Consider the following 144,179-nt stretch of genomic DNA (forward strand, 5'->3'; position numbering starts at 1 on the left):
AACATACTGGTGTTTTCAGGAACATAGTTTTAGACATAATGGAGCTACAGTAAGAATATTGCTTACATTTTTCAGATAGAACAAGATAGACTGTATGTGTAGTTTATACGTAACCTGGCATGCTAAGAAACTAGAATTCTAATGGGTTAAGGAGTGGTGGTCTGAGATTGTGTCTTAGCTTGTTGGGATGATTCTATATAAGAGCATGCGCTGGGGGGAGCTGATGCTTTTGCCTTTTTGCTTTTGCCTTTTTGCTTTTGCCTTTTTGCTTTTGCCTTTTTGCTTTTACTTTGCTTGCTCGCTGCCATGATCAACACCCGAGAAGAAGACAGGAGCTGTGGCAGCAACATCAGCCCCACCAGGACCTCCGGGAGCAGCTTCTGCTTCTGTTTGGGACTTTATGTAAAACTTAGCATGGGCTTTAATGTCTGTGACTGTGCCTTTGAGACTGATGTGCTTCTGCAATAAACAACTTTTTAGCAACTATCAGCTGCTTTGCTCATTTAAGAAGATAACCTGATGAAGTTGGTCCCTAGAGAACCGGAGTGCTCTGACCTCACAGTGTGGATCCATCAGGGTGGCACTGGCAGGCTCCTGTCCCCCAGCAGAGTCAGGAGCAGGTAAGGGACAAGGAGATAAATGAGCACAGTGACAAATTCACCATTCAGGGCACCTGGCAGCCTGATCTTGCTGGGAGACAGCCTGCTGTCTGTCAGGAAAGCAACACCTGATTTATACCACATCTTACAGTGCCAGCACTGTGCCTTAACTGGATTTTGCATAACTTATTTGCAAACATTGTACAAATGCTTCATATGTCACCCAGCCTGTGTTTTGGTGTGGAAAGAAAAAGAGGGAAAGCATTTATTACAGGAGAGTATTAGTACAAGCTATATGTAGGTGTGGAAGGAGATCTGTACTTCTAATTGTCATAAAACATCTTTTCTCCAGAAGCTTGTTCCTGAGGGTGCCATATGTTTTTACATAAATCATTGTTCTTGGACAGAAATCATAAATACACTACTGGAAATGCTGTAGGTTTGTACCAGCTGCCTCAGGCCTGACTGTAGAGAATCAAGAATAAAGGAAACAACCACTGAAAGCCCAGGATTTCTTTTCCCAGTCATGCCCAACATTTCTGTGCTTTCTCTCAAAGTTACTACAACTGTTGGATTTTCCATACAACTGAGATGCAAAAGTACCAATTCTTCTGCCTCCCCCTAAAATCCCAAGGTTATGACACTTTGTCTTTAAAGCTCTGGATTCCAGGTCCTTAAGATTTATGGAAACCTTGGATTGTGCTGGTTTTAAAGGAGTGAGCTTTTAAAGGAGTCCAGAGCTGCAGAGAAGAAACTGCACCTGTAACTTCTCAAACTCAGCAAAACAAATAACACACAAATACCTCTTTTCTTTCTGTGGTTCTCCTTTGTTCCAAACAGTTTTAAGCCAATTTTTCTTTTCGACAGGGCCTGTCTGATGGTGCTTGGCTATATGCCACCCCCAGTCCTGGAAGCTGTGAGAATGAGACCGTGTGTACCCTGTGATTTGGGGGTAACCCCTGCCCACCCTGTTCCATTCTGTCACCTGCCTGCACCCCTGGTCATCAGGCACAAACATCAGCAGATGGCTTCAGCCTTGCCCTCGTGGAGAGGGGCTGCTGAGCCATGGAGAGGTCACTTCCCAGGGGTCACAGAATGTCAGATGGACTGGGGAATTTGGATAAGGAGAATGTCACACACACAGTCGGCTGGGCTTCAAAAATGCTCCTGACAACACTGCCAGAGCATGAGGAGAAGGAGGTGAAGAGGATGCAGAGTCCCTCTGAGGCACCAGGTGTCTCTATGGTCACCCCCATCCTCCTCCTCCTCACCAAACCCACTGCCTGGAGCTGCACACCTCTTGGGGAAAAAAGTTAATGCTGGTTCTTGTGAGAAGACCCATCCTTGTAGTATCTCAGCTTTATACCCCATCCTAATCAGATGGACTGTGACACATGAAAATGCAGAGTAATGAGGGACAACTTTGGCCTTTGTCGATGTCAAAGGTTGAAACTGTAATAAAGCCTGGCTGTGTCTCAGTTTGAGTGGATTCACAGCAGCCTTTCACTCCCATCAGAGCTGCACATCTGCTGCTGCCAGGGCAGTGGCCAGGGGCTGTCCCCAAAGCAGTCCTGTCCTTCTCACAGGACCAAACCTGTGCCATGAGCTGTGTTTGCCAAACTGCACAGGAAACCATGCTGGCCTATGGCACTGCATCATTTGGATTGCAGTTTTCCATGACCAACTTCATAATTAGATTTTAGCTCAGAAACCAGAAACATTTGAAGACACAATTTTTTTTTCTTGCTTGCCTGTTTTTGCAGTAGGTGTTGCAGGCACCTACCTGCTATTCATGGAAAGAAAAAAAAAAAGTACAACAACTGCTAAAAAAATTCATCAAATTCAGAAATTACTTTTAGGAAATTAAGTTACCAGACAATGCTTGACAATTATTCCAGGATTTTGAGGTTTTCTATATCTATGCTGCCATAGCTACAATCCTATACAACTGAAAACATCCTCATCCCATTTTTTTCTATTTCTTTCACAGGTGCTCAAAGATACCTGCTACCTTCTGGAATGGATTACTGCTAGATACTCAGAAAACACACTTGTTAACTACCTAAATATTCTGTTTGTTAATTGGTTTCTTTTCAATAGGTTTTTCCTTTTCTGAATTTGCATTTTCATTTTAAAGGCTTTGCCAGCTTCTGATGTAATGGATTCTGGAAGCAGCCTTAGCACGAGAACTGTGTTTATTCTAAATTCCTGTTGAGGGGAGGCTGAGGTGTGCTTGGGATTCAAGGATTCTGTGTGGTCATGTCTGTACACTTGTGTGTGAATTAAAAAAAAAAATACATTAATGGAATTCTTTTGTTAAAGGATATGAGAATGAGAAGGAGATCTTGGCTGCAGTCTTCACTGTCAAGAGCTCACACATACTCCTGTCTGAGAGATTTTGTGCTGTGATTTTAGCAGATTGATGGCAACCATCAAAATGCAGGTCAAGCTAGAAGCATGGGAGCTGGATCATCACCTGAGCTGTCCACATGTCTCAAACTAAAATCCAGATGATCTCTTTTCATTTAGACAAACTCAGCGATGGGCTCAGGAGGGAATTTCCCAGAGGGAACAAATACAGTCAGCACATCTGTCTTGGGGATGATAGAACAGGAAATTTTTCTCCTGGGATCACAACAATTCCTTTAGCAAGTCTCAGCTATGCCAAAGAAGCACTGAAGTGCATAAAAACCTAAGTAGGAGCCCTGATCCTGTCTCTTGTGCTCGTGCATGTCATCATTCTACATTCTGCAGTGAACCTGGGGACAGCAGCCCTGCATGCTGTGCAGGAGCTCATCTGGTCCATGTCATTTCCTTTCCAGTTACTGTTTTCTCCAAAGCAAAGTTTTTATTTTTTCCTGGTTTTTTTTTTAATATTGCCTACTATTGTCATGCATTTACCTCTAAATGCAATTTAAGCTGAATGAATTCTGCCTGTGAAAAACACCCTCCCTTCCCTGAACTGACAACCTAAACTTCTCATTAGATGAGTCAAGAGAGCTGCATTGTGCTCAGAGCCACTCCCTGCTTGCCTGCCCTGACAATGAGGGATGCTGTTGGTTATGGTGTCCTAGAAATAAATTAATAATGTATTTTCATGTACAGGAGGTTAAAGCCATGCAAGCAGAAGATCCAGCTTTTTCTCCAGGCTTGGAGAGGAAGACCCTGGAAGTCAGCACATCCTGTGGATCAGCACCTGCTCTGTTAGGAAGGAACAATTCTGTCACCCTTGTCTGCATTTTGTTTTGCTTGCCCTTGGCTACCACACAGTGGCTTTTTTTTTTTTCCCAGCAGAGGGAAAACTCTCTGAAAACAAACAAACAAACATGTAAATAATCAATATGTTTCACTCCACAAGTATCTAAATTGCATGAATTGCATATCTAAATGGCATAGCACACGAGCAGATAGTTTTCTTCTGTGGAAAATAAGATAAAAAGATCCAGCACCATCCTGATAGAAGAATATTTAATAAATGGGATTATTTCCCATCAGATTAGTCACTAAGAGATCTGGATGTGATCAGCACACCTCAGACATACCAGAACTTTGATGAGATGGCAAACCTACACTAGAAAAGGGGAGCTATTAAAATTACAACAAGCATGTGTCACAAGCTGGTGGTTTAAACAGGCATAGAAAAAACATAGAAAACATAACAAAGTGTTCTGGGAGTGATTCACACTAATACACACGACCTAGCCCACAAATACACAGGAATTGTACACCTAATACTTTATTATACCTTTGTTTATTCATTCTCTTTCCACAAATCTCCTGTTCATAGTCATTCCCTCACCACATAAAGGTTTTCTCAATAAAAAAACCAACCAAAAACACTAGGTATTATTTCTTTAGAAATATATTTGAAAGCCACTCAAATTGCAGAAGAGGTAAAACTCTCCATTCAAAGGACTCCATGATTCACCACTGTGCAAACTTCAATGCCTGCAAACACAAAACATCCTGCAGGTGAAAAGTTCAGGCAGATATGAAACCTCACATACAGGAGGCTCCCACAATTCAGAAAGTGTACTTTCACACTGGAGAGCAAACACAATGAATTGTTTATTGCTGTAGGCTCCTTCTGATAGAGAAGTGAAGTTAGTAAAATTCAAACCAGCCAGAAGTCAAAATCCAAAGAGCATCAAATAAGATATTTGCTTACTTAAGCCCTGTACAGTTGATACACAGAAATAATCTTTACACTGAGGCACTGTATTAGGCAAGGCAAGCACCCCCAATTGCTGGAGGTGGGGAAGCTGCAGGAACTTGTCTCAGGTGGTTCTGTCATGTAGAAAGGAGAAAAAGTCCAGAAAGAAAATCAGAGTACAGAAGAAGTGAGAGCCTCAATCAGAGTTTTTGCTGATGGTGCTTTCACCTCCTGTCTTGGCTGAGCACTGCTGCATCCCCCAGGCTCTGCAGCAGGTGGAGAAGTCACAATCTTCCTCAGGAGGGGCAGAAACCAGCTTTTGGAGACTCTGTGTCCTTCCAGTCCCTTTTGAAGGCATGGCAGACACACAGGGAGAGGTGCTGTGAGTCATTCCTCACAGCCAGATGGCTCCACTCCCAAACCCAGGGGAGAAATCCTGTCAGCCTGGACTGGCTGCTGTCCCCTGTCCCTGCTGCTGTCCCCTGTCCCTGCTGCCCCCATGGCACTGGTGGGCAGAGGGATTTCCTGGGGAGAGCAGCCCTGTGGATTATTGGATCCCAGAAGCCTGGGATTTTTGAGCTTTCTGTGCTTTCTGGCACTGACCCCCTGGAGAACACTGCTTGTGACCTGAGGCCTTGGAGAAAACTCCAAATTTGAGTGATGGAGTTAAAGTCACAGGTGTGTAGTTAAGCAGAAGTGTGTGATTTCACATGGGGAAGGGTTTTAAATTTGGGGTGTTTATAGCATAGTAATAGGTAAGGGACAAGGTAGAGGTTTTTGGGTGTTGTTTCCCTTTGGTGTTCAGCTTTCTTCTTCTTCTTCATGGTTTCAGGTTGTAGTTTTCGGTTGGTCAGTCAGTGCTGCACTGACGGTCACAGGAGTTTGATTATTGGGTTAAAAGTATAAATAATACAGGTGTTAATTCTCTATTGGACTGTTCAGCTTTAAAAGACCTTGTAGCAGCTGGATTCTCCTCCATTTTGCTCACTTTTAGCTGGTAGCTAGAAGTGTTGATGAACTTCCTGTATTTTAGATAATATTTAATAAACAACCAAGCCTGAACACGAGAAAATTCATCTCCTTTGTGTTTTTAATGCTGGCTCTGAGTGAAGACAGAAGGAACTGCACTAATTAAACCACTAATTAAGTGGTGCAAATACCACCTTCACAGTGGACACTGCTGATGGAGCTGTGCCTGTCCAGACTGGCACCAGGTGCCTTCAGTCCTGTCAACACAAAGTAAACGTGCACTCCCATGTGTGTTTTTCCCTCACAGGTGTAAGGTGAGGTTTGAACTCTTAGTGACACTGTGGCTCATAACACTGCTCAGAAGATTGAAAACCACTTTAACAGTTCCTTCAGAAATATCTCCAAAAATTTGGGAAAATTGCTCTGATCACCCCATCTCTGAAATGAGTCATTAAGAGGAGGGAGAGCAGGCAATGCATTTTTCCAGTGACTCAGCAGCACAGGGTACCTGCCAGCCTACCTGCTGCTGCTTCCCACGCTCCCAGTGAAACACTAATCTTGAAGAAATTAGGATTTTAGTTAAAAGTTAGAAGAAACTTGGCTTGAGATAGCTACCTGAAACTTAAATAATTGATTGCCTGTCAATTTATGTTTGCTTAGCTGTGCTTGCAATGGGAAAGGATGAAACTGGTAGTTAGTCCAAAGAACACAAACAATTGCAACCAGAAACTCATTCTTTGCAAAACTGGAGTTGCCCCGAAAGCCATTTGTATTGTCATTAATAAAAAAGGTCAGGGCGAGGAAGACTCACCTTACTTCCTCCTTCTAAGACCCCTCCCCACAAAAACGACCCCAGACTTAATTCAAGAAGCCAACCACACTGCTTAATAGCCATTCAAGCTAATTACCATGGGAAGCAGGGGATGGGAGGGGCTGGTATTATGAATATGTATTTATTTAAACCTTTTGTCAATAAATAGACTCTGTGACCACCTGTAATTTTACAGTGTGTGTTAGGGGGCTACCCCACGCTGCTGCCAGTGCTGAATAAACATTCACTCACTAACTTTAAATTGTTAGAGAGTCTTTTGTCCATCACAGTCGAGTATCAATATTAGACCAATACTCATATCTTGGTAAATCACCAGCCCTGTGGAGGAACAAGCATCTTCACAGGCTGGTGACAGCAAGGACTTTGCCACCCTGTCTGGGCACCTGTGCTGGCACCAGGAGTGCAGCCCTGTCCTGGAGTGTGTGACAAAAGCACAAATGCAGAGGCACAGCTGCCTCCCTCTGCTGCAAATGTCACATCTGTGCTGGGATTTTGGCTGGAGATAAATCACCAGGGCAAGGAGCAGGCAGCTCAGGCAGAGCAGCTCTCCTGCCTCCCTCTCTGCTGCCCTGGCACTGCAAATTGAACTTTGATTGCTTTGCTCTGCTCGTGTTGTGGAACACCCTGAGAGCTCTGCAGACTCACCCTGCCTGCTCTCTGCAGGTGAATGCTGCATCCACAGTTATTAAGAAGAAATTAATCAAGAAATTATGTGTAGGCAGGGATTCCCATTTCCCTTCTGGGGCTGTTTGGATTTTTATTTATTATTTTTTATGGAAGCTGGTGGTTACAACTGCTAAAAGAGCTCTGAGAAACTGCAAAAGGTGGCGTTGATGGATTTCATCACAGGGTGCACTCAGTTATTTTTCTTTTACAAGAAGCACATTGACAGCCTTGGTCAGAGATTATTTTTGGTTTGAGGGGGTTTTTAAATGGAGATCCAGATTATGACTTTCTTTCTCTGAAGCAGTCAAGAAGTTTCATATATTACTAAGTTGCATGAAGCAGAAGTAATCAATATTATTTTAAAGAAGGTTTGATATCACCAGATAAGCAATAGTTACTATCATAAATACTGCTGAGACAGTATAGTTACACCACAGGTCAATGAAATTACTAAAAATTGTCGTTAATATAACTTTAACCAATTTATTTACTATTTTTTAATTTCTTTATGTAACTTTGCTTCAGCAGTTCAGTTCTAAAGGTAGGAAATGTGTGGTATTAATTGCCTCTAATCACAGCTGACATTAAAAATGCTGCTAGAAAACCCATAGAAATAAGTGCCATAATTCCATGTCTCAGGATGGAGATACAAGTTTCTCTAGCATTACACTTTTTAACCCATTTTGCTGAAATTTAATGTAGTTACTTAACTTTCATTTTCTTCCAGCTGCTAATCCCTCACCTAGTTCAAATCATTAATCTAATTACAAAATCTACTAATTCATTGCTCTAATTTCTAATAATTATTCATCCAAATTTGAGTGATTGTGTGAGGAAAAAGGATGCCCTTCCCTCTAAGTTTTAGGAATGAGCACAACGTTGGGATCTAATATTCCCTGTTTGAGTTTGCAAAAAGAAAAATAGTAATTAACATTATTATTACAAGAATGTGATTCCTTGGATCACACTAGAAAATATCCTGCATCTACAGGATAACATTCAGTGAAGGACTTTAGAGAAAAGAAGAAATGGCACCTTGGGAATGGCTCTTCTGTCCCTTCTCAGCTCACCTGCCTGTCAGAGGACGGGAATTGTGTGTGTGGGACTGATTTGAACCTGCTGGGACTCGGGACTGGAATGCTGCAGGGAGAGGAGGGCTGGCAGAAAGGGTCGTGCAGCTCCCAAACCTCTGCACTAAATTTGCTTCTCAGGAGGAGTGCTGAGGGTTTTAGGTGTTCAGTGAAGCAGTCAATTATCTAGGAGAGAGGTGAAATTGTGCTCATGGCTTCAGTTCACTGCGTCCTGTGCAGGATTTGCAGTGGAGAACAACTTTAATTTCTTTTTGGATGCTTCTGTACTTTCCCAATGCTGTTTTACCTGATAGACAGTGAGAGGCCATGACAAATTTCTCTGATCTTGTTATAGCAAAGCTTTTTGATGTTTTTTTGTTGTTGTTATTGGCTGGAGTTTGATGCCTGTAAGTGGATTATTTATTCCTGCTGATGTTTCTACCAGGCTTTTTTGCTCTCCCAGGCCAAATCTTCTTTGCTATTTCGATGTCTACACTAATGATCTCCACTCATCTCCCCATATGCCTATAATGGCAGTTCTGCTTCTGAAATCCTACTCGAGCTGCAGCCAGGCTTTGTGATCTACAGCAAATCCTTGATCTCCAAAGGTAGCATTATGTTCAGGTTTTTGTTATCTCTTATACAAGCTTTGATCTAACCTCAAATGATACCAGCAATCCCTGAGCTATATACAAGCCACTCGTTTATGGAGCTGGTAATTAAAGGGACATTTAGTTAATACCACTGAGAGTTCATTTTAAAACCTGATGCATAAAAATTATCTGCTATTGGGATGGTGGTGAAGGGCACAGAGAAAACTTGATAGCAGTAATGACACTGTACATTATAAATTTGCTTTGAGTGCTTTAAAAACTTGAGCAAAGTTCAGGTCTTCACATGAAGTCCCATTCCCTGGCTGGGTCACACATTGTGCAACACCAACCCTCTCCCCTCCAAAGGTCAGAAGGTGCTTGCATTCACATGGGGTCTAAAACCTGAAAAGGGAGTCTGGGCAAATCTAAACTAAGACTGGAATAAAGTCAATTTAGCCTGCCCTCAGAAAAACCAGCAGGCAAGTCTGGCACACAGTGAGAGCCAGAGACCTGAACTGTGCAGGTTGAGTGTTAAACCCACCCCTGCTGAGGGGCTGAGTCCAGGAGAGATGGCACAGAAACCTCTCCCAATTTCCAGAGCTCAGGCGGCTCTGCCATGGCTGCTCCTGCTGTCACCTCTTCCTGGGGTCTTTGCATGACTTCTGGACAAAAGTCTTGCAGAAATCTGCTGGCAGCTATTGGGACACATTGGAAGCACCACATGTGCTGCCCAGTAAGGTCTTCCCCCCCATCAAGATGGGATGAAGGAGTTCAGGAGAGCCTACTGACTTCATATTGGAGCTGAAAGTTCCTGAAGGATTTATTTTATTTAAGCTTGTTAAAAACATTTCAGGGCTTCTTCAACTTGAAAGCCAATACAGACATATACATATTTTTTTAAATCCTTATTACCGCAGCCAGTGACTATATTTTATCCCATAGTGATTACAATAAACTCCTTTTGAAGGCAAATGAGTCATGAAGAACAAATTAGAAAGGAAAAGACTTCATGTCTGTCTTGACACTGGCATTTGAACCAATGCACATAATTAAAGAGAAAAAGTAGAGCTAAAGAGATTAAGAAAGAGTTACCAGAATAATCTTTTTAGTCACACATGCTAACTTTAACTCGAATTGCCTCTATTTATTTTGTTTGCAGGAGATGTATCTGCAGCTATGTTTCTTTCACATCTGAAAAAAAACTCCCACACAGGGGGATTGTACATTTTTAAAGGCAACAATTACATTTTGTGATCATTTTGCCTTCAGAAGATGTTTGTCAAGAGGTGTTCTGAAATCTGTTGTTGCCACTGTAATGGAACTTGACGAGCTATGAAATGGTTCAGACATCTAAAAATCATTGTTTTCTTTAGAGAGGCTGTGTGTGGGGGAAGGCTGAGTCTGGAGAAAAAATGGGCTCAATGCATTTCACCTGCACGTCCTGGAGCATTGTGTTCCTGTCTTCCAATACCAGGAAGAAAACTCCTCACTCCGAACCAAAGGGTCACACAAAACAGAATTACACAATAAAATAAAGAATTGGAAATATTTTGGAAAACTAAATAATTGATGCTATCCTAGCAAAAAATATAAAATATTTATGTAATTCTTTGGTGGCTAAAAAGTACTTAAAATTTTATTCCACATTTCTGTAGAGCCAAAATATCTTTTGGCATCTTGAGGTAGCTAAACTTCATCCAGTGAGTACATAACAGGTTTCTCTGGGGGAGCAGAAACTTTCACTTGATGTAGCTGAGGGAATTGCTCTTGAGGCAGCAAGCCTCAAGCTCGTGTTTTGTTTTTTCTGTTCCCAGGTATAGAGGAGCACTTTGAAATTTGATTTAATGTTTTAAATATATTCTAGTAGATTTATTTACCTAGGGGCATTGAAGTCAGAGTAGTTGACCTTTCCATCATGGCTTTAAGGAAACTCCTGACATGCAGTTCCAGTTTTCTCCACTGCAGAATCACAGGATGGGTCAGGCTGGAAGGTTCAAACCCCCTGCTTAAGAAAGGACATCCCACAGCACATGGCACAGGATTGTGTCCAGAGGGTTCTGGAATATCTCCGGTGAGGGAGACTCCATGCTTTCTCTGGGCAATCAGTTCCAGTGCTTGGTCTCTGCACAGGAAAGAAATTCTTCCTCATGTTCAGATGGAACTTCTTCCATTTTCTGCATTGACTTCTGTCCTTGGTACCACCAAGAAGAGCCTGGATCTGTCTTCATGACACCTTCCTTTCAATATTTATATCCCTGCTCAAAGTTTCCAGGCCCTCAAATGCAGTGCAGTCACACGATGATGCCTTCTGCATCCGAGAGCTTTGGAGCTGTGTAGGGGATGGAGAGCGAATAACGAGGTCCTGCATGAATCCATCACTGAAGAGCAGGAGCTCTGCCAGTGCTGGGGGCTGGCTCAGAGCATCCCACTCCCCTCATCCCCTTCCATGTCCCACTGCCACTCTGTTGCACTCAGGACAGGCACTGCACCAGGAGGTTTGTGGGATGCTCTGTAAATGAACAAGAGGGAAACATGGGTCAAGGAGAGGGTCAAAGGCAGTGAATTTTTGTTGTCTGTGTTTCTGCATCAGAAAGAAGATTCCTGGTTGTGATTATAAGGCAAAATGAACTAATCAAATGCTAATAGCCATGAGTGATGATAATTTGCTTCAAGGTGCTTATTCATTGATTAGAGTTCAGCACAGTGCCTGAGAAAGAGCTGGTCAGGAAGCATGAGGACTGTTGAAAACATGCCAGTAAAAATGAACATTGATGAATAAAAATGCCACAGTCATCTTTGTGTATGTCTTGGGTTACAATACAGAGTGTGATAAAAGGTATCTGTTCTATCACTATCTGTTGAGGGTAAGGGCAGTGATCCTTATCTCCACGGGAGATATTCTGCTAATGGGCCATCCATTGATACCAGGCAGGGCATTGTTCTTTATCTTTTCACAACCCATCCTTCCTCCAGCCAGTCATTTTCTGCTCATGGCCATTGAGTCCCACTGTGGGACTGATAAAATTACTGCATCCCATTGGGAGTTGCTCCAGCCAGGGGGAAGAGCCCAACATTTCTTACCAAGATAAAAACAGAGGGTTTGGGACACTAAGGGAGCCCCTTTCTCCACTGACTCCAGAGGAAAACCGGATTTCTCCACATCACCACTGGAGCTCCGGAGGGAAACTGCACCTTGTACAGGAGCACTGCTCCAACTGAGCCACATCTGTCACTGCAGGAGGATGCAGCCACCATGGAATGGGACTGCTGCCAACACCCTGCCTGACGGGTGTCAGGTTGTACTCTGACTGTGTCAGGGTTTGGGGTTTGTTTCTTTGTAGTACTGTATTTCTGTTTTAATTTCCCTAGTAAAGAACTGTAATTCCTAATTCCCATATCTTTGCCTGAGAGCCCCTTGATTTCAAAATTATAGTAATTTGGAGGGAGGGGGTTTACATTCTCCATTTCAAAGAGAAGCTCCTGCCTTTCTCAGCAGACACCTGTCCTCCAAACTAGGACAGTGTACAAACCCATTTTTCATACCAGTGAAGACTGTTCTGCAACATCAGACTGGTGATGGTTTTGAGATGGTTTTGAATATACATGTGAGGAAGAAAATTATCTTGAGAAATACATCCTAGTCTATAAAAAAAAAAATTAATACTCAATAATGCCATCCACAGTTTACCAATTTTATTCTAACCAGTTTTTGACAACATGAAGAACAACCTGTTTGTGAATCCCCTGGGACCATTCCAGAAAATCTGGATAACTCTGTATTTGGGGGACCAGAGAAAGGTGAAGGGATTGTAGGAATATTCCCTAAGGCAGTCACCAAGGGCATGGTATTATGATGTTTTACTTTCAAGACATGTCATGGTTTTAATGCTTCTTGAAATGCCTCCAACAGGGGAAGTTCCAAAACACAAAAATACCCCGGGCATCCTGTGATGGAACAGGGGCAACAAACACAAACTGGATCCACAGAAAATGCCAACTCAATATAAAGAGAAAAGGATTTACTCTGAGGGTTTTCAGACCCTGAAGCCCTGAGGCTATGGTTTTTCCATCCTTCAGTGCATTCAAGCTACAAAAGCCCTGGATCTGGTTAGGGCAGGAGGCTGGCTTACCCCTTCCTTGCTGTTAGTGAGTACACATTTTCACTCCTTCCTCTTGCACAAAACCCTTGAAGACAATGATCTACCATTGTTTGTTTGGAATTTGTTTCAGAGAAAAATACTGTAAAGCTTGGAACATTTTATAGAACTTTTTTTCCCTACTTATGGTGTGCAACATTGTCCAAATACCATGTGCTACACCACCATCTATAAACATCATTAGCCATATGAATTACCTGTTGACCCTAAATTTAGCCTAAGACAATCTAAGATAGTGTTCCAAAATAGAAAACTGCTCTTAGAAAATACAGCATCACCTAGAGCTGAGTTCTCAAGTTGCTCCACACCATCTGCCCTGCCGCCCCACAAAAGGACTCCCAACAGAACTACTCAGTCTGATGTTTGGGGGAGTTTATTTTTCACATTTTTACACATTTCAGCTTGATGCAACCCAGACAGCTAACCCTATAATTACCAGAATTAAAATGTGTGTGAATGCAAATTTCTATGATTTAGGCTTTGCAAAAGGCTCTGGTGCTGCCTGCAAAGCTCATCTTTGTGCGTGCACAGCAGAGCGCTAATCAGCACACGTGACGAGGTAATGGCAAAAATTTCAGCTGACAGCAGCACTGAAGATGACAGGTTCTAGGGTACTTTAGAGGAGCTCTGTTGGTATCATTAAGATACAAGAATTACACGACTTTAAAGGTGGTTAAGTGGTGGTAATTATGGCCTTGATAATGACAATCAGTCTTTTAGGGATAATGCACTCTTCACTTGAAGCACTTATGTTCTATTTACCTTTCAAAATATACTCATAAAAAAAATAAATAGCTAAAACCCCTGTACTACAAACATATGTGTACAACAGATAATATATTTAATTTTTACAAAAACAATTTATTTTAATGCAAGAGATTTTCCCTATGTTTGCATTCTATTTTTTGGATGCCTTGGCAAAATAAGTAACATTGAAATCAGGAAGGAATGCAAAATATCTGTGTCTTTCACAACGATTATGACTGATTTTATTCATCATTTGGGGTGTTGAGCAGACATAAAATAACACTGAACTGTGACTCTTCATGGCATAACTGAGAAGTTTGATTCCCTCACATCAGTAGCTGGCAAAACTGAAAGCAAAGCACTGGTAGTACAATAAAGGACTTGGTGATGCCACTTAATTTTGGATACTTTTCTTCATGTTCTTTGATCAATAAATTCATCCATTTTTTGCCCATTCTTGGGGCTACCCAACAATTTTTTGTTGTTGCTGACACAGATATGATCTCAAGTGAAAGCTTTGTTCTTGATATTCCACTGTATTTCTCAGCAACTTTCAGTGTTTTTTTCCTGGCTAATTTGAAAGTCTATGTCTGTGACTTTCTATACCTTCACATTTATGATCATGCACATTCAGCAGGCTCAGCAAATTATTGCTGCAAATCAATCACTGAGGCAGACATAAATCAGCTCAAGAGAGATTGCTAGGAAATGGTTTCAGCAACAGAAGCTTCCTATTTCATCCTTTTAGGTTCTTCCTTTGTTTTTTATACTTCATAACAAAGAGGGCCCATTGGTGAGCATTTCCTTTTTAATCAACTCTCCTTTCTGAGCAATAATTGATTTATTTCCAAATAAAATTTTATCTGCTTGGAATTTCCTTTAGTGTAAGGTTTGGCGTAATTTTAATTTCTGTTGATTTCTGACACATTTCAAATCTTCTTTTCAAAACGTGGTCATCACATGTAGAAGGGGAGGATCACTCTCAATATGACACATCACCTTTTTCCTTCCTTACTTCTTGCATTTTCAGCAAGTCTATTGGGTTTTGTTCTCAAGCAAGTCTTCAGGATTTTTTTCCTCCAAATCCTTGATGTCTGAACTGGGAGAGAATTGTTCTGAGGGCTCTTACTGATGCCAAGGACTAAGCACTCACGTGGCTCTGACAGGCATCGCTACCTCTGGAATCTGTCAAAGCCCAAGGTAACCCTTGGCAACCCCTCAGGAATTTTTTCAGTCTTTTCTAAAATGGTTGAGCCAACAATTTGTATACTTCACACTTGGATATCATCTCTCATCATTAGAGCTGCTCTAGGTAGAACCACTTCAGTCTCCACTGCCCTTTCACAAGACTCTTATGGCTCCTTTTAGCACTGGAGATTTGTTGGCAAGCTTATCTATCACCAAGTTATCTAGATGCACACAAGTTTCCTACTGTTATCACAAAGGATGTTTTTGTTGCTTTCCTCCAAACTTCGCTTCTGAATTATGAGGGAGGTGCCCCTGGGTGACGTTTTTTATTTGTCAGATTCCCTGTGACCTGCCCAGAGCTGTGGGAGTGGGTGTCCTTATCTCCCTTGAGAAACAGAGACTGTTTTCCCCTCTGAGCACAAAGTGGGTGTTGGTACATTAGGTTTTCTGTTTCAGAATCCATACCACTCTCTCACAGCCTTGCTCTGTTCCTGTTGTGTTCCCTTCACCCTGGCAGGGAACAGCAGCAATCACAGTGATAATGAGCTTCTGTGTCAGCAGATGATCTCCCACAGCAGCAGGGATCTGTTGTTCTGCCGTGTCTGGTGCTTCTGTGGCTGCAGATATTGCAGCACACTTACTGAGCTCTGCTCTGCTTCTTTGTGAAGTACTTATTGTTGTTCTTACTAGTGAAGAAGATCCATAATCCTGTCTCCTGCACCATTGCTCAGTGATTTATCAATATTTCTGCGTTCAGTCACTGCTGTCATAGAACCACTGAATGGCGGTTCTGGGGAATGGTTTAAAGGTTTAAAGGGTTTAAAGCTCAGGAAGGGTTGGGAAGGGTCTAAAGCTCACTCAGTCCACTCGCCCTGCAATGAGCAGGGACATTTTCAACTGGACCACGTTGCTGGGAGCATCCTGACCTTGAATGTTTACAGGCATGGTCATCCATTACCTCTCTGAGCAACCTGTTACAGTGTTTCACCCTCATTGTAAAAAATTCTTTACAGCAAACCTAAATCAGCTCTCTTTTAATCTAAACCTGCTATTCCTTGTCCTACCATAACAGGCCCTGCTAAGAAGTCTGTCCTCATCTTTCTCATTGTCCCCTTTTGAGTACTGAAAGGCCTCAATAAGGTCTCTCCAGAGGCTTCTCTTCTCCAGACTGAACAATCACAGCTCTTTCAGATGTTCCTCATAGGAGGGATGCTCCAAACATTTATGTAGCCCTCCTCTGGTTCACACTAACAGATCTACATCTCACTCATTTGGCACAATTAACAAAAAGCAAAGGTCTTATATTTTCTCTGCAGGACAGAAAACCGACTCATTTCCAAGAACACAAGAAGTATTGCAGTTTCACTGGATTCATTTGTCATGCCCAGGCATGGAATATGATTGTAGAATTGGGCAACCCTCAGAGCCTATACCAATATTCAACATGAACAGCATTAGGATTTCCTGTTATTGTGTGGAATTGTAAAGGTCTCCTGTGCTTACTTGGAAGAGGATGGACAGGCTCTCTAGTTTTACCACTCCACAGAAATGACATTTACACTTTGGCAATAAAATCTGTACAAACGGTAAAACGCATGGCAAGGATTGGCACAACCATCCTGCATTCCAGAGCAGTAATAGCAGCTAGGAACAAACAGAATCCACAAACAATTATTATTCCAGGCATTGCCTTTGGGAAGATGTGTCTGTGGAAAGGTTAACCCCTTGTTCCCCGCTCATGGATCAAGTATGACTTGATTCCAGTGGGAGGTGAGGCTGGCAGGCTGCCATAACCTCTGGCTCCATGATCTCCTCCTTCCTGCAGTCACTGTGGGTCACTAGCGTGGGGTTCAGGGAGCGTGGGCTGGTTCATTCGCTGCACCCTGCACCGCGCACGCTGCTGCCGCCAGCTCCATCCTCCGAGCGCACGGCACCGAACCGGGAGCGATGCGCGTCCAGGATGTGGCATTCCTGGTGTTCCCTTGTTCCTGGTGTTCCCTTGTTCCCTTGTTCCCACTCTTCCTGGTGTTCCCTTGTTCCTAGTGTTCCTGGTGTTCCTGGTGTTCCTGGTGTTCCTGGTGTTCCCAGTGTTCCCTTGTTCCTGATGTTCCCAGTGTTCCCAGTGCTTGCTTGTTCCCGGTGTTCCCGGTATTCCCATGTTCCCATGTTCCCTTGTTCCCAGTGTTCCCAGTACTTGCTTGTTTCTGATGTTCCCAGTATTCCCGTGTTCCTGGTGTTCCCACTGTTCCCAGTGTTCCTGGTGCTCCCGGTGTTCCCTTGTTCCCGTGTTCCCAACGTTCCCCTGTTCCCGGTATTCCCTGTGTTCCCTTGGTCCCGTGTTCCCGGTGTTTCCAGTGTTCCTTTTTTCCCGGTATTCCCGGTGTTTCCAATGTTCCCGGTGTGCCCAGTGTTCCCGTGTTCCCTTGTTCCCAGTGTTTCCAATGTTCCCGTGTTCCCGGTGTTTTCGTGTTCCTGGCGTTCCCGTGTTCTCAGTGTTTCCAATGTTCCCGGTATTCCCGTGTTCCCGTGTTCCCAGTGTTCCCTTGTTCCCGGTGTTTCCAATGTTCCTGCTGTTCCCGTGTTCCCAATGCTCCCGGTGTTCCCGTGTTCTCAGTGTTTCCAATACTCCCGGTGTTCCCAGTGTTTCCAATGTTCCCGGTGTTTCCAATGTTCCCGGTGTTCCCGTGTTCCCAATGCTCCCGGTGTTCCCGTGTTCCCGGTGTTTCCAATGTTCCCGGTGTTCCCGGTGTTCCCGTGTTCCCGGTGTTCCCGGTGTTCCCGCGTTCCCGTGTTCCCGGTGTTTCCAATGTTCCCATGTTCCCGGTGTTCCCGTGTTCCCGGTGTTCCCGTGTTCCCGAGCATCCCTCCCCGTCGGGCCGCACAGCGAGCACCGGGCAGGGCGCGGCCGCGAGGCCCCGCCCCCAGACGGCGCCCATTGGTTCACTGCCGGTGTGGCCACGCCCAGGGGCGGGGCCGGGGGCCGGGACGGCGCTGTGGGAGCGCGGGGCCGGGACGGAGCCGCGGCCGTGGCCGGAGCCGGCGCAGGGACAGCGGCGACAGCGCCATGGCCGAGAAATACGACGTGATCGTGATCGGGGCCGGCATCTCCGGTGAGCCAGGGGGGGAACGGCGCCGCCCCCGCCGGCCTCCCCCGGGACATCCCCCGGGAGCGCTCCGGGAGCGGCGGCGGGGCCGGGCGGTGCGCGGGTGGCGATGGCAGCGCCGGGACAGAGCCCGGGGGCTGCAGGAGCGCTCGGGAGGAGAGGGACGGGATCCAGTGATCCGTGCGGGATAAATCCCCGCTCCTCGCCCTGGCTCTTGGTGCCCGTCGGGAGGGAGGCGGCAGGAGAGTGCCCGGGCAGAGCCCGCAGGTGCGGGACGAGCGGGGCGCGGGGATACGGGCTGGGATTGGGATTGGGATACAGGCTGGGATTGGGATACGGGCTGGGATTGGCATTGGGATCCAGGCTGGCACTGGGATCCAGGCTGGGATTGGCATTGGGATCCAGGCTGGCATTGGGATCCAGGCTGGCACTGGGATCCAGGCTGGCATTGGGATCCAGGCTAGCATTGGGATCCAGGCTGGGAATGGAATCCAGGCTGGGGTTGGGATCCAGGCTGGCACTGGGATCCAGGCTGGGATCGGGATCCAGGCTGGGACTGGGATCCAGGCTGACATTGGGATCCAGGCTGGCATTGGGATCCAGACTGGTGCTGGGATCCAGGCTGGCACTGGGATCCAGGCTGGCATTGGCATTGGGATGCAGGCTGGCATTGGGATCCAGGCTGGCATTGGGATCCAGGCTGGCACTGGGATCCAGGCTGGCATTGGGATCCAGGCTGGCATTGGCATTGGGATCCAGGCTGGGATCGGGATCCAGGCTGGGGTTGGGATCCAGGCTGGCATTGCGGCATCCCCGCAGGGATGTGCTCTGACGGGCGTGTGTCAGGCTGCCCACGCAGCGGTGGCAGTTGTTTTGTTTGGGAAAATGCTGCAGAACAAATATCTGGGAGTATCTACAGGTTAGGTTTTGTTGCTGTGAGAAGATCTGTTCTAGAGGCAGCCCGATTCCCCAAGTGCCATGGACTCCTCACATTTCACCAGGCAACCCTTCCCGAAATACTCTTTACATTTACTTGGACACCAGCAATTGCATCATGGCCCCTCATCCTTATGCTTAAAAACCCCCTTTAATTAATTATTTCTGTGTTACCTACAATGAAAATATTGCTGTGTTGGAGAAAATTAGTGTTTAGGCTGTCCCTCGGGTCAATTTTGTGTTGGCACCTTTGGCCAGGTCCAAGCTTTCCTTACTTCACTAATGATTCAGAAAAGCTGAGTTTTGTGACTTCAGTGATATTACAGCCATTATTGGTGTGGGTAAAGTTAGGTTTTATTAGTATTGAGAAGGTGTCAGAGGCTTTCCCTTGGTGTAATCTGCAGTGAATTAATGCATAAAATGGTTTACATAATTATGTTATTTCATTTATTAAAAGAACAACAATTGTTTAATAATTATTTGTGAATATGTAAATATGCAAATAATCTATAGCATCACTAAACAGAAAGGAAGACTGTGGACCTAGATTTCCTTGCTTTTTAGTTTTACCAGATGCCTGGTAATTTTCCTGCTAGCATGAGACATTTGGTTATTCAATCCTTAGGGTTCCTGTAATTCACACAGTGTCCTTAGGGAATTACCACCAGTTTGTGTGCAGCTGGTGGTGACATCCTCTGAATATGGTTTCTAGAGCACTGAGAAGCTCTTGTTCCCTTCAGGGTGCCTCTTTCCTCCAGGTCCCCAACCTGTTGCAGTGTTTCAGAAAATGCTTTGAGATGTGGTATCTTGCCTCACTAGCACAAAAACAATAAGTTACTTTGTAATACCTACACCTTGGACCAAAATCTGGTGTGGGGATTGAAATGGAGCCAAGCAGAAAATTTCATGGTGCTCAAAATCCCTGAGAATTGGTTGGTGGCATGAGGAAGACAAATAAACATGTCACAGCACTCCTGGGGTACAGGAACATTTTTCATGCAAATGGAAAACCCATACCAGTGGCATAGAAATTGGTGTTTGCCTGCTATGAATTAGAACAGGCATTGTTTTAAGACAACAGCCATTGGAAAATAAACAATAAATGCCTTATTTAATAATTAATCCATCTTTGCACTGCCATTCATAGCTGGGGGTTAAACTGATAAACCTCTGGTCTGTTTTGCTTTTCTCACAGCTTCTCTGTCACTGCCATTCCTGTACCAATATGCCTACACCACAGTTCTGCAAGAGCTTAGACAGTGCTGCTTTCTGGTCTTAAAAAAAAAAAAGTAATCAGTATCTAGAGTTCTGCTTCTGGTGGAATACATAATAGATCATGCTCCACTATGGACAGGATTTCCCGTGGACGTCTCTCTGACTCCAGTCTTGACTTGCTGCTTGTATCTCTGAAATTGAATTTGCAGTTGACTCATCTGTTGAGATTTCTGTCTCCTCTCCTTCTACTGTATTTTTAATTCTCAGTCCCTGGTTCTTGCAGGAGAGGATAGGAAACTGGGATAAACTAGTTCTTTACTAGAAATACATGAAATCTGTATGAGGTACAGACAAGGTGCTTGTTCTCGTAAGTGTGAACTTCACAGCTGTGATGCTGTGGCTTTTAAATAACATGTCCAATATTTGTGAACTGGAGCTCAAATCCTGTCAGGCAGCTCTGGAACTGTCTATTCCTCAGAGCAAAGCATGGTCCTGAGAGGCAATTCCTGAGCAATGTCTGAAATGTTCTCCTCATCCACGCTCCTGGCCTCTGCCTGCACACCACAGTGTGGTCATTCCAGGGACACAGAATCCACTCTGCCTGTAGGGAGCTGCACTCCAGGGATGGAGGGATCTTCTGCAAAGAGTGCTTTTGGAAAAAAATCTCTGCTTGGCTGGCTTCTAGCTCTGAGATTTTCCTGCTCATGGGATCGCACTCAAACCGTCCAGGCTGCATCAGGGAAGTGCCTTTGGAGCCCTCCAGAGAGGGAGCTGCACAGGTTGGGATAGATTCCTCTTTCCACTTGGGCTTGCATGTTGAAAACGTGGATTGTGGCCAGTCCAAGCCCCAGGCACACGTGTGTGTCACTCCTAATAGATAATGTCCCCTGTAATACAGTTAATATTAATTACAGCATTTTATACCCGTGTATATTAAATAAACTGGTACCTGAAGTTAAAGACTTTCCCCAAACCCACAGGGAGTTTTTATTTATATGGCTTGAATATTGCTCCCATTTTCTATTTATAGCATTTTCTCCAGAACTGAAGAGTGTTGTTCTGGATTGATTTTGACTTGATTAATTTTACTTGATTGTGTTTTTGTTGAACCCAGCAAGCTGATGGCACAAAATGTTGTGAGGAGATCCTGGATGTTCAGTCACTCCTCAGGCACATTAACAGCTGGACAGCATTAAGTGCTCAGAGAGTTTTCACAGAAACCTCAGATATTTCAGCTTGTCAGAGCTGAAAAATGACTGCTGTGACCTGTAATTTCTTAAAACTTTCTAACTGACCTTACTGGGGCATATTTTCACATGGATAACAAAATGTGCTATGTTGTCAGGGTTCCCTCCCTGCCAAATCTCAAGTTGCTGCTGCAACTTTCAAAATAGGAATTTAAAAAACCATGATTTTTCAAAATCAAAGAATGTGTTTTCCCTAGACATTTAGAAATAAATAGTCAATTTTGACCAAGATTTTCCAGCAGAAAAGAATTACAAAAAAACCACACCCTGAAAAACACACCCTGAAAATTCAAGCTTAAATAGTTCCAAGTTTGGGGAAAAAAATAAGTAAACAAAATACCTTAACTTTTTTCATGGGAGTATATTCATATGCCAGCCTCACCTTGTGTGGAAGCCAAGTTTATGAGAAGATTGCATGGACAATTAATAATGTTTGTCTACATAATGCAAACCAGAAGGGCAGCAGATATGGAGAAGTATGTCCAGAAGCAGAGCAGTCCAAAAACTCTTGAATGTAATACCTTTTGGAAGAAATTTCATCACATTGTGTTACAAGTACAAAACACAAGGGAAAAACAGACATAATTGAATCTTACACTCAAGACTAGAATATGCTGACATGGATAGTTCTTATTTCCACAGAAAAGGGTGTTTGCTCTTATCTGGAAACAAGGAGATTGCTTGGTTCTACAAAATCAAAGCTGAGATTTCCCAGCCATGTGCAGGAAACAGAACTGTTTTCTGCTGCACTTATGGAGGAGTCCAAGGGCCACAAATTGTAGGAAAAACTGGGATGTAAAAATAGCAGTGATTAGTCTTTATATAGAAATCAAACATATGATATATTATTAAGACTTGAATGTTTTTCTCTCTGTGGAAAAGCTGTGTTGGCATCCACAGCGTGTGATCGACAGCCTTACCCCTGGAGCTACCTACGCCTTGGCTTTGGGCTCGGAGTGAGAGACTGAATAATGAGGAAATGCAGATTTCCTTGCTTGCCATCCTGGCAGCACAACTTCTGTTGTATGGTGCCCTGTTTGTTTTGACAGCACGCCAAGCTGCTGGTGGGTGGTGGTGTCAGATAAACTGTCAGACACACAGCGGTTGGTGTGAGATGGAATCAGTCCGACCTGTCTAAGTCTGGAGTAGTTTTCAATAGATTTGTTTTTCCCTGCTGTTACTTCTGTGTTTACCTGGGATTTGACCTATAGGAATGTAATATTTGATTCGTAAAATGTATTCTCTGTTTGTTGCTTTGCATTTGCCCTGTGCTGGGCTCCATCTACCCAATTCCTTCTTTCCTTCTTTCTGGATCCAACCAGAAAGCTGATAATCAGTGACAACATTGTCATTTAGTACCAGAGATTCCTAAAAACCATTTTGGGGATGCAGAAATAAATAACAATGTTTCACAGATCTCTGCATTCCCAATGTACTCCTAGCATGCCGACTGTCATTATGACAAAAACTTTACAGCAGGAGTAAAACTCCCAGAAGCCCATACAAAGTGTAATGGATGCTTTTTACAATAATTGCAAATAAGCAGAACTACCAATTTCCATTTGTCTCATTCTTCATAATGTGTTCTGCTGTTTTGCTACTGAAGTCTTATGAGTGTTATTTGTCCCAACAAGTGAAAGAAATAGCCAAATAGTTAGGACAGATCCCTAAAAATACCATAACATAACAAAGCCAGGCATGGGACAGGCATTATGTTTTTTCTGGGAATACCAGCACTGATGTTATTGGTATCTGTGGTGATGACATCCATCGTAATTTAGCAGCAACATTTTTTCACATACTTTTTTAGTTGAAGGTCACCATTTAGGAACCAGGAATTTTTTGCAGAAGACTGACTAAAAAAATTGTCAATAGTCATAAATGTGTGTAATTACCTCAGTTGTTTCCATTACTAGGTGGTATCAAGCCATCATCATTTAAATATGTTTATTTTAATATGTAATGGGAGCAAAGGTGCCTCATTTCCAGTCCTGTGCTTTATTTATTAACTTTTTTCTGCCTTTGTTTTGGGGGAGGGCATTACTTTGGGGAAGGAATGTTTACTGCAAGAAACTGTGGACATGAAAAATCCCAGTGGGTGTGTGTGAAGGAGTGGATTCATCCTTGGGTTAGAATTCCCTCTTCCTGCCCACTGTATTTCTGTATTGTCCATGAGAAACTGTCTTTGTGCCCTTCAGAACAAGGCTTGCATCTGTAGAAAGCATTTAGACAGTGATGCCATTGAGAGCAGTAAGTGGCTTGGTCTCATTTGGACAATGTACAGTGTAATAGAAAATATTTATTCTCTTTTGGTTAAGATTTTGCTGAATCAAGTGGGGTGTTTTGATTTTTTTGTTTGTATTTTTTTTCCTAGAAGGGAAAAAGTACTGATGAAAAAGAAATTAAATACATTTACCTAAAAATCACAAAATACATAAACTCAATCTCTCTCCAGTAGCGGGCATTCTTCAAGAAGTGATGTGAAAGAAAGTATGGCAAGATAAAACATGACAAGTAGAAAATTAGTGATGTTATGGTATTAGGCAACACTGAAATAGAAATAAATGTAGACTTGTGATCCACACTGTGCATTCTTGCTGTTTTGTGTGGATTTAAGATGCTGATACTGAATTAATAGCAGTGTTGGTTTTGTTGTCTTTTTAAAAAATATTTTCAGAGGCAATTTAAAATCTTCAAATCCTTAGGCAGTGAAAGGAAACAGTTCTTTTCTTCTCAGCTTTCTGTGTGTTGTTGCCCATTAGTGGCTTCTCTGGTCAATCTGATGCAACTGTGAGCACATTTAAACTGTATTTTAAAACTTTACACAAAAATTCCAATGAAAGGATAATCAGGGTTACAGGAGAAGAATAAAGAGATGAGGAAGGGAGATTTTACCCTGTGGTCATGGCATAAATGTTTTGCATCTCTCATTGACAGATTCATTTTTACTTGCCAAAGGGATTTCTACTGGAAAAAAAAGAGCTAATTTTAAGGTTGCCATGTTTAATTACTCAGTTGTGTTTAGAAAAAGTTAGGTTTCCCATCAATGAAACAGTAAAAATAATCACAGCATTAGAATGGCATTACATTGGAACTTTAATAATGATATGTTGCCAATTCTCTTATTTTACTGGTGTAAATGAGCAAAAAGAAGTCTTAAAATTTTCCCCCTCTCAAGATCAGAAAAATGTAGGGATTTTACAGGAAGATTTTTCCCCATTTCCTCAATTAAAGCTTGCTAGAACACTACTGTAATGAGTTAATCATCTTTCTCACAATGTGGCTATCCCATGCTGTGTACAGTAGGGTGGATTTAAAAGGATTTTATGAAGGAATATTCTGTATTTACAGAGCCTAAATTTTGGAAAGTATAACTCTATACTGTTAAACAATAACTAGGACATTTCCAATAAAGTAACTTTATTAAAACTCTCACTGTTTGTGCTGTAGAACTCATCTCTGCTCATATGCCCTGTACTAACCCAGTATTGAGGCAACTTGGAATTATTCACATAAATCTACTCTTATAAACACTTCCCTACCAAACAGGGAACTATTTTCCACATTACAGAACTCCTCTGGAATCAAGTTCAAGTCTTGCAGTCTGCAGGTTGGGATCAATTAATCTTCTTTTTCTTTTTCCTTTCTTTTTCCTTTCTTTTTCCTTTCTTTTTCCTTTCTTTTTCCTTTCTTTTTCCTTTCTTTTTCCTTTCTTTTTCCTTTCTTTTTCCTTTCTTTTTCCTTTCTTTTTCCTTCCTTTCCTTTCCTTTCCTTTCCTTTCCTTTCCTTTCCTTTCCTTTCCTTTCCTTTCCTTTCCTTTCCTTTCCTTTCCTTTCCTTTCCTTTCCTTTCCTTTCCTTTCCTTTCCTTTCCTTTCCTTTCCTTTCCTTTCCTTTCCTTTCCTTTCCTTTCCTTTCCTTTCCTTTCCTTTCCTTTCCTTTCCTTTCCTTTCCTTTCCTTTCCTTTCCTTTCCTTTCCTTTCCTTTCCTTTCCTTTCCTTTCCTTTCCTTTCCTTTCCTTTCCTTTCCTTTCCTTTCCTTTCCTTTCCTTTTTCTTTTCCCTTTCTCGCCTTTCTCCTTTCCCTCTCTCCTTTCCCTCTCTCCTTTCCCTTTCTACTGTATGTCCAGTGTTTGATGCATTTCAAGGGCTTTGCTTGTGCAGGATTATGACAATTTTCTGGCATGAAAGCAGCCCCAGTATGATCTGTAGCAGCAGCAATTCTGAGTCCTTAATAGCACTGCAAAATCAATAGGAGCAGAGCTTTCCTGCATGGCATCTTCAGAGGAGGGGAGCTGCTGGTGAGATTTCCATAGAAACCCCTGTGGAGGATGTCTCGCCTTGTTTGTTCTCATTTCACATAAGTGAATTTCCACAGCCAGATACTGAGAACGAGGCATGGCTTTGGCAGGCTCCTGCCATCTCGCTGAGGCAAGCAGTGCATTTCTAATTCCTGGGATTAGGGGGATATCTGGAAGGAGTTTGTCCAGTGATTTGGGGAGGTTTCCAGCTTTATCTCAGGGCTACACTCAGGGGAAGTGGAGGTGCCACAGGCTGTGACAGGAGTGTCTGCACCACAGTCACACCAACAGACCTGCAGTGTTTTCATTTCACTGAGCCCAGTGCTCCTTTTGGCCTGGAATAGTGTGTCTAAGGAATGGTTTGGATTGGAAGGGACCTTAAAGCCCATCAGTCCTGTCCATGATACTGGAACAGCAATAAAAGTCTTAAAACTCAAGTTATGGAGAAGATGAAGGGTAAATATGCAGTCAGGTTAGAGGTTAATTGTGTACAAAAAGCACAGAGGCTTCATGACCTGTGAAGTGCTTCAGACAAACCTGTGGAAGCACCTGGGCTGGTGCACTTCAGTCTCACCAGGATGGAATTAAAGAGGTGGGACCAACAGAGATAGAGATAGAGATAGAGGTGCTGTGTGCAGGTGTTGTTCCCAGTCCTCTGTCTTGAAAGAAAATACTTTCCATGCTATGAGCAAATGAATGTGTAGTGCTAATCTTAAATAAACTTACTTTGTATTGTTTTTACTTGTGAGTCATGCCCTCTCCCAGTTCCCAGGAGACCACAGCTGTCTCAATTTATTTATTGCTGTTTCCCAGTCTATGAAACTTCAAAGCCTTTTTCTTCTTTTGGACCAGCTTCTCAGATGACCCTTGGATTAACAATAATGAAACTTAACCACCTGTAAGTCTGGAGTGCAAGTACAGTTTAACAGGCAAACAGGTTAGAGAACCTCAGTCACATTACAAGTTCTTCATCCCTTAGCAGCCCTTCTTTATTTGGATATATCCCATAATTAAGCTATAATCCAGTAGTAAGCTTAAGTTCAATTCAGTCCAGAGTAATCATTATTCTTCCTAAACAACTGTGGCAGGAATAGAGCTGCTGTATTCAACATGAAATTATGGTCTTAGACACCAAAGATTTGCATTTAATTTTTTTTTTATACCTAGGTCAGACTTTTTTAGGCTTCGTGTTCAATTTTTTCAAGGCATGTATATCTACAGTAAACTTTCTTTCAAAAGAGTTATATCTGAGTGCCCAGTGAATTTACACAGAATAGAGAATTCAGTCTATTATTTTACACATATAGGATATCCACTATTTTGTGACAAAACCCACTGTATATTTTGAAATCTCATTTTTCTGCATATAAAAAATCATGTATTTAAAAGAAAATATTGAAGTTTGTGTTTTCAACATCATAGATTTGTGTCTTCCACATTTATGTTGGGGAGGAAGAGAAACCATCACCCAATAGATTAAAGAATTAGCTAGAAAAATTGTTTCTAGATTTCATGAAGGAAAAAAATTATCACTGAAATAAATTAGATCAATTTATAAGATACCCACTCCACTGAAAAATGGCTTGCAATTTAAAAAATTAGAATATTAGATAGATGGAAAAGTTAAGTATACTTCTGCTCCAGCAGCAATCTGTACAATATGGTGCCTGGGTGTGAAGTTACTTTTAGACGAGTATGAAAATTCTATCTATAATTTCTGCCTATGTAAGATGTTTGAACTTCCTCAGTTCTGGTTTCCAGTCAATGGTGTTCCACTTTCCCATTAAAAGATTCTGTGCATAGAAGTTTATGGTTAATTCTGCATGAAGGAGTACATTTAACTCTTCCCAGAATGATTCCTCTCCCTTGGTCTTTTCAGACATGCATTCTTTGTGGGCTCACAAACAGTTGATTTTAATCCCATTTCATGGCAGTGTAATAAACATGAAGGTAATATTGTTACTCCTGCCTGCAGGGTATCTTGGAAGTTCTGATCAATAGGGCTGCCTTTCGTGTACTTAAGGAGGGGAAACAACTCCAAAGAAACAATGCTTCAGTGCCAAATTGGCCTGCAGGGCAGTGGGATAATCTGATTTCACCAACTCATGATTGCTTTCTACAATTTCAGCTTGCATCTGTCAGAAGCAAAGAGGGCTCCTGTCCTATTGAATTTTCAGTTGTCTCTAGTGGCTCCATCACAAAGTCCCATAATTAGATGATTTTTGCTGAGACCATAATTCCTTTTATAAAGTATCTACATGCAGCCTGTTTGATTGCCGTGGTCAAACTCCCTTGCTGGAAATGAATCCTGACAGTGAGGCAGATTTCCTTCCTCATGTGGATGAGGATAAGGGCAGCAGAGGAGCAGAGCTGATGTGGCAGAGGAGCATTATTGATGTCACTGCAGCCCTGCAAGTCCCCCAAGCTGGGTGCTGCCTTTCCATAGGCTGCACAAATGAAGAGTAAGATGTGTGTCTGTCCCTCAATAATAGAAGTGTTGCTGCTTTTAAAAGGCCAAAATGCCAACCCAAAGAGGAAACTTCAGTGAATGCTGTGAGTAGTTATAACATGCAGCTAAGCAGCAGCCACATGATTTCTGTGGTGAGATACCATGCAAAGTTCCTGCCTTCTCCCAGGGGGTTTTGAGAACAGCCTGTTGGGATCTCTGACCTCGAAGCTTTGGTTCAGTTTTTGGCCATTCATGTGGCTGATTGCTGCCACTTGCTTTAATGCACTTTCTCTTTTTCTGATAGGTTTGTCAGCAGCCAAATTGCTGTCTGAGGCTGGGGTCAGCGTGGTGGTCCTTGAGGCCCGGGACAGGGTTGGAGGAAGGACATTCACTATCAGGGTAAGTGCTTCATGCCATGTGGACTCTCACTTGTGCTGGTCTATGATATGACAGATGTCACTCTATTATTTTGACCCAGGGGTCTACAATTATTTTGATCCAGGGAGCTGCAGCTTCCGCTCAATCCCTCAGAAAGGACAGAGCAACTAATCCAAAAGTCATCAGTCAGCATGTGTTCACCAAGAAGAATTCCTGCTTGGCCAACCTGACAACCTTATAAGGTGCAGTGACTGGCTTAGTAGATGAGGGAAAAATGAATATTGTCAATGATGTGTTGAAAACCATCATCTGGGACCATGAGTGTCAGAGCATTTCTCCTCTTTTTCCCATCTCCCTTTGCATACTGTAACAGGCATGATGATTTAGAGCCCTGTGAGAAGCAGCCTGAGTAGGACCAGACATCATTATGGCTCAGACATATGTTTTAAAATGTCTCAGAATTATCTGAAATAACAGCCCTGCTTCCAGAAATGAACTGCATCTCAATTGCCATTAGGAAAAAAGTGAAAGAAATGAAGAGTCACTTGTGGTGCAGGGTAATGTAATACAGACATTACCTCTGCTTCCCACCCTGGAATTGAGGGAAGTGTAAATTATGTCAGGTGCCATTTCTGGGGAACCAGAGATAAACAGTGGTGTTCCAGCAGAAATCATTGTGTGTGAAACATGGAGCATAAACACCATCCTTCTGTGACACTGAGAATGCCAGGCTTAAAATACTCACTGTAAACAGTGTTAAAAAGAGTTACTGTCTTGGGAGATCAGCCTGCTGTAATAGTGTGCATCCCTGAAACCTTCTGCTTTCTTCCCACTTCCCAAGTGAGTGGGTGCCTGTCTGAGGGGTGCATTGAGCACCTTTCATGGCAGGCATGGCTGGGGGTCCCTGCCCAGACAGCAGCAGGCTGGAGTCAAGGTGTGCAGTGCTGGAAAGGAGATTCATCTGGAAAACTGCAGTGCAGTGCTCAGCACCTGCAGCATTAAGTCTGAGCAGGTATCTAGAGAGAGGAAACAGGCCTTGATGCTGGAGATGGTTTCAACTGCAGAAATGTTTTGCAATGACAAGAAAAGTAAGGTGAATTTCTTGAGCATCTCAAGGGGTGGTGCCTCCCTGTGCAGCCCATTTTGATGCTTGACAACCTTTTCCATGAACAAATTCCTCCTGAATATCATCCACATACACTCCACACACATTCACTATGGAATAATTCTTTCAGTTTCTAGATGTTTGTGGTGAGGAGCTTCCTGCACAGCTTCTGATCCCTGTGTCCTTTTTCACAGAATGATAAAGTGAATTATGTAGATGTTGGTGGATCATATGTGGGACCTACCCAGAACCGGATTCTCCGACTGGCGAAAGAGCTGGGGGTGGAGACCTACAAAGTGTATGTGGAGGGCCACATGTTCCATCATAAAGGGGTAAGTATTGCATTTCCATGCTGAGCTACCCAAAGGTAGCACTGAAACTTGGAAATTCCTGACAGGCATCAAAGGGGTTTCATTTGAAACTTACCCTTAGGAATCCAGAAAGCACCTACTTGAAGTGTTGTTATTCTGTTTTAACTTACTGGGAGTGTTTTCTTTTTAAAAGTGTTCATAAAATGCAGCTGACAGCAGCTAAAAAATCTGGGATGCATTTGAACATTGTCTTTGAACATACCCTCCAAAGAAGTCTTGCCTGAAATTCCAGAAATACTTGTTCTGAAATAAAAGCCAATTTTAAATTTAAAAAATAACAGTATTGATGGATAGTATTGAATGATGATACTGGACAACAATATTATGGAACTAGCCAATTTTGCCCACGACTGGATTCACATGAGATCTCCCCCAGTCCCACAGAGTGGGATTCATCTCACAAAGGATGTTTGGAAGTTAATCATCCAATCTGAGACTCTGAGGTTCCCTCTCTAACTAATGGTGACACACAAGCCCTTCCCAAGAGTCACCAAAAGTTTCACCTCTGAGCTGTGAAGCAGCAGGAGTCCAGGTGGCCGCTCTTGAGCAAGTCCTGGTGTGGCTGAAGTGGACAGAAATGAAACCTGTCCTCAGAGCAGATTTCCAGCCCTTGTGCCAGATCTTTAACCCAGTGATTTTTTTTTGCACGGGTCCTACCCAGGCCAAAACCAGTGCAGGGTGAGAGCAGCAGGGAGAAGGACAAAGGGAGGTCTAAGATTCATAGGTGTGAGATATGACTGTCTGTATCCATAACTCAAAGTATTATTTTAATTTGCAAAGACCATCGCTTTTAATTTTTTAAAAAACGTTCTTTAGTTTGGGTACTAAACAGACTCAGGCAGAACCAGATTTGAAGGGTGTATGAGTCACAGTTGACATACTTGATATAGACAAGCCATCCTATGTGATGGATCCTTAACTGGTTTCATTTCTATTGCCTTCCCCCTTTTTTCCTAAGAATTAGAGTAACGTGTTCACGCTGCAAAGTTTTACCATCTGGTTCTGCAAGCACTCCTTATTGGGCAGATTGATGCCATACTCATAAAACAGGCACATCCTAAATAATTGCACAGCCACTCCATAATACTAAAAAAGTTATTTGTCACCCCCTCATACAAAATTGATGTAATTCTACAGCAAGAGGAATGGGCTGGTTTGTACCAGCAGAATGTTTGTCCCACTCTAATTTAAGCTCAGGCATGAATCTCTCAGCATCCTGAAAGGCACTTATCTTCTTTATGTTAAATAAAAGGCTCTAATGGGTTACATTACTTTGAGCCCTTAATCCATTTTGACACCAAAGCTGCAGCTTTTTATTGTCCCACATTGCATTATGCACGTCCCTGCTAATGACCATGTAATTTTGTACGTTTTCTTTGAAGTGAAAGAGTATTTCTAAGCAAGAGACAGCATTATGAGCTATTCAGCTGGATATCATTTGTTGTGGATCAATTCTGGATTTGCCATTGTGGTCCTGCTGAGCTAATCAGGGTCCCAAGGGAGCTGTAGTTGTTGGACCAGGGTGACAGCAAAGGGACTTTAAGGTCTCCCAGATTTAAGCACTGTAGGAATAATAATGATGCTTTCCTTCCTGTAGGTCTAATTTCTCCCATATTCTCTTCCCTATGAATTGTAACCCTTTTCTTCCATTTTCTTTTCCTAAGGTTTTCCACAACTTTTTCTCTTTTCTTTTTCCTTGAGACATTGTGCAGTCACCATGCCCTTTGATTTAGGGATGTCTTATTGAACCCTCTCTCATCTCCCACTTCTAGAAGAAGCTTATTAAGCTCCATCTGTGCAATCCTGGCTGCTGGCTGGGCTGGTCACTGCCCAGGGCTCTTTTACCTGCCTGCTGCACACTTTTACCAGGCTGGATGGTGAAGTGCAGGTAGGGGTTTGTGCTCTCCCAGCTGTAGATGCACCCCTCATATTCATTAAAGGTGCTCCAGGAACACAAACACCTGTGGTATTTCCTCGATGGCAGAAAGTGTTAGCAAAGAGATTATTTGATATTAGAGGATCATATCCACCAGAAATTAAATATGAATCTGAAACATGGATGTTTTCAGCTTCTTGGGCTAATATACCATCAGCCATGGGCCACCTGCTGCCTTTCAGGTTTGAAAGGTTTGAAGAAATCTTCAGCCCTTGTGTCTCAGTTGTTGTTTCTGTCAGCTGGTGGCTGTCCAGGAGTGTGTAGCCAGGGCCAGACAGGAAGATCTCCTCCCAAGAGCTTTCTCCAAAGTCTGCACTGTTGTTTGGTTTTGTCAGAGGGGAGGAAATGTTTTGAGCAATGACAAAGCACAGCTTTAGATGTGTTTGTGTCATCTGTATGCAATCTCCAGCACCTTTGGATCAAGAGATTTTTGGTCTTTTCTTTACCATAACAATTGGTTCAGCTTAGCTTTGTCTGAAGATTTCCAGGATACTGCTTTGATTGAGTTGGGAGAAAGTGGGAAAATGGTTTATCCAAGCAGTGGAAGCAGCCAAGAGAAAGTGAAAATCCCCAGAGGGATTTAATGAGTTTCTTTTCTCTGACAGAAATTTTTCCCATATGTGTGTGGAAAAATTCCATGTACTGCAAGCTTTAATAACCAAGTTGCTTCAGGTTTCCTTTGTAGTTGCAGTTTCTTTGAAAATCCAAATATGTAACTGTTGTTTATGTTTTTTTTATTTGTTCTTTCTTTCCCGTCACTTAGCAGGGTAATATGGACTCTTGTAATGTCAATCAGAAATTTTTTTGGTATCCTGTCCTTGTAAATCTGTAGCTTAAAACTTCGGTGTTTGTCATGAGCCCTCTTTCCAGCTAAATTTCTCTGTCACTACTGTCCCATAATTCAGCAGGAATGCTTTTGGACTGAGAAAGGGCGGATGTGCTGGAGTTTTCTCTTCCCTGAGCTGGCAGACAGCTTTTTGTTTTAAGAGAGTCCTTGAAGGTCTGTGCTGTTTTCACCTTTTTAGTAGAAGACCCTAGAAAGTAAAGGCACTGGGCTTTGGTGTGGTATCAACCTTCTCATAGAACTCCTCCAATATCTGGCAGCAGCACTCAGCTCCAGGGTGTATAATATTACTTAGTAGTAATTATGATTTTCAGGGGGAGGGAACACTTGATAAAAATAGAGGATTTCTATGCAGTGCTTCAGATTAGCCATCTAGTCCTTCCTTTCCTTCCTCCTGCCTTTAGATTAAGAACTCAGGGTGCAGCAGGTGGGTCTGTGACTAAGACTCTGCACATCACCACAAACTTGCTGTTGAGACACAGGGATCAGACAGTCCCAGGCACAGCACTGCTCCCAGGGCTAGACCTGCTGGAGGTGGGGACCAGGGGAGGATTCTCACCTGAGGGATCACCCCACAGGGAGCTGCTGCTCTGTGCTGTGCACAGCCCCAGGCAGTAACAGCCTCTGCTCTGGGGCAGGGGGATGCTCCTCCTGTGCTTGCTGATGTATCCCTGGCACAGCAGGCAGGAGACAGACTTGCTTTTCTCAAGTCTGGCAAAATTATCTGCTCCTCTGGCACAATTTGAAACTTGGGGTTAATTCCTGTGGTTGTGGCTACAAGCCCCAGCATAACCCTGGGCAGGGAAGGGACCTTGCAGAGCTCATCTCTCACTGCCCTCTTTCTAACCACTGAGGGATGGTGCTTGAGGATCTTGTTTTCTTTGGATTGGTGTGGGGTAACTAATCCAAGCAGGCAGCAGGACTCAGATGTGAGGTCTACAGGAAACCACTTGACACACCAGGAAATGAAAAAAAAGAGTTAGATAAACTCTGTGGGTCAGTCAGGCAGCCACGTGTTAGCATGGGAACTAAGCCAGTAGGTTATTTGACCTTCAGTTAAGAAAGCAGTAGTTCTGAAAATAATACATCCAGAACATTATAAACTTGTTTAAAAATGGAATATTGCAAGACCTTCCCTGTTTGCAGTGAGCTCCTCTGTGAAACTTGCAGCCAGAGCTCTTCTGCCTAGAAGGGAGACAATATTAAAACCAAATTAATAACTTACCAGCCCCAGCTCACTCAGGCTAGATTTACTCCCTGGTGTGGAGATACTTGTGCCAGAAGAAAGTTGGAGAACTGATGTGTCTAAGGCTGTTGGGCTCGTGCTGCCTGATGGGAATTGGGAATTTCTTTCCTGGAATTTGCTAGAGTTGGCTTTCCTCTGATCCCATCTCAGATGGGTCCAGCCCTGCCACACAAGGGTCACTCTGTGAACTATTTCAGCCTCTCTGAGTTCAGTCTTAGCCCCTTCCAGATCTGTTAGCACTGTTGTATTTTCCCAGCTGTTCCTGCCATTGGACTCCAGTCTTACTGAATTTGTGGGTTTTTGCATGCAGAAGAGAGCAAGAAGTAACACAAGTTTAGATTTTTTTTAATTGTCAGTTGGCATTTTGTAGTCCTCAGGATAAAAAATATTCCCACTGATCTCCCTGGACTATGCCATTGACCAAAGGTGTTTTAAGCCCAGCAAGCTAAGGATAGGAGAGCTGTTGGCAAGTTACATCACTCTGTACAAGCACAGTCACTTATCAGAAAGACTTTTGAAAGGAGATTTTCACTGAACAGTGAAAAACCAGGAACTTCTTGCTGCTGATTGGACCCAGGCTTATCTTTTCCCTTTGCCCCCCTACAGTATCAACAGGACAGAAGGGCACTAATAACTTCTCTTTATCCTGATTTGGGTGGCCTGACAGCATTGCACCTCATCTCTGCTCAAGGGTGGAATTATTGGTGTTAAAGCATGCCAAGGAAGGAATGTGCATGGCAACTGTGTTCCCAACCAGAATGAAAAGACTAGCCATAAATGACTTTTGAGAAACAGTGTTTTATGATCTTTTAGCAAAACAAAATGTTGTGCAATAAGAATAAAAAGATTAGTAGTATGTTACTGCTTGGTATCAGTATTTCCTAGTTTGATACAGCAAAGCTGTAGGATGCAATATGTGTTTTTGCATGCAGTGTTTGGCCCTCTGTTCTGTGGCTGAACACAGTGCTGCAGCCTGGCAGTGAGAAATTGTCCTCAAAGAAAAGGAAGGGCCTGTGTCATTTGAAGGGTTCCCTGCTGGGTGTTCACAGGGCATTTACTCTGCTCTTACCATGGCAGAAATGTTTTGCATGCACGTGTGCACCTGGAGAAGGCTGGAGCAGCATCCCTCCTGCCACCTTCCTTCAGTGTAAGTCTGGAAAAAAAAATAAGGATAAAAGGGAGAAAAAAGTGTGTGGTACACAAGATTGAGATTGAAATCCAGAGGTAACCAGCCACCCCCTAGTGACTTGACAGCACAACATTTGGTGGAAATTAAAAAAACAACCCTAAAACATTAAACTAAGTGCTGAAATCACACCCTGGTGCTCTGCTTGGCCCAGAACAGAAATTGTTGAGTCTGGATGGAACAGGAGAGTGGCTTTGCTGCTGCCCTCACTGCAGATGGTGAGGAGGAGCAGCACAGAGTGACCTGATGGGCTCCAGAGCTGGGGCACTGCTGGAGCCCTGCTCTGAGGAGACAGGACCAGGCGGTGTCAGCCAAGTCTTGCTGTGGTCCCTTACCCACATACATTTGCCTCCCCTGCTGTACCTGGCCTGGGGCTGGCAAATGTTCACCAAAGTGCAGGAATTTCAGTATTTTCCTGCTTTTGCCAAGTCTGAAAGCTCACTATGGTCTCTGAGTTTTGTCTTGCACCCTTTATCTTTGTTATGATCTTTGCAGAGAAAGATGTTCTGCAGAATATCAGAAACCCATATGTGTTTGCACACAAATACACACCTGTCAGTGGGGAGCATCAATAAATTCCCTCTCACCAAGTGTGAGGAAGGTATGTTTGGCTCCTGCTTCGTGTCCTCTGTCCCTGGGTCCTCATTTCCTGCACTTGAAGCACTGCAGCCTCTCCTGGACTGTGACTCCCACCTGCCAGGTGTGATGGGCAGAAGCAGGTTGCAAACTGCTTTAGCACCACAGCTCCTAGCTGTCAGTGTTCCCTGCATCCTCACACAAACTCCTGACACGTGTGGAAGGGCAGACAACAGAGAGGTCTGATGAGAAATCCACCACTGACATCCATGGGAAAAGGTTCAAAGCAATTTAATAAGAGAAAATGTTACCTGCTCATCCCCTCCTCTTTCAGATTAAAGTTATCACAAAGAAGCAGCTGCTGTTAGATTGTTTCTCTTATCATTATATCACAGGATTATCTGAAACAGTCAGTTTCAGATAATAACAGTTTCAGCCACTGCTGCAGCTCTGTGTCATACACATTTTAAGTACTGACACCATTTTTGCAATAAAAATATTGTATAATATTTTTCTTCCTGCAGCCAAAAACTCCTCTTCAGATTTTTTTCATAGGCTAGGTTTCTTCCATGGAAAAATGGAATGTTTGCTTTTAAAATGAAATGTATCATAAAGGTGCTGAAATTGTTTTAAATGCATTCAGTTTTAGACCCACACAGTTTTCAGGATGCACGTTTCAGCAGTAGGCAAACAGATTCGTTGAAATGTAATAATGAAGGAATCTTAGGAACAAGGAGTATTACTTCTTTGGCCATGGCTTGAGTATCCTTAGCCCAGAATTTGACAACCTACTAAGAACAAATATACCCCTCCCCTTCTGAATAGTAAATATAAAAAGGTGTTATTGTCCTTTTTAATGCCAGTCCAGCTGTTTTTATTCATCTTACTTAGCAACATGCATTCCACTGCTTGCATGCATTTGCAGGGGAAAAAAAAGAAAAAACCAAAAACCCAGCCAGGTCTTTTGGGACAAAAGGCCAAACATGTGATGGCTGAGAATTTTGTGTTCTTGAGTAATGAAGATCTGCTCTGTTGTATTTCAGTTGTTTGTGTTCTTATGTGCATTTCAGGGAAAGTCACGAAATTTCACAGGAATTTGCCCTTCAACATGGAATCCCTTGATTTATCTGGATTACAATAATTTCTGGAGAACCATGGACAAGATGGGAAAAGAGGTAGGCTGTGAAAATTCAGTGGTTCCTGCCATGCTCATGTCACTGTGAATAAATTGGGTCTGTTTTTTTGTTTCTGGCAGGGTTTTTTATTGCTTCTTTAATATTAAAAAAACCCCTCAACAACAAAACAAAACAGAAAGGAAGCATCCATCTGAAAGATTTCTCTATTGCCCAGGAACTGTCAGAAATAATAGGTCATCCTCACTGAGAGGGGGTTGGACTAGATGACTTTTAAAGGCCCCTTCCAACCCAAACTGTTCTATGAGAGGAGACAAAAAGATCTGGAGATGTCTAAGATATAGGAAAAAAATGAGCTTGAGGTCAGTGAAGTATTTTGTCATGACAGGAAAAAGTATTGCATGAGCTGGGAGATTAGAAGGGGCTTTTTCCCCTTCCCTTATGACAGCATTTTGAGTAAAGATGATTTTTTTTGTTGTTGTAGTTGGCTAAGCTGGGCTTCAGTTTGATTTCACAGTAACTTTATTTTAAAAGTTCAAAATATAAGCAGTACAACTGCAGCCCCTGGAGCATTATACTCTCTTTCAAATATTCATCAGTTTTCATATAATCCAGGAACAAACCAAGGGCTTTACCTTACCAGAATCTTCAAGCATAAATCACTGTACTGCTGCAAATTCCATTGGTTTTATGTGGTTTTGCAGAATCAAATTTATGTATTATAAAACACTTTTTTTTTTTTTCAATAGTACATTTTTCAAAGGTTTAGGGATATGGTAGTATCTTCCACATCATGTTACTTACATGCAAAGAATTATTACTACAAATTTAACCGCCTAAAATATTTCAGAAGTATCCAGACATTTTTTCTTACTCTGCAGTTAGCAGAGAGACATAAGGGCTTTGGATACTCATCTTGGAACTGACTGGAAAAAGAATTTTCCCCTTAACTTCTAGAAGACACCAAAACTGGAATAACTTCTGGACAACTAAAAGCCAGATGAGTCCCAACACAAGGATATGGCTCACTGGTCAGACAAAGACAGATTTGGTGGTTATGGTACAATTCATTCCCAAAGGTGGGAATGGAAACTATTCCATTTAGTGAAATTGCTCCAAATTTATATCCATGTACAGGGAACAAAAGAAACTCCTGGCCAATTAATTAAGTCTGTGCTACTAACTAGCTATGACCAGGCAATGGTGGAGTACTGAATCATTTCTTGGATATTTCACCTCTGTCTCCAGATTCCTGTTGATGCACCATGGGATGCCCCACATGCTGAAGAATGGGACAAAATGTCCATGAAGGAGCTGATAAATAAGATTTGCTGGACCAAGTATGTAAATCTTGACCTGCTTTGAAATGCCAGCTGTGGAATGATAGTGGCTTTTTGGCAGGTTCTGTGGTAGAGCTGAGTACAGATCAGGAGGTGTTTGAGATGGGCTTTGCTTGGCTGGCAGGTGGCATCAAAGGTGCTGGGGGAGCCTGGGGTTTGCTTCAGCAGGTGCCTGCACACAGCAGTGGTGGTGTGGGCTCTTCCCACACCTTCCTTTCACTTCAAACCGTTGGATCATTGAGCTCCAGCCAGCTCTCCTGTGGCTCTTTGCCTTACAGTATGGTTTCCTATGAGACACTGACATTCAGGCCCTCGAGGAGGATGAAGTCTGCCCTTCCGAATTCCAGGGCTGCAAATCTGCTGTTTGCCCTTCTCCTCTCAGGATCTTAAAGTCCACAGTCTCATGGCCACTGCAGCCAAGGCTGCCCTTCACCTTTGCATCATCCCACAGGTCCTCCTTGTTTGTGATAACAGATCCAACAGAACATCAGCAATAGTTGGTAGGAAGAAGGCTCAAGGTGTTACATCATCTATAAAATGACCTGTGTGTTTTCTGTGGGGGACTGCACTGTAAAGTAAAAAAATGAAAAATGTTCAATACACTGAGGTGATGACAACTGGAAATTCTCTTTCTTTCCTTTCTCTTGTCAATCATGTCTTTTTATAAGGTAAAGAGAAGTGTGCTCTTACAAGCCCTTGTGTCCCTGCTTGCTGTGCCAGCCCCTGTGCTGTTCTCTAACACTCTCCTCCCTCCTATTCAGTGCCTTTTATTTGTGTGACTGTGCTCTGTTTGCCCTTTCATTCTGACTGTAGTTTAGTGCTGTGCCTGCAGCTTCCTGACCAAAACTTTCCATCTGAAATTCATTTTTATGGCTTAGATCATGCTCCAGCTCCATGGGATATGCAGTACAGCCATTTGGACTTGCTCTTGCTCTCTGTGGCATTGGAGTTTTCTTTGCAATTAGTTTTATGAGCCTTTTGCCTGCAAACTTGGTTACTTTGATCTGCTGTTGCAAGTGCACTGACTCTTCCTCTTCTAGTTTTTACTTCTGCTTTTAGCCATGGAGCTGGTGGAGCATAAGCCAGACTGGGTTTAACAGACATCTCTGCTGGGCAGCTTCTACTGCCAATATTGTCAGTAAAGCAACCAATTTTAATGGATGTGCTCAGCTGAAATGCATTCAAAAACTCAGTAAAAACCCATTTTTAAGCCAAGCCACACTTTTCTATGTACAGTTAGAAAACAGTGCTTAAATAGAAAAGCTCTTCCACCACATTTTCTGTATGACTCAGGGCCAAGATTACAAAAGATTTGTTTGTCTTGTGTCACAGATCAGCATCTACTGATCCTGGAGACTTTTTTCACATTTCTTAGGCCTGAACCTGCTGCAACTGTTTAGTGTCTTGGTGCTCTCAGAGATCACAGAGGGCTCTTGTGTGCAGGCTGTTTTCGTATCCTGGCTGATAGGATGAAACAGGGGTGAATGAACTTCATACTTAGGGAAATTAGGTTATAAAAGTTTATAAGTTACATATTTTAGCCCAGATAACTTGCAAAGTTCCTCCCTTTATCAGATGATTATAAATTCATGTTGTTTCGTGAAGCTCCATCAAAGTCAAAGTCCTTTTACTTTCTTTGCAAAATGATCTCAATTTTCTTAGCAATGTGTGGCCACAAATGCAAGAAATGTGAATAGCCAGATCCTCTGTGCTGCTGCTCTTCCTCTGTTTATGTTCAGAGAGCATGCTGTGGTAGACAGGTGACCCTTTCCTTATTTTTATGGCAATAATTGCCAATTTGGTTTCTCTCTCTGGGTTATTTACCAAGTCTGGTTCTTGATTTCACAGAAGAGCAGTGAAGCAGTGTTACATGACAGGTGGGGAGTGTCCAGGCTGTGTGGCTGCTGCAGTCCCTCAGGACCCATCAGACCCTGGAACTGATGTGCACAATGAGCTCCCCATGAGAAATGCAGAAAAGTTTCACTAACAGATTACAAAAATTGTTCTTCTGCTGAGAAAAATATTTATTCTGATGAAAGGAATAGCAGCTGGGGAACTATTTAACCAAAGTGAAATCAGTGGGATTTCAAACTAAATGGGTAAATACCTTGGGAGGGAGGGAGGTGCTGGTAGAAAGCTGTTTAAACAGAAACACTGCAGACTGAAAAATTGAACAGATATTAATCACCTTGTCTTTTCTTACTTTGGGAAAGCAGCTCTTGTTTAGTATGACAAATAAAACCCTGGAAGCAGTCAGGAAGTCATATTTTCTCACAGTCTTTTCTTGGTCCTGTGTCCCATGCAGAGCTGTCAGGGATTTCGCCACGGTCTTTGTGAACGTCAACGTCACGTCTGAGCCCCATGAAGTCTCTGCCCTCTGGTTCCTGTGGTATGTGAGGCAGTGTGGGGGCACATCCAGGATTTTCTCTATCACCAATGGGGGCCAGGTACAAAATGTCTCATTTCCTTCCTCTTCTCTTGAAACAATAACGAGCAAGTGCAGAGTTGTACCCACCAAACCCCTGCATTCAATGAAAAGATGAGAGCGTGTGGCACAGAGAGAAATGTGCTCTCATAGGATGATACAGCCCTGGCAACTAGCCCTGTTTAATGAAGGATTTTATTAGCCAAAATGTGGAATAAATTGGGACTATTTAAGCAATTGCGGGTTTTGTGCATTCACTTCAGTACTGTTGTTGCAGTTGTGTTGCTTTTTTGCCAATTTATTTTCTCTGGGTTACTTGGCACATTTGAATGTTTACAAGAGTTCAGAACAAGTGTACTTCAGACTGAAATGTGGATGTTGTAGCTTCTAATGACAAGATTTGGAAGTAAATAGCAAAAGGCCCTTCCTTCTTGGGTCAGCTCACATGGCAACAGTTTCCATCAACATCTGTCCCTTGTGGTAAGAACACACAACCAAGCCCGTGTCAGGAAGGATGTAAGCAGTGCTGGTGCTGTCCTGTGGCAGGAGACAGACCTGAATAAGAACCTTCCTCCTCAGGAACCCCTCAGTCATGTGGGCTGTCCCACATCAGCAACTGCTAGCTGTTGCAGCAAGAGTTAAAAATAAAATTAATCCCAAGATATTCATAGCTAAACAAAACATGTAGAGAAAGGAAAGCAACCTGGGAAGAGCACTTCCTTTTCTTTGTAGCTGGATGGGAAAAGCTGTCTTTGTTCCTATCATGCTTCCTTCTTCCCTCACCCCAATCAATTTTAGTTGAGCAAAAACACTAAGGGTTTTTGGCTTAGTGACCTGACATGTCTTATAAAACCTGCTTGGGCAGCCATTTCAGTCTTTCAGCATGAGACTTTATGAATCCTTTCCTCCCTGCCAGTACCATCACTGTAAAAGTGAGCTGCTGTATCTCCTGCTGGTGGGTGAAAGAGGCTTTAGTGCTTCCCCTGACCCTCTGCACAGACATTGCAGGGAAATGTGTGTCACAGATTGTGCTATTTTCCTGACAGCACTGTCTCTGTCTCTTCCCAGGGACAGAGAAAGCTCACTACCTTGAGACCAGGCTCAGTTAAAGATCTGTCTTGCTTCTGGGCTGGTGCAGTCTTTCATTTTACAGTTGGTTTCTTTGTCACACTTGAGGGTTTTGGTAGCACAGTGGTGGGTAAAATACTTAAAACCTGTTTTGAGTGAAGTGATATGTTTATTTTTGCTAGAAAGCCTGCATTATATGTTCATGTTCTCTAGGCTTAAAGAATCTTTAGCCAGGTCATTAGGGAAGCCATTGCAAAAATGGTTTAGTCAGTAATCCCCGTGGAGGCTCAGGTTTATGCCCTGGCTCTTCTGAAAGTCTGGGAGTCTTTATGCACCCTTAGGACTTGAAGATTTGGCCTGGAATTTCATGATGGTAAGCAGAAGTCATATTGAATATCATTGTGATTAATGCTGTTGATTTTTTGTTTGTGTTTCTTTTCTCTTTGTTGTTTTAGGAGAGGAAGTTTAAAGGGGGTTCCGGTCAGATATCAGAGAAAATAATGGAACGCCTCAAAGGCAGAGTTAAACTGGAGAGACCTGTGATCAGTATTGATCAGACAGGTGATAATGTCCTTGTGGAGACTCTGAACCATGAGATATATGAGGTAATTCAATCAGAATAAAAGTAGAGTATGCATTTAGTAGGGGAATACATCTGCTGTAGCTCTTAGCCAGATATAATCAGGAAGTACCCATTTGTGTGTGCCTATTTCTTGGACTGTGCTGACACTCCATGGAACCTGCTTTATAGATTTATTTATGACTGGTTCTCTTCTTGGTGTTCTGCTGCTTGGTTTCTGTCATTACTCTGACTTCTCCACCTTAACTTTCTATGTCTTTATCTATTTTTATGTTTTAGTTCTGCATTGAGACCATTTCAAAGGAAGGAAAAATAACTTTCCTGTTTGTGTCTAAGTTTGTGATTCACAGCACAAAAAAAAAAAAGACATTTCAAACACCTTTTGTAATATTTTGCCTCTGTACTGTGGTGCTTTGAAATGCTCCATCAGCACATGATTGCCCACAGTGGCACCCATGGGGCAGCAGCAGCCTCATCAGCCTGAGAGCAGCAGTGTTGTGATATTCTATCACCCTACAGAGTCCTGCACTGCTCCAGTCTGACCCAGGGCCTGTGAGAGGCATGAAGCATGTTCAGGGAAGCTGGAACCACTATTAGTGTTCCTTGTCCTGAAATAACATCCTGTGAATATACACAAATGTGATTTTTTTAGCATCTTATAATTGGGACAAATGTGGGTCATATTTTTGTGGAGATGATAAAAGGCAGATTTACCTAAGCCATAGGATGTCTCTTGTCCCATTTCCCCACCTGTCTCCAGCCAAGTTTCAACTCTGCTCTGTTTTTCCAGCTCCTTTTTTATGAAATGGCAGAATTACTTTTGTCACCTGGAAATATGTGTGTGGGAAGGCCACCTGGCAGGGTCAGGTGTGGGAAAGCTGTTAGCAGCTATTAAAGAGTGCCTTTCAAACATGTCCTGTGGGATGAGCTCGCTGGGAGGCAGCACCTTGTGCTGACTTTGTTCTGCATTTCAGGGCAAGTACGTGATCAGTGCCATCCCTCCAATCCTGACAACAAAGATTCATTACAAACCAGAGCTGCCACCAAAGAGAAACCAGTTAATTCAGCGTTTGCCTATGGGGAGTGTCATAAAGTGCATGATGTACTACAGGGAAGCCTTCTGGAGGAGGAAGGGTAGGTGGGGAGAGCAGAGGACTTGGGAACTCTGTGAAATTTTGACACTCTGCTGTCTAACAATCAGGGAATAAATCCAAGGGAGGGTTAAATGTGTAAAACCCCAAAATCAAACATCCAGAAAAGTGAAAAGTAAAGCTCTTTAGAAAGCAGAATTCTTTCTCTGAGCTTGAGTGCATGTCCCAAGGATGAGTCCAGACCCAAACAGAATCCCAAATCTCATTGCAGTTGGCTGAGGTGGGATGACCAAGAGAACAAGCAGTGTTTCCCTGGGAAGCCTTGCTGAAACCTGCAGAGCACAGCAGCTTCACCTTCCCTGCAGCATCAGCTCCCTTCTTCTCCTGCCAGGGACAGTTAGGTCAGCCAAAGAGAATTGACAGCAGATGACAAGCAGAGCTTAAGGTGTAAGCAAGCCCTTTCCCTGATTTTAATCTTCTGTTCTGCAGACTTGATATCTCAGAGGACTGGGAAAAGTAGGTTAGGTTTTTGTTTAGCTCCAGGTATTTTTTCCATGCTGTAATATCTTGTTTTTCTCAGCTTTAACTGATACCATTTTCAGAACTATTTGTATGAACAGATTAGTTCCACTTTCTTCCTATCAATGTTGAGAGTGGTAAGAATATTTCTTAATCAAAGTAATTTCATTTTTGTATGTTTTAAGGCATAAACTGGCCACTGAGATGAGGTAGGAATACAGTCAGGTATATGTATTGTTATCTGTATGAGATTTTTCACATGTCCTGGTGTGATCCTGGGTTAGACAGCCCATGCTTCTGCTGCATTACTGTCATGGAACACCATTCCTAACAATCTTATCACCAGCAAAATCAAAATAGTGTAAATTTGAGCCTCCAGTGACCAGATGTAATTACACTGGGTTTTATTTTGGTCAAAGTTACTCATGGAACAAATGACCATAGTTCTGACTAGATCAATTTATTTTTGATGTTTATTGTCCCCAAAATAGAAAGCCAAAGGGACTTGCAGCAATTCACAGAAATTCCTTGTTAAGTAATAATGGAATCTTAAAAATTTTTGCAAGTCTGTGTGCATAATTTCCCAGAGTCAGAGAGAAGAGAGTAGAGAAACTGTTACAGAGACACTTCAGACATGTAGCTGTTATTGGTAATAGTGGAATTACTGTACAATTCCTTTTATGGATAATTTTCCTTGCTCATTACTATCAGAAACAGTGATCATCAACAGGTTTTTCTAACAATCATCTTGGGGTTTCTTTCCCCTTAGGTTATTGTGGTTCCTTCATCATTGAGGATGAAGAGTCTCCAATTGGAATAACCATAGATGACACAAAACCTGATGGAACTTTCCCTGCCATTATGGGGTAAAAGCTGCTAACCCACACTCACAGATGGGAACTTTTTCTTGTGAGAGTTAGTGGGAGCAGGAGGGAGAGGGGAAATGACCAGGTTGCATCCCTGTTTCCCGCTTCCACAGTTTGCACAAATGGAGGAGAGCACTTCTGCCAAGCCTTTGTGCCTCTCTAGTCCATATAAACTTTTTGGTGAAGGTTCTGCTACAAACAGCCTAATACAAAGCATGTGGTTGGGAAGGAGTTGAATTTGGCTGTAGTCTTTTTTAAGCATTCAGTTCATGTGGTTTTTTTGCTGTGGAGTAGATTTAGAAATAAATCCCTCTCTTACCTATCTGTTTGAGCCTGTATTTGGCTTATGTTGGGCTTTTATGTTTACTGCCTGGTCCAAAATGACAATGCAATTGTCCAAGAAATCCTCATTTGTCTCCTCTCCCCACTGAGCTGAGGCAGGACAAGGAACATCAGCTGCTAAAGTAGGGAGGCAGCTATGAAGTGAAAAAAAAATTAAGATTCTGTAGAAACTGGCAAGTAAAAATGTTAGTGTTTGGACAAACAGGTGGGAAAATACATGACAGCATTTACTGGCTTTTAAAATAGCTGAAACCAAATGAACAAACAATCTTTACAAGTGTTTCCACCGTAATCTGAGGTGAGACTGCCAAAAAAAGGCCAATATAAATGTCAGACAACTACTCCTTAAGTGTCTGGAAGGGAAAGCTCCCCACTTGTACTGAACTGTACATGTCTGTGGGCATGTTCAAGGTTTAAAAGCTTCCATGAGAGCAGCAAACCTCCTCCAAACCCCATATGGCAAACAGTTTCCAGCTTTCTTTCTCCTCATGGATTTATGTGACTTTCTAAAAGAGTGTAGGAACATACTTCATCCCCTGGATATCTCCACTAGGGTCAGATGAACTAATTGCCAAACTTTTTTCCTTCAAGAGGAATAAATATTAATCCCAGTTCTTGCAGGAATGATCCATGACACTGTGCAGTGCCTGTCAGAGCAGCAGGCTGCCACCCCTTGCTAACACCAAGTGGCACAGGCAGCTGCCTGCTGGACTTCAAAAGCTTAAGAAAGCTCAAGGTCTCAGTCCTTTTGGGTCAGACCTAGATGGGTGCCCTCTGGAAATGCACACCCTCCCTTTCAGTTAACTCTGCAGGTTACCCTGCACAGGCTTTTTCACCTCTGTGACCTGTGATTATTAAATGTTGAGGTATAATGACAAACATGAAGCTCATCACATACCAGTAAAGTGCTCTGCCAATCCCTTTTTAGAGTAATTTTGGGCAAGAGCTTGCAAATCAGCTGGGGTGATGTTCATATGCCTTATTTTTCTTTTCAGTTTCATCCTTACCAGAAAGGCTGTCAAACTGGCCCACCTCAGCAAGGAAGAGAGGTAAGAGTTCAGAAGCTGTAGATACTCAGAAACAATTTTTTTCTCTGGGATGCTTCCCCACAGGAATGTGTGTGAAAATGTTTGGGAATATGCACATTTATTTATGCTCAGTGCAACTACCAACACTGGAAATTGGGGCAGAAATTGAGATTTTAGCATAACCAGGCCGAGACACTAATGCTAGTATTCATCCAGTTATGGCTATTTCTAAATTTCCAAGTCCTGCCCACTCTTCCATGCTATGATTTACCAATTCTGGGTCTCTATGTGAATGGAAAAGATTTTTCAAACTATGTTTTCAGATTACATCTCCACTGAATGATTTAGCCCAGGGATACAGGAGTGCTGGCATGTCTCCTTTTGGGTCTCCTTCAGATTCAGACTGGGTGATAAAATTTTTAAACTTCTGTGTTTACAAAAGTATGGTTTCCCCATTAGTCAGTGAACTGAACAAACAGCACTTTCTAAATGTGAATTTTGGTACTGTGCAAGTGAAAGAGGAGCTCTGCTTAGGTATGTAAGCTGCATTCTTCAGCTCATATTTTATTCCCAGCTACAGTAAATCTGTAGAGATTTAATTGATTTATATTGCTTTTCTTCTGGTCTTACACCAGCGAGCATGAGAATGAATTGGCTCTGTATCCTAAAATAGCTGTACAAAGATTTATTTTTTTAGAGCTCATTGCCAAAATCAACCTTCATTTCCCATTCCCTGGGTCCATTTTAGATGTAACTTTTAGGCATCAGCATTTGAAATATGTATGTTAAGATAAGAACTTGAAATCAGACTTAAAAACAAAGCCTAACCCAACTTTCTTTCCAATGTGTTGCAATAAATTTGGGATTTTTATAAGAAAGATGAGAGTGGAGAGGTTCCCCCACACCTTTTTTTTTTTGTCTGACTCTGATTTTATTTTCTTACAGGAAGAAGAAGATCTGTGAGGCATATGCCAAGGCACTGGGGATGAAAGAGGCCTTACAAGTAAGGAATTAATGCCTGGTTTTGCCTCTGTTGTACAATAATGTTGCTCCTTTGTTCTGCATAATGAAGGCAAAGTTCCTGGCACCTAAAATGTGTACCTAAAATTGCATGTTGTGCCATGCAATCTATATTCCCAACGGGAGGACAGGACTGAGTACAAGAAGAAAAGAACTGCCAGTCTCACCCTGCACAAGAAAAGAGAAGGCAGTGCATGTTTTAGTTTGTCCTGTCATGTGCCCATGGGAGATTGATGTTTCTGTAAAAGCACAAAAATTTGCTTTGTGCAGATGGATAGCATTAGCCAGATGACATGGCACTGCTTTGTCAGGTATTCTTAGCCTGTTTTTCCCCCTCTTCAAAAGAAATATGTTCTTTATTTCCAGTCTCTCTGCCAGTGTTTCACTGTTTTCTCTGTTGATACTCACAGCCTGTGCATTATGAGGAGAAGAACTGGACCATGGAGCAATATTCAGGGGGCTGCTACACAGCCTACTTCCCACCAGGCATAATGCATTCCTATGGAAGGTAAAACAGAATGCTTTGCTTTCTAATTCATATTTCTGAGCTCATGTACAGTGCTATACCTTATGGGACACACCTATGGTATATTTACAATATTAGGGGAACTTCAACGCTCTTTCTACTCCCCTGCTCCCCAGCTAACAAGGATCTTGTTATTTACTTTACTAAGAGCAGAGTTTCTCTTGTGGCTTTCAAGGAAATGAAACACAGTCACAAAGGGACCTGCTAAAGCCAAAAAACTTTTCCCCTCTGGATTATTTGTAGTAGTTTGTGCTATGCAGTGTTTGCAATTGATCCCTCTAGAGACCCCCAAGCCCTTGAGGACACACATCTTGGACAGATGAAGCGTCTCCACTGACTGCATAGGTGGAGCATCGGGTTCAGGAGGAGCCCAGGAGCTCCTGAGTGTGTCCAGCATGGGGTGACAGCCTGTCTGAGCCAAAATCATGTGGGGAGGAGTTGTCCCATGTGCAGTCTCTTCTGTCATTTATCCAAACGCTCAGGCAGTGATGGGTGAGCTGTCTGGCCTGGGGAAGCTGCTGTCCAGCACTCAGGGAAAACCTAATGGGGGGTTAGATGGGAGTCCTTACACCAGGCATATTCCCAGTGGGAGAGGGAGCTCCATACCAACAGCTGGGTTGGCTGGAATGCTTGTGCAGCACTGCAGGGCTGAGGGACTGGCTTTATGGGGTGAATGCAGGTCCCTGAATGCCAGGCCTTCAGCAGCCAGGCAAGTCCAGCCTCCAAACAGAAGCTGATAGTAGTGGTCTCTCTCTGCAGAAACATCATTCTCATTCCACTGTAAGAGCAGGATAACAGCAAAGCTGCCATGAAGAAGACATAAATCTATCAGCTGCACTGCATTGCTGGAGGCTGTTAGGATTATCCCTTATCCCAGCACTAAAATAAGGCCTGTATTATTTTGCATGGAAGCTGGGAACACTGATTTATGCCTTAGGTTTTCTCTCTCTCTCAGATATTGAATTTTGTGTACAGAAGCAAACAGGTGGTCCTGCAGGGACAGCTATTGCACCTCAGCCCAGGTCTGCAGGGACTGTGGACAACTGAAGCCACGCACTCCATCAAAGCCATAAATTGCTTTTAGAAGGATCATTGCCTTCCTGTCACTTGTCACCTGACATTCTCCACTTGTTTTGAAGGATCATTCGCCAGCCTGTTGACAGAATCTACTTTGCTGGCACGGAGACAGCAACGCAGTGGAGTGGATACATGGAGGGGGCCGTGCAGGCAGGAGAGAGAGCAGCCAGAGAGGTACAAACCCCTGTTCTGCTTTCTACATCTCTATCAAAAGGCTAGAAAGGATTAATTACAGCTTGGAGGGTCTGATTCAGTGCAAAGGCTCCTAGAATTGACAGGGAGGGATTCTAGAAAACAATGTGACCAAAGTATTTTTATTTTTTTAAACATACTTGATTAGTTATTTAATAGAGTGAAGCCAAGAATCTCAACCAAATCAGAGTATTACTGAACTGGAAACATAAAATAAAGCTTATGCAGCTTATGCCATGTACTACATCTGTAGAGGGACAAAAACCCCAACCCGATGCTTCTTGTAGTTATACTACCTCAGTTTCTAAGAAATTAAACACTGCATGTTTTAAAACTAAGTAATTTCAAATGGTCACAGCTATTTCCTGTGCAGAAATCTGGAAATCTGAGCATTGTTCCTGTTTTTGATCTATTCCTTCTGCTGCTTCTTTTACAAGACAGTCCTGTTAGCTGAGCTTTAGGAAATTGTAATGTGCAGCTCTGATAATGTCTAAATCTCCTCCGAATGACACACATTGGGCTGGGATCCCAGTCACAGTGAAATCCCTTTACAATAATCTGGAGGGAGGGGAAAAAAGCATTAAAGGGTGCACATTACAGTTACAACTGCTGCATGGCAAAGCCACAGAGTTGTTATATAAGGGAAAATCAGTCTTTTACTTCCATTTGACAGGATGTCATATTTGCCTTATAATCCTTATTACTTGCTTCATTTCAAATCACCTAATTTCTCTGTTCTCCATTCCTGTGAGCAGTAGTTACAAAGACACTGAGCTGTCTTCTGGAGGTGTTCATTTGCCCCCAGTAATCCCCATGATTGTTGCAATCAGTTTATTCTCAAGAAAAATCCTTGATGAGATTTGTACTGCTTGAATAGGTGAGGGAGGGCTCCATAATTCTATGCTGGGAGAGCCTCAGGGTTGCATCTTTCCTCTTTCTATATCCCAGAAGCATCACTCCTAACAGGTTTTGTGTCCCAAGTGCATGGCAGTAACCTCACCTTGGTATTTCTCAAACTGCCTTGAGAAAAAGCATTTCTACTCAGAAAACAAAACCAAAATGGAAAACCTCCCACAAAAATATTTAGAGAAGCTCTAGTAGAAATCACTGTACATTACTGTTCAAAAGACTTTTAGCTAATCATAGTTTTACCTTTTATCAGTGTCACCTTGCTCTGACTTCCTTTGTTTCTCCAAAACTGGAAGTATTGTGGGTTATAATTTTTTTCATGTGGTAGAAATAATTTTTTCTTGTAGATACTGCACAGCATGGGGAAGATCTCCAAGAGTGAAATTTGGATGCCAGAGCCAGAGTCAAAGGTAAGCCAGAGCATCACTGTCACCCAGTCAGGCACACACCCCTCAGTCAGGTGTGTCTCTATTTCAGTGGCTCCTGTACACACTGCTCCCAGGCAAGGCTTCAGTCGCCTCACATGATGATGGTATTAATTTTTGTGGCTTGTCCAAAGAATATTATTGCCTGTGTCTGAAGGGTGGATGACAAAGAGCCAAGGAAAATGATCTCAGAGCCTGGGGGACTGGTTTAAAACCAAATAGAACCTCATTCCAGCCATAAATAACTCCACTGTCCTGTGACTGTTCAGGATGACAGAAAACCCCTCTCACAGCCATGACTCTTCTTCCCTGCACAATCTGGTCCTTGGGAAAAACCTCCCCATGGGGGGTGTTTGCCACCTCCCTGCTTACATGGTGAGGGGGGACCCTGCAGAGTCACCATCTGTCTTGGTTTGGAGGACAGTGTCTGCTAAGAAAGGCAGGAGCCTCTCTTGAAATGGACAATGTAAAACCCCTCCCTTCAAACTATTATAATTTTGAAATTAAGGGGCTTTCAGGTAAAGATATGGGAATAGGAATAACTGTTCTTTGCTAGGAAAATTGAAATAGAAATATAGTATTACAAGAAACAAACCCAAAACACAGTCAGAGTACAACCTGACACCCCGTCAGGCAGGGTGTTGGCAGCAGTCCCATTCCATGGTGGCTGCATCCTCCTGCAGTGACAGATGTGGTTCAGCTGGAGCAGTGCTCCTGTACAAGGTGCAGTTTTCCTCCAAAGGTCCAGTGATGATGTGTAAAAGTCTGGTTATTCTCTGGGAATCCAGTGGGAAAAAAGGCTGCCTTGGTGTTCCAAATCTCAGTTTTTATCTCAGTAGGAAAGGCTTGGCTCCTCCCCCTGGGTGGAGCATCTCCCAATGGGATGATGGAATTTTAGCAGTCATGCAGTGGGACTCAATGGCCCATTAGCAGGAGAGATCTCCCTGGGAGAAGGATGAGTTGGGGAAAAGATAAAGAACACTGCCCCACCTGGTTTTTAACAGATGGCCCATTAGCAGAGGATATCTCCCACAGAGATAAGGATCACTGCCCCACCAGGTTTCGACAGATGGTGATAGAATACACACTTTTGGTTACATCCTGTATTGCAACCTAAGACACCATCTCCTGTCTCCCCCAGGATGTCCCATCCCGACCATTCACCACCACCTTCTGGGAGAGGAACCTGCCCTCGGCGCCGGGGCTGCTGTGCCTGCTGAGCTGCACCCTGTGTGTCACCTCCGTGGCTGCTGCGGGGCTCTTTGCCTGTAAAAAAGGACTTTTTGCTCGAAACTAGCGGGGATCACATGCCCAGTGGGAGCTGCACACCCCCTCTCCTCCCCTTTTACCAGATGAGTGTTATTTTGGAGAAAAGTGGCATGGACATCTGGAAAGAGCAAAAGTTATTCTCCTTGTGATTTTTCTTTTTAGTCCCATAATTAATGCATTGAATCTACTGCAGTTACTACCAGCTAAATCTACTGTGGGGGCATTTTTTCAAATTTGTCCATTTGTTTTTGGTTGGACATGATATTATCAATGATATATTCCAAATACAGGCAAGGCAAAATGCAGATCACACCTTTTCTGAGCTGCAGAGAGGTCTTGGAGAATGCTTTTGTTCCCACTCAGTGTTTTATTTTTCACTACACAAGACAGTAAATGCCCTCATGCATTCACCTGAGAACATCTGAGGTTATTCCCATACCATCCCTGCTGCACAGAAGAGATTAGCATGCTGATCAGTCGTAGAATTGCCAAATTAATTTTCAAATGCATCTGATTAATTATTAATCATCGCAACGTGAAACTTAACCCCGAGCTGGATGAAAGGAGGTAATGAGCACGAGGCACAGCACTGAACAGGGAGAGAGGAGGCATGGCTGGGCTTCATTCTGCCCACTGCCAAGGAAACATCTGTGCACATCTGCTCTGCGGGGAGCCTGCCCTGAGAGCATCCATCCAGCCCAGCCTTGTGCTGCCACAGCACAGTGAAATGAATTAGCAAAGTTAAATTCCCCCAACTTGCAGCAGGTGCTGCCTGTTATTTTCCAAATGGCAGCAGCTTCCTGGCTCCCTGTCCATTTGCTGCCCCTCATTTCACTGCTAATCTGTAGCCCCTTCTTCCAATAAGGAAAAATGTATTTGAGGCTCGAATTACTGCCTTGTAAATTACAGTAATTGGATGCATCTGCCTGTTCCGCTCTAATTGTGTACATGATACACTTAAAATAATCACTTTAGTGTTTTACTGAAGTCTGGAATGTATGTTTCACAATCATGATGTGGTCTTTTTGCCATGAATTTTGACCATTGTACGTGTCCATGAACTCAACTGTTGTTCAGCGTGGGTGAAATGTGCCTTTCAATAGTCCTGAAACCTTGATCTTCTTATAAACTTTTCTTCAGATTCTTTCTTGCTTGTTTTTTTGTGAGTTACATGAATTGCTGATTGACTCAAGGGCTCCCTGCTGAATGTGCTCTCCCCAGCTCAAGCCATTGCAGGGCAGGAATTCCTGTGCACTGTGGCTGTGCCTCCTCAGGGAGGGAGCACAGGCTACTGATGAGCCTTTTGTGGTGTGAAACAGTTCTACACTGACACACACTTCCCCCAGGGGGACATTTCCACCACCTGAAAAACACTGCCCATACCTGTTCAAAAATAATTTATCCATAGGTGTATTTGTAGCAATTAGAGCCATTCATTTTCAGGCTTTCTTTAGACTTGACATCAGAACTTCCGTGTGCACATGCAAAAGGGACCCCAATTCATCTGCAATACACCTGTGAGCCAACACTGTCCAGCTTCACTTTTCACCTTATCCACACACATTTCTATTGAAATTAGTTTGGGGTTTGAAATACCAGTGCAGTTCAGCTGAACTCATCTCAAGCTGTTAAACAGGGCCAGGTACAACATTCGCCCTTCCCAGTGAAAGGCACGTCTTGCTGCTGAGGGATTGGCAGGCAGGAAGTGAAATGAGAGAGATTGATTAAAATTGGCATTTCTGAAACTCCTGCAGCTCCCAGGCACCAGGCTGCTGCAGAGAAAGGGCAGCGTTTGTCAGAGATTACAGACCAGCTCCCATCCTGCTTTAATGCCCTTTCTGACAATCACACCAATTTCCCTGTTTAAACATTAAACATTTAGCTTAAATATTAAACAGCCAGGCATCTTTCTTAAACCAATTTTGAAACGGAACGGGACCGAGTTTATCACCACTGACAACTCCCCAAGTGAGCTGCTGCTGGTATTAAAGCTGTGAGGATGAAGCACCAGGGAAACACCTCTTTCTTCTGGGAACCAAGCAGAATCCTCACCCAGGGTGGAGAGTGGGAAAGTCTTTAGACACCTTCCCTAAGCAGGGGTGCTCAGTACCCCAGTTTTTGGAGGAAGAGCTTTCACTCCCTTCCAGAAGTGGGAAATGTTCTGTCCTTTTCAAATACAGGGTGAGATGGGAGAGGTTGAGGTCCACACCAAGTCCTTCAGCACCAGTGGGAACTGAATGTAATGACACCCCTGGCAAATGAGAAAACCTTGGGTGAAAGGGCTGCTGGAAGTAAAACAAAGGCCAGAGCAAGCACTGGCAGAAGGAGTAGCAGAGGGAGAAAAAAACCCTAACATTCCATAGTAGCAGTGAAATAAGAAGCACCACTCAGCACACAGATCAGGAGGTCCAAAATAAGCAAGGGGATGATACATGTGAGAAGATCTGCCTCGTTTTTTATCAAGCTGCTGGATTTGCTTGCAGATAGCATAGCAGCTTTGCCCAAGCCCTGGGGATGGAAAAACACTCATGTGAGACTCTCCCTCCTCCTTTCTGGCCCACTCCCTTTGGATGCAGCTCTGTCTGTAAAGGGTGACAGGGTTGTTCCCCCTCTGGCTGCCATCAAACAGCCCATGGGGACAGGCACTCTGAAACAGGATGGGCTGCTGGGTCAGCAGGAGCTGGATGGGCAGGAGGTGCAGGAGAAGAGCCACTGGCTTGATTTTTAGCACCATCAGCCTAGCAAGGCTTTCCTTCCCTCACTACCTGCCCAGCCCACAACCTCTGGCATGGGAAGTGAACTTGAAGCCCTCTGGTTGGAAACCACCATGTGACAGGTCTGGGAAGGAGCCACCATCCCAAGGAAGCAGTGCCAGGTTGCCAGAGCTCCATGTTTTGGAGCACATGGATGTTCCCCAGGGCACAGTGGCCCTCCGGTCATGCTCCTTGTGTGGGACAAGGGAGAGATCTGACCAGACACACCCAGGTTGCTATAAAGGTACATACAGTCCCAAAATGGTGAGGGGCAGGGTGCCCAGAGAACTTGGGATTCCTCCATTCATGGAATTGTTCAAGGTTTCCCTGGATGGAGCTCCAAGCAGCTTATTTTTGTCAAAAGGGAATTTGAACAAGATGATCTTTAAGGTCCCCTCCAACCCAAAGCATTCTATTACTACATGAAAATCCATTCTGGGGAAGCAAGAGGTTGCTGCCTTCACTTGGTCTCTTTGCTAGTCCTTCACCAACAGTACTTTCAATTCACATTTGATACAACCTCCAGGTTCATGCTTGATCTCACTTCCCAGGATCAAACATTCCCCCAACTACTGGCAAAATTAGCATTCTATATTTGAACAAAAATACCACCCAGGGTGATGTGCCAACACAGTCTGACACATCTCAACATCCAGGTTCCCCCCAGCTGGTTCCCATGTCCCACTGACCAGGTTCTGATGCCTGACAGCAAGGGCTTTCCTTGGCCAGAAACTAGGCTGGGCTCAGGCTGGGGACTGGTTTTATGCTCTCTGCACAGAGTTCAGCTCCCAGGTCCAAACACAGAAAACCAGACAAACCAGAAAGTCCTCTACTGTGGAAACATGGCTATAGTCAGTTCTCTTGTGGACTGGTTCTCCCCTTCAACAGTTGCATTTCACACACACACACAGAGAAAGAATTTTCATCTTGGTGAAAATCCAGGAGGGGAAATCAAATGTGTTCTTTGTGAGTGAACTGTAACTTTTTCTTTTCCCACTCAGCTCCCGCACTTGGCAACAAATGCTTTGGGCTCCAGCTGCAATTCCTATTCTGCTCTTTATTTGTAGTGCTTGGCTTTCCAGGCTCTGTTCCTTGTTTCTTGCTCTCTTTGTTTTGGGTTCTTTGACTCATCTTACATAACAGAGACAGAATAACCCAGGACACATAGAAAGAGCAGGGAAAAAGTTTCTCAAGCAAAATCCCATTACAGATGAGGGGAGAGGGAAGCTTTAGCAGTGGTCAGCAGTGCCTTCCAGCCACACATCTCTTCTTCCAGAGTCCCAGGGATGTGGTGTTCCCTGGTCTGTAATGAACACATCAGACAGGGGCATGATTTTGCACTGCCTCTCTTCCCAAGCACAAGAAAATACAAGACAGATGCCCTTTGCCATCTGTATCTTCCCACAGTTCTTCTTTATGAATTATGCCTGTCACTCACAGCACAAGAGGACAGCTGCCACTTGAGATGGGGTTGAAAATGAAGCAAAGGATGTAATTATTGCTTGTGTTGGCATTTGCACTTCCATGACCAGACCACTCACTTGAAAACTGCTTGGATTACAGCCTGAGTTCTATCATTTTCATCAAGACCTTGGATAAATCCAGGACATGTGGCTGAATTCCAAAAGGCAGAGGGTGGCATTTGAGGATGACTTCTGACAGCTGAGCTGAAGCAAGGCCAGATCAGCAGCATGGCACAGCAGAGCTCAAGGCTGCAATAAGGGCTGGCATCTTCTGGGCTACTTCATAGCAGTATTTTAGCACCTCATAAAAAAATTGTGGCAAGAGCTTCACACTTTGGTTTGCAGAAAGGTCTCTGGGCATTTCTTCACTGGGCATTTCTTCACCCTTCCTGTTGAATTCTGGAAGAGAAGCACACTAAAGGAAAATGATGCAGCTCCCCAGCTTGAAGCATATGTTCTCACCCATCTCCAAGCTCTGATGTTCACACTGGAGGAAGCAGAGAAAGGCAGGCTCCATCCCTGCAGCCTCTGACTCCTGGCTCTGGCCAGCCCCTGGCAGAAATCAGGGCAGGGAAATGGCTGAGGCACCAAGCAAGCCCCTGCCAACACTGCAAAACTTCCTCCAAAGGGCAGCTCGAGTCCTTTCTCCTGCTGGGCAGCATAAAGGAGCTGGAAGAAAAGAGTGAGCACACATCCTAAATGCACCTGGACATTCCCCTTCTCAGAGAAGGGAGTTTCTGTGGGGGTATTTTCCTTTGCAGAGATGGATAGAGGCTCAAATATGCACACTCTGAAAAACTGCTCTGGCCAAACTCCCTCTCATAAAGAATTATTGGGAAATAATATAGTTCATAATTCAGTTAAATATTCTTGTCCCACTTCGGACTGATTTGGCAAATGGAGGCTGGAGTAATGTCTTCCCTTGATTTTGATTAAGTACAAGCATGCATTTCAATTGTTTGAGATAATGACTGCACAGCCCAATGGGACACCTCCCTGCCTCAGACCTGGAACAGAAGTTTCCACATCTGAAATTATAATGTAATTTCTGCTAAATGCAACACTGCTGTGCAAAGTGTTTTCTTACAGCTTGGAGCATATGCAAATTGGGCACAGCCTGGGGGCTGACAAGGATGCCTCAGTGCATTATTGATGTGTTTCCTTTCCCCTGCTCCTTCCCAGCCAAGCACCAGGGCATATTCAAGTGTAGTGTTAAATCCCAGTAGGCAGAGGAGCAAACAGAGCCACTTGACAAACTAAATCATCCAAAGGCTGCTGGGTACCACTTCTTTAAGTGCTTCTTAGAGTCTGCTGCTGCAGGGAAAAGGCACTCAGAGATACTCCCTCTCAAAGACACTGCTAAAGTTCAATGACAGTGTGTCCTTGGGCAGGTGAGGCTGGTCTGTGCTCAGCCCCTGTCTGCTGTGGGTCAGATGAATGGATCACTTAGATTTGGACGAGGCTTTTTCTCCCCCACAGAGCTGGAGGGATGGTGGGAAGGAGTCTACAGAGCCTGTAGATGTCAGAGTAAATGGAGCTGGATGGATATGGATTATTTCTTCTAAGAAAGGATTAGAAACATTGCTATCAGAAAATTCACTGTGCTGACAGAAAAAAAAACCAGCTGTAGAAGAAAGCTAATACCCTTTGCTTCTAAATTAGAAACAGCATCTCACCTTCTGTCAAAACACGGGGTGAGACCAGCTTGGACTCAAAACAAGTTGGTTTGCCTCTTTCAGCAGTGCCAGGAAGAATGAAAAGTGGGATGACCCCCCATGGTAGTGGGTCCAGTGCCATTGGATGAAACAGTGTGTTCTCTTTTGACAAGAGAAAAGACATGGCCCTACTGGAGTGGGTCCAGGGAGGGTCCCTAAGATGATCACAGGACTGGAGCACCTCCCCTGTAAGAACAGGTTGAGAGAATTGGGGCTGCTCAGCCTGGGGAAGAGAAGGCTCTGGGGAGTACCTAAAAGGGCTGGAAAGAGACTTTTTATCAGGGCTTGTCATGATAGAAAAAAAAAAGGGGTTAAAATTAAAATAAGATAGATTTACATTAGCTATAAGGTGAAACAATGGAACTGGTTGCCCAGAGAAGTTGTGGATGACCCATTCCTGGAAATGTTCAAGGCCAGGCTGGATGGGGCTCTGAGCACCCTGGTCTAGTTGAAGCTGTCCCTGCCCATGGCAGAGGGTTTGGACTAGATGACCAATCATGATCCCTTTTATACATCCCCTCCAACCCAAACTATTCTATTATTATTTTTTAAATTATTTTTGAGCTTTTTCTAGCCTAGCTTCAGACTGGAAGCTACTGACTGTACAAATCATACACACTAAAATCAACTCACAAAGCCTCTTTACTCAGGTGTATTTTTTTACAGCTTATCTTGGCACTCAGCTGCTAACTGAAGGCTTTCCTAGCAAACTCTGCTAATATTATGACTAGAATATCATGGCTCTGTTTCCAACGACAAACAAATCCATCTACAGCCTGCCTGGGTAAAGAATAGCTATGTATTTAACACATTATATGCACAGCTACCTATTAACATGCAAGACATTAACTTGCAAAGTGTTAGATGGGCAGAGCCAGCCATTTCTTCAAAGCTGAATGCCCCAAGAAGTTCCTAATTGCCATCAGCAGTTGGTGGGAGATAAAAGCTGCTAAGTTTGGTACCCAAAGATGATCTATGCCACAGGGCAGGGCTGGTTTAGATCATGTTTCCCTTGGGCTTCTGGAACAGCTGCCTCCCTTTGGGGCAGCAGCTGGAGGCTGAACAAGGTGCCCTTGAGTGTCTGAAAGGCACAAGGTGACTGAGTTTTGGCTCATGAATTGCCCTCTGGGTGGGTAAATATGTGCTCTTTGCAGAAAAAGTGAGATGTGAGTAAATTCCATCCAATAACTGAATTCCCAAATCCCATCCATCCCTCCATGGACACAGAGAGGACATTTCCATAGGAGTTCTACAGTACCTGCATGGGCTGAAACACCAAATGAGGAGCCCCCTTCCACACCACACAGCAGGACCAACCCGAGAAAAAATGTGTCTTTTTCCCAGGAGATACCAAACTGAACTTTGGTTCCACCAAATGAGGCCGGTTTTGCCTATCACTCTTGGATTTCATTTTTTTTCCCTCTGAGGCAATTCCACAGCCTCAGGGAAAATTTATCCTGTTTTGGGCCAGAAAGAAAAACTCATCAGTCCCTCCAACATTTTGGGATTTGCTCCAGATGAGCAATTGGTGTAATTACCAATTACCAAGACAAGACGAAAAAATTATCCTCAGCTCTTGTAGTAGCACTGAGTTTTGCATGATTTAGCCAAATGATTTGTGCACACATCCTATCCTCTTCTAAACAATGAGTGGGATTTCTAATTGGTTTCTGGGAAAATCATATTTGTATCTTTCATAGATGTTAAGCAAAATGGATTTCTTCTGTATTAATCTGTCCACATTAATTTTCTGTATTCTAGATTGATAGAAATAATGAAGTACCCCTTGGCTGGCACAGTCTTTGAAATGCACACTGAAAGCTTTGTAAATAACTAAATTAATAATAATACCATTTCAATTATGTCCTCTGGGATGCTCATGGATATGTTTGAACAAAGGGCTAAAGAGATAGGTCAAATCTGGCTCCACTTTCCACTCCTCACCTCTGTGAATCACATATTTAGCTATTTAAGAATTATCATTAAAATCCACATCCATCACACAACCTGCACTCACATCAGCAGCACCAATCTAACAAAGCAAGACAAAAATTCCCCACACAAAAATCAAAATAACATCATCACAACACAGAACAAAAATTGCCTAATCCACCCCTTGTGCCTTCACCACAATTACAGCAAAAATTCACCATGAAAACTCTACTCTCCAATACTGTTCAGTCCATGTTTTGCACAAACTTTCCAAGTTATCATCCTCATCTCAAAATCATGATGATCCCAGCACCAAAAACACTGTGAGGGGTTGACCCTGGCTGGATGCCAGACACCCACCAAAGCCACTCTGTCACTCCCCTCCTCAGCTGGACAGAAAATACAGAGGACAGAAAATGTAACACATGGTTCATGAGACAGGATAAGGACAGGGAGACATCACTCATCAAATACTGCCATGGGCAAAACTGAACATGGGGATATTAATTAAATTTATTAGCAACAAAATCAGAGCAGGATAATGAAAAGTAAAAATAAATTGTAAAAACAACTTGCTCCCATCCCTCCCTCCTTCCCAGCTATCCCTCCTCCCCCACAGTGGCACAGGGAGATGGGCAGTGGGGGTTTTGGTCAGCTCATCACACGTTCCTGCCACTGCTCAGGGACAGGAGTCCTTCCCATCTCCAGCATGGGATCCCACCCATGGGGGTCTCCACGAACTTCTGCAATGTGTGTTGATCCCATGGGGAACAGTTCCCCACAAATTGCTTCACTGTGGGTTATTCTTCCATGGGATCAGTCCTTCAGGCACAGCCTCCTCCAGTGTGGGTCCCCCACAGGGTCACAAGTCCTGCCAGGAAACGCTCCAGGGTGGGCTCCTCTCTCCACAGGGCTGCAGGTCCCTGCCAGGACCCTGCTCAGCACAGGCTCCCAGGGGTTCACAGCCTCCTCTCAGCACCCCTGTGCTCCTTTTTGGGTCTTCTATATGGGCTGCAGGGGAATCTCTGCATCTCTGTGCCCTCTGTGCCCTGCAGGTGATCTCTGCATCCCTGTGCCCTCTGTGCACTGCAGGTGGATCTGTGCATCCCTGTGCCCTCTGTGCCCTGCAGGTGGATCTGTGCATCCCTGTGCCCTCTGTGCCCTGCAGGTGGATCTGTGCATCCCTGTGCCCTCCCTGTGCTGCAGGGGCACAGCTGCCTCACCACAGCCTCACCAGGGGCTGCAGGGGAATCTCAGCTCCAGCCCCTGGAGCAGCTCCTGCCCCTCCCTCTGCACTGATCTTGGTGTCTGCAGGGCTGTTTTCCTCTCACCCTGCTCTTCTCTGGCTGCAATTACATCTACACTATAATTTCTTCTCCTTAATTTTTTTAATCCCAGAGGTGTTACCAACTTTTCTAACTGGCCCAGCCCTGGCCAGCAGTGAATCCATCCTGGAGCCATCAGGGATTGGCTCTGCCAGACATGGGGCAAGGTTCCAGAAGCTTCTCACAGAAGCCACCCCTGTGGCCCCTCTGCTTCCAAAACCAGGCCATGCAAACCCAGAGCAGCAGCAATGTTTTAAAGTCATAATCACTTGCTGGCTGCTTTGAGGGCTGTGAAATGCCCTGCTGGTTCTGACACGTTTCTTAGGGGACAGATGCTTTAGAGAGTGTGTGAAGGATTAGTTGAGGGTGTTTGCTTTCATTGTATTTGTGCTCCTTTATAACTTGTAATGCTGAAAGCTAAGCCTATACAAAGAGCACTGCACACTTTAGATGTTTTTCACATGGATGGTTACACTTTCTCCTGTATTCATGGCCAACAGTTTTGTACAACACGGGTCCATTCCCAGGAGCAAATTTGTTTTTCAGTTCTATTGTCTCTCAGCACTGACACTGAGCTAGTGGGTGAAATTAAGTGATTTTGGTCTCTCTTTATTTCTAAGGTTTTTATGTTTACATTACACAGTATTTGGTGCAAGGCCTATTTTCTTCTTATGTTCAGTTTGAGCCGCCTGCCCTACAACAGTAAAAACTAATTCTTAAGTGTTAGAGACTTGATCATCTATTTTTTTTAAATTGTGTATTTAAAATTTTTTTTAAATTGTGTATTTTAGGGGTTGAATGGGATTTTTTGCACTGTTTTGGAGGGATGCTTCAGTGGTTTTGTATTTTTTTTCTTTTATAATCCCCTTTCCTTTACAGAGCTTTCTTTACTAAGAAAAGCTAAAGTTACCTTACAGGTTTCAAAATGCAAAATGCTGTGTCAGCAAGTAATACCACTACAACCAACTCAAAAGGGGCTTCCACAAAAGAAAAGCCTCAAACAACACATATGACATGACAATATTTATTGATTCTAATTAAGGTTAAAAAAATTTCACAGCTGTCAGATAAAAATATCTGCAGAGCCTATTGGAAAGGGAGCTGAAGAAGGAAACCAAGGGAGACAGTCACCACAGAGGCACTTTAGAAAATGCTACGGTTATAAAAGGCACAAATTCATCACACACAGAGCATATATATTCCTGCAAAGTGAAGTCACTCTTTTGAAATTTTTTTTTTCCAAAACACAGAGGCAGGCACCACTGAGCACTGACCTGCACATGACCACAGCAGACACGCTAGAAGCGGCAGTCTATGACAACGCCTAAAGAATTCACTGGAGACACACTTGGAAAGCCAGGCTGCTTTGGCCATCTCATTTTTACAGTCTGTTCTTCAACAGAAAGAAGATCAAGGTGATCTTAAGGTGGTGGAGATGGGAGAGGGAATGTTAGTTCATTTGAACACAGGTCAGGTTTATTTGTGAATGTTTGTGATTTGAGGAGGTTTGCTTCTTGCCCAAGAGCAGTGGCAGGTTTGTTATTTGGTATTGACTCCCTAGGATTTCTGGAGGTCATACAATTCTTCTTCCTCAAAAATAACACTTTTTCATGTCTCAAAAAAAAAGGAAAAAAAATCTTTAAATTTCTGCACATCTGTAAAGCCTGTTTCAGTGAAACAACAGTCCCACTGTGGACACAGAAAGATTTCTTTAAGCCTCATAATTTCTTGTTCAGGCTATGGGTTCCAGTGATGGACAATGCTCAGACAGGTACTTAATTACTTGATTAATGTCTTTGTATTGAAAGCAGATGTGCTATTTGGAATCAAGATCTGCACTGGGGGAAAAAATGCACAGATTAAAGGGAAGACAAGGGGGCTGCCTCAGATTGCTCACATCCTTGTAATTGTTGAGTTGTTCATACAATTAGATTTTAAGCACTTTGGTTAACACAGATTTCTATGCCATGACCCGTTATTCCTTGTAATGTACAGTGGTTATCACAACAGTGTACAAGAAAGTAAATTTCTTTTTTTTTTTTTTTGTAAACTCTTAAGAGCATTACAAAATATGCATGGTAACACAGTTCAGTTTGTAAGAGACAAATACAATTATTTCCAGGGTTGTTCCTATAGTACATTTTACAAAGCTGGTAAACTCTTAGAACTTTCATGATGGCAGGCAGTTGTCTCATCAAATGTGTTAACAAATTAATACAGCACAACTGGTTATTCATAAAAAACAGACTTCATTCCTCTCTTCAAAGGGTTGGCATGAATTTTAATTTCAAAAATGTAAGCCAGTCTTAACAGCTCCCTCTACCCATAGGGAAGCAGCTGGATTCTCTACCTTCATTTGTCAATTCCCTCATCACAGTGGCATCCACCTACACAAGGTGCCACATATTCCTTTTGTGTGGAAAACATCGAGAAAACAGTGGCAAATCCTTTTTTTCATCCCATAGTGGTGGTAAGGTCCACAGCACAATCACAGCAAGACACGGCTGTAAAGACAGAGAGCTTTCCTAAAGCTTTGGCAGTCTGCAAGGAAGAAGACAGAGAGTTTAGAGTTAACACAGATGTCACAACTCAGACCTCCCAGCTCCAACCAGATTTGATTAGAAATCTCAGGGAATACAAATTTGTTTTTTGAGATTCTCTGTTTCACCTACTTTAGCTGTGGTAGAATGAGAAATGTTTTGTGGGATTGCTTTTTTTTCACCATTTTTCTTTTTTTCTTTCTTAGTTTCTTTGAAACTAAGAAAGGTTTATAAGTATAGAAACTTTTCAATATTGTCTTTTAATTGGCCAATCTCATGAAAAGCTTAGGTTATGATTCAGTTCAGTTCTAACTACCTAATTTCTGGTTTTGATTGGAATTTCTCCCCCTGTGGCACACAATATGATCTCATTAAACAGGGAAAAACTTCTGCCAGATTCAGGAGCGAAGAAGAGAGAAATACATTTTTGATGTGAATAAAACTGATTTATCCTCATTAGTTTCATGAATTTGTTCCCCTTTAGAGAATGTGGAGAAGCAGGACCTGAATTCCAAACAGTTTTGGCAGAAAAATCATCTGCAAATGCAGTAGCTCTTTACATGTAACAGATGTATTCACCATTCTAGCACTTACAAATATTGGGACCAAGACTTTAAAAATGTCTTCCCAAATTTAGGTTCCTGTGTTTATTTCTGGCCAGAGAGTTGTGCAAAAGCTCTGAACTTCCCGTTCAGCTTTCAGTTCCTAATTCATGTAGTAAATAAATCACAGGGAGAGAAAGCCACACAGAAGTTCTGTGCAGTAGGCAAATGTCCCAGCAAATTAGAGCTCGATGTGATACAACGAGAGAGGCCATATGTACACTGCTGCACTCTTCTGCCTAAAAGATCTTTATGCCTGAAAAGTTCCCCCATGCATTTTAAAGGGCTGTTATGAGGCTATTCATTTGTTATAAAATCCAAGCTGCTGCTCCAAGATGATGTTTAACCAGCACATCAAGTTAAAAAGAACAAAACCTAAGGGGCAGAAAGCGAGGTGCTGTTCACAAATATTACAGCTTTCCATGCAGTTCAGTAAATTTCCATGGGAGTGTTTGGAGAACAAAGTACTGCTCTACACAGGCAAGATCAGCTGCTAGCCCAAAAATCTGCCTGAGACTGGTGACACAGCTCCTCCTGTCTGCTCACACCAGTTGCTGAATTTGTTATTGTACTTCCCCCATGGCTCTTTACTGCAATCCAATATTTTTAACATATAAATTGCTACAGGTTGAAAGGAGAAGTGCAGCAAACAGGCAATGAAAAATTCCAGACATCTCCAGCTTCATGTGCACCAGATCTTGTTCTCAGCCACACCTGTGTATTCCTATTTTATCTTGTGCACAGGTAACACAGCAGAAATATCTAGAACAAGATGCCAACACGCTGACAAGAGGTTTTGGTGGGTGGATTGTTTTTACTTCTCCCCCATCCCTGCATACTGACTTCTTTATATCTTCTCTATTTTTTTTCCATTTTTTGAACAGTACCAAATTATGGAGAAGAGAAGCACTTGCATTCTCAAATCCACAGTTCTTTTTGATCTCACTATCATTTAGATCCCTGATTAGTTATCAGTTATTAGTTATCAGTTATAAGTGCAACACAGCAGAGCAGGCAGCAGCGGAAGTGCTAATCCCATCAATAAGGTTGTTAGGAAAGACCAAAACTCTGAATCAGCACATCTGTGTCCAGCATGAAGCAGGAGTTTGGGGCCAGATAAGCTGGATGTGTTATTTGGTATTTGTTTTGTTTGTTTTTGTTTTGTTTTGTTTGTTTAATGCTAACACAACATTTTCAAGCCCACTGTGCCCTAGCAGGTAAGAGACAGCCTCGGGGTGCTCACAGGGACAGATTCCCTGGACAAGGGCTCTGCTGTGCCAGCAGCTCTGAACACATCTGGGGAGCCTGAAATCCAACCACACTGCCAAGCACAGCAGAACTATTGTCCTTTAGCTCACTGAATATGCCACTGGGAATGCCAGCATCCTATGGTTGCACTTGCATAATTCAAATGGATAAATTTATCCTGGTTTGTCCCTTAGGTGCCCCCTGGGCTCTGGACATCTGAGTAAGAAACAAAAACACTAACAGTTTCTTACCAGTAATTTGTATGAACTATCTGATTATTCTGTAAGACATGGATTTCTTTTCTCAGTCTACCACACAGGAAGGCAGAAATAATTTTTTTTTTACAACTAGAGATTTTGTTGTACAGTACAGTACAAATAGGGTCTGTGGAGACTTGAAGTTCAGGGGTTGGTTCTGACATAAGAGTAAAACCAACCAGAAATCTCATCAGAATAGGCTTCAGAGAGGTATTTTGTCATTTCTGTCCCAAGATCTGTATTAAAAACTCAAGGTGATAATATCTGGTACCCCAGAAATTCAACAACCAAAAAGTTACTGCTAGAAGTAAGCCTGGATTGGGGTAGGGGTTCTTTTCCAATATGGATCCCTTTATCACATCCCTTCCCTCCAGCCTATTTTCCCGACTGTTTTCACCTCTTCCTCACATTTTGGAGACAGAGAAGTACATGACAAAATAAAACCACTGAAAAATAATTTAAAAAAAGAAAATCCCTCAATTGTGAGGCTTTGAGTGGGCACCTTTCCTCAGTTTCGAACCAGAAGTCCCTTTTTGTAGGCAAAGAACCCAGCTGCAGCCACAGAGGTGAAGAAAGTGGAAAATCCAACCAGCTTTAGCAGTCCTGGCACAGATGGCAAGTTCCTCTCCCAGAAGGTTGTAGTGATGGGCAAAGCTGGCACATCCTGTGGGGAGAGCATCCATTACCCACAGAACATCTCCACTGTGAGAGGAGGGATACCAAAATTGAGAGATTCTTGCAGCAGGAACAGAAGTGGGTTGAAGCAGTTATAGCTTATCAAGAAGCAGTGTATCCAGATTTTCTGCTCAGTTAAAAGGAAGAACACACATATGGAAAGGATTCACAGCCCAGTTAAGAAGTGCAGCTCTTTCCAATCCTGCCTTACAGATTTGTCAGATGGGGTTTTATCTTCTTCCTTTTTTAAGGAAGGGCAATTTTGGTGAATAAAGGAAAGTTTATTGTGGCTTTGATTCAGTGAACTTATATAAAAACAGACAAAAAATTTATCTCATCAGCAAAACAGCAGGAAAAAACCCAATCCATTTTATCTGCATAAATACTTACAATTGATTCAGGTTCTGGCTTCCAAATTTCACTGTCTGGGATTTTCCTCATAGCAAACAGAATCTGAAAATAAATAATTCTCAATAATTACCAATGATTCTTCAAGACAGAAAAAAAAAAGCTGTCTTTGTTGTTTAAAAATGGCATAATAACTGAGCACATATATCACAGTGTGTTCAAATTTTAGAAGAAAACTCAACCTTTTACAACTTATTTCTGGGAATATTTAACAAGACACTCCTCCTAGTGGAACATAGTAACAGAAAAATCTCTTTATGCTTAGTCAGTCCATGAAGATACTGGAATTTGGGGAACAGGATAACATGATTATGACTAAGAGTTAAGCAGACACTCATGGCAAAGTGGGCCATGAAGACACCAGCCACAAGGAACAGTTTGTTTTGCAAATTTTACCGTGGTGTAGGAAGAGGAACAGCATCATGGGAGTGATGACAGACCACTGCTTTCAGCCAGAGAAAAGCAAAATTAAAATAAAAGCCTTCACAATGGGAAAGTTACCATTCAAAGCATCAAGGTCAGCAGAGATCAGTAGGATAGCAAAGAATATTTGAAATTATATTCAGGGAAGACACCAAAGTTAGCTTCTTCTACAGTGAAATAAAATGGAAGAGGTGATAATATTTTTTTCCAATTCCAGACACTTGTAGATTTAAGATTTAACATCTTTTACAAGAGGCTTTTAGTGTAAACAAAATGAATGAACCCTGTCAACTCTTCAATGCAGGAGAGTGAGAAGCACTGAATTTTCACCATGGTTTCCTTTCATAAGTAAATGAGGAAAGAAAAACATCAAAATTTTTACCACTGAAGTGCTCTCTGCTGAGGCTGTGGAGGCTCTGCTGTAATGTCCTTACATTAGAGAGGTCATGAGGTGTTTGGAGCTTTTCAGGAGCACCTTAGGCAGAACTTTTTCCAATGGGATAATTGATGAACAGTTGATCTCTGTCTCTTGGGGCAGGGGTACAGGCTAGATGAACTCTCCACATTCCTTCCAGTACAATTTGTGCTCCTTGACTAGTTTTTAGCCACAAGATTCCCTTCATTTCATAAAACAAAGATTAAATTTCCTTTGCTGCTCCATAAACTGTAATGGTCCTGAAAATACTCAGGGAATTGGCATTTTCTAAGAAGAAAAATATCTAAGCACTTGTTTAGTGACTCTGTGTTGTCCTTGTTTAGTGCCTCTGTCTTAAGGCTGTCTCAGTGGAAGATCCCTGTGCTGGAAACACTGAGGAAGGGCCTGGCTTGGTGTGCAGAGCAGCAGGACTGAGCTGTGCCCATGCTCCAACAGCATCTTCAGGATGATGATTAACAGATTGGGGAGAAAAATGACTGGGGAGAATTTGGGACTTCTGTGAAAGAAGAGAGAATTTAATCCTAGAAACAAGGGGAGTGTGAGACAAAATAGCCAGAGCCCTTCCTAACACTCCAGATCTAAGTGCAAACCTTCATCCTTTTTGGAGTCAATCCCTTTGCAGGGATTTGCACCAAGATGCAGAACACCTGAAGCTGTCAACACTCTCATTTCCACCCCATCCACAAGACCTTTCATTTTCCACAGGACATTTTACAGTGTCCCCTGAGCATCTTTACCTCTCTGGCTGCTCTTTCTCCAGCCTGGACAGCCCCCTCCATGTACCCACTCCACTCAGTGGCTGTCTCTGTGCCAGCAAAATAGATCCTGCCAACGGGCTGCCGAATGATCCTGCAGGGAAAAAGCAAAAAGTCACATCAGCTGATCAGGAAAGAACAGAAATAGCTGGGCTAATGTTGGAATAAAAGTGTTTTAAATGGTAGCAAGCACTTGAAGATAATAGCACTGAGTGCTATTGAGCTGGAGGAGGAGTCTGGTTTGCATTTAATTTCTTACAGTGTTCACATTTTTTAAATGTTTACAGTGTTCATAGGTGAAAATGACAACTATGGGTGAAAAGGACAGCTATTTTGAGATGGGACCTGCATTATCTCACAGTTCCAGCCTGTGGCATAAGTACCAGTGCCAGGCATTGCTGGCCCAGTGCACCATTCTGAAATATATCCCCATAATATTTGAAGCAAAAAGTAAATAAACAAAAAGCATTGTTTTAACTCTATTTTTGCCAGAATCTATAATAATTATAATTTTCATTCAAATACCATTTTACTTCAAATACCCCCCATAAGCTCTTTGTTACAACTGCTTTATTGCTCTCAGTTACTTTTAAATTATAAGAACTGAAACTTTGAAAGTATGTCTCTTCTACCACATTAAAATCTGTGTATCTAAATCCAATCATGAGTCTGAAGTAACTGAAGTATTTTTTTTCCCTTGGTAAATCTTATTTTCATGCAAAAACTTAAGTGGGAGAGGACTGTATACAATGGCACACTGATCACTATATTAAGCTTTCACTGCTAAAAAACAGGAATGATCCAAAGAAATCACTCATTATCATCAATGTCAGCACGAACTCTCTGTCAGTATTTTTAAATCATCAGCCAAAGGTGTGCTTGAAATGGTTACACTAATCTCAAATACCCAAAGCCATTTTTGTAGGCAGACTGTGGAATCTTCCCAACTCCCTTCCCAAAACCTCCTCAGCTGAGCTCACCAAATAACAGGAGAGGATAAAGGCCCCTAAAGATACTGCACTCATCCATCAAAAAGCCCAACAGAGACAAGTGGAAGGTTATCCCATCTGCTCAAAGCATCCCCCAGTGATCTTAAAGGTATAAAGTGAACAGTGACAGAGGATTTATGACCCTTTCTGAGGATATTTATTAACTGGGTCTTATCTTACCACTCCAAAGCCCACTATAAATAGACACTGTACCTTCCATACTGAGTCATTATGCCTGGTGGGAAGTAGGCTGTGTAGCAGCCCCCAGAATACTGCTCTTCACACCAGTTCTTCTCTTCATAGTGCACGGGCTGTAAAACAGAGATTAATGCACTCAGGGAAAGGACAAAGTCTCAAGGAAGTTAATAACAGAACTGAGGAAAGAGCAGAGAAGAACAGCTTATCATTTGTTGCATGTCAATGCAATTTCTGACAAGATGAGCACATTTAACAAATCTCTTAATGCAGCATGAATGCAACACAATAATCTCTATTTTTTTAAAAATAGGAATATGCTGTCTAAAAAACTAGTTAATCTGGCCATTGTAGAGCATAATCCTCTTAATCTGTCAATGTTAATTTATACTTTATGCACAAATTTATGCTTTGAGCCATGTAAAGCAAAATTAACCCCCAGTGTATACAGTTGTAATACTTGTAATGTGTACATTGGGAACAAATATGCACTGTTAAAAATGCAAAGTGTGGCACTTGTATGGTTCTGTGTGCAACGTTGTTGTGTTGAAAATCATGTGTTCTCCAGATTGGTGCCTACAATTTCTAAACCTGTAAAATTGTTCTTAAAAGTGTAAGTGGCATTAATCACATAATCTAAGTGTGAGATCACACAAACCCCAACAGTCATTTACCTTTCTAGGGAAGGGAAGGGAAAGCAAAAATTAAAACAACCCAACACGTGCAGCAGTGGATCTGAACTCGTAAGAGAGTAGACATGACATGGGCAGAGAGGGAAAGCAAGCCTGTCACAAGTGCCAGCAGCTGAGGTTTATGTGGCAAGCACTGAGAATCCCACCCATGGAGCTGGACAAGAAAATATCAACAAAAACAACTTTTAACATTTCATTAATGTTCATACAGCTCATTCTTATCCTCACTGTCAAACCCAACCCAAGGCTTGCCATAATCCTCTCTTCATTCCTCTAGTGAGGGCAGCAGGCAGCTTTTCCAAAGGAACATTTTCCAGAGATTTTGTGCTTACATGTAAAGCTTCCTCTGATCCCAGAACCTTTGCATAGAGCTCACACAGCCTCGTCTTCCTGCGAGAGAAAAGCAACAGAAGGCTTCAGTGTGAGGAGAGAAAACAAATCAGTTCTAATATACCCTGCTTCTATGAGGACAAGTATTGTATCTGCTGGAATTTGAGGTTCCAGCTTTTTAGGATCTATCCCAGTTCATCAGCCTCTGGATCACTAAAAATAATCCAAGCTCCTGTGCTGAACACATGCTGCTTTTCCAGCAGTTTTGCAAGCTGTTCTCTTAAGATAACTTCAAGTAGCCCAAATCCTCAAATTATCCAAATGGTCCCCAGGCTGCCAGGAAAAAAAGTATTAAGGCATTGCACTTTTTTGTCTTGGCACATAGTCTAACTTACAGTTTGTTCCTACAAAGATGCAGGTCTCAACATACTGTGGCTCTCAGGGAATCAGTACTTAATTTCTGTTTATATAAAATTTCCTGGTTTATGTTTATGAGTCTATAAATCATTGAATATACTTCATTCTGTAGCAAACCCCAAGTGCAATTAAGTTTGTTCCTACAAGCCCTTGGATCTTACTCATAGCCATGCTGCACCAATTCCCAAAAGCAAGAAGATCAGGATGAAATAACAATTATAGAAAACAAAAACAGCTCTGGAAAGACATTTAGTTCAGGAAGAAAATCCAGTGCTCCACGAAAAGCCATGCTGGGCACAGAAATACAGGAGTCCCATCTCTGTAATTGTGAGGGCCACCCTATAAAAGCACATGAGGAAAGCATCCATAACTGCTGTGAGCAACCCAGCCCTGCAGGAGCCCAGCTAGACCCATGAGCAGCTGAACTCAAAGGAAGAGGAAAGAGGATGGAGAGAAACAGGATGACTTGAAGGGCCTTGAGGGTGTCCTCACATGCAGGTTGGAGCTTGAGCAAGAAAGTGAAGGTTCTACAGCTCAGGAGGAGCTGTGGCCCTGGGGCAGTGCTGCTGCTGGCTGGTGTCAAGCCCTGCAGCAGCAGGGGAAGGAAAGAGCCCCTTCCTTTTGCAATGGGGCACAGGACAAGGGTCAGCCTGCTCCAGGAAGGCTCAGAGAGCTCCAGGACCTGAATATGAACATTCCTCTGCAGTCAGGGGTGACACAAATCCAGCAACAGCCATAAGGAAAAGAGTGATTTCCCAAATTCTCCATAAGTGAGGTGAGCACTGTGCCCTGCAGACCACCAGCACCTACCCAGTGTCTGAACACAACAAAGTTATTTCAGCAGCAGGATCCAGCCCAGCCTCTGCTGAGGTCTGCCCACCACCTCTCACAAATGCCATCAATTCCTCCTTTCAGGGCAGGTCAGAAACCCCACAGGGCTCCACAGGAAAGGGAGTTATCACCTTGGGACTCATCTGCTCCTCTCAGCACCATGGCAGGGATGAGAAAGATCCCTCTAGACCTGCCTGTGCCCTGTCCCTTTTCCACAATGACTTGCAGAGCCTCCAGGGAGCCTGGAATTGGCATTACAGTGACAGGTATGCCAGATACTGTCACTTGTGGCCAACTGCAGGGCTCCATGAAGGTGCAAGTTCACAGATGTGTGCTGAGTACTTTGCAAACACACATTAGTTAGTCTAAGATAGCTGTGCAAAGAAAAATATCAAGCTTCAGGTCAAGGGCATCTTCAGACTCTTAAGTGTAGACATTGGAAGGAATTATTCATTAGTAATAGAGTGTTATTTGACAGGAAAAATAAACCCAAATGAGCAAACAAAACAAAACCAAACCAGCAATTTCTAAAAGATTGAATTGTATCAACATAAATCAATCACTGAGGACATTACCCTAACAAGAGCAATCTTTGCATCTTGCTGGTCTCTCTGCAAGATTTGCACTTTTTGTCCAAGAGAAGCTCAAATAAATTCTTATTAATGGATTTATTAATGTCAGCATGGAACATAATAGCACTACATGGAATATGCAGTGAGTAAAATCCTCATTCCTTGGCTTTGGGCTCAGCTGTGAAATTGCTATAAGCACTAAATAAGAGGAAAGTTATGCCTGGAGCTACCAAGGTAGGGTCACACTGTGCCCAGTGTGGAAGAAGTGCACATGCAGACACTCAGCTCTTTTCCTGGTCTCTTATTCCACAGCAGGGTGTGATGCCATGGCCTTCACTGCACAGCTCTGAAAGGCAGGGAGCAGTCTCACCCCTGGTGCTGACTGTGGTCAGTGGTGTCTCTGCAGCCTGAGCCGACCACCTGTGTGAGTTTCAGAGTCTCTGTGTCCAGCCCAAGCACCAGAGAAAGAGTCAGGAGACTCTTCTGTTGTTTCCAGAGTTGTTTATTTTATCTAATCTAAAAGTTCTTTCTCTGACCAGCCAAGGTCCTTCCAGCAGGTCAGCCCAGGCACACTGCCTGCCCCTGGGATGGCATTATCTTTTTATACTAAAAACGACATAAACATTATTTACAATTATCTTCCAATACCTATCACTGATATTGTACAGTCTGGTTCTACTCTAAACCAATCCAAATGTGCCAACATCACCTAAAGGATGGATGCCACGAAGGAGGAAGAAGGACAGAACACGCCCAAGTTCCTCCATCTTGACCCCAGACCCTTATAAACAATCTTAAAAACCTACTTTTTCACCTTATAATAATCTAACTTACACTCTACTTATTTTTTGTGACTTGTAATTCTTCATGTAAGGGTGGTAGTTTTTCCCAGGGAGAGAAATAAAAGGCACAGGGGTTCTGGGCACTGTGCCAAGGCTCCTGAGCCCCCTGCCTGGGTCTGGAGCCATCCAGGGAAGCCAGAGGGATGTCTTGGGTTCCCACACCTGACCTGGGAAGTTTACTCCCTTCATCTGGCTTATCTGTAAAAAGATTTCCATCCTCTCCCACAACTTCAAGTCATGATTTAGGACAGCTGCCACAGACTCTACATCCTACATTTCACGGCCAAGGATTACCAAAGCCCTCACCCTGTCCTCAGCACGATGCAGGGAGAGCCCAGGTTGTGTTGGTAGGTGAGCACAGATCTCAGCAAGGTACACCCTCTGCAGGTTGCCACAAGAAGCCTTTGCCCAGAAGAGACTCAACTGCAACTCCACAGCCCTCATGTAAACTATACAAACCAGTTGTACCCTGAGTGTGCCCTGGGAGATGGTCTGGGCTCATGCTCTGCCTTCTCCTGGACCCCCAATTCCACTGGAAGGAGATCTGTGCTCCTGGGGAGGACAGGAGCTGCCCTGCAGCCCAGCAGGTTCCTGCCTTTTCTGGCCAAGACTCCTGGAGCCAGAGGCAGCCCTGCACCAGGGCACAGCCAGCATGGGTCAGAACCATTCCTCACCAAAGCAAAGCCCCTCCTCATCTAAAGCCTCTTCCCCAAAAGACAAGAGTTCAAAACTGCTGTATGAAACTTGGCTGTTGGAAGCAGCACAGTCAGGTAATTGTGCCAGTGCTTTCAATGCCCAGGGAAAAGGATGGTGCCTTGCAAACAGCCAGGACAAACCCTAATTTCATAGGAAAAAAAGCTGTTCTCAAAGGCTGCAAATGCTCATCTGAGGGCATTGACACGCAGTGAAAGACATCATTTGGTGTTTAGGATGGCTCGAAATGCTGGGCACACTGGGTTTCAGAATACCTGTGTGGTTTTTATCATCTGGCACCTGCTGGGCTCTATCTCCAAGCCTCAGTGCTGGTCCATTCCTGCCAAAATTAAAAGGGCTCTGTGGTACCAGGCTGTCATTTGAAAAGACTGGGACATAAACAGCTCCATTTAGACCCATTATCCACAGACTGCCAGACTATCTGAGACAACTGCATCTTCCCTAGTTAGGCCAGCTATTACTGTAAAAATGTTTACTTGGGCACAGTGTTCCTTTATCGTGCTTTAATATCAAATGTATTTTCTCCCTGTCAAACCAAGGCTCTCCTCATCATCCACAGTTTCTACTTGCAGCTTTGATTTGATCAGATACAGTGAATCAGTGAGATGGAAAATAAAAAATCATTACTTTATAAATTCTATTTTAGTAATATACCAAAGAGCACTACTCCATGCAGAGATTTGTTTCAAGAAGACAGCAAAATGACCTTCATCTGTGCCTGAAGGGAGTTTTTTTCCCCACACTGAGGGTGCAGAGGTGGAGGCAGCTTTCTGATCCCTTTGTGATGCTGAAGCTTGCTCATGGCAGCTACAGGTTCAAGTTGCACTGAGTTACAGACACTGAAAGGACCCTCCAGGGTGAACAGAGAATAAAGATAAAATCAAACACAGAGGCCAAACCTTTCCCTCCTGACAAGCTTCCCAAGAGCTCAGGGCTCCTGCAGGAAGCCAGGGAGGCAGCAGGGGGAGAGGAGGCTGGTCCTGGACACCTTCCTGCAGAAAATCTACACTGCTTTCATATTCAGCACCTTAGAGCTGCTCCTTATCAAGAGTCACACAAACAGAGAAGCCTTGTGGGAAAATAAGAATCAGGACCAGAGAGTTTCCAAAGGGCAAGAGCTATGTGGGAATTCTGTGGGTCCTTCATCCAAAAACAAGTAAGGCATCTTCTTCCTTAATGTCTACCTATTGGCACAAGGTTACAACTTCCTTCAAATCAGGGCATTTTCTTTCTGCTCTGGTCATTTATAACAAATTTTTGACTCAAATTCCACACAGATCTCCAGGCTTTGTACTTACCTTTCTTCTTTTGTGAGACCTGCCAGTCTTCTGCACTTCCGAGCAAGAATGAAGCTGTAAGACCAAAAACAATTTACTCCCATTATGCTCCTACATTTCCTGCATTATTTAAAATGCCAATAACTTATGATGAGATGCTGTGATTCACAGTAATAGCTTTAGGGTGTCTAATAAAAAACATCCATTTCACCTCTCTGCATAATTCTCTACCTGCTGCTTGCAGGACTCATTCAGGGAGGAACCACTCTGAAATTCATGTTAGAATATTTGCATGAGCTGTTTCCCAATTACTTTAATTTTATACAGCCTTGGGTGCAGGCATATAGCCATAACATAAAACGTGGGATTGAGCTGGAAATCATATTTTAATAAAACTTTTAAGACTGATCATATTCTCTTGTTGCTAAAATAACCAGGACAAAATAAAATTTAATTCTAGAAAACAAATTTTCATTTAAAGAACTGAAGTACATGGAGAAAATATTAAATTTTTGCAATCATTCTCTTCTTTCTTCTATTTCCTTTAATATTCTCCAAGTTTGTACTTTGCCACAGAGGCAAAAGATAACAGTGATAAAAAGTAGAAAGAGAAAATTTAATTTTTTTTAATTAGCAGTGATATCAGAGAGGAAAATTTTGAAGTAAAACAATCATAGAACATCATCATGCACTGAGAAACTCCATTTTTAATTTTTTTAAGTATTTCCTTTCAGAAGTATCAGGTTTTCCTCTTCAATTGTTGCCTCTAAGACAAAATAAAAAGCATTAACTAGACAAGACACTTTCTTTGTCCCTTACCCTATTATGGCAGGAAAGCTGCCATCAGGCTTAGTGTCATCAAGTGTTAGACCAATTGCAGCATCCTCATCTTCAATGATCATGGTGCCACAATACCCTGGTAAGAACAGTCATGATCCATGAATCAAAACACAGGAGCTTCCAAAAAGTTGTAAAATTCTCAGTCACCTCCATCTGATCCATCCCAAGACTAATAGCTAGAACATGATAGGATCCAGAACTCTCAAGTTTATTTGTAAAGATGGTGGGTGGATGATATTTATAGGTAAACAGATGTGAGCTCATTATAGCCAATAATGAGAAGTGGGAGTTACTGCATTGCAGTTTGCCTTGGATTCAGTAAATTCCAAACGAGGAGCTATGATGGAAGCATTCAGCATGTAAGAAGAGCCCAGGATGACTAGCCCAGATGGAGATGTCTGTGTGAAGACACCTTCAATTAATGCTGACCAGTCCATCCAAAAAGCAGAACTTTTGTAGACCCTTCCATCACACATCACTTGTACCTTACATCCCTGTACAAATGAGAGGGGCTCATCTCACACCTAGGTGCCACTCAAGGAGAGGACAACTGAACAACCAAGGCAATAAGCAACAGGCATGAATTCTCCCTTCATGACTACCTCCTTTTTTTATTCCCTCATCCATTCTCTCCTCCCAGCTGATCTCTCAAGTTTCTCTCACAGGGGAATGCAAAAATGGCATAGGAGAATATAAAGTCTCCTTCTGAGGTTTAGCTTGCTCTGAACAAAGAGTCTGTTCTGTTGCCAGGTACCCTCTTCCCTCTCTCTGTCACTACTATTCCTTTCAATTAAAATGCAATACCCTTCTTCCTCCAGAAAGTTTCCTTGTAGTACACGATGCACTTGATGACTGAGCCCATGGGGATTCTGTTGATGAGCTGGTTCCTCATTGGGGGCAAAGGTGGGTTGAAATGAATCTTCAAACACAGAGCTGGGGGAATGGCACTGATCACATATTTGCCCTGGAAAAGAAATTATCTGTAAGCCAAATAGCTTCTCCCCTACTTCAGCCCAAGTATACTGCTCTAATGGTCTTGGCAGGCATCTGGAGAGGCTGAAGAGTGTATCTTGTGAAGCAATTTTGGCATTTAGCATAAGAATTGCAAAACTAAACCCTCACAAAATCCTGCTCATTAAATAACAAACAAGCTTTACATAAACAGCCATCTGTGCAAATGATGGGCAGCTGCCCTTCCCCTGGTGTTTAAAAGAAAGCACTGTGCCCTAAGAGAGTCCACTGGTCTCCTCTCCATATGGACTCCTCTGTTACAACTTGGAAGCAAAACTTGCAGTGTTTTTCACTGAAAGTTTGTTGCTAAATTACATTTTACACCTTACAATTACCCTCTAATTCAGAAAACAGCTAAACACAAAGAGATGCCAGGAAAGGAGAAGTCTGAATCCACACTTTGCTTTTAGGCATCACTTCAAAGCTCCTACATTGCTGTTATTTCAGGACAATGAGAATGTCTGACTTTCTGTCACAGTCACTTAAATCTCTGCATTTTCGTGCAGGACTTTGGAGAAGTCAAATAGGAGAAGCTAAAGGTTTTGTAGCCACTGTCCTAGTTACAATGTAAAGATGTGCCCAAAAGTATGTATTCTATCACCATCTGCTGAAACTGGGTGGGGCAGTGATCCTTATCTCCATGGGAGATATTCTCTGCTAATGGGCCATCTGTTAAAAACCAGGTGGGCAGTGGTTTTTTATCTTTTCACAACCCATCCTTCCTCCAGGGAGATATCTCCTGTTAATGGCCATTGAGTGCATGGCTGATAAAATTACATCATTCCATTGGGAGTTGCTCCACCCAGGGGGAGGAGCCAAGCCTTTCCTACCTAGATAAAAACTGAGATTTGGAACACCAAAGCAGCCCTTACCCATTGGGTTATAGAGGAAAACCTGACCCTTCTACATCATCACTGGATCTTCAGAGTAAAACTGCACCTTCTAGAGGACACTGCTTCAACTGAACCACATCTGTCACTGCAGGAGGATGCAGCCACCATTTAATGGGACTGCTACCACCATGCTAACTAGCAGGGTGTCAGGTTGTATTCTGCCTCTGTCAGTGGTTTTTCTTTTGTACTACAGCATGTATTTTATTTTTCTCTTCTTTTCCTATTAAATTGTATCTCTGACTTAGAGTCTCTCACTGGTTTTGCTTTCAAAACCACTACAGCCACCCATCCCAGCACTAATGCTCTCTTTCTGGACATGCCAGTACCTCATACAGCTCATGGTCCAGGGTTTCCACGATGACACTGTCCCCAGACTGGTCGATGCGCACCACCGGCTTCCTCAGCCTCACGCACCCGCCCAGGCGCTCCATGATCTTCTCACTGATCTGCCCAGAGCCCCCAACAAACTTTCTCTCCTGAAACACAGGAATGACAGCTCAGCACAGTGCCTGTGGAGTGTGTATCATCACAGGCATTCCTCTTGGCATTCAAAACAAACCCCCTTCTTCCATTGTTATCACAACATTTCTGGGAATTTTTGCAGTCTCACTGGACATGTACCCATTTGATTTTCTCTTTCTGTCAGCTTCTCAAATCCTTTCCATATCTGACCACCATTTGAACTCTGGTCAAAACTAAAAGTAATAGCAACCTTGTAAGAAAATTCCTTCTCCAAATGTGGTCTCCAAAAAGATTCTACAGGTCTCTGTGAATCAGCAAGGCTTCTGAAAAGTGCTTAAACCTTCAAACCTTTCTCTGAGTTCACTCATCCCTGCAGAACTCTGTCTGTCAGAAGCAGCAAACCTGATCTTCATAATAAACAACAAGGTGTATGAAGTAACTCACATCAAAAGTGTCTGCTGCAGTACCTAATTCAACTAAAACTCAAATCATCTCTAACATAGCACAGAACTCAAATACTATTTAATTAAACATATTTAACTTAAACTATCCACAGTAATTGCTTATCTATGCATATTTATGCATTTTAATATGTTTAATGTATTTGCATTTTTATTTATGATTAAATAATTAGCATTTCTAAAAATATATCCATTTCTAATACAATTAGTGAAACTTGCACTTCTCAATTAGAAGACGGTTAACAGAATCTTTACTTTCTTCAAATGCAGAAGCAGCTCTAATGTACTAGATTGCAAACATTTCAGAGCAATACCATCTTTAAGCTGGGGTGTTCATTTTCTTTAGACTGATTATAAAATCTTAACAGTGTTCATGCTTGGAAATTTGCATTTTAGGAACCCAGCTCTGGGCCACATTTTCAGTATTAACTTCCAGCTGACATTGCCATCTCCATTCAGTGCTTCTGCAGTGCTAAGGATGGCTTCAGCCTCGTGACAGAAATAAGCATACGTAAAATTTTCTCTTTTCAATGTGGATAAGCAAAGAATATGTTTTAATCTATATCAAAAAAAAAAAAAAAGCCAGATACAAATCTTCTGATCCCTGGAGGCAATGCCCTCGGTAGGGAGCAATCTTCAACACCAGTTTTGCAAGATCCAGATTAAAGAGTAAATGAATAAAACTTGTTATCAGCGTGCTGCTGGCTCAAAAGTCATGGATATCTCTGGACTAAAATAAACCAGCAAAAGAATGAAGTTAAACCAGGGCCTGCCAAGAGCTGCAGGAGGCGATGGCTGGCAGTACCTGTCCCCCGTTGGTCGTTGAGAATATTCTTGTTGTGCCCCCACACTGCTTCACGTACCACAAAAACCAAAGGGCAGAGACCTCGTGGGGTTCAGAAGTGACATCCACATTCACAAACAGAGTTGCAAAACTCTTGGCAGCTCTGCAACAAAGACGAGAAAGCTAGTTAATTTTAAAACACATTAATGCTGACAAGATTGTTCTTAAGTGGCAGGAGCCTCTCTTCGGCAGCCTTTTCGTTCACTGTGGCAGCAAAGGGTTCCTTAGTTGCAGCTGAAGTAAGGAATTATCAGTTCCTTTCATGCAATATTTTTCAAGTAACCCTGCAAAAAATATTAATCAAATGCTGCTGTACTCCAGGCAAATTAAGGGAGACACAAAAGCCCAAGATTATATCATTCTATGCTACTAATGCAAAGTTAGCCTGTCATTCTAGGCTCAGGATTAAGCACAGCAAACCCTCCTGTCTTCACTGGACTCCAAAACCACCCTGTCCCCAGCTCCTGGGTTACAAACCAGATCTGCCTCTCTGTCTGCCACTGCTGAATGCCTGTCCTCTCAAGAAGACAGCACAGAGATTATTCAAAACCTGTCATTAAAGAAAAAAATGTCAGGGGTCTTTTCTAAGCTAATTATCTATTATCTAAAGATCTATGGATTAGTCAGCATCCATTCACTGCCCAGTCCTCTGCTCAGGGAGTTTTGCAGCTGGAACACAACAAGGAAAGAAGTATAAATGGGAAGCCATAGCAGAAGAGACAGCATTCATGCCAGAGTCTGGCAAGGCAAAAGGCAAAAAGGCAAAAGGCAAAAAGGCAAAGGCAACTTTTGGTGGCTCAACTCAGTATTTTAAAGTGTCCTGGTATCCAGTGGCAATGAACACAGAAACAGAAAATTGACATGTGTCTCAAAACGGATCACTGCTTTGTGTCCTGTAACCTGTTCTTTCATAGCAGCTCTACTGAAAATTACTGTACAAGCCTGTAAAAGATTATGGGGTGCATTAAGATAGAGTTAATTGAGGCTCAGGAAATATTCCTCCTGTTACAAATAAATACTTCTCTCTGCCTTCACTCTGAGGAAGAGTTTAAAGAAACATGACTAGGACCAGAAGATGCTCAGTGTAACTGCACTGTAAGTGGTAGAGATGAAGATTCTATAGATGCTTCATATGCAAGGCATTAAAGCCAGTGCAGAATCCACTTCCAGTTGCTGCTTAAAACTTTAAAAAAAAAGAAGTAACTCTAACATGCTACTTCAAAGAGCTCTAGATCTATATAGACAAAGGCATCTTCTTTCCTAAAAATGCAAAGTCCCACTCAAGTACAAAGCTGATCCATTTTGGGTGCATTTCTGAATTCATTCTTGACAGCCAAAAATAATACAGACATTTTTTATAGGTTTTCATCTGTATGAACACATATTGTAAAATACTATCATTTCTATATTTTGCCTAATGTGTATGTATTTATTAATATTTTATAAGCAGATGCTATTACATGGTGGTAGTTACATTCTACCAGATTCTGCCACCTTCTCACATTGCTTTCCAGTTCCTGATGTTTTATCTAGAAATGGCACTGTGATTTCAACCAAGAGCACTCAAGATATTTCCAGCACACAGCTCTAGCCAAAAGCAAACCTGTACAGTCTCTGTTAGATAAGAGGAAAGAGTAGAAGATTGCCCTTCTGGATCATTACCTTCCAGGGTGGGAAGTTTCTGCAGCATTTTACCTCAGTCTTGAACAAACTGAGCAAATCAAGCCAAGATGCACATATAAAATCTGAAAAGCATCTTCAGCTTATGCCAGTATTCAGGTAAAATGTCAAGTCTTATTCCATCAGAGCTGGAAAAAACATGACTGTAGTCACACGAGCCATTGGATATTGAGTGAGCCCCAGTGTGTGGTGTTTTGCTCACTTGCACAGCTGCTCCCCGTGTCCAGGCTCAGACAGCCAGCACAGCTGCCAGCACACATTTCCATTTGGTTTCACTCAATATGGACCATGGTACACATGAAAAAGGATTTCTAAATGCTTCTGTGCAATCATCACTCTGGTGAAAGCAAAGCAAAACTATGAACAAGAAGATTCCAAGTTTTTGGACAACAGCTTGTTGTCCATTAACAATCATGAAACTATAGAATGGTTAAAAAACTTAAAAGTTTCCTTTATCACTTCCAATTTCAACCTCCCTGTCACGGGCAGTGACACCTTCCACTACACCAGGTGGCTTCCAGCCTGCCCTTGAACACTTCCACAGATGGGGCAGCTGCTCTGGGCAACCTGTGCCTTATCACCCTGTGGTAAACAAATTCTTCCAAATAACAAATTTAACCCTGCCCTCTTTCAATGTGAAGCCAGAACACCATGTCCTTGTTTACAGTCCCTCTCCAGCTTTCCTTAGCCCCTTTAGGCACTAGAAGGTGCTCAAATCTTCTCTTCTCCATGCTGAACAATCCTCTCAGCCCATCTTCACAGCAGAGGTGCTCCAGCCCTCAGATCATCTTTGTGGCCCCATCTGGACCCACTCCAAACAGGCCATGATGCTCTCTAGATGCTGCCTGAAGCCATAAAAATGCCCCACAGAAATGTCAAAGACAGCACCAGCTTTAGTGGGCACTGCCAGGATCCTTCACCAAGCTCCAGCTCATGGCAGCCACGTGTCGAATACTCAGCAATTCTGAAGAGGTTATTGTAGAAATCAATCTGCTCTACAGCAACCAGGATTAATGGGCTTTTTATTTTTCCCTTCAGTGAGAAGAAAAACAATCAAACTGCTGTTGAATGACAAGTAAAGAAAACCTGCTTTGATGTGTACATAAAAACAGGAAGCATTTTCAGTTTGCCTGGGTGTATATAGTGCAACAGCTAAACAATAGAATGATGAGTGCTAAAGTGATTTAGTGCTACTGAAAGACAAATGTTATCTTTATAGCACTTTGGTAAAATCAGCTGGTCCAGCAAAGAATAAATGTGCATTGTTCCATCAACAGTTTGATTCAAAAACCTGCTGCAACCATAACATTTTTCTCTTAAAGGCTAAAAAAAGAGTAAAGAGCAGGAAAGTGCACATAATAGATTAGAGTACTACCCATCTTTTCAGAAATAACCCTTCCCAAATACATTTTCTTATTTTCTTTTTTTTTTTGGTCTAAAAAGTTAGGAAAATGAAACAGAATCTACTGAATGTGCTGACAGGTCCATTATTACAGGACTTTCTCACCCTTTTTCTTTAAAAGGGCTGCATTTTAGTGATAGCTACATCTGTTTGCAAAGCAGTAACGCATATTTGGAGCTCTAAGGTATATAAATATAAGCCATTATAGTTCATATTAAAAAGTTTCTTACTTTGTCCAGCATACTTTATCTATGAAATCTTGCATAGTCATTTTGTCCCATTCTTCTGCATGTGGAGCCTTCCATGGAGCTTCGTTGGGAATCTAAGGAGACATAAAGAAAAGCATTTATCATCAAGTGAATGAGTGGCAAAGAAATACAAATAATCTTGCCTTTAAATGCTGATTCAGCCTGCAAATTTCTGGCAGGTAACACAGTGAACTTAACACAGAATTCTTTTAGGGGAGGGGGTTTGTTTGTTTGTTTTAACATTCTTGCCTTTTCTTTAAATTGAAAAATAAAGAACAATTTTAGAGTTAAAATTATTCCATATCTTTCACATTTATCTAGACAAGTAAGAGCAACCTCTTCTCAAATTTTGTAGCTCATTCAATGGAAAACTGGTAAAAACTAGAACAGACAAGTTGAATTTCAAGATAGAAAAGGGCAAATGTTTGAGTTCTGCAAGCCTCTTAAAATATTACTTACCAAATCATCAGGAAAAGTGGTAAAAATCAATTCAATTTATAAACCTTGACATTTCCATATTCAAAAAACCAAAGGGATGTGTGCACACAGCCTCAGCAGCACAGGATTCACAAGAGCTTGCCAAGAGGCCACTCCCAGACGTGCTCTGGCCACCAGTGTGTACCAAAATGTGTGGCTGCTCTTGCCAGCACTGGGTTTGTTCAAGTCAGAGCAGCTTTGCCTGTCTGCACCCCAATCCCTCCCTCTGCCCCTCCTGGAGACAGAGCTGGCTCAGCTGCAGTGCCTCATCCATACCTCTTTCCCCATTTCATCCATGGTCCTCCAGAGGTTGTTGTAGTCCAGAATGGCCAAGGGATTCCACATGGGAGGGAATGGGCCTTTAAAGGGGTAAGATTTACCCTGCAAGATGAAAAACAAACAAAAACATCATTAAAAACCCCAAAAGATAACCATAATCATGGGTTCCATGTGTGGGAAGAGGCACCAGAAGTTTAAGTGCTCACAAAAAGCACAAATTTAATCCATCCACGTGACAGCTTCTGATGGGTCATTGTCTGTGCATGCAGGAACAGGGCAAGGGGCACAAAGTGAAACACAGGAGGTTCCTTCTGAACATCAGGAAATGCATTTTCACCATGAGGGTGCCTGAGCACTTGGAAAGGTGGTATTTGCATGGCTTGTCTGAAGTTTCTTTTGTCTTCACACAGAGCCAGCATTAAAAACACAAAGGAGATGAATTTTCTCGTGTTCAGGCTCGGTTGTTTATTAAATCCTATCTAAAGTACAGAAAGTTCATTAACACTTCTAGCTACCATCTAAAAGTGAGCAAAATGGAGGAGAATCCAGCTAGTTACAAGGTCTTTTAAAGTTAACATTCCAATAGAGAATTAACACCTATACTATTTATGCTTTTGACCCAATAACCAAACTCCTGTGACCCTCAGTGCAGCACTAACCATCCAAACAAAAACTGCTGCCTGAAATCATGAAGAAGAAGGAAGATGAACACTGAGACAACACCCAAAATCCTCCATGTTGTCCCATACCTATTACTATATTGTAAAAACCTCAAATTTAAAACCCTTCACCATGTGAAATCACACAATTCTATTTAACTACACACCCGTGATTTTAACTCCATCACTCAAATTTGGAGTTTTTCCAACGCCTCAGGTCAGAAACAGTGTTCTCCAGGGGGTCAGTGCCAGGCAGTACAGAAAGCTCAAAAACCCAGGTTTCTGGGATCCAGCAAGCACTGGCACTGATTGCCCAGAGTAGTTGTGGTGTTTTCCATCCTCAGAGATCCTCAGAGGTTACCTGAACATGATCCTGGGAAAACAGCTCTGGGTGGTAATTCTGTTATTCCCGTTATTCTGCATGTGCAGTTCAGTGTGATACACAGCTGAATTAGTCAGACTTCAGCAAGTCAGTGCAGAACTGGTACTTTACCTTCAAAGCTTCACATTTGGCACTTCTGGGCAACCAAACACCCTGCAGTAGTGTCACTAAGATTAGACCAAAAAAATGAGGTGAAACAGCGTTGTTTGACTGAGTTGAAAAATTAGCTATCCACTACTGGAAAGCAGATATTTGTTTCTTTATTTATTTATGCATTTTAATTTTTTTTCCTCCTAATTGTTCATGAAAACACTTAACTGTTAATTGCATTTAGCAGTTTGGGTTGTTTTTTTTCTTTCAAAATTGGACAAAAGTAGTTGTGGTAAGCTTTATAAGACACTAAATCATATCTCAGAGACCATCCTGGGGATAAAAATGTCTCAGCCAACCTAAAAATTACCAGCCCCGCAGAAAATGCAGCATTTTCTTATTAGACTTATTCTTCCATCCCAAGACCCCTAGCTGTAAATTACAGAGTGGGACAGTGTGGCCAACATCAGTGTCCAAATTACATCATTCCATATTTAATAGTCAGATTTTTTTGTATCTAAATCTCCATTACTAGATATTTAGAAAGTCTAGCTTAATTGAGAGTGGAAGACAATGGGTAATTTGTGGAGCTGTTTTATTTACATGAGATTTCCCAGGCTGACTATATGGATGGCAGCCTAACAGCTTTGAAAATTCACAAAGAAAGGCTCATTAGCATTATGTGGGTACTTGTTTTTTCACAGTGCATTACAGAGTCCACAAGATATATAAATAATAAAGGCCATATTGCATGCCACAGCTGATTTTTCAAAATTTAGTATAAATTTTATGCAAAATTTTATGTATTAAATATACACTGCACTAGCATGAATGTCAAACAGTAGAAGCACTAACTCTTTTGATGCAGTGCCACACCAATCCATCACTAACAATGTATTCACATTGGCTTAACAAAATCATACTGCACCAAGATTTAATATTTATAACCAGGTAACAACAACAACAGTGTCATTTTGAAGAGAAGTATCCAAAGACTGCTTAGTCACAGAAATGTCAGGCCTAATTTGATTTAGCCTCTTTATTAATGCTGTGAAAGAAGGGAGAGAGAGCACATTATTCAAATCTGCAGGTGTCTGCAAGCACCAGAAGATACAGTAAAAGGGCACAAAGGGATCCTGAAAGACTTTAAACTTGGTCTGGAAATAACAAAATTAAATATAACTTGGAAAAATACTGCCTAATAACTTTGAGGACTTTTAATTCAAAGAGAAGGATACTCAGAAATCAGTAAAAAAACAAAATCAAACCCATGAATAAGAGAAAATTAGTTTGCAAAACTCCCAAACAGATCAGAGAAAGTGAAGAAGAAACTGGTTTTTCACCTAATCTTTACGGACAGAAGACTCTAATGGAATCCTTGTCAAAAACACTGAGGCAATGAAAGTTAGGAAGAAAGCAAACTGCAGAGAAAAGGATTTAATTCTTTGGTAAATGGACAAGAAGTAGCTACAAGGCACCAATTATTGGCCTGAAGAAGTCAGTTTTACTGTGGTTTCTGAAGTCTGGAGCCCTCACTGGTGTCACCACCCTGTAAGTATTCCAAAGCCAGAGCTTATCAGCTTGGTTTCAAGCTCCTGCTATTTCCCAGTTTTAGGTTTATGAAACAAGCACACTGCTGTGCTCAAGAATACCAGGACAGCATCAGAATGGGTTACTCTAATTATTGATTTTGTTCTGAGCTTCCTGTTCTGCCAGAGGCAACCCCAACCCAGCCATCCCCTCTGAGTTAACTCAAGTCTTGAATTCCCAGCAGCGCTTCCTCATGAGCGCACGGCTGAGAGACACACAAACCAAATTTCTGTGCTACTCTTCTTCCATTTCACTGCATTTCAACTGCCAGAAGGAAAACCTTGGCTATGATTCTTGTGCAGGGAGTTGGGGTGGTAAGTCTCATAAAGAACTGGAAAAAACTTCTACCTGAAAAAAAATAAAAACAATCATCAAAGATAGCGAGTTTCCTCTGAAAGTTACTTTCAAGAGCTCCTAAGGCATCTCCCAAGGCCTGATCCTTATTTCTTGCACAAACAAAACTCCAGGAGCTGTCAATCAGAACGTTGTTTGAGAAGAGACTGCCAGACTAGGTTCTACACAGAAACAAAAATAGCAGCAGAAAGAAAGACTACAGATGGCTCTGAGTAGTTACCAACAAACCAAAACATTTCAGCTGCACTTGTGCTGAATTTTCATTTTTGCAAACACAAAAAACTTTTTGATATTTAGGCAAAATTTGCTTATTTGCTGGGAATAGCATTCTCTGTGCCTCCTGGTGGTGTGGAATCTCTAAACAATAACAAGGCACTTGCATGCCCCAAGATGCACAAAACATTTCCTTTTCAAATATTTTTATACCTAAATCAGAGCTGTATAAAGCCGTCAACAATAACCATCCCTTCCAGTAATCTGACATGGGTTTCAACACCAGTTCTATGACACTCAGAAGTATTTCTTACCCCTTTTTTTTATTTGTATATAAAATTTTAGAAGTGATTTCATGATGCCACTTGCAATCCTTCAAAAAACCACAACAGCAGCATCAGCACTTGCAGATCTACCTGCCATTGCATGGATCACTTGCTGCTGACAAAGGCTGCAGTGGGGGCTAAAGCTCACTCAAGAAGCTGAAACTAAAGGGAGGAAACTCGTGCAACCCAGCTGTCCCAGGAATAAACCAGCAGGGAAATGAGAAACCCAGTGTTTGTCACAAACTTTAAAATTCCCAATAGATTTTTCTCCATCTGTTTCACGTCAACCAACATTTGGCTGAGTTACGATGGACCCGTGTAAGTCGTGCAGAAATAAAATCTCTTTATACATCAGGTCTGTTTCAGGTCAAATAGCTGACATAAGAAATGAGTTATTACAGGGGAAAAAACCCCACAACATGACAAGTGAATATCAGTAGCCCCTTGAATACCAGCCCCAGCACTCAGGGGAGCACAGGGACCAGATCTCATGCACCTTGTCCTGTGAAGGTGACAGTGAACAAATGCTTAGCTGAGCAAGGACTGCCAGGAAATATCAGTATCTCCATAGAGTTGGATTCTCAGGAGAAAACCTGCTTTTGCAGGCCCAGGACAACTTCAGGCTCCCCTAAACTTTATGTTCCCAGGTAGTGCCATAGTGAGATGCAGCACTGTGAACTGAAGCCCCTGGTGACAATGATCCATGCATTTTTCATAGCACAGCATAAACATCTTATAAATAAAGTCAGCTCTCACTGAGCACAGATATTCCCTCAGCTAAACCATCTAAACCCTGGACTAACTGATGCTCACTTCACCAAGGCTGTCACTCTGCATTTTAATTCACAGTCACATAGGTTTATTGGCACGTAGTGCCCTCTGCTGATTCACAGCACTGGTACACCACACACACCCTGTTTTCCCAGATAAAATCCCAGTAATGTCATCCACCCAGAGCTCAGGAACTGTAAGAGTCCAAGCTGTGACAAGGAAAATCAGAAACAGAAAAACATCACTTCAGGCTGTAACTCTGTACCTGTCTCAGATGCTGTTTCTTATCTGCTGCCTTATGGAAAAGTATCATTTTGCTTTGGTTTTTTGGGGGGGGATTTTTGGATTTCTTTTGAGGAGGGGTGCGTGTGTGTTTGCTGTTTTTTGGATGTGTGTGTGTTTGTTTTGGGGAGTTTTTTTGGTTGGTTGGTTGGTTTTCTTTGTTTTTAATTCATAACATCTAACAAGGTGTTTTTGAGACTAAGCCTCTTTTATAATCATAATTCGCAAGTAAAAAAAGGCAAGTAGCTGGGTCAAAATGAGAGAGATTTTACAACCTACTTAGAAACTGTAACAGAGCTGAGCTTCATTAAAGCTCCCTTCATTGCAAAACTGCTCAGGATCTCAAATGCTTGGCTGGTTACTATAATATTCTAAAGGTAAGAAGATCATAGGTTAGAAAATATAATTGCAGCAGAAAAAAACATATAACTGATGGTGCAAAGCTAGAGCATGAAGACATGCCAAAACGTCCTCCAAATAGCTTTCAATATTTAATTTGAGTTCATCAGCTGTGGATGCCAACACATCTTGGGAATTTCATTATGAAAACTAATTCCATTTTAAGTGTTGCAGAGCCAGACACAGTGGCTTGAAATATGCATCCTGATAAGGAAAGGAGCTAATTGGGAACAACTCATTTCTGTTGTGTTATGGAAATAAAGTCCATCTTCACTCTGCTGCACTTGTCATGCAATCTGGTAAATACTTGTCATATTTGAAAAAAAGCAGAATTAGAGGAACACCATCAAAGTGATATAGAAAGTGAAATTGAGGATCTTGAGGATCTGCTCTGAATTTAAAGTCTATGTATAACTATACATATACATAAGCACTCGTCCCAATGAGCTCTGAAAATAATTAACCAACTCTCCTTCCTACTAGAAAGAATTTATTTTCTTTCAGACACCAAAAAACACCTTTAGAAAAAACATTAAGGTATCTTATGAAGCACAGATTTATAGGGACTTTGTTTCTAAATACTCTTTATACTGTACTTTGCAGTGGTTTTTAACACCTGAATTAAACCAGTCAACACATGGGATAAAATCAGTTGAAAACTTTTCAGCAATTCTAGATTTAGTTGAAAGAAAAATCTTTCTTCCCTTCTAAAAAGCAGATATAAATGGGGCATAAATAAATGAATACAAAAGAAAAGTGGAGCTTCATTTGAAATAAAGTCTTCAAAAGAGCATCTGCCCACAGTAAAACTGAGTAGACACACTGTCCCACAACTAGAACGTTGGGTTTATGTAGTACATGGCTTTGGGGTCACTAAAAATATGAAAACTTACATAAAATTTTACAGACATGTAAAACCTAGTATGCTCAGCCAGTTGTTCCAGTATCAAATATATATTTCTCTAATTCTGTTTGCCTGTAGACATTAATCAGCTTCTCCAGGAAAACAAAAATCAGTTTTTCCATCATGCAATTGAAGCCTTTCTCCCAGCAACCTCCATTAAACAATCTAGGTGGGAGCGCAAATCCTTTTCCTTGTCTCCTCACAAAGAGACTGTGGAGTCTGGGAAAGCTAAGACTCAAAGATTTTTTTCTCCTCAAATTTAATTAAGAAATGCAGATTTTATTCACAGTTCATTTTTCTTACTGCTTTCATCCTCATGCTGCCATCAGGTCACAGCTTCCAGCCTTCCATTCAATCTTCCTGATCAATAAGCACCCTTTGCAAGACCTTGCTTTACAGTCTCCCTTGACAGAGATCTCTTTGCAGATTTGCTGTCCATAATTGCTTCTTTTAAGCTGCTGTAATACAAATATCTATATTTTAATTTAAAAAGGCCTAATTAGGAAATTTCTTCTTGTGAATATTGCCAGCTGGCTGGCATGGAGAAAAGGGGAAATGCCCCTCTATTAACAGGGCAGGTCCAGTGAGACCAAACAAGTCCAGCTTTTTCTCTACTCCTGCCAAAGCTGCTCCTCACCTCTGACTGGAGGATATCCCTTCTGGGGGTCTGGAAGATGCTTTCACCAATTTGAGCCTGGTCAACCTCAGACTCACTTTTGAAGCTACAAGTGAGTGTGATAATGGCACAGCACCTTGTGGCAGCAATGTCTGCACCCTCATCTGCAGCAAAGAGTTAAAATAACATAGATCTGTGTTCCAATAATGGCATGTGAAACTATCAAGGCCTTGCAGCAATTTAGGAGTCTTTAAATTTACTTGGCTTTCCTTTTAAGACACCAGATGCCCAGCTGCTCCACCACACAGATGTCTTCTTCTCAGTTCCCCAAATTCTTGTTTACAAATAGTCATCATAAGGGGAGAAAACAAAAGACATGAGGCCATTCACCTCACTTAAACTGATATCTACAGTCTTTCCATTCTCTGACTACACTCTAATTGAGATATACAAATAACAATGAAAGCACTTTTATCCAGTAATTCAAAAATCCATTTAAGCAGTTATGTTCTGCACAACAGACTATGCCAGAAGATACTGCCCTTAGACTGCAGACAAGGTGAAAAGCTTAAATAAATCATATTGCTTAGCTTCAGTGCATATGTCACAGATATCACTGAAGAAACACCACTAAATTCTGTAGCTTTAGATACAGCAGTCACTTATCCAGTTGCTAATTAAATCCCAATACAACGTGGCCATCACATTTCTAATTCATGAACAAGACCACTGCAAACTGCATTTTAATAAGCACAACTGTGATGAAAATGAATGACACTCAAGTGAGCTGTAAAATTTTGTTCTGCAAGTCTACTGCAGGTCAGTAGGTAACCTGGCAAAATCAGTGCAGATTTGGAGTCCTGGTAAAAAGTTCTGTGTAAATATTCTGTGTAAAAGTTCTGATTAAATATTCACCTTCACGAGGTGCAGCAGGCAGGGTTCACATTATCACTCTCCCCAGAGCTGGAAATTATTTATCCTTGTATGAAAATGGTGCCAAACTTCAAGTGGGCATGACATGCACTCAGACACCTCCAGAGGGATGAGCATGAGGTACAGTAATTTCATGATTATAAACCACACCTGATTATAAGCCACACATTACAATACAGAGTGTGATAAAAGGTATCTGTTCTATCACCATCTGTTGAGGGTGGGGACAGTGATCCTGATCTCCCTGGGAGATATTCTGCTAATGGGCCATCCATTGAAACCAGGCAGGGCATTGTTCTTTATCTTTTCACAACCCATCCTTCCTCCAGCCAGTCATTTTCTGCTCATGGCCATTGAGTCCCACTGTGGCACTGATAAAATTACTGCATCCCATTGGGAGTTGCTCCAGTCAGGGGGAAGAGCCCAACATTTCTTACCAAGATAAAAACAGAGGGTTTGGGACACTAAGGGAGCCCCTTTCTCCACTGGACTCCAGAGGAAAACCAGATTTCTCCACATCACCACTGGAGCTCCGGAGGGAAACTGCACCTTGTACAGGAGCACTGCTCCAACTGAGCCACATCTGTCACTGCAGGAGGATGCAGCCACCATGGAATGGGACTGCTGCCAACACCCTGCCTGACGGGTGTCAGGTTGTACTCTGACTGTGTCAGGGTTTGGAGTTTGTTTCTTTGTAGTACTGTATTTCTATTTTAATTTCCCTAGTAAAGAACTGTTATTCCTAATTCCCATATTTTTGCCTGAAAGCCCCTTGATTTCAAAATTATAATAATTTGGAGGGAGGGGGTTTACATTCTCCATTTCGAAGAGAAGCTCCTGCCTTTCTCAGCAGACACCTGTCCTCCAAACTAAAACAGCAACTTTTCATTCTTTGTCCATATATAAGCCGCATCTGATTATAAGCCGCACTTCGGGTTCGGACCAAAATTTTAGTCAAAATGGTGCAGTTTATAATCTTGAAATTACTGTAATTCCATCCTCTTACAGGGAACCTCACTGAGGTAATGATGTGGTGGCAAGTTCCTTCCAAGAACTTACCCAGTGACTGGGGAGAGGATGCTTCATGTTTCCCCCAGCATCTTAACCTGACAGATCCCCAGGATGGGTGCCATGGCAGTGGGGCCCCTTTGGTGCTAAATAAACAACACAGTTATAACCACATGAGGAATTTCAGGTGCAATAGGCTGTGAAAATAGCCAGCTGCTAGCACTATCCACAGCCTGCCCTGAGACAACACAGAGATTAGTAGGAACAAGTGTTTCTACCATTTTTATAAGGAATTTCCAGGAAGCATCAATGGCATTAACCCATAAAAAGCTCTGGTAGAAAACAGGATCAGAGGATGCTCAGTTGGCACCACAGCTGGACAAAGAGTGGATCATCCTCACAGTACATGAAGGAATCATGTAAAAAGATTCATTGGGTGAATAATTCATATAAAGAAATGTTTCCTCATAGAGAGTTAGGACAGCAGAGCAAACCAGTTCCACAGTTAATTTGGACAATGAACTTGCATTACAACTGAAAATATGGTAAATTTGTGTTTTTAAATGCTGTAAGTTGGCATGGCTAATGAGACTCCACAGAAGTACAGCTTGAATTAACAAGGAAAAATTGTTAATTAAACCCCCACAATAATTGGCACATTTTCATATTTCAGTCTTTCCAGGGACTGTTACATGGTAAAAAATACCAGAACTATATGCTCTTTGCTTTGTTTTTTTAAAAGAGAAAAGCTGTCATTTTGGTGAGGAAAATAAACACCAGTAGTCAAAAGCTGCAAATTTGCATATCTAAGGTAGGACCCTGAATCCTCTCCTGGGCAGCTAAGAAGTTATCTCATTTTAAGAAGCATTTTACAGATTTTACATCTATCTACCAGTCCAGTGGGAGAACTCTTAGGAGATGATGACTTCTTAGAAAGTTCTGTTTTTGTTTCTTAAATCTGGATTTATGAACCTAATTTCAGTTAGGCTATTGAAAAATCAATGGTGTTCAGGCAGCAATTTGCCTACCAAACACTACTTACAGAGCAATACTAATTTTCTCACTAAGGCTGATGAACCAGTATTTACAAAAAATGAAAAGAACATACTAATCTCTTTTCAAAGACCATGAAAAAGGCTGCTTAACAAGTGGAGGAAAAAGAAAAAAATGTAGGGCAAGAAATATAATTTTGAGTTTCTGTGAAGATATCACACGCAATATGAGCAAAACCAAAAATAATCTCACAATAGAACCTGGCATTAAAAAAGATTAAAGGAGAAAAGAACCATGCAACCCAATCAAGTTGGTAAAGTCTAATTAGCAGAGACCCACCCAGAGATCAACAAAATGCATTCTTTTCATTTTGTACTACAAAGAAGCTGCATATATTACTTGTATTAAAAAGCCTCTAAAATGAATTTAATTAACTATGAAAGGCTTGATTTTGCCTTTGGGTGTAAGTAAAAGCAGTGGCTCATTTTACAAGATGCACTGTGATGCCTGATTTTTACGTAGCAAAAGAAGAATTAAAACTTTTAGGCTTCGTTGCCTCTCTGGGCTCGGATAATTTTATGGTCCAGAATTTAATTACACTTGGCCACAGTCACAAAGCTTGGTCAGCACGTGAATTCAAACTCACGGAGGGGACACTCTGTGTACTTTGAATCTGCAGCTTGGGAGCACTGCCTGGATTTCCAGGAGCACGTGAGCACTGTTCATTTTCAGAGAAACCATGGACAAGCCACATGGTTCAGAAACCTGTGAGGAATGTGCTGGAGACACACGAAATGCTGAAGATTTGGCCACAAGACAGTGCATATGTTTATTATATAGTGCTCACATGCCAATTATTTAAATGTGAGTAATTCTTCAACCATGTTAATACTTCCCCACAATTTTATAAACAGAAAAAAAATTGAAATAAAGGATTTAAAATGAATGAAATCAGGAAATGCAAAGGATGTACTACTGACTGTGGAATTATTTCTTCTCTTTACCTCTTGCTTGGCTACCAGGGAGTTCTGGTACACACTTCTCTCCTTCTTCTCTCCAGGAACTCCTACAGGCAATTGAGCCTACAAACTGTTTCCATACAATCTCTAGGCTCCTAGCATGGCTTGGGAGAACTCAGCCAGCATCTAGGATCTCTCTCCTTGGAGACTTTCAACACTTGACTGGGAACAACCTCAAGAAACAGTGATTTCTGGCAGTATTTTGGAAAGCCACCATGCTAGGGCAGCTGGTTGCCCTGAAAAGCTGGGAATCCTGACTGGCCATGTCAAGAGTTTCCCCTTGTGGCATGACCCCCTATCACTGTTGGGAAGATTTGAAAGCTAAATACTGTGAACAAACAGAAAAATTGGCTTTGAAGACAATGCCAGAGGCACACAAACAGAGCACTGTGGATGTATCCATTAGTTCTACCACAGAAATGGTAATTGCAGACAGTCACCATAGCAAATCACTTTGAGAACACTCTTTTTTTTATAACAATTGAGTGGAAATATAATAGAAAACATGACAGGATTTCTTTTCACTATGCTGTTTTAAAAACTCTCAATGTCTTTAACCTTTGATCAAACATCAACTACAAATATTTTGCCAGTCATTGCACAATGGTTTTTCCTGAGCACATAATGAAACCCAGAGTTAACCTCTTGGGTCTAACCTGGAAAGTTTCCTTTCTGTGCAAGTGCAACACTGGTTTACAACAGGAAAGAATAAAGGATGCTCTTTTGGAGGATGACTACTGAGTGGGCTTTGAAACAGCTTTGCCATAACTGTTCTATTTCAGACCACAAGCAGCTCACCCAGATCTGCCTCCACACGACTGTCTGATTCCCACAGCCTTTTGCAGTTACTATTCTGCTATTCTGCACGTTAAGTCTCCCCATCAGCAAAACCAGACATAACCTCTCACGTTTCTCTCTGTCAGCATAATAATTGCCACTGGTTTAGGAACCCCTCCTGAAAGGCTTTCAGCCTGCTTGGAGATACATCCAGGATTTCTGAAAGGGATTTTCAGACACCTTGGGCAGTGCATATCAGAGCTGACCTGCACAGAAGAGCCACAGTTGTACCACTCATAAACAAGGAAGTTTTTTGAGAGTTTTCAACTACCAGGTGAGACCTGAACCAAGGTATGAGCGAACAGGATGCACCCACAGGGTACACACATAAATATGTGTGCATGTATTAATTTGTGCTAGTGATGTCTTAAATTCTAAGTTTTTCTGTTCTGCTTGGGTGTGCTTTTCAGTTGTGCCTGGGTGATGAAGACAAAACAGTCCTCTTCCAGCTGGGGACTCAAGGACAGCTTCTTCCAACTTCAGGCCCTAAGCATAAACAACATGACAAGAAGAGGGTGGGGCAGCAAGCAAGGAGGATGAAACCTCAGGATTTGAGACTATGAATTGGACAGTTGGTGCTTGCATGCAAATGGACTAAAATCCATAAAGATGTGAGATCTTGTGACCAATCCCTCTTTTGCTTCCATCTTGGAGCCATCCAGGCAGGGCCATGACCAGTTCTGCCAGGGTGTGGCCTTTGAAGGTCTCTCAATTAAATACCCATTTTATTCCCCTTAACTCTGTGTAGCCTCTGTTCCAGCTCCTCCAGGCATCACTAGCATAGTAATTTGTTGGTGATTTCATTATCAACACACTAATTTTTTTAATCCACAAACTCAGATGCTGCATACTCAAACAGGTATTCTCCAGGGCAGCAAGAGTGGGAAACAAGAAGAAAGGACACCTCTACAATGTTCATGTTTGCAGCAGCAGCTTGAGAGTGTCTCTTACCTTGACATGGTGTATCAGGTGCTCAACCTCATTCACCTTGTAGGTCTCTATTCCCAGCTCCTTGGAGAGCCTCAGGAGACGATTCTGTGTTGGCCCCACGTAAGCCCCTCCAAGGTCCACGTATTTAACTTGCTTATTCTGGTTTATCACACACAACACATACAAAAGGGAAGAAGAAAAAAAAAATCAAAAATCAAAAGAGATAAATCCTTTATAAATAGCACACAAGTTAAAAGAGCAATCCAGGGGAATGAAATTAAATTAAATTAAATACTCCAAGAGCATTTTGGCTAAGATTCTTCTCCCTGTGGAAAACAAATTCTTCAGTAGAGTTCTGGTGTGGTGATTACTGAGTTCATAACCAGCATGTTGATTATAATTTGGAGTTTATAACCAGAATAGGTGGCCCATTGTTCCATTACAGCTTTAAAAAGAGGAAAGAGCCTGGCATGCAGAAAGAGGAGAGAGTCAGAGACATCAGTGCTCTTGCTCAGTCAGGCATCTCACCAGTGACCTGTTTAAACACTGTCCTAGGAAGAGCACAGGAGTGCAGAGTGAGAGGGGGTATCCCCTGCCAAGACAGAGCAGGAGAAAGGAGTGAAGGGAAATAGAGTGCTTCTAGTTCCCAACCAGCCCTGACACTGCTCTGCCCTACAGCACTCTGTATGGGCCATGTCACAGCTCAGCTCAAGACTTTTCACAGCATGCCTGGCCTCAGGGGTGTTTCTTCCATCGAGATTTCTGCAGTGTCTTTCCCCAGGAAATGATTTTGAAACTTAGCTCATTGTGTTCTCCTTCCCAATGGGTGACTCCAGAGCCCAAAGATCACAGAAATATTCTGTCCCCACCATCATACCAGTCTTTCCCTACTCTTACTGGCACAACATCAGGAAATTTCCCACCTGCTGGTAATCTAGGGATTTTCCCCCTGCAAGTATGAATATGTAGTATATAAATGGCTCTGGGGATAATTACCCTTACGGTGAAAGTTCTTCCACCAACTCTGTCATTGGCTTCCAGCAACACCACATTCAAGCCTGACTCAGTCAGTAGCTTGGCTGCTGAGAGACCTAAAAGATAAAAAAGCAGAGCAATTAAAGAATACTTCTGTATATGCACTGCACAGTTTTTGTCCATCCAAATCCTGAATTCTTCATTCAAACCCTACGCCAGAGTGGTGAGGTGGTGGAATTAAAACCCTCAAAACCCAATAATCATTACATGGAACTGAAGCCACCTAATGAAACAGTTTGTTGTCCAATTTTACATGTGCTGAGTAAGTTTTGTACCACATGCTCAGGAATTCTGATGCATCAGCCAGCACTTGGTACAATGGTCACCCAGCCGGGCAGAGAACTTACAAACTTCACTGCTTGTAAACAGAAAGCTGCCCTCCCCAGCATTTTGTTATTTATAACCCAACAACAAAAAAGGAAGAAGTATAATAATACTTAGGACTGTCCTAAATTTGTGAAGTTTCCCTGACACTTGTTCTACGTCTCTGCTTTCCGGTTCAGAATATTTTGAAGCACAGCAGCAAAGTTCCCACACAGTCAGGTCACAGGGTCCATCTCCAGAACATGTGGTCTGACTAAGAGACAGAATGTGCAGCTGTGTGTGGCAAAGAGATGTAAAAGTATGGGTAAGTCTACTCCCAAAAAATTGTTTTTTCCTCATCCATTTTTTATTACATTTTATTTCCATCTTCTGGCTCTTGAAGCTGAGACACCCAAGTGAAGAAACAGTAAAAATAGAGGAGGCAATATCTCTTGTTGTGATGTCATAAATCCTCACAATTGCAGTGGAAAATATCAGTGTCAAGCCCTGCAGCAAGTGTGTCAAGCTGCTGTGGGAATGAAGGGAACTAGAAAGGGTGCACATGGAAGGATTCCAGCCCACAACCTTTCAACTTCCTAAGATCATCTCTGCCTTTTAGTTCAGCACACAAGCTGAGATTTAAATAAACTAAGGTGCTTACTTTGGCCACATGTGGATTTCTAGTAGGACAAGAGTTATATTCCAGCAGGCTGTATTTCATTTTAAACCAACAGGATGTGTTGAATAAAGTTCAGCAAGAGGCCAGGCTGGAAGCCACACTCATACATCATAATTTATGCATCCTTTCTGCCTCCCTGCCTTGTTACCATGAGAATGCAATCAGCTCCCTCTGTGTGTCCTAGTACATGCAGTTTTTGAGTTGTCATCCAAGCAGATTGTTCCAAGCAGAAAGCAGCCGTGGAAGAAATGGCAAAAAGCACTGACAGCAAAAACAGATGGCCCAAGCTAACATGGCAGGATTGAATGAAATGAAAATGAAGAAAATATAGCAGTCCTGGGGGGAGGCTACAGAACATTCTGCTCACCAACTCATGGACTGGGAGTAGGAGAGCCCAGTCCTGTTCCTAGCCCTGCAGTGGAACTGCTACATGGTGCTGCAGTTGAGCTCTTTCTTTCCCCATGTTAAAAAAAAAATTACAATAAAAACAATGGAAAAAAAGTTACAATAGTGTAGACCTATCTATTTAATGAATTTGACATGTTCTGAAGAAAAGCTGAAGATGTTTCCATTAAAACATCATACCCTCCTGCCTTTTCTTTGCCCTAGTTTCATAGGCTTATTTATCTTAGGTTTTCACATAAGTGTTGGTGAGAAAACCAGTAATGAAATTGATAAAGGTCTTTCCATACTTCCTACTGAGGAAATTATATTGCAAAAACATCTGGCTGGATCAGTGTCCTTGACTACAGTCAAAAATATTTGAAGATACCAAGGAAGAGCATACTACAGAAACAGCCATGGTATGTAAACATGGACAAACTCCTCCAAACCACTTGCAAAGAGAGATTGGCTTCTGGAGGAAAAATAAGCAACAAAACTCCTAAATAAATTTGGCTTATCTGTTAAAGAAAAAATAAGTTACTTCCCAAAAAAAGACAAATATTTTGTCAGTTGGGAGAGGATCACAAGTAGTTATTAATAATTTACAGAAAGAATGCATAAACTCAAGGCTGGTATCACTGAAGGCCTCTGCTGGCTTTTCATGCTAATAGGTATTGAGTAACCAATTAATAGCATTCAGTTACCCACATTGATTAAGGGATATGAGATTTGACTTTTTTATTAAAATTCAATGAATAAACATTTCAGTGCAGCTGGGAACGAAGGCAGTTCACTCCCAGGAGCTGAACCAGCAGAGAAGTCTGTGAAAGGATAACTCTCTAAAGGGGGAGGGATGTCCTTGGGGCTTGGAAGATGCAGTCTGCAGGATTCCCAAATCAAGCATCACCTGATCAGTTCAAGGGCTGGTGCTTCCCCCCTTCCTCTCACCCACACCAGTGTTCTGCTCCCAGGTTTGCTGCACAAATCATCACAAACACATAACAGGAAAATGATGGAAGAAGCAAAGGCAGAGGGTCAGGAGGGTTGGAGAGCACAGCAAAGCACCAGAGTAGGTCTCAGCACACACAGAACAGGTAACTCAAGGCTGCTGTGACAGATATCACAGTACAGTGTGAGTCCCAGCTGGGAATGTTGCTGGTTCTGCCGTCTCACACATTGGGAATCACAGTACTGCCACATCACTCCTGTTCCTGGAGCTGGACCCAAACTTGGCTCTTGGATTGTCACTATAATAAGTGAGGGGACTGGATGTTGTGGAGGGAGAGCTCTGAGCCAAAGTGGTACAAGGGCAGGTAAAGCACCAGGAACAGCAACAAAATAGTACTAAAATGGAAATGAGCACTATAATGTGAATATTGGGGCATGAAGTTGAGGTTTGCTCTTCACAAACTAACAACTGCTGCAGAAAACCCCACACACCACAAACCCTTTTCTGAGCAAGAGTCAGAGTGGTTCTGTCTGTGCCCCAGTTGGATACCTGTGAAGCAAAGCCTGGAAAAATCAGCCACATGTGACATTAAGATCTCCTCTTGAGAAGTTTAACCCTTCACATTTCACATTCCAGCACTGCCTTTGACTCACCTGCCACTCTAACACATCACCAACAAAAGGCAAGTCTTTGATATTACCCCCATTCCTCACAAACGAGGCAAAGAGCTGCATTCAAATGCAAAAGCCATCCAAAACTGTGACTGGTGCTATTATTGCTCCTATTTTGTGCAGAGAATTTTGTCACCCAGAGGCAGCTTTCCCTCCTCCCCAGGAGCATTCCAGTAGAATCAGATCTGAATTGCAATGTAAGGGCTCAGCCACTTTCACCATCATTTCACAGAAGACAGAAATTGGGTCCAGTTTCCAGCACAGGTCAGCTTTCTCCAAGAGCCAAATATAAATATATACAGACAGAGATACAGCAGAAATCAAACAGTTAAGCAGCCTCACCTGCAGTTCTGCTCAAAGAACCAAGAGGCAGATAATTAATGCAAACAACAAAGAAGCAAAGATGATTATTTGAAGCCCTGGACTGAAAACACAACCGTGTTCAGAGGATGCTTAACTGGGCAAGCCTCCATCTGTTACCACGGCAACCCGGTACCCAAGGCAGAGATCCTGGTGGGAGATTGCCTCCCCCAGAATCTTACAATGCAAGTTCAAGTCACGAAAATCATTTCTATCCCCATCGTGCAGCACTCTGCATTCACACAGATTGGCCTCAAATGGAATCAGCACAGTAATTATTTCATCTTCAACTCCAACTTATTTTGTTCTTGTTTGATGTCTCTGTACCTACTAAACACCTTAAATTGCATCATTTCACTAAACAGCTTCATTACAACTTCACTTTCTGACATCAACAGCTTTCTTATCCTGAGATAATGACTAATTCAGATTTTTAGGGGTTTTTTTAAAATAGAAAATCTTAAATATTCATGCTAGGGCAAAATCCAAACTACTATTGCATAGAATCCCAGAATCATTAAGCTTGGAAATGCCTCCAAGACCAAAGAGTCCAGCCTTTATTATACATGTTTATATATCTGTATAAAGTATGTTTATGTACATTTGGATTATATATACTTGTATGATATATAACTATTATAACATATTTATTATATTTATATTTGAATTGACAAATGTGAGAAGAGTCTCATTTTCCATCTGACGCCCATTTGCCCTACAGTGTTGCCCTATGATCAAATATATTTCTCTACCTAAAGAGTATTTTAAAGTACATTTTCTAGAAAATCTGACTGACATTTAAGAGCACCATTCTATTCAGCCTGGAATCAGCAATTTTACTGAAACACCCTTTAATCTTAGCATTTCAACAAGAAAACCTTTAGAAAGGACATGACTGAAAGTTCCATCTCTGAAAAGCTGTAATTTCTGAAGGTGCTCCTGTTGTACTTTCTCTGTATTATTCACTACTTTATCATGTTCCTCCATATTTATTATCGCCTTTCTAGGAAAAAAATCACTTCTCTCATTTATATAATTATAAAAATCATCTACAAACTAAATTTTAATTCATTGAGGGAGGAAAGAAAGTTCTAAGCCACAGGCATTCAATAGCTTCTAAAATGGCTGGCACAAAAAAAAATGTTTACCTTATAACCATAAAAATTCCTCTCTGACTAAAATTGTATATTGAGCAGGAAGAAATGCTGTCATTGTGTATTAATTTACAGATCTTAATGCAGAACTTCCTCCAATTCATGGAATTTGTCAACATTTTCCTCCCTCTATTTACTTTGACATAAAAGATATGCTTGCAAAGGTTTGTAGTTGTTTTTTTCCTGCTTGTCAACCTGTTCAGCCACGTCTAAATCACTGAGTGTGCAGAGATGTCAGGTAGCAGATGCTGCTTGACACAGCCAGTGGGCAGAGCAGCCTTGGTGCAGTCCAGAGCAGAAAACAAACATTGCACCGGGCTCAGCATGAGGATGTGTCCAAAAATGCACCTTGGAAATGGGATAGCAGCCTGCAGAACCAGCACAGACCTCTGCCCTGGGCTCCATGGAGAAATCCTGGGATGCAAAAATGTTTCACAAGACTGAGAGCAAAAGAAGGAAACATAAGGTAATTGATTATATACAGGCAACTAAGGTAGATAATCTCCAGTATTTTTAACAGAATTATTCAATTATTCAACAGACGGATGTCCATGGATATTTAGCACATTGAAGCTGTTATTTTAGTAATCTTTGCATTCTTCTACTTGATCTTGAATATAAGTCTCATTTTGACTATGAATTTAACTTCTTTTCTTAATTTAAGCAATGAGTCTCAATAAAAAAATTAAAAACCAACCCAAAAAACCCCAAACCCCACTCTGCAAAAAAATTTAAAATCCCTACCTGAAGTATCTAAAATGTTAAGAAAAACCAGGAAATCTGTCAAAACCAACAAAAAGTTATAGAAGCTGGTACTGCTTTGGGATCATGTGAGAAATACAACTTTCCTCTCTATCAGATGTCTTTGTACAGTATCCCTGACCTACCATCTTTGATGCTACCACTTTTGATACCACCTCTGGAATATTTGCAAAATACATACAGCAAATAAATGAATTTGACCAAAACTGCTGCACTGTACCCAAAGAAACAAAATCCATCTGTTAATGTTGCAGAAGGACATTTGGGGAGAACACCACTATTAGTGGTCAACACAGTTACAGTGAATGAGGTCAATAAGAAGAAACTCAGAGGAATACACCCCAAGCAGGTGAGGTAAATAGAGGGGGAAAGATTAAAGAACACTCCTTCGATCAGGAATTAAGTTTCTAGCATGTAAAAATTAGATCAGTTCGTGGAAGAATCCAGTTTGCTGTTGCTTAGACCAAATCACTCAAAAATTCAAATAAAAACCCTCCTTGTTTATGCTCAGGGCTCTCTGACCTCCTTCTAAGAAGTGTCCCCACAACATCCTGTAATTCAGTGTCATCAGCATTAATTACATTTTCCATGTGACCCTGGAGGGATGGAGGGCAGGACCAAGGAAAAGTTCTCACCCACAGCCAAGCAGCCTTTTGCACCAGTGGGATTTCTCCTCTGTGCTCCACAGCTTCTTTATTGCATTGCTGTGCTAGAAACTGCAATTTAATAGCATTGGTTTTGTTTGTGCCCTAATGAACACAATCTGATTACTGCTCTGCCACTGAGAGATCGAACCTGGCACTGGTCACCTTCACCTCTGTCACTCATCATTAGCCAGCTAAAATGTTTTAATTGAAATAATGGCTTGAGACAATAATGCCTGCAAGGCATTATAGATAAGGATTGTAAATAAAACAAAAGCCAAGACAGCAACAGCAACAAAAAAGCAAAACCAGCGTTGGCCCAGGGTCTGGGTGAGTTAAGGTGGCACAGGATTGTTTTGTAATGTTCCTCACATGAAGGAGGAGTTCTGCTCTTGTGAGGAATACTGTGCCTTCAGTAACCTTTTAATTCCTCTAATTTGGGCCATCTTAACAATGGTAATTTAGATATCAGACTCAATCTTACGAAAGAAAATTCAAAAATTATAGTTCAGAGCCTAAAACCATGGCAGAGCTGGGCCAATGTCAATTGTCACTCTTGGTGCCTTACCTTCATGTCTAAACAGTGAAAATTAGCAAAGCAACTCTTTTATGGCCCAAGTATTTTGGTCCTGGGGGGAGATACTCTGTTTTCCTAAATTGTATCACCATGCTGCAATTAATGCCATTAAGGTGACTATCACTCACCTAGAACATTACAGAGCTTAGGAAAACAACAAAATTACAGCTTCAGAAACCCCAAGGAGCAAAAAGAGACATTATCAACCTATCTGCTTAAAATGTACATTTACTTAAAATATTTGTACAAAGGACCTAACATTTCTGCCTAAGATACAGCACTCTACGAGCAAATATAATTTATTTCTGTTGGCATTTCATTGTCTAGCCAAGGCAATGAGTTTTTCTGTCTGAGCTCTAATTCTGTAATTTTGTCACTGAGGTCAGTAGGAGCATCCCCATGAGTTAATGGGACTTCATGGGAGCATAAACTCTAGTCCCAGCTTTCTGTGATCTCCCTGCAGGAGCTCCTGGATAATCCATCCACAGGGCAGAGAGCAGCATTTATTAAGCATTTATTAAGTTCTTAAAACCACAATCACAAATATTCAACCCACACTTGTCCCAGGCATCGCAGCTGGTTAGGTGATGCAGAACCTGGGCAGATATGAAGGAGGTGAGCAAAGCTGTGGGGTATTGAGATGAAGCCCTGCCAAGCATGGGATGAAGACAATTTGTGGCATTTGGGTGTAAACCCAACACCTTTGGTACAGTGGTGCCCAGGCTTATGCCCAAGGCTTCCCTCATTTCCACTTCACTTTTACATCTGAAGCTCCCCTTGAAACTTCATATTGACAAAACTGGACACTCCAGATTTTCAAAGGTTGAGTATTTCTAGTATCAATAATTTACTGTGTTTTCTTCATTTAATGGACTTGTCATGAAGAGCCACCTCACACTTTAAAAGCATGTCAGAAGTCTTCTTCTAGGCTTCAGTCAGGTAAAAACCAAATCCAAACACATTCTGCATGTCTTCGTTATGGTTCCGGGACATACTGAAAAGTTAAAGCTAATATTAATAATAATATTAATCATGTAATTATCATTTACACTCTGATATCACACACCCTCTGATATTATCACACACCCCGGGGTCTCCTTTAGCTCAGGTCATCCCTTTCTGCTAGTTTACAATCTGCCTCAAAACACAGTAGACACAACAGAGGGGAAAAGGAGGTCAGAGAGAACTGAAAGTGCTACAACAAACAGATCATAGCACTGGATCAAATAAAGCTGAGCACAGTGAAGTGGCTGAGGGTCCATACAGGCAGTTTCCTAAAAGCATCCTTTTAGACATTACTATTATGAAGAGATCTACAAGCAAATAAAATTCCAGTCAAGTTTACTCTGAAGAATAGTTTTGCCTTCCATACACAGCAATGTGAGGAAAAAAAAGCTAAGGTGCATCTGGAAAATTTTGCAAAATTATGCAAGTTGCATCAGAAGAGAAATGCTTATCTGTTTTGCCAAGTCTTGTTTGTTCTCAAGCGAAGAATTTGGTTTTTTTAGTCCTCTGAGAAAGGTAAATGCTCAAAAAACACAATCATCTGGGAAAAGTGAACTTTAAAAATAATCAGAATATCATTCTCATATCTTGACATTAAAGATTAACATGGAATTTCCCAGATTTTTCAGTATCTAATGACTCATAGGTGTTCACCTAGGCCAGGCTGGGCATCAGCAAAGCCCAGCAGACCCATGATGCCCTCATCCCAAGGCTATCCATTTTGTTTCATGTTTTAATTGATGTTCAGCTAACGAATTTCACACAAATAGCACACAATGATCACAGATTTATACTGAGCACCTCTCAATGTCACTTCCAAACAGCCCCAGAGACTCTTGGGAAATTCCTATCATCATCACAGCCCACATATGCAGGCTAAATTATAAAGCCCACAAGGATTTGTGAACATCTTTTTTATTTGAACAACTGAAAAATTAAGATGAACCCTTCTGGAAGTCCAAATCATTCCCCAGGTGAGATACCAAAGGTTGACAATGTACGTGTCATGCAGAGAAGCCCAAGAGAAGCACTTAATCAGATGACTTGTGACTTCCATCCATCCCTAAGTGCAGGCAGGGAGAACTTTGAGCCAAACAGTTCATTAAAACATCACTGCTAGCAAAGAAAAAATGCTACTACTAGAATTGTACCATTCTGATAGAATGTGAAGGGGCAAAAATGGTGAAAGAAGCATAGAAGAAAAGATAAATATCTAAAGTGGAAAATAAAAAGCATTTACAACCTTTCCTCATTTATGCTCATTATTTAGCATAACTCACTGCTTCAGCCTCTGGCCAAGCTACCTCATAAAAAATTAATTCATATTGGAACAAAAGAGGTGTCTTGCTCCGATATTTAATACATTCAAACACAGATTTATCACTCAAGCAAAAATGAGCCCAGTTTACACTCAAGCTGTCCCAGTAATCCAGGTAATCATGGTGCACAGTATGAACCTGCTGTTTGATCAGCTGCTGCTGTGTGCAGTCAACTGAACAGACTCAATTCAATGTTTTATATATGAATTATACCATCAAGATAAAGACCAGCTGCCTGGGAGGCAGGAGGCTACAGGGGCATCTTTCCTCCCCACCCTCCTCACTTCCAGCTGTGTGGAAACTGAAAAGCATGAAAAACTTGAATAGCACAAAGTAATATCTGTAAGATGAGCAGGTTTAAAATAAATCAAAACTTCAGGGAACTCTGTAACCACCTGAAAAATGAAGTGCCAACAGAAGCCAGGCCACTACCATAATTTTATCTTTGCAAGATGCCCAAGCCTCTAATGAGCCACAGCCAGACTCTTCAGTGGTAAAAGTGCAGCTGTGATTTATTTTGCCAGATGTGCCAACTACTAGAAGCAACCCACAAAGTCTCAGACTACATAGACTAGACCACCCATTCTTCCAGGGATGGTGTTCACTTTGCATTCCCCCATCCTTATCCCTTGCTCTCCTTTCCCCTGCCTTCCCTTCCTTTACACAACCACACAGATCCCCTACAAAAATCCCGATGCCCATCATTTCCTTGGGCAGCTCCCTGCTCTCCATCCACGGCTGCTGCTGCTTCTGATGTTGTTGAGAGCCCACAAAACTCACACAATTAAGTGCTGTGGGGCTGTGGGTGGTATAGGAACAGAAGCCTGCTCTTTCCATAAATAATATTCTCATTATTTCTTGGCTGGGTCAGTGCAACTCCTCTCTGGCTCCACAGGCACTTTTCAGCACCTCTTTATTACTCACCTATCCAGAACTCAGGGTCTCCCCAAATGAGACCCTGATGACCATTCTTCTTTCTCTTCCCTTCAAGCTCCAAACCAAATAAGGGTTTGTGGAGAAAATACAGTTTTCCAAGTGACTTTATACTGGTTTTTCTTTTAAACAAGCTGTTTGAACAGAAAACTGACAGGACAGAGAAAGTGCAAAATACAAGAGCATGGATGGGTTATTTAGAAGACTACTAGTCATTCATGGTTTTAATACTAATGGTATGTAGTGCAGCCTCACTGACCACTGAAAACAGCAAAAAACTGTTAAACAAGAATAATGCACCATTACGAAATTGTAAATCTTAGACATGAATCAGTCCACAAGGAAAAAATACAAAAATTAGTGAATTAGATGAATGATCATATTTTGACCATCCTTCAAGGCAGCAATAACAATAATATCTGACATAAATTTACACAGATGAAATAGGTTTTCAGCCCAGAAGGAAAATCATGTTAAGTTCAAAAATGGCTGTATAAAAATTAAATGACTGAAACTTTATTGAGATGAATGTAATTTCCAGAAGCCTGACTGAAGCCCTGGAGTCCTCGACACAAAAAAGACAAGGACCTATTGCAGCAGGTCCAGAGGAGGCCCACAAAGAAGATCCAAGGGATGGAACACGCTTCCTATGAGGAAAGGCTGGGGGAACTTGGGTTGTTCAGCCTGGAGAAGAGAGGGCTCTGGGAAAACCCTATAACAGCCCCCAGTGCCTAAAGAGGCTTATCAGACAGAGGAGGATGAAATTCTTAGTAGGGCCTGTCACAATAAGGGATAATGATTTTAGACTAAAAGAGGGTAGATTCAGATTAGCTGTAAAGAAAGTAATTTCTTACAGTGAGGATGGTGAAACGCTGAACAGGTTGGACAGGAGAGGTGGTGGAAACATTCAAGGCCAGGTTGGATGGGGCTCTGAACAACCTGATCTAGTTGAAGATGTCCCTGCCCACTGCAGGCAGTTGGAATAGATGACCTTTAGAGGTCCCTTCCAACTCAAACTGTTCTATGACTACAATTTCTCAGGAATGATGACTACAGTAATTTCACGATTATAAACCGCACCTGATTATAAGCCGCACGTCTGGGTGTCAGCAACTGTCTTGGGTTACAATATAGAGTGTGATAAAAGGTGTCTGTTCTATCACCATCTGTTGAGGGTGAGGGCAGTGATCCTTATCTCAATGGCAGATATTCTGCTAATGGGTCATCCATTGAAACCAGGCAGGGCATTGTTCTTTATCTTTTCACAACCCATCCTTCCTCCAGCCAGTCATTTTCTGCTCATGGCCATTGAGTCCCACTGTGGCACTGATAAAATTACTGCATCCCATTGGGAGTTGCTCCAGCCAGGGGGAAGAGCCCAACATTTCTTACCAAGATAAAAACAGAGGTTTTGGGACACTAAGGGAGCCCCTTTCTCCACTGGACTCCAGGGGAAAACCGGATTTCTCCACATCACCACTGGAGCTCCGGAGGGAAACTGCACCTTGTAAAGGAGCACTGCTCCAGCTGAGCCACATCTGTCACTGCAGGAGGATGCAGCCACCATGGAATGGGACTGCTGCCAGCACCCTGCCTGACGGGTGTCAGGTTGTACTCTGACTGTGTCAGGGTTTGGGGTTTGTTTCTTTGTAGTACTGTATTTCTATTTTAATTTCCCTAGTAAAGAACTGTTATTCCTAATTCGCATATCTTTGCCTGAGAGCCCCTTGATTTCAAAATTATAATAATTTGGAGGGAGGGGGTTTACATTCTCCATTTCAAAGAGAAGCTCCTGCCTTTCTCAGCAGACACCTGTCCTCCAAACTGAAACAGCAACTTTTCATTCTTTGTCCATATATAAGCCGCACCTGATTGTAAGCTGCGCTTCCGGGTTTAGACCAAAATTTTAGTCAAAATGGTGCGGCTTATAATAGTGAAATTACTGTAATTTTAGAATCATCCCTGAGTGCTTTGTAAGCACATCAAGACACATTCTCAGAAAATTAAATCCAAAGAAAGGTCTCCAATAATCTAGGGCCTTGCTCAGTAAACTTTTATAACCATGATAAACTTCACTGCTGTATCAGTGCACTCTGTGAAAATAACTGCTACAGAATAGAGACAGAACACAAAGGCAAACAACTCCTCTTTTGGGAAGGAGCAGCGAGACAACATGGTTTTTTATCATGAAATAACATAACTATTTAATTACAATTGTCAGTTGTGCTATGGAGAAGGAAACTCTGCCAAAATACCCCAGATTGTTTACATACAGAATAATAACTTCTGAAGAAGAAAAGCCCTCTGATATTATTAAATTAAGCGTAAGGCCTAATTCATTGTCATTAGCTGCTGTGTAAGATATGTAAATATAGAGCAAACTCTCTGCTGGTTTATAATAATGCAAGCAGCACTGGAAGTTTACCTCGGAGACTATCAGGGTTGTGTAAGCCCACATTGCTCAGGCTGCCTACTTAGGCAGTGCAAACATGAATGCACAGCTTTTTGGCACATCCCTCCAGCTTTGGATAAGACTACATACACACACCAGTTGATAAGAGCATCTCCAGTAGTCAACAGTATCCTTGTCAACACACTGCAGAGATCATCTGAGACAGCCTGAACACTGCAGGATGGAGCCAGAGCAGTGGGCTGCTCATCACAGCCCCTGGGACCACAGGCACCAGCGTTTAACCCAGCCCTGTGTCACTGTGGTGTCTGACACTGTGTTACTTGCTGGGGACTGAGACTGATCACTCATTACAGCAGGGGAAGCACAGTGAATTGCATTTCTCTGAAATAACTCCTGAACTTGATGGTAAAATGAGCAAGTCATTACTCCTAAGTACACAGAATGTGATCTTTTGGCAACCTCTTGATGCTACAAGAAGATGAAAGAGAAGTAGGCAAGGAGAAAATACAGAGGAAGGACACAGAGGATGCATCTGTGGTCAAGATGACCAAGCAAACAATTTTTAACTGTGTCTTCATGGGAGGAAGAAGAGCAAAAAATTGAAATACTCTTTCCATGCCACTATCTTTGATCAAGAAAACTAAGTTTCCCAAGACAACAAGCTGGCAGTGTCTATGTGAAAAAATAGTGCAGAACATCATATTTGATGTGAACCAACTCCCTGATGCAGACAAACACCAATGCCCACCTCCAGTGTCATTAGGTTCTGGTCTAGTGCTCGACCAAACTCACAAATCTCACCAAATAAAGGCACCCCTGCAGGTGGTTGTCCAAGCAAACAATGCACAGAACTTGCTTACAAAGAGCTCTCAGCATCTCCTGTTTTGAATCTTGCTTGTCAAAAACAAAAAAAAAGAAAAAAAGCAATTCAGCAGCACAGATAATAAAATCCTGTGGACTTCCCAGTTTGTAAACTTCAGTTCCCTACCAGTTATTTCCCATAACAGCTTAACACGTTTCCCATAAAAGACATAACAGCAATTCCTTTCCCAAAATTTTGCCTTCCTAACTTACCATTTTTCCCCTACCATAGTAGTTTTCACATTTTGCTGAACAGATTGAACAAACTTTCCCTAACAACACCCTTTCAAAACGGTTAAATAAGCTAATGAAAAACCTTTCCTTAATGATGCAGCACCCTGAGCCTTGTGAGATGAGATGGCTCCTGCAGGTAGACTGGAAAGCTTCTTATCAAATCAACTCTCAGACCAATTAGAAGGTATCAGACAGTGAATTACAAGAGCTGTCCCTGCTGCCTAGGCTACCAAACAATTTCACAACATTATGCAGCTGCTTTATGTTCTGTTTACTGTGCTCTGCCAAATTTTTTTTATGTGAAATGTCCAGAAGTCAAATGCAGGTTCCATGTAATTGGCTCATACTGTTTTAGCCATGAGAGTGGTTGAGTACAAAAGGAATCACTTCCTGCTGTCAGATACAGACAGGTGAGTGAAAATCTGAACCAAGAGCTTCATCATGCCAGCTGACAGGAAAATGTCCTGGATTCCCTCTGCCAGAGTGCATCCCAAAGGGGGTGACATTCCCTGGAGAAGGTCAGAGTGTTCCCACTGACTGATCCACTCTGGTTCATCATTAACAGCTATTTCATCCATGCCCTCATTTGGTTTTGTGTTTTTGGCTTTTTTTCTCCAAATGGACATCTAGCACAGGACTCCCAGACTAGCAAAGTTCTCCAAAAACATTGTCTTGTTTGATAAACCATCTTTTCAGAGGAGGAGTATTGAGACATTGTAATTTACTACTGGAGGGTAAAAAGAAACAAGTATCTACTGAATATTATGTATTGTATCTAAAGTTTTCCTACAATGTGTCCCAGATTTGTTTTAAAAAACTGTTTCACCCTCTGCATCAGTCTATTTTTAGACAGATAGAATATCATCAGATAGTAGTCCCCAAAACACCTGGTCACTTTTGGGATGTTTTGGTTTCATTTTTATTTTTAAAGTAACTTGATGGTGGTTCACAGATGCACTGAGAGCTACTGTAATTATTCAGACATTAAATTGTCTCACAAATTAAAAGTGAGGCTTAAGAAGAGTAGAGAGCACAGTGGCATCTCAATAATGCAAGAATAGCTATGGAAATATTTTTAAAACCCAGCATAACAATAGGATTACTTTATCTCACAGAATGTTTTGGTTCTAAACTTACAGGAACATGACAGGTTGCTTGTAAACAGCAAAACACCAAGCACACTTCAAATAACACTATAATTGAGAAAATACTTCACCTTTTAGGAAAAAAAAATAATTAACCTCACTTTGATTGTAAAATCTGTGCAGTAGAGATTTAAGAGAAGTATTTTCTTAAGTAGGACCTCCATAAGATTAGCACAAAACCTGTTAATTTACTTGAAAACAAAAGAAGGAAAGCAGTTCCCAAGGCAAAAGCAGGTACATGAAGAGATTTTTGAAAACAAAAGGAGAAAGTCTTTAAACAAAAACTCTGAATGGATTTCAAGATTTGAAGTCATTGGTGTCTCAATTAAGAAGATAAACAAGTTTGATGCTGTAACTTTATAGCTTTCTCGTAGTTGTTTTTACCCTCATGCTAGAGGAGCCCATCAAAGAGAAAGCTCCAAGCAAAGAGAAGGACCTGTCATGATGCACATTGCAGTTCTAAGAGGGTCTGTTATGCTTCTGATCTAAATATTCTTTAGTACCAGGCATTCTGCATGCAGTGTGTGGCTAAGCATTTTCATATATGCTTTTTGACTCTAGGAAATTTTCCTTTAAAATATTTGTTTTTAATATGCACCATTTGCAAAAAATTTCCAATACTTTTGCTGAAGTTTTATCCATAAAACAGAATTGACCTTTAGTAAATCCTCCTGTTCCTCAAAGGTCTTCATTATCATCAATACTGTTGATATTACCTGACATCCTCAAGAAAACCATAGACCATTACTTTGACTTGAAAGAAATGAAGACTAATTTTGAGTAGATTCTCATTATATAAAATTTAAATTGGCCAGTTCCTTAATTTATTGTTCCCTTTTATCAAACCTGCAATAAAGAACACTAAAAATGATTCAGCAAACAAAGTGGAATCTTCAGATAAAAGAACAGAGACTACCAGGGTTGTGAAGGCCTCTGCACTGTTATTTCATTATCAGGTTTTCACTCTTTAAATTTTAGATCCTACCAAATGCATCTGGATAAAAAGTCAGGCACAGCTGCTGCCAAGGAGGTTCTGAGCCTGCAAATGGACAGCTTGCTTTATTTACAGAAATAAACAGAAAGGAGATAGCCAAGTGGCAGCTCTGTGACACTTGTTTGCATCACCTGCTGGCACAGCCAGGCTTTGTTTGCTCTGCAATTACCTGCCTTGCTCAGGGCTCTAGCACACCTCGGTGTGACAAGAGCCTTCTGCTGCTTTTACAGGCAGCAAACACAGAGCCTCGGCCAGGAGAGCCTCAGGTAGCTCAAAAAGAGACTTTCTGAAGGAACACACACCAGCTGTGGAGCAGAACAAACCCAGGCTGCAAGGAGTGCCTCATTTTAAAAATCATACTCTGGTGGACAGGAGAGATCTCTGCAGCAGCTGTGCATGTTAGCAGGGGTTTTAAATCAGTGTAAGGAGATCTAAAGCCCTGGTGTCATCACCTGGCTGCGAGCTCAATGAGTTACAGACAATTATATATATTATATATACAGGTAATTTTTGTGCCTGTATATTTTTCCAAGCTTTGTGAGAAGACAGGAGAAAAGTTGCTACAGCGTGACCGAGGAGCATTTTGGTGAGTATTTAGCGTAGAGAGAAGTAAATAGAAAACTCTCCCTCTGTCCTTGCTGCTGTCTACAGGTGGTGAAGAGCAAAGCACACGATTTACCACACTGAGCACTGCTTCTCTGCTCTGGTGCTCCTCCAGGAAAACCTCCGTGGGCTGTGCAGGCCTGCCATGGAAATATTCCCATGGCAACCATGAATAACAGGGGTAGTTTAAAAGCTGTTACACTGACTCTCACTCCGACTCATTCAACACAGGCAATGCAGCACTACTGCTGCACAAAACCATGCCACTGGAAATGTTTTTGTTTACAAGGCATGAACAGACATTTACCACGGGCTAATTACTTTAATTGAATTTCACTGTGACACACGCTGTAAGTTAAAATTAGCCATAATAACACTGTGTTCAGAATCCACTGTGCTTTATAGAAAGGCAATGGTTAATTTTTGCTGTTTGTACAAACATACTTGAAACACTCAAACATTATTCAGCAGTTTGTTATCAGAGAATCATCCTTGTGAAATAATGCCAGCGATTTTGTCTCTGCATTTTGTATATCATTCAAATTGCATGCTACACACCTTAACATAAACAGGTTAAACAGATACCTAGAATTATATATAAGTAAATAGTGGAAGTTAAAAGCCATGTGAAAAATGGATGGAAAACATCACATTTTGTAACAGATCTCAAGTAATTGTTGGTGGTTTGGCAGGAGATGCTTGGATCTGTGGATGTGTGCACACTCCTGCTCTGAGATCACCACATGGGACAGCAGCTATCACTCCACACCTCCCAATGCTAAGGGGTCGAAAAGCAACTGATCTGCCAAAGGCACAGGGGAAAAAAATCTACTGCTGATACACAATTTATTTGGCACATGTATCTTGGAATAAAATGCACAGGAGAGAGATTCTCTGTGGGCAGGCACAGAGGTCCTTTAGGCCAGCCTGGATTAAAACCAGCTGATTGTCACTTCAGTGCAAGGAGGCTCCGGGCTCCCAGTGCTGCCTGTCCATTCTGCCAGGCTGCCCATGCTCTCAAACCCATACCTGAGCTGAAAGAGGAGCTAGAAACTTCCCATCCATCCAGCTGATTTCAGGCATTTCTCCTTTATGCCTCTACCTGCGCTGAACAAAAGGCAGCCAAGGATTCAAATTAATCACATGTGACATGTGACATCTGCCTAACACCCCTGGACTGGGTGCAGAGAATGCTGAGTGATTCGCTTGGCCAAAAGATCCAGAGGTACTGGAAGAATTGCACAAGTTCAGGGGATGCCAGGACCGGGCAGTGGAAGAATCAGAAAAAAAAAAGAAAAAAAAAAAAAGTAGATCTATAAAATAAAATCGAATTTTTAAAAAAATAGGAAAATGAAAAATATTAACAAAAATATTAACAAAAATATTAACAAAAATAGGAAAATGAAAAATATTAACAAAAATGGATATGGATTACAATAAAAATAAATTATTATGAAAATAAGTTACAGTAAAAATAAATAATAATGGAAATAAATAATAATGGAAATAAATAATAAAAAATAATGAAAATAAATAATAATAATAAACAAAATAAATAAATAATAATAAACAAAATAAACAATAACAAAATAAATAATAATAAATTATTTAAAAAGATAATAAAATAATAGAAATTAATAATTAAAATTAATTATAATAAAACCAATGAGAAATTATAAAATAAAAATAAGATTAAAATAACTAGAATAACAGTACAATTGAAACGATTCACAGTTTATAACAATAAAACGCTGCCTGCACCGTTCGATGCTCCAGGGGCTGCGCTCAGCCGGGCGGGGGTCGCGCATCCCCGGCCGCGCTGCCCCTCCCGATCCCGCACCCACCTGAGATGCCGCCCCCGATCACCACCACATCGCATCTCTCGGCCATGGCTCTGCCCGCTCCGGCTGCGCTCGGCTGCGCTCGGCTCCGGCCGGGCTGTGCCGGTCCCGCCCCGCCGCTGGCACCGCCCCGCTGCGGACCGGCCCGGGCTGGGCTGGGCTGGGCTGGGCCGGGCTGGGCCGGGCCGGGCTGGGCTGGGCTGGGCTGGGCTGGGCTGGGCTGGGCCGGGGGCTGACCCACGGCGCGGACAGCCTGCCCTCGGGCTGCCCTGCCTCCCCGGTCCGGGCAGGGAATCGGCCCCTGCTGCGGCAATTGGGGGCTCTGTGCTTGGTGTGCTGGCATCCACTCCTGCACCTCCTGCAGCCACCCTCGGTTCTGGGGCATCCATTCCTGCACCCCCTGCAGCCACCCTGGGGCTGCCAGAGGATGCCTGTGGCTGCCAGGGTAAGGACTCTGGAAGCAGAGCCACTGGTGTTTTCCTTTCCTTTTTCCGTTTTTTCCCAAAAAAGGGTTGGCACCTGGTACCTACTGCAGTGTGTGCTGTGTGACAGTGACATGTGTCACTACTCCTTGAGATTGGCCTCCAGACAGAGCAGTGTGTGAGACCCCAGCAGAGCCACCCACAGGGCAGAGCCTGGCTCATCCAGTGCCATCAGATCCACCGGGATGCTTTAGGCTGGAGCCCTACACACCCAGCAGAGCCTTCCATTGCTCAGGTTTCTGCTTTGCTGTGGTCATGGCACCAGGAGAACAGGCTTTGGGAATGGTCAAAGCATGGAAATATGTTTGGTGTGGTGTATCTGTACAGATCCCATCCAGCAGTCATGTCAGTCACAGCTGACCTCCCACACTCAGCAGGCTCAAGGCAGAAGGTTCCCAGCTCCAAGGCATCCTCTGAGCCAAAGACACTTGTTCATTCTCTGTCATTCTCCATTTCCTGGGCCATGAGAGTCTGAAGGGGGTTCCCTGTCCCTCTTCCATGATACCTCAAGTGAGAGTTTATGGGGTTCAGAGAGGCATCTGTGATGGAATTCACAAATATTCACTGCAATAGCTACAGTCCTGCATTTTTAGGCAAAATGGGAGGGAAGAAGGTTAAAGGTACAGGAAATAGGATAAAAATAGAAACACATATTCTTACTCTGATTAAAAGAATCTGCCTGATTAAATCAAACTCCAAAACCTCTTTATCCTGCAAGACACACAATTATCAAATTATCAGAAATAATGCTTGCAGAGACATTTCAAATCCCATATGAAACACTGAAGATTGGGGAAGGCTATTCCAAAAGCAGAAGTGGAACATTTTATGGACTCTTGTCAAGGGTAGCTATGGTTATATTTATGTGTTTAATGCCAGGTGCCACAGCCTCCTAATGTTCCCATTATGTAACACTTGCTCCTGGGATTCTTTTGGTTCCTATTTTTCTCTTGCAGCTTTAAGAATTAATGTATTTTTAATTTATTTTTTTAGACAGGTACTGTATTCACCCCTTTGCTTTTCTGTTTGCAGTGTTGTGATGCTTGTCAAGCACTTCAGGATCCTCAAATATTGAGCTACACATTTGCTGACCCTAATAATTATTTCATACACAGGTCCCAGTCCAAAAGTATCTGCCTTCAACAGCAGAATGGAGTACATAACTGTGATAAAGCCTCTTTGATGGCATAAAGATGATTTTGGGCTTTTTTGGTTTTTTCCTTTTTTTTTTGTTTGGGTGGGGTTTTTTGTGGTTTGTTTTTTGATTTTTTTTCTTGTTTGGAACCCTCACATCTAATCACATTAGGATTCAGTTTCTGGTTTTTATGGTCCCATTACTTCTCTCATCCCATGTGGTTCTAACTAATTAAATAGATAAAGTGTGTTCTGCCTGGATTTTTGGCACATTATCCTTTGAAAGCATGATGTTAAAAGCAGAGCAAACTTTCTGTGAAAACACAGCAGCTGAGAGCCCCCATGTTTTCTCACCTCAGACTGGAGCTTGTCTGAGATAAAATACATTGTTTTCATAAATTTTCTGGGGCTCTCTGACACTCTGGCAGTGAAATGGCATAATAGCTATGCTGTCTGGTAGAAAAGGTACTGAGAGCCATGGACTAAATTTTGAGGATTTAGTTGAGGAAAGTTGATGGAGTAAAAATCTTTGGTCAAAGCCAAAGATCTCCACATTTACAAAGTGTAACAGGTAGAATTTAGGCTCATAATTCATCCCTATCTGGTCAGTGGCTGGTAAAATCACTGTGCAGCTTTTAAAATTAGATGTCCTCTCAGTTTCTACTCCTTAAATAGTAGTGCATTAAAAAAAAACAAAACACAAACAGTATTTTTGTTGTTTTTTATGTGTTACCATTGCTCTTCAAATGTTCAGGGAGAAATTCTCTTCTTTAGTACAAGCTGGTTCACATCTCTGAAATTTCCTGCTGGCAAGGAAGTGGATGTTAGTCAAAGCATCAGAATGGATTCCTCTGTTACCTGTAGACTATGTTAGCACCTGCTTCAGGTGCAGGGGTGGATGGAAGCCAGGAATTCTTCTAAATTCCTGGTCTGAATGCAAACCCCCACTGTGCCAGGTCCCTGTCAGTGATCCCTGCATGTTCACCCTCCTCCCACCCTTTTCCATGACTGTCCTGACGTGCCCTGAGCATGCCCTGAGCCTTGGTGCTTTCAGTGAATCTGGTGCTTGCACTTCATCCCTGATGAAGAATCCCTCAAAGGAGGGGTGAACATGGCTTGACACCTCCCTAATCTGTGACCAGGCCATGCTCAGTGCCTCTGTGCTTGCAGAATATTGATGTTGCAAAAGACAGGCAGATTTAAATGCGTTTCTAAACAGATATTTTATGCAGTTTCAAATTTTCCTCATGCAATCAGTGCAGAAATTGTGAAAGCACGTCAGTGCTTTTGAAATGCTGCACAATTCAGTGAGCATCAGCTGCATGCCAGCCTTTCCACTAGGGGAAAACTGCTGCAAGGTGTCTCAGCAGGTTGTCTAGTCTGTCCCTGCTCTCTACAGTGGCATCAGCCATGACTGAGATCTGTCTTGATTAGCAGTGAATGTTAACTGGAGAGGTAAATGTTAATAACCAAGAGTTTTAATCCAGCATGCACAGCCTGACATTCATCTAGAGCTAATAAGCAAAAATTAAATATTTTATCAATCAGATTGCATTCAAAGAAGGGCTGGTGATTAAATGTAAAACCTACAAGATTAAACCTATTAGTAGGGGCAATGACTGAGTGTAAACATTCACATTCTGAGCACACTCAGAGCCACAGCACAAGAACAGAACAAGGGACTGACTACCATGGTGCAGCCAGGGCTGCAGCTGCCTGGGGATGGGGACAAGGATCATGGAGACCCCCCAAAGAAGGGTGACAGCCCAGGACTGTCACACCCAGGCAGGAGCAGCACCCAAAATTAGGTCCCTAGTGATGTCATAGTTATTTAATATAAGTTTTTAGAACAAAATAATTTTAGGTTTTTTTATTATTATCATCTGTCTATGTGGATTTAAGGATCTTCCTGGTCAAAAGCATATAGAGGCAGCTTCCCATTCAGTGGAGGGGGATGATGTAGGCTCTAACACAACAAGGAGACAGTCACATGTCCCCTCATTAGATCTCACAGAAAAGCCATTCATCAAGACTGATTGTGTAATGAAACCCCAAGAAGGAATGGAAGAAAACTGATGTGGTGTCTCAAATCATTCCAGCTGTCCTACTTCATGGTCTCTGGTTTGCTTTCCATCTGTTTGTCCTAATGAGCCCACTTTTACAAATCTGTGACTGGTGTAACCACCATTCTGATGGAAGGATTAAAAACAATAATGGTAATCATGCAAATATTTTCAACAAAGAAAAATCAGGGGAAAACCCTCAAACTAACATAAATTAATTCCCCAATGTCAAGCTCATCCTTGCACTGTGCTAATCTCTTCCTGATGATTAGCTACAGTTCAGGCTGATCCAATTTCCTATTGCTTCTCTTTTTTTTTCAAAATTTTCCTCCAAAAGAAATCAATTTTCAGGTTTGTGGTGGTGGTGGTCACTATTCTTATTAGCATGAACACCTGCATGCAGAGGTGCTTGGTTCTGCCATGGATCTGGGATGTGGACTTTTGCCAGTTTCTGAAGACACTTTGAGTTTGTTCATGGGCAATGTCAGTTCCTGCTATGCAGAATCCCTGGGGGATGGGTCCACAGGTCATCCTGATAATGACAGAATGGAAAGCAAGGTTTTATGTAGCTGTAAAGGAGTTAGGAAAGATAAAGTAACTTAGAAGGTACCATATTGCTGCTTCAGACAGAGGGTGACTTAAGGACAGACTTAATCAAAGGTTGTTGCTCAAAAATAATCAGTGTTTTTAAAGCAGTGTGACCAGAAGACATGTTCTGAACTGAAAACCAAGTCTTTGCTGTGTAAGGCCAATTTTTAACTGACCCTTGTTTAGAATCTTATCTGAGCTCAGTTCTTTTTCTCTTGAACTAGATGAGCAAAAGCTGAAGATGCAAAGCAGATGAGAGCAGTGAAATTCCATCTCCTGCCTCTAAAATATTGTCATGTGCAAATGCACCACCATACCTCAGAACATGACGAAATAAAACACTTTCATTCCTTTAACAAAGAAATCTACCATGTCCTTCACAATAACCTAATCTTCAGAGTTCCTGAAGAAACAAGTTATGCCTCTCAGTCATGCCAAATGTTTTCTTGTGAATAATTGCTGGTGACATTTTATTTTCTCTTGATCATGATGGTCCTGCTGCTTTGCATCTATGGAAGTCACAGCACACTGTTTCCATCTGTCACTTGAAAGATAGCCCCCTTCCAGTCTGTCCACTACCAGACTTCATTATTAATTCATTGCTGATTTATTTCACCTTTATGGGAGTGAAAAGAAGCTTCTAGATTTGCATTCCTCTGATTCCTCTTTCTTTTTATCTTTCCCCCCATGTTTCTTCTGCCTTACTCGCTAATTTTTAGCTGTGGTGAAATAGTCCATCATCAGTAGCAAACCTCATGTTATCCTGAAGGAAAAAAAATCTAGAGGAAGATATTCCAGAAGCTCCTACAGTGTAAACTTGGGAAAGAATTAAAGTAATACACAACAGGACACAGTCTATCATGCATTGATAAGGAGGTTACTGTGCATGTATTAGGTATTACAATGTGTGTGCATGGCAGTGTTGCTGTGACTAATGGGGGGATGTTGTTCCCTGCATATTTCCACAGTCCAAGCTTTCCCTGTATAAATTGGAATGGCTTCAGTGAAAAGCCCTGAAAATAATTAATAAATTAGGAAATACACCTGCTAGTGAAAAATCTGAATTTAAAGGGGAGAAGGTTAAGAGATTATAATTTTTACAGGTGGGATTCATTTCATCTTATGCTGCTCATCTGCACTGGCTCTCAAGATCCCCTCTCTGGGCCATAGGAGGGACAGGTAATTCTAAAGACTGATTTGTGCTGTACTGGAGTAGTTAATCAGGACAGGCAGGACAAGTTTCCTCCTGAGATTCCTGGCTCCCTCAAAGGAAACTTAATGGATGTAGCCCAAATAAACTTTCAGATTATTAGAACCAGTGAACTCAGTCCCATCCCAGGTATGTGCCTGGGGAGCAAAGAGCTACTCAAACAGTTCTCCAGTGAAGGTGACAGAAGTGCTAACTAACACTTCTAACCCAGGAGAAGGGGAGAAATAAACACAAAGCTTCCCTGGTGTCTGGGTTACAATAGAGAGTGTGATAAAAGGTATCTATTCTATCACCATCTATTGAGGGTGGGGGCAGTGATCCTGATCTCCATGGGAGATAATTCTGCTAATGGGCCATCCATTGAAACCAGGCAGGGCATTGTTCTTTATCTTTTCACAACCCATCCTTCCTCCAGCCAGTCATTTTCTGCTCATGGCCATTGAGTCCCACTGTGGCACTGATAAAATTACTGCATCCCATTGGGAGTTGCTCCAGCCAGGGGGAAGAGCCCAACATTTCTTACCAAGATAAAAACAGAGGTTTTGGGACACTAAGGGAGCCCCTTTCTCCACTGGACTCCAGAGGAAAACCGGATTTCTCCACATCCCCACTGGAGCTCCGGAGGGAAACTGCACCTTGTACAGGAGCACTGCTCCAGCTGAGCCACATCTGTCACTGCAGGAGGATGCAGCCACCATGGAACGGGACTGCTGCCAACACCCTGCCTGATGGGGTGTCAGGTTGTACTCTGACTTTGTCAGGGTTTGGAGTTTGTTTCTTTGAAGTACTGTATTTCTATTTAAATTTCCCTAGTAAAGAACTGTTATTCCTAATTCCCATATCTTTGCCTGAAAGTCCCTTGATTTCAAAATTACAATAATTTGGAGGGAGGGGGTTTACATTCTCCATTTCAAAGAGAAGCTCCTGCCTTTCTCAGCAAACACCTGTCCTCCAAACTAGGACACCTGGCAACTTTCCACGGGGTTTATTTTGTACAGACCAGAGGATCTTTGCTCCTGAGAAGCAGCAGGAGGCTGTGAGTTCAGGAGGACCTGGCTCTTTGCTCCTCCAGGGAGGTTGGGACTCCCTTGCAAAGTCTGTGTTGCCCTGCTCATCCTCAGTGCCCCTCAGTGCCCTGGAACAAAGCTGAAACATCTTCCTGGGTGGGCAAGAAGGGCCATATAGTATGGGAAGGCTTTTTAATGTCATTGCACAGAGTTTATGCACCCACAAACACAACACAACATGAGCTGTGTGCTGGACCAGAATCAAGTTTTTATCTTGTAACTGCCCTTTGCACTCTGTGTTTTCTAAATGCTCAAAATCCCAGCATTTCCAAATGCTGGTTTTAATCCAAATCTTTCTGTGTTAAATCTTCTGAGGTCAGAGCTTGATCCTATGCTCTGAGGCTTGGTTTAGATTTTCCATGCAAGTGTTCTTTTTTATTTTATATAGTTTTTATTCTTTTCAAGCCTAAACTTCCTCCAAAATCTTTAATTATCCTATAAATTCCAAAGTGCAGCTCCTCATCAAATTTTCCTTGTATACTTCTTCCTTTAACTGATTTCCATAAACACAGATCTCCTCTAAACAATTTAAAAATTGCATATGTATCCTCTTGCTAGATGTACAATAGTTTAAAATTCATAGAATCTGGATGTGACAATAAACAGAGCTTTTCATATTCATTCTGTTTCTAGTCTCTTGAAGTTTTTAGGGCTGTCTTTTTTTGCTGTCTTCCATTTTATAGGTGTCTTCTTTTGAAGAGCTTGTTTATTTTGATAACCAACTTGCAAAAGTGCTTTGTTTATATTAGCACTTCTGTGTTGAGCAGCTAGGATCACACAGAAGTCTCTTTGTTTTCTGAAAAATGAGGCTGCAGTATTCATTTCATGTTTACACATCTCCTGTTGAAGCCAATCTTCTAGTTTCAATATAATAAAAATGAGTTTAGATACATCAGAATTTTAACTACTGTCCCATACAGCCACTGTACAATAGTTTTCAAATTGAAATATTGTTCAATCTTCTCTCACATTTCTCATGATCAATATTTTGGTTTCATGAAGCATGCAGTTAATGTTATTGTGGCTTGTATTTTACAAATAGCAGATTTTAGTGGAGATCAGCACCAAACAGGGTATTTTAAAGTGCTGCTACTTTACAGATATGATCAAGCAGCCAGACAGCATCAGGGCCTCTTGTTTTGTCCCAGTCCTCAGCTCAAGGATGTATCATTTCTTGTTGCTGGTGACTGCAATGAATGGAATTGCCAGGGCCAAAGGCAACTGTGACTGTTTTACCTGAAGACCTCACCTGGTCCTGGCTCTGTCTTCATGAACTAGATCCTTGAACCAGAATATCACCTAGAATCTAGAATATCACCGATCTAGGTTGCAATGTGAAAACAGAAACTTGTCATGTTCAAATATCTAACCCTACTGTCTGCAGGCTTGGGAGAAGGATTGCAGTGATCCTGTCTGCTGGCAATCACCATTTCATGGCAGATGGCAAAAAAAAAAAAAAAAAAACGAAAAGAGAAAAAAGAAATCAACGTGAGCCTGCTGCATTTCCTCTGTTAGGATTGAAGTCTTGGTCCTGAGCCACTGTGCATTTTTCTGATGGACTCCTTTCTGCATGCAGTGGCCAGTGCTTTCCCTCATGCCTGTCTAGGGAATGGTTGATACTGATGGGGATGTGTCAGGTATTTGTAAATCTTTGTGTGCAGGCACGTGGCAGTAGGGTACCCTGCAGGGCCATTTCCATCCACTTTCCTAGTTCAGACACTGTTTTATTTCAAATCTTAGAATTGTAGAACCCACAAGGATCATCAAAGTCCAACTGCTGGCCTTGCAAAAAACAGCCCCAAGAATCCCACCATGTACCTGAGAGTGTTGTCTTATGTTCCATCAGAACTCCAAATGATGCCCTGGGATCAGACCATGCTCTGATTTGGGTCTGTACTTTTTTTGAAGTCTTGCCTGCTTCCCTGTTATCCTTTAGGTCTGTCTTGGTTTGCATTATTTACTTCACATTATTAGCATTTTCTCCTTTTGTGTGTGAGCCTGAACCCCTTCAGTCCTTACTCCCATTCCCTGTGTGAATCTGCAATGTAAGCACAATGGTTGGAAAACTGCTGTGGCCTTTTCCTGAGAACAGTGACACTCCTTCCTGCCCTTGTACTTGTTCAGCTGAGGAGTGATTCATCCACCATGTTTCCACCACTTTGGAGATAGGTCACAAAATAAGTTTCATTGTTTGGATGTTTTTAGTCTTGCAGACTGTGGTGGGAGGGGCTGGTTTGGCTGCAGCTTCTGCCACGTTTTTGCTGGACATGTTGCTGATCACTGATGTATTTTGCAATCCTGTTCTGGTGACTGTCAAGAGTCAGTGGAGCCATTTCTGCTGGTGTCAGGGACTGCTTTCTGAAAGCTTCTGTTATGGTTTTATTGCTATTCTAAAACAATTGGGTGTGGAAAAACTGGTTTGCTTTTCAGGTATGATTTTAAATGAAAGGAACCTTAATATGTGAAAGCAGGCAGGATTTGGTCTAAGTCACAGTGCTTTCTGGAACTGGTACCTGTTTAGAAATACCTGGAAAAAGGTACAAGAAATTTCTCAATCTGGAAATTTCTCATCTTTTGACAATTAAATATGACTTTTAATCTATGTCAATCAAGTGAAGCAATTAAAGCAGTTCTGTCAGTCAAGTCTTCTGAATTCACAGTCATAAATGCCTTAGCACTGAGGTAGGATTTTAATAAACCAAATGTATTTGCATACTTCCATACTTGAAGAATGTGTGTAGACAACACCAGAAAGAACTGGCCTTTTCAATATTGTTAGTGATTTCAAATACCTTGAGTTCATTAGAAAAGTCAGCATTTCACCTGGGATTGACTGACCAATGAAAATAGCAAAGTAAACACACTAGGATTAATTAGCAAATATATGTGGTATTTTATATTTCTGAAAAAAAATCCTGACATTTCCATTCGAGGCTCTGGGATTGTACATTATACAACCACAGGCTTGCTTAATGAAGGAAGGTATTCTGACATGAGATGTTTTGATGTGCCTGCATCTTTTAAACTAAAATAGCCACATCCCCATGAACACTGGCTTTTGCTACATTATGAAATATCATTCCCTTGAGAAGCAGGTATAGCTTTCCCCCTGAACCAGGGGTTGCACAGCATGGAATAGCACAGCTCCTGGAGATCACTGTGCATAAAACTCTCTTCTAGACTCAGCAGCTCTGCAAGCTGTGTTGCAGAGCTGGGCTGGCCAGCAGTGCCTGTATTTACTGAGGCTGACCAAAAGGTCAGAGATAAATTGACCTTTAAACCCATGCAGGCTTCATATGAGCTCTGTGTCAGTGGAGGGCCATGCCTTAAACCACAACAGACTCAGGGGACTGTGCTCTGCCTAAAAGCTTGACTTTTGTCTCCCAAGTTATTGCCTGGAATTTTCCATAGCTGGTTTCCCTTTGTGCAATTCTTTGTAAACCACGACCATGCCTTCTAGACTGGATTGTGAAATTTTGTTGTCTAGTTTTCATCTAGTGGTGCTATGGCAGTGCTGCTGAGCCTAAATCCACGGTGGTTTGCTGTTCCTGGGGAAGGGGTGGAAGATGTACAAGACTTTGGCAGTGAACAGCACACAGGGTGACATACGCAAAGCTGACATGAGAGGCTTTATGGTGGCAGGAACAAAAAATACTGGCACCTCTACAGGTACTGAGAGCAGTGCAGGTAGTGACAATTAATTGATCCAGATGTGGAATATTGCCATGACAGTGTTGATTGATTTCTTCTTTAGGAATAGCTGTAATTTGCCTTCCCTCCCCTCTGAAAAGTGTTGATGAAAACAGCCTATGCTGATGTCCTGGGCTCCAGATGAGAGTTGATCAACAACTGCAGAAACAGGCATGGCAGCTGTGAATGAGACATGCTCTAATAATGCCAAGCACAGGGAAATGGAAATTTAAGGTCCCTTCCAATCCAAACCATTCTATGATTCCACAGACCCAGGGCACTGTTCCTCTGTGGATAACCTTGCAGGCAAGCAGCAAATCTTATGTGGCCAGGACACTCACTTTTGGATGTGAGGACCTTCTTAAACTTGGAGACATTGGAACTGTTTCTGAGGTTTATATTTTAAGATGGCATTATGCATATGTGATAATTCTTCCCCAAATGACCAAGGCTAGATATTCATAGAATCATTTAGGTTGTAAAAGACGTCTTATGATCAAGTCCAACTGTTTATATGCTGTAATGGACAGGAGCTGTGTAATTTCTAAAAAACAATTTCTATCATTCATAGCCTGCCTTCATCATTCCACCAACTGTAAAGTGCATCCTGAATAAGAACCTGATAATGCTTATTGGCCACCAAGTAATCTCATTCTGAATTCTGGCCTGGGGAAATCTCCACTCCTGCCCCTGGCACAGGGAGCACTGACCATGAGTCAGGGGAGGTGATCCCCCAGGGGAGGTGCCTGAGCTCTGGAGGAAAGTCACCATCACTCCTGTCTTCAAAAAGGGCAGCAAGGAGGACCCAGGAAACCACAAGCCCATCAGCTTCACCTTCATCCCCAGGAAGGTGGTAGAACAACTCATCCAGGGTGCCCTCCCTAAGCCTGAGGAGTCACACAGGACAAAGGTGATTGTGGAATACCAGAAGTCAGTGAAGCTGCCCAGAAGCCTCCTGAACTGGGATCTCAGAGCTGTAGACCTTTAGCAGAGGCATTCACACAGCAAGGTTCACCCAGGGAAAGAGTGGAATTCACCCAACATGTTCACTTATCCTTGGCTCTTTAGCAGAGACTCAAGTCACCCCCACAGCTGCCCTGGGAGTGTGGCTCTGTGAGCCTGCTCTCTATGGAACCAGCATTCACCTCTTCTTGTTTTGCTTTGTAGTTCCCTATGCTCACCACTACTTTCTCCCCTCAAAATATTTTCTCTTGGACTGTTTTGTAAGGTTTCAAAACACCTTTTCCCCTGCTTTTTGACCATCCCCTTTCCTATATAGCCTCATAGCTATAAAACCTAAGCCTCTTGTGGTCTGGACACTGTGCTTCAGACCACTGGTACAGCTGTTTGGAATCATCACTCCTGGAAAGAAAAAGTGGGGGGGAAAGGAGTAAAAGGACAAATAGAGAGGCATCTTCAACACTCTGGGTTCAATCTGTCTCAGATCTACAGCCACCTGCAGCAGGCACTGAGAGCTCATGCTCACAACTGCAAGCTGGAGCTCAATTTTCTCTGGCCAAAGAAAGAATAAGGTACCTGAGCCTGCACTTTAATGTGCCAAATGTTGCCAGGCTTCTTTAGGCTGCCCTGCTGTGTGAAACAAATTCACAGTATATTTACTCTTTATAAATATTGTAGCTCTGCTGTGTTTTTAGCTCAGTTTGGATGGCAGCTCACAAGCAATTCTCCTTTTCTGCATTCCAGTCAGAGTCCTTTTGATTTTTCCAAGCAGCCCCTCCACCAAGTACAAAAGCTGTGACCTCCTCTGCTTAGTTTAGTGGCACAATTGTTTTAACATGCATCATGAGCTTACCCAAGAGAAAGATATTGTGACAAAATGGCCATGATGCACTGTTACACACCAGGGCATGCAAAGAAACCTGAGAGTTTAATTAACTGCACCATCTGGAGGCAGGATTTGCTATACCTAAACATTTATCTAAACTTCTTAAAGGTGCCTAAGGATGTGTCTTAGCAGCCACCTACTGTATTTCCATGTTTTCTGTGCAAGAATGTTTTTTTTCAATATGGATACTGTGAGTTTAATCCCTGCAGCTGCTTATGTTAATATTTCCAACAGATTTTTTTCCTTAACCTTCTCTTCTCTAGAATGTACAACCCAATTCCTTCAATTACTTCTTGCAGGCAATGTTTTCATGCCCTCTGATTATTTGGATTTCTCTCCTCTTTACTTTCCCCAGTTAGTGAACATCTTTCTTGAGCTCCAAAGTGATCCCACTATTCTGGTTGAAGCACCACCAACACTGAATAAAGTAGAAGGGTTGCTTCAGGTACCTCCCAATGCTGCCTAATATTGCATTTAGCTTTCTCATAACAACAGAATGTTGACTTATGCTCTGCTGTGACCCACCATAATCCCCATATCTCCTCCTAGAGAAGGTTTGTGTTTGTACTGCTGATTATTCTTTCCTGTCTCGCTGCGTCTTTCAGGTCTCCCTTCTGTTTGCTTTAGGCAGTGCCTTCCATTTGTCAGGATTGCTTTGAATACTAATTTTATTTGCAGCCCCTCCTGCTTAATACCACATACAAATACAACAGTCATCCTCTCTATTCCATCATCTCAGTCATCAGTGGAGATGTGAAGGGCCTGAACTGATGCAATCTCACACTTGGACAGTGTTTGGTAGTAGCTACTCTTGGTAGCTGCTCTAGGTGTTACTCACCTCTCAGAAAATACATCTAAGCAATGTTTTGTTATCTTATTTGTGAGGATATCAGCAGAGAGACTACATTAACAGCATCTCTGTGATTCCTATTGATCTGCACAGCTGCTGTTCAGCTGTACATGGGTCTAGGTCTTTGAGTTAAAATTATTTTTTTTCTGTACTGTATATTGATCTGCATCTGTGACTTTCTGTTATAAGAATGAAAATAAAATAATGAATTAGAGCGATGGAATTATTCCTCCTTTTTTTTTTTTCTTTTTTAAGAAAGAAATAGGTTGATTCTTCAGCTTGAAGATTAAAACTGGGGAGGATATGTCTACCTCTGCAATAGGTGTTTGATTTCCTGTTACAGACCACAAACATCCAGTCAGGACAATCAGTCCAGAAGGCTACTGAGCTCACCCAGAGATATTCACCGAATGTCTGCTCAGGTGGGTTGACTTTAGGCTCAGTTGTCTCACCTGGGTCTTCTCCACCTGCAGTAGGAAATCAAACACAGGACTGATTCTGGATCCCTTAATTCAAGAGGCAAATCCTGCCTGCTGAATTCTGTGTAACACAGGATAACGTGCTGTCTTCAGGATGTTCTAGTCAAGTTTTACTCAACATTTTTAGAGTGTAGAAGAAAACCAGAGAAAGGATAATATTTTGGAGTAATGCTGCACCACTGGAATTTGTTATTGCTGATCTCAGTCATGTGAGAAGGGGTAGTGAATCTTCCTAACTGAAATATGAGATCATCTTAAATTATTAATATTGCTTGCAGGTGTAGTAATTAGGCATTATCCTGTAAAAAACCGGGGGGCTGGTGAAGAAAGTAAAGTAGTAACAGAATGAGAAGCAGCACTGTTAAAATTTGTTTTCCTTGTAACTGGATTTCCTTTCAAAACATCTTCTCTTACATACACGAGAAGGATGTCAGGATAGAGATTGTGAGAGATCACAAAATAGTGAAGAACTTTTGGCACTGGGAAACATGTCACTAAACAATTTGCTTTTTCACAGATCTTCACAACTATCAGGTTGTTGGGGGGATGCATTTCTTGCACAAGTAGAGAAAAAGATGAGAAACCTATGAGAATCCAACCGAAACAAGCAGGCACTAAAAAGCAAGAAAGAAGAGTAGCATCTCCTGATCACTCTTTGATATCCATGCAAGATCCTCACTATCCCACAGCTGGCAGCAGGATGCCCTCAGTGTAAAGCTGGGTCTGTAAAAGTTTGCTGTCCCAAACATCTCTTTACCCCAGGAAACCCTTGAGTGTAAAAGGATGGTAGGCAAAGTCTGAGGTCATGTCATGATCTTCTCTGAGTAGGGTGTGATGTTGCTGGCAGCTTCATGTGTAAGAAAAGTGGAAAGCAATGATTAGGCTTCTTCATGTTTTGCAGATTTAAGGACCATTCCTGTCCCCTACTGCAGTCTAGAGCTTTCCTCTGATGCCACCAAGGGCACTCTCATTCTTCATCCTCCTAAGCTCTGCCTGTGATGCCTGGTAGCACTTATACAGTGTGAAACAAATGGGTCTTTACAGGCCTGGCTTTGTTAGACAAAATGTGACTAATTGAAGTCCCCAGTTAATTTGGGGTTTGCTGCTAGCATAGAGCATAAAGCTTTCTTCTACTTATTCCTGCTACTACTCTCCAGCATGCCAGATCCCACAGAAAGGATGGAGGAATTAGGAATTACACACTTTGCAGATTCCCTATGCTGAGCACAAATCCTGCCCTCCTGTCCCAATCACACTGTCTGCCCTCCCTGTCCCACAGCCCAGTGCAGCCATCTCCAGCCATCCAGTGGAATGTGCTGGGTGCATCCATTGTGCTGTGCTCCCGTGCACACAACACCTCCAATCAATTTTTTAGCTTGTGAAGAGCCCATTAACCTGAGCTGTGAGATTATTTCTGCTTTCTCTCCTTGCAGGCTAGCTGTGTCCAGCAGGAAAAGCAGTGGTAAATGAGCTCCACCTAAAGGCTTATCCTCAGCTCTCTCCCAGAAAGGAAAGAGGGATACAGACATCTCATCACACTGTGCTCCACCTCCAGGGGAAACTGTGGGTTAGTCAGCAAAATCTAGGAACCATCAGTAATGCCTTTTGCCTCCATTGCAGCCCAGTGTGCTGCTGACATAGCCTCATTTTGTATTTATCACCTTTTGTTGTATTGTTCTCAAGGTCATTCATGCAGTTATTTTGTCTAATAGCCATGGCACTATTGAGGCTCAAATGCATAAAAACATATTCATGAATATGTAAAAGCAGGGTGGTGCATGTGTCTGTATGTTTCTCTTTTATAACTCATCAAAAGACTGTAATATAAATAATTTCAAAAAAAGATGTGATTATCCAAGTCAAGGCTAGAAACTACAGCTTTTCACATCCCAGAACAAACACCATCTCATACTCCCTGTGTGTGTGTGTGTGCACATACACATCATATTCTTGTATCTATCATTACAGTTTAAGGGGAAAATATCACAACACTGTGCTCTGAAGTTCATGATGAAGTGCAGATGAAAAGCCACAATTAACACATAGATTTTCCCCTTGAGGCTGTTTCCAAGCTGGAGAATACAGATGAAGAGTGTTGGACTACCTGCTCCTCATTGTTCATGGCCTTCCTTAAAGGAGGAATCAAATATAAACAAAGAAACAGCATGGGAGAAATCAGGGAGCATGGGAATGGGTTCTCCCAGTGCAGAGACTCTCTTGTGCATCAAAGGGAATGAAATATGTGAGGCAGTAGCAACTGTAGTCCCTGGAGTGGTAATATTTGAACATATGTAGCTCATATAAGATTAGCATCACTTTAAAATCTGCACAGTTTTGCTGCAGCAGGTCACACTTCCAGTTACTGGGAGTGTTTGGACAGTGTGGAGATGTGCCTGACATCAGCAGGGCGATTGTTTCTACACAGTAAGAGGTGCAGGGTAGGTGAGGAGGAGCAAGGTAGGTGAGAGGGATGAAGAAAATGAATATAACTGTGTTTTCCTCAGTTATGAGCAGCTGACTCGTGAATATCTGATGCTGAGGACTGCCAATATCCTGAGCAGGCTCTTTGCAGGAATGGGTATTTCCCTCCTACCCTTGCTCTTCTCCTGTGTGAAAAAAAGTGGAGTTAAGTCAATATTGAGCACCCTTGAAAAATCCCACTCAGAATTCATTTAGTGTTTATTCAATTGAGTATTAATGGTGGGATTTCTTTGCTAAAGGAAATCCTTTACTGTCTTTTCATCAAGTCTACAATATGGTGTCTTAGTTCCCCCAAGCATCCTCTGCTGTGTTTCATCTTCTGACATGTTTTCCCCCACAGTCTGTAGAAGAGAACTACCTTTTAAAATATTGTTCCAGATTTGAGAAATGGCACAATTTCTAAAACAAAAACAATTTTGTTGAAACTCCAATAGTCTCTTTGTCAATGCTCTAAAGGGGAACAAAACAAGAGTTGGGAAAATCTGCATTTAAAAAGAAAATAAAACCATAAAAAACACAGATGGAAAGAGTAAACACAGATATGCAATTTCTCATGGGATCACCCTGATCCCTTTTCCACAAAACATTGTCTGGAATATTAATTTGGCTCCAATAAGTGATCCCTGAGGTGGCCACAGAGAGCTGTGTTTGAGCAGCCAGCTGAGGGACTCTGGAGGATTTGGGCACCAAGTGATGTTTCCCTTTAGGAGAATGATGAGTGACTCAGGCCACCTGCTTGCTAAAGTTTGTCCATCTTGCAAATAGTGGTGAAATATGGCTGCTGTCTAAGAGCAGTGGAGAGGGTCTACTAGAGGTCTTTGCTCTTCTCCAGGCTTTCAGAAATGGCACAGGGCCATCTGTGAAGTAGAGCCTTGTTTTGTGCATATATATACACAGGGAATATGGCACAAAGATCATGAGTTACTACTTCTAATAGTACCAAACTGCATCTTGGTAAAGCTGTGGGGCTGATTGCCCTTGTGAGTGTTTGAGTTCTGCAAAAGCATTTTTAAATCATTTCCAATGAACAGAGCAGACAGTGAGCATGTAATTTCAACACTTCAATACTATTGGTGTAAGTTCTTCAAATCTAGTTTCTAATTCACTCAGACACCTACCTGGGACATTTTCAGCCTCACAGTTTTAGCTAGAAGTCTCTCTGACCAGCAGAGGTTGTCTCTGACTTTCCTACAGGGACTACCTCTGCAGAAAATTCAGCAAACTCAAGTGCAAAGAGCAGCTTCGTATTTTTGCCAATGCTGAGAGCCTGCTTAGCTCACTCAGACTGCACTGCCTTTATTGACAACATATTGAGGTGATTTTACCTCCTCACTTATGCACAGCTTCTGTGGGAAAACACAATCACCCAAGACAGTGGAGACTCCTCACAGACTCTCATCCACTCAGATGAGGGCGTTTGGTCCCCACCTGTTACAGAGTTGGTGACTGAAGATTTCAGGGTAGTGGATTCAGTTCCAAAAATTGTTTTGGAGGCAGAGCTAGATCCAATGAGTCAGAGGCTCTAGTGCTTAGGGTAGGGAGCTGGGGTAATTAATCCTGGCACACAATTTACTGCAGATCCCCAGATTAATCTTTTTTATGCAGAGGTTGACTACAGTACAAACTATCTGTGCAACCCTCCATTATTTTTATGTCTGAAAACCCTCAAAAGAATGAAAAATTATCCAGTCTTGAGATCCATGTAGAGCTTAGAATACCAATTGTGCATTTGAATGAAAACAGCTGTAACTCAGGATCTGCTCTTTAATTCTTTCAAGAATAAAAGATCATGTTAATATATGTAGATTAGCTGGGAATATGATTAACTTTTTTTAATATTTCATGGGATGAGCTGCTGGTTAACATCTAAAGGAAGTATTAATTCTGACTCAGACAAATGATAGATGTCCTTTTGTATTTTCATACATGTTTTTGATTCCTTGACCTTTTCTGAATGGTCTATTAGGAAAAAAAAAATAAAGGCAGAACAAAACACTTCAATATATCATTCTTGCCCCAAGCCAAACAAGATTACTTATTCTCTTTAATTCCTTAATGAACTCTGAATTTTCTTGTCTTGATACACAAAGCATCTTTTTTGAATAGAACCACTAGGAGCCATTTTCAGTGCATTAAACTGTTTACTAATATAGTTTGCAGTCTAGTGGTGATTGTCCTTTTTCTTTTAAACAATAAATAGAAATTGTGACCCTTTCCTTCCAAAATAAATGAATAGACTCACAATTTGGATTTCCAATCAACTTATTTGTACACAAGTTTGCAACACAGCAAACTTAACTGGGCTGCTCGTTTCCATCAGTCTGCTGCACTTTAAGAACATCAGTCTCACTACCTGTTAGCCATACTGTTATCTATCTTAGAAGGCTGTCAGCTTCTTGTCTTTCAAATAATTAGTCAAAGAAAGCAAGACACACCCTCCCTCCCCCTCCTTACACCAGGTTTTTTTAATAGCATTGGGATTTTTCAAAAAATATTTATGGCCCAAGTCAGAGGAAAAATGCTCTGCTAAGCAGAACTGTGCTTTGGAGAGGGTTTAATCCTGATTCAGGCAATTTCTGTACGAAGCTACTGTCTCTAAACAAGTAGAATTAGATGCTGAAAAAACGCTCGCCCACAGGAGGGAGCTCAGGGGCTTCTCTTTTTCTCACATCAGGAACTGAGTTTAGACACAGTGCATCAGACTGTTCCTATGGGAGAGTAACCTCTCCTCCTTCATTTCCCTCCTCTTTCACAAAAACATTCTGCCTGCAAGTCACACAGTCCTGCCTGAGCTTTGGGGTTTTTTTGTAGGTCTGGAAGGATGTGGTGAACAGGTTAAAATAAGGCTCACATGAAATCCCACCGCAGGCTGTGGTGCACCATGGATGCCAGTGAGTTTTACCTCTCCTTTACTGCATAAGCCCTGTGACTGCAGCTTACAAAGGCTCTGAGAAGGGCCAGTGGAAGACAGCCAGGCTCAGGAACTCTTGGCAAAAGTTCCTCCAGGTCAGCAGGAAAGGTGGGGTGTTGTCAGGGGGGATATCTCCAAGAAAGCAGTGAGTTATTCCATTTAATGATTATTATAAAGTTTGAACCAGTGTAGTGGCTTTGAAACTGGGAGCAAAATAATTAAAATTTGCTATGTCATAGGCTCTTTCATTCTGGCAAATCACAGGTTATTTCTGATAGGCACCAGCTGTGGGGGCATTGTAAGGCTTTTCTTACAAGCAAAGGACACCACCGAAGCTCTGGTGTAATACATTGTTTGAATAATCTTTGCAGTCAGATATGATCACCTACAATCCTTGAACCTTAACCTGTCACTGCCTTATTAACAGAATATTATTCCATAAACTGTTAATGTGAGTCCTTCAAGGGTGCTGGTAGTGGGTGAATGTGTGGAGACCTAGAAGGAGGTTTGGTGTGTGACCTTGAGCAAGTCAGCCAAAGCATCTTCTGACACAGCAGGACTGTTTTGAGGAGTCTCACTGACAGGACACTGACAGGCTGCTTGGGTCCAAGGGTCTTGGCTTTCCTGGGGCAGTGAAAGGCTAATCAAACACTAAGGGATTGAGGAAATCTCCCCTTTTCACAGACACCATGACTGCAGTCAATCCAGCTGAAGCATAACCCCAACACTGCTAGGACAGGTGACTTACACAAATAAGCCAAGCTCATTTCAGAAACTTAATCAGAAGAGAGGAGGGCACAGGGAGATGACAGTGGAAACCTGCCTCACCTCATCCTGAGCAAACCACAGGGTGATCACAGCTCAAGCAGCCTTTCTGTGGGGGAAGAGAGTGCCTGAAGGGTGAGGTACAGTGAGAGGAAAAAAGGGACAAAGCCTTCTGATTCAAATCCCAGCAAGGGGATTCTCTAGCAAAGAACAAGCCCCACATTATCTGGAAAACTGGGCATTGTCCTCCCTGTTGTTCAATTTAAGAAACACACAGTAGATTGTCTTGAAAAACAGAGCTTTAGTATCCAGAGTGGTGTGTGACTAAGAAATCAGGAAGCCAGATCATCTCCAAGCACCATTTAGACTCTTTCTCACCATGAGCTAGATGCTGTAATTTTTACCTGAAGCCCCATTTTTGTTTGCTTCAATACACCATTTGAATTTAACATAGGTAACACTTGTGTGCTTCATTCAGAACTGAGTTTCCTAAAATACTGACAAAAAAGTATCAAAATACGGATTTATAACTGACTTTGGGAAATTTGGTTATGAAGAATAGCTTCTCCTTTTCTTAAATGTTAATGTGAAGATTGTCTGACAAAGGGAAAAGAATTTCTAAGTTTGAATCATTGTTTAATATCAAGTTGTAGATATTTGCAACTGTTTTGTTTTGCCATTTATAATTTCAGTTATACTCCTTCCATGCACTCACTCAACTCAACAGTTCAATTAGATAATGTTGAATTCAACTCAACATTTATGCCTGGCAACAGCTTTTAAGGTCACAAGGTGATGATTTCCTCAGAGGAATGGAGGAAAAGTGGAAGGAATGGGGCGGGGGGAGAGGGGGGAAAGAAGCTTTTGTTGAAACACAAATTTCTTTTGTGAGGCTGATTTAAGCATTTACAGTTCTGGGTCTGTGTTAGTGAGGGGAATGTGGATATAAATACCAGCCAAGCTCTCCTCTCACTACAGATTTTCTCTTTTTTGCTAAATTGGCTCAGGCATGGTCTCTGCTGAACTGTGTTGTCTCTTCTTACCTGAGGACCACAATCAGTGCCATGCTGTTCTGCCAGGTCCATCCAACCCTTTTAGCCACCTGCAGCACCCAGATTTTGTGTCACAACCCCCCCATTTTGCACTGGTAAAGGAGACCAGGGGCAGCACGGCCCAGGGGGAGGTGATGCTGGATATAGCAATTATTCCTGAAACATTCCCATTCCTTAGATAGCTGCATAGTCCTGCTGGTGTGCAGCAGTGTCTGCACTCACTCTTAGAGGTCATGCATATTTTGCAGTGTAGTTATTTGGCTATCAAAGGTATTGCTGACGTTTTGAATAGGACTGGAATTTGCTATATATAATTAACAGTAGGGGGTGGTGTTTTTTTGGATAATGAGATCTTTAGATGCTGGAGGTTGAAAGAGAGTGGAAAAGGGATGCACATATGATCTTTCATATAAAGTAGTCTGGTGATAATGCCCAGCTCACGCTCCCTGGACTGGCCCTTTGATGTTCAGACCATATATCAGATGTGAAAAGAATGACTGACAGTGCTGGGACAACACATGGTGTCTAATGAGCTCACTGGGGCTCATCACTCCCAGTTCTGACATTTCAGGCTGAGGCCCTCAGCTTCTGGGGTTTGGATTCATGCTTTAGTTTGCCCACAGCTCTGTGTCTTTGAAACCTGACCATCTCCAAGTCACCTCCAGCAGACAGAGTTCTCCCATGTATCACAAACCTCTCTGAATGGTGTCTGTGCTCATACCTGTCCCCCATGTCTTTCCACTGCTGACTGCCATCCCACTCCAGGGTTTGGCTTCCAAGGCCAGTGTCTGTCACCTCTGCATTCACATCCCACACGTTCACCACGAGGAGGCATAAGCAGAGGAATCAGGCTTTGCCTGAGCAGGCACAGAAACTCCTGTTACTGAGCTCTCTGTCAGACCTTGGGGGTTCCCTGTCACACACAGCAGTGCATGTCCTCGAGCGTGGCATCTGCTGCAAATCAGCTGGCTGGAGCTGAACAGATGGGCTGAACTCTGTTCTTGGAAAGGACTGCCCCTCCTTGCCATGGGACCCTGCCAGACATTGCTATGCATGGGAGCCAATCCAGTCTATCCCAGACAGCAACTGTTGGGCTGTGCTCACGGGGGCTGCTGACCCTGAGTCCTTACACAGCAAAGATGCTCTCAAAACCCTCATGACTTCTACCAGAGCAATGGCTCAGCCAGGTTTCTGTGAACAGCACAGACCACATATGCTGCCACTGAAAAAGGTAAGAATTTTAATATAAGAACAGTTATACTGTTCCCTTGAAGTCACAATAGACTGACTGAGCCTTCCTAAAACCTCATATTAATGGGGGAGGGACAGAGTTTCTCAGCAAATACCAAATACCATTCCCAAAGTTTGGATCCCCTGTTGTTTTGAGATTTAGGATCTTGGGATTGCCTGTCTTTAAAAGGCAAAATGATATTTGCTTAATGGCCTAAGAACTGTAGATGAAAATAAGTCCTAGGTTTAGTCATCATTTTGGTGGCTCTGGTTCTTCACATCAGCAGGTCTACTCAAATTAAGAAATTACTCCATCTAGTATGCGGCATTTTAATATTTGATTAGTTTTAGCTTTTGAATAATGGCTTTTGTGACAGATGTGATGTGTCACATTTCTGGGCTTTTAGAAGGGAATAGTGAGTCTCATGACCTTTCCCTTCCCAAGAGTTGCTCAGCCACTGAACTCTGATGACACATGGTGCAAATCATTGTTTCAGCTAGGCTGGGTATTCCAAGCATGGCATTTCATATCCAGTTCACTTTTCAATGGTTTATTTGTAATTTCTGCTAAACCACATTTAAAGTTATCCAGCATTTGGACACTAGGTCAGTAACAGATGACCCTTGCCAACAGCACAGTTTGCTTTGAAGGCCAGTATAACTAGAAAACTGAGAATAAATTGATAGGTTAAGAGGTTGTCAGTGGGAACTGATGCCCATCCTCTGTCCAAATGTCAGTTTTCAGACTGCGGTGCTGTCATCTGGCTGACCTTCTTCTCTGTTCCCCGTGGCCTAAAGTAAAAGCACCTCTCTGTAGTCAGAGCTGAGTCTGAAAAAGAAGAAACTCTCAAAAATATCCTTTCAGAAAAAAAGAAAGGCTTCATAAAACCAAGTCCTCACGCTTTTGCCTTCGTCACAGCCCACACCACGATACCAGCACCACCCAACAACCCGGGATATTTTGTGCTTCTGCTCTCAGCTTCACTCCAGTCAGTCCTGTCCTCGCTGCGATCCTGTGCTGGGAGCGCCGGCCTGGCCGTGGATGGTTTGTTGGGAATCTCCCCCCAGCAGCACCCCCGTGTCCGCGGCCTGCGGGGCCTAGGAACTGCACTCCTCGCAGTGGCAGGACAGGATGTAGCGGTAGGTGGCCGTGAGCCGCATGCCCCCCGAGCAGCGCAGCCTCATGGCCTTCAGCTTGGAGGTCTGAGGGCGGCAGCAGTGGCAGCTGGAGCGGAAGGGCTGCTTCAGGACGGCGCTGAAGGAAACCATGGGCTCCGAGCGCGAGGTCTGGCTGCAGCGGCCTTCGCAGCGAGCCAGCAGCACCATCTGCCAAGGGAAACACAGCGTTAGGAAACGGGTCCCCAGCACACAGCTGGCACCAGCAGGGGGGAGCCTCCTTCCAGCCCCGCTGGGGTTTGGTCACTGCATCTCAGCCCCACACCCTGCTTTGCCCCAGGCTGTGTCTCAGAGAATGGAGGAGATAACGTGGGTACAAGGAAAAGCAAAATTTCCACCTGAAATCTCTGGTGTTGGAACCCTGAAGCCTGGGAGTTTTGAGCTTTCTGTGCTTTCTGGCACTGAACCCCAAAAGAGCACTGATTTTGACCTGAGGCCTTGGAGAAGGCTTCCAAATTTGAGTGATGGAGTTGGAGTCACTGGTGTGTGGTTAGAATAGAAGTGTGTGCTTTCACATGGTGAAGGGTCTGGAATTTGGGGTTTTAGAATATAGTAATAGGTATGGGACAAGATGGACATTCTAGGGCATTGTCTTTTTCTTGTTCCTTCTTCTTAGTTTTAGGTAGTAGTTTTTGGTTGAATAGAAAATCTGCAGTGCAGGTCACAGATGTTTGGTCATTGGGTCAAAAGTATAAATAATATAGATGTTAGTTTTTAATTGGACAATTAGCCTTTAAAATACTTTGTAACGAGCTAGATCCGCTGACATTTTCTTGTTTTTAGCTTGTTAGCTAGAAGTGCTGAAGAACTCACTATACTATAGATAAGAATTAATAAACAACTGAATCTGAACATGAAAATCCTGCCTCTCATGTTTTCAATCCCAACTCTTGACTGAAGGCAGGAGGAAAAAAGAAGATTAATCACTAATATGTAGTGCCACTAACATCTGGCACAGACAACAAAGACTGCAGGACCTGGACTGACCTTAGGGCTCCAAATGATCACAGCCAGCCCTGTTTTCCAGACACCATGACTGCAACTGCAGTGTGCTGACTCCAGATCCGAGGCAGTCAAGCCCTTGAATCATCAGTTAGGCTGATTCTTTGGTTGGGTATTTACCAGTGTTTTGAGTACACACACCACTGATCAGCAGAACTGGTTCTCATGTCTCAAGTTTAGATACATGTGAAGTAAAAAGATTAAAAAGATACTCAGTGTATTGCTTCAAAGAAATGTGTTTCTAGCTCACTCCTTTGACAAAGTTCACCTTGAACATGTATTTGCAATTATATGTGTACCGATATATCATTGCATCAGTTGTATCTGTATAAAATGCACTGCATGGCATAAGGCAGTGAAAATGCAAAAGAAGTTGAACTGTTGCCAAACAGGAAGATTCCCTAGTGACATTTTCAAAAAACAGTCCAGCTCCAGGTTTCTTGTGAGTTCAAATGAGAGCTGTGACCAGAACAAGGCAACATGCACAACTGGAGACACTAAGGAGGGAAAGTCCATGAGCAGTCACCAACTCCCCAACAACCCCTTGAGTAGAGATACAGCATTAAGCACTATATAAATCTTGGAGAGGACCTTCTAAAGCTCAGCAAATGATGTGTTAGAAACATCTGTTACACCTTGATAACGGGTGTTGTACAAGTTTGAACAGACTCCTGTACTTTCATGGGGACGGAAATATTAAATCCATGTCAGCTAATTTTGCTTAACAAATATAAACTTCAATATCAGCTTATTATATCATCTCAAGTAGGCAGTAAAACAGTTTTAAGTCTTTCCTATAACCAAGGGAGAGCATTACATTTTAACTATGGTACACATATCATCTCATGGGTTTTTTTCCAGAAAATCTTAATGAAAAACTACAGATGTGACAGCAAATACTTTACAGTGCTAAACCTTTTTGGGCTTCTTTCATTGCACAAGCTCAGCTGGCTGCAAATCTCTAATTTATGCAGGCAGGTACTCTGAATGTTTAATTTTCTCTTTAGTCAGAATCTTAAGGAAAGGTGAGATAAAAGAGAGAGAGAATATTCCTGAAATCAAGTAGGAAATGCCAGCATTGTCTGTGTCCATGGGAAAGGTTCTGATCATCCATTGTACAGTGCTTAAAAATTACTTTTCCAAAAGTACTTGCATGCTAAATGTTTTGCTTGAAAATGTATTAATGTATTAATACACTAACAACTACACTTCCTGTCAACACAGATCACAAAGATGTCTTCATGAGCTGATGATCTGTGCTTGGTACTATCTTGCTTCTTAGAGAAAGGCTTTTGTTGCTTTCTGACAAATCTGTTATATTTTAAGATTTGTAGCGTAAATTTATGGTGTCCTTCCTGTGGTAGTGCATATTCATGCATAAATTAACTTCAGCTGTTTGTACTAACATGGTGGGAGGGAAATTTCAGTGTATTGTTTGAGCCACACCTGAGCTTCAGACCTATCAGCTACACCAAGCTCCTTAACAGCAGAGTCTTTAGGGTACAATCACTGCAGTGCTGTCACCCCATTACTCAGATAAAGATCCACTTTTTTTCCCCCTTGTAAACAAACCTCTTTTCCCAGGTGGGTAGCTGGTGGAGGGAGCTAATTAGATACCAACAATGCAGCTATCTAATCCTGCCTGTATTGCAAAGGAAAGGAGAAGATTGGGACATTTAACCCAGTAATTTCCTTCCCAGCATCTTGATGGCTCTTTTTAGGTCCCCTGCTTTGACCAGTTTATCAGACTGTGCACTCTCTGTCACAGGCAGTTCCCGAATGTTTGGCTGAATCGCGGAATCCCAGAATTGACCAGGTTGGAATAGATCTTGGAGATCATCAATAAATTTTGGGGGTGAGGAGCAATCCAACAGCATCTGACGACTGTTTGAAGGCTTCAAAGACAGTAGAGTGGAACTCTCCTCAGGGGTGGTACAGTGGGATGTACAACAGCCAGAAATTGCTTTTTGGGAGGTTCAGGGTATGATTTCTATGATTTCAGCCCAAATGTGACAGCACACACTGGTGGGGCTGATTCCTGATGGTTGATGCTTCTGGAGTTGGAAAAATCAGTCACTTTCTGGTACTGTAACCCCAAGAATTTTTATGACACACTTCTGCTCCTGTATCTGCAGGTACCTTCAGAAATGCCAATAAAAATAAAACATACCCTCAAGAAACTGGAAGGATGAGAAAAGAACTACCCAGAGTAATTATAGGGTAGAATTATCTGATGTGCCAATATCTCTGTCTGAATATCATTCTCATAAACAGCTGGCTTCCTGATGCAAACCCAGCCAATATTTAGTCAATGTGCCACTGTATTTCTAATTTCTAATTTGTAATTTCTAATTTATATTTTGTATTTTTAAATTTATAATTATAATTTACAATTTATAATTTCTAAGCCTTGTGTTTAAAAACTTGTTTTAATCTGTGAAGGCTCTAATTTTAATCTGCAGTTTTGCTGGCTACTTAGATTTTTATAAGATTAAGGTCAGTATTTATATAATGTAGAATCACACAGTGTTGATGTTATGCCTTGTTTTTAGGTGACAGTGTAAACTCTTACCAATGACAAAACCCAAGGTTATGAAGTTGAACTTTCAGGCAAAAAAAAATATCAGATTTCCCATTTTAATAGCTTTCTGGGCTACCTAAAGTCCTAACCAAAATTTACCTTCCTCATCATAAATCCAGAATAGCACCACTTGGACTTTGGCAGGTGTGAAAATGAGCTGGAAATAGCATGTACTTTGAAAGCTTTGCCTTTTAATCAATTGCACTGGCTGCTTATTGCTTAGTGTACTATAGTGCAATAGAGATTATCACCTAAATAATTAGTAGTGCTATGATGGCATAGCACAGTGATACAGAGGGTGTTTATATATAGTAAAAACATGTGGGTATTTTATAATCTGACACCTCTTGGCTCCCCTTGGCCCCTACACATGTGGGTTTGTGTATGTCACCTTGCAAGGCTGGATCCAGAAGCAGTGTGGGTCTGTGCCATGTGGGTCTATGAGCAGCTAGGGAAGAATACTATTATCTATCATTATCATTATCATTATCATTATCATTATTATTTAAAGTCAATGGTCTCATAGGTACAAAAGAGAGCAACCTGAATCTGAGGCAATATTTGACTCTGATTATTTGTGCTGTATTCTGGAAATCCAGAAGTTGTGAACTGGTTTGTTATTAAAGGTGTTTGTAGTCCTCTTTTTTGCACCTTCAGCAACAAGCTGAAGCATGAAAGCAGAAGGGCTGAGGTGCCTGAGAATATATTTTCACACAGTTCCCGTGGCTTGGCTGCAAGCAGGCATTACTGAAAATCTCCTGAACTACCTCAGGAGTTAATGTCTCCAAACATCTGCTAAATCTTTCTTCATCTGCTCTGTGTCTCCCTGGGCTGGATTCTTTAGTGAGAGACTGTCAGTGGTAGCACACTTCTGGCACATCTGGACAAAGCACTTGTGACAGCCAAAACTGGAATTTGGGAGGCTCTGGGAGCAGTGAGGGAACCCAGCACATTGATGGAGAGTAGTGGGTCTTCATGACAGAGGTCAGGGTAAATCCAGTATAGTCAGAAAAGGCAATATCTCATGAGTTGATACAAACATTTCCTTGAAGACAAAGGCAAACACTGCTTTTTCTGGAACAAATGGCCTTTTTCCATCCGTCTTTTGTGTCTCTTTTGGATGTTTTGTTACTATAATAGACTATGTTTCCAAAGGATTTGGAAAACTGTTTTCATCGCCTGCCTGAGGCCATAAGCAAAAGGGATTTCAATGATTAAATTATATTGGCTGGATGTTTAACAAAACTACTTCCCTTGTGGGTACAATTGGCAGTTTTCACAGAGAACCACAGTGGACATAATCCTTTTTCAGTCAGGACAGACAGCAAACATAATATGTCTTGCAATTTCTGAAGCCATTTTAACTTCTGTAACTCTGCGCTGCACCAAAAGGGAAAACATATGGAGTGAGAAAGGATATCTCAGTGAAACCAGTCTATCACCCCAAAAAAGGGCAAAATCTCTGCTTGACACTGTCAGTCCAAGCTTCCACAATGGAAACTTGGTAGAAACAAGAGGCACCACAATTCCCACAGCTGCTCCCATAGAACTCTCCGGTTTTTGTCTTAGTTACATTTTATCACTATATATATAAACAGACATTGCATCTAGTTTTAATTAGCATGTCTAATAGTCCTCTGTGTTTATATGCTACCAGATCCAGAACAGAAGCCTTGCATCTACCAGAATTATTTAGATCCCCAAGACATTAAAACTAAAACAAAACCAAAAACAAACCAAAACAAACAAACAAAACCAAAACAAACAACCCCCCAAACCAAACAAACACACAAACAAACAAACAAACAAACAAACAAACAAACCAAACAACATAAGAGATTGAATTAAGAGAGTTTTCTAGGAAATATTTCACTTTGTATAGAAACTGTTTTCATTTTCCGCTTCATGAGAAAGTCCATACAATTCGCAGTATTGTTATAGAAGTGTTCTTGAAACTGTTGTGAAATTTGGGAAGCCAAAATATGTAATAAAAATATGTAATAATATTTTCAAACATTATTTCCATTAAAGGCTTGATTTGGAAAGAACCACTGACCTTTGCAGCCAGAGTTGTGAATATTTATGTCAACAGCTTTTTTCCTCAAAGCTCAGTTTTGAAATGATATGATTTTCATTACAATGTGTTCTGTGTTCTCATTTCGATCAGCCCCACTCCTAAAGGTCTGATTGCTTTTCTGCTTTTCTCTGTCATTGGAGATGCTAAAAAGAAAGTGAATTTTCAATGGGTTCTTTTCCTTCCTTCCTTCCTTCCTTCCTTCCTTCCTTCCTTCCTTCCTTCCTTCCTTCCTTCCTTCCTTCCTTCCTTCCTTCCTTCCTTCCTTCCTTCCTTCCTTCCTTCCTTCCTTCCTTCCTTCCTTCCTTCCTTCCTTCCTTCCTTCCTTCCTTCCTTCCTTCCTTCCTTCCTTCCTTCCTTCCTTCCTTCCTTCCTTCCTTCCTTCCTTCCTTCCTTCCTTCCTTCCTTCCTTCCTTCCTTCCTTCCTTCCTTCCTTCCTTCCTTCCTTCCTTCCTTCCTTCCTTCCTTCCTTTTAGGTCTAACAGGTGATCAGAAAAGTGCAGAGAGGGGAGGACTGCTGCCACACAGATACCTGTAAAGGAAAACCATTCACACACCTACACCTTGTCACTTTTGCCTCTTGCTGAAGTCAACTGCAATAAAATCAATATTGCACCAAGAGATGCACCTCTGCACTTCTCTGTGTTAATGCTATGTCTCCCAG

The 144,179-nt window shown here is 42.2% G+C and overlaps 3 protein-coding genes across 6 annotated transcripts in view; 1 reads left to right on the top strand and 2 right to left on the bottom strand.

The window, feature by feature from the left end:
* Nucleotides 1-17,961: 17,961 nt before the first annotated feature.
* Nucleotides 17,962-52,818, top strand: LOC116992749 (amine oxidase [flavin-containing] A-like). Its single transcript, XM_033052684.1, has 15 exons — nt 17,962-18,084; nt 28,527-28,621; nt 29,900-30,037; nt 36,935-37,039; nt 38,246-38,337; nt 40,643-40,784; nt 42,286-42,435; nt 43,385-43,544; nt 44,790-44,886; nt 46,224-46,277; nt 47,202-47,259; nt 47,687-47,784; nt 48,942-49,053; nt 50,328-50,390; nt 51,547-52,818. The coding sequence occupies exons 1-15, from the start codon at nt 18,039-18,041 to the stop codon at nt 51,700-51,702; spliced, it is 1,566 nt and encodes a 521-aa protein (XP_032908575.1). The 5' UTR covers nt 17,962-18,038; the 3' UTR covers nt 51,703-52,818.
* A 9,054-nt stretch (nt 52,819-61,872) lies between these two features.
* On the bottom strand, nt 61,873-114,946 carry LOC116992530 (amine oxidase [flavin-containing] B-like). The gene is made up of 16 exons (XM_033052265.2): nt 114,838-114,946; nt 96,965-97,059; nt 95,990-96,127; nt 83,660-83,764; nt 82,889-82,980; nt 79,538-79,679; nt 78,136-78,285; nt 76,710-76,869; nt 75,885-75,981; nt 75,087-75,140; nt 70,415-70,472; nt 69,409-69,506; nt 68,189-68,300; nt 66,575-66,637; nt 66,012-66,173; nt 61,873-63,403 (listed from the first exon to the last, which is right to left on the bottom strand). Exons 1-15 carry the CDS (start codon nt 114,881-114,883, stop codon nt 66,018-66,020), a joined length of 1,566 nt encoding a protein of 521 aa, XP_032908156.1. The 5' UTR covers nt 114,884-114,946; the 3' UTR covers nt 61,873-63,403; nt 66,012-66,017.
* Nucleotides 114,947-137,217: 22,271 nt separating this feature from the next.
* The window catches only part of LOC116992340 (norrin cystine knot growth factor NDP), a 19,625-nt gene continuing 12,663 nt past the window's right edge, over nt 137,218-144,179 (bottom strand). For all 4 annotated transcript variants that reach the window (XM_033051842.2, XM_033051841.2, XM_033051839.2 and 1 more), the window contains one exon: nt 137,218-138,008. In XM_033051842.2, the coding sequence (XP_032907733.1) occupies nt 137,781-138,008 (228 nt within the window). In that variant the 3' untranslated portion in view covers nt 137,218-137,780. The remainder of the gene's footprint in view (nt 138,009-144,179) is intronic.

Source organism: Catharus ustulatus, chromosome 2 (assembly GCF_009819885.2).
Source record: "Catharus ustulatus isolate bCatUst1 chromosome 2, bCatUst1.pri.v2, whole genome shotgun sequence".
Classification (NCBI taxonomy): Eukaryota; Metazoa; Chordata; class Aves; order Passeriformes; family Turdidae; genus Catharus; species Catharus ustulatus.

Coding starts and splice junctions, on each gene's coding strand:
- LOC116992530 (XM_033052265.2), bottom strand. CDS start 114,883: ATGGCCGAGAGATGCGATGTGGTGGTGATCGGGGGCGGCATCTCAG. Junction 70,473..75,086: donor GGTCTCACAAAAGAAGAAAG/GTAAGTACAAAG, acceptor TTTCTCTCGCAG/GAAGACGAGGCTGTGTGAGC. Junction 68,301..69,408: donor ATAATGACTCAGTATGGAAG/GTACAGTGTCTA, acceptor TTTTCCCTGCAG/GATCATTCGGCAGCCCGTTG.
- LOC116992749 (XM_033052684.1), top strand. CDS start 18,039: ATGGCCGAGAAATACGACGTGATCGTGATCGGGGCCGGCATCTCCG. Junction 40,785..42,285: donor CTATCACCAATGGGGGCCAG/GTACAAAATGTC, acceptor TTGTTGTTTTAG/GAGAGGAAGTTTAAAGGGGG. Junction 50,391..51,546: donor TGCCAGAGCCAGAGTCAAAG/GTAAGCCAGAGC, acceptor TGTCTCCCCCAG/GATGTCCCATCCCGACCATT.